Genomic DNA, 144,179 nt, shown 5'->3' with positions numbered 1-144,179 from the left:
GAGCAGAAAATCTCCATCTGTACTAAAATTAAATAGTGTCAGGGTCCATTCCCTGGTGCAGAAGTCAACTGGCACAATCTGGACAGATCTACAGTATTAAAGTATTAACATATAAAATCATAGGATTGTAGACTGATTTAGCTTGGAAGAGGAAGATGACCTCTGGAGGTTAGGTAATCCAAACCCCTTCTCAAAAAGGGCTGTCTTCAAGATCACTTGGGTTTCAGAGGCAGTTCAATGCCCAACTGAGTTTGAGTATCTCCAAGGATGGCAATTTCATGACGTCTCTGAGCAACGTCTTTTAATATTTGACTACCGTTACTGTGAAACTTCTTTTCCTTGTATCTCATAAAAATTTCCCTTGTAGGATTTTGTGCCTGTTGTCATTTGTCCTTTCATTGTGCACCTCTGAGAAAACTCTAGCTTCATCTTTATTCCTTAACCCCAGTTAGACTGCAGAAGTCTGCTACGAGATCTCCCCTGCAGCTTTATTTTCAGTAGTCTGAACAAAGCCCACTCCCACAGCCTATCTATGTATGTGATATACATCTCCAGCCTGCTGCCCATCTTAGTGACCCTCAGCCGGAATCTCCCCAGTTTGACTATGTACTTATTGTACTGCGGGGGGAGGGATATAACTGGACACTACACTGCAAAATTTGGGCCAAAACCATGCCAAAGACTGCTCTAACTGGTGATTAGTATAGGCAACCAAGTTCTGGTGGCTAGCCTGGCCCTGGCATTTGTATGATGATATGGGACAGATGAAAACAAAAAGGCAATGAGTGTAGCAGGACTGTTATTAGAATAGAGACTCTGCCAATGAGAAGTGTTTTGTATTGGACAGAGTGGCCATTTGTCAGAGAGCTAGTACAGCACAGCTTTTTTATTATATTATTTACAGCTTTATCCACAGTTTTTCAGATTGTGTTCACTACAGAAAGGAAAGGAGCTCAGAGCCAGAACAGATCAAGCATCCACACCTCTGCTCCATGAAAAGTACTTTGTATGTAAATGTAAACTTTTTAAATGAAGTATCAAGGTTTTGAGCTATTTTAAGAATGGACAGTTGAGAGAAGAACATATTTTGAAAATTTTGTCCTGAAATGGTAGTTGAGATGCACTATGGTTTTGTCCTTCATTGTGGCGAGAAGCCTGAGCCCGTCTTATATATCCCAGAGTGCACAGCCATGTAACTCTCATGATGCAAATGGTTCAGGCAATAGGCTCTGCTACTAGAGAGAGAAAAAATGAAAATAATTTTCAGTCACAGTTTAGATCACCACAGAATGTCCGCAATTTTGATCCGAGGTTATAAAAGGTATGTGTAGATTTGTCAGGTGAACAGAAAACTTGTGAGAATTAACTTGGGGATGGTTTATATGAAAAACAGTAGGTAAATAATAACCATTGCTCTGGTTTATCATCTGTGCAGCTCTGCATATTGGGTCACAAGGAAAACATTGTGTTAGCAAATAAAAAACCCAGCAATCTAGAAACAAGGTTTGTCTGCAGAGGAAAAAATAGATGGAATAAAAAGAAAATTTGGCACAAAATTAAACAATAGAAACAAAGAAATAAAGGTGCTAAGTTAGATTTGTTTTTCTTCTTCTTGTTGTGGAGCCATTTTCAAGGTGGAATCATGGGTAAGCATATTCCCAGGGGACAAGTGGTATTTTCTGTCCTAAATACTTCTTTTTGTAAACACTTAACATAAAATATTGTTTGCTGATTTATTGGTCACCTTCACACTTCACTACAGAGGGTGCTTTGTTTGTGCTTAACAAATGCAAAGAGCTTTCTGCTCTTTGGGCTGCCTGTTTTAAATGTAAATATGAAGACATATGTTTGGTTTTGTTTTTGACCTTTCTTGGTAGCTTCTGCAGCTGATGAATCTAAAATGACAAGAGGCTTTCTTCCAAGCTGATATTTCTGCTAAAACTTTGGCTAATTGTAAAACATGAAGGAAAACAGAGGAGCTTGCTGTAAAATTGCTGCACTCAGTAACCTCAGTATTGGCCATTGATGTCAAAACAGGATGAACAGTTCCCGGAACAAAGATTTAAAAACTCACTAGAGAAGAATCTGAGTTTTCAGGAGAGTAGAAAGCTATTTCTTACTAACTCAGGACTCTGTTATGACATATACCAGGAGGAGAGTGCATATCATGATTAGAAATTCATATTTATACATAACATATGGAAGGAAAACATGGATTTTAGGATCATTTGGAGATCCCAGATAGTTTAGTCATCCCAAGAAAGCTGTGCTGAGCAATCTCATTGAAGCACTTTTTCATTTGCAACCCTTATTACCGAAGACAGTGTGATCTGGTATAACAACAACAAATGCTTTGTGTCAGTTTTTCTCTGCATTTACCAATACTGACAGTAATAAATGCAGGATGCAGAACACCGTATGAAGAGACTATCCCATTTTTGAAGAACGTGGATATCAATAAATGTCTCAGATAGCAGGGGAGTCTCAGCAGCACCTGAGTTTCTCTAGCTAGCACCTTGGTCTTATCTCCATCCCAGGTAACTAAGGACAAAGCAGGATTGTAACCACTGCAAAATCCTTCCTCACTTACCATGATGCAAAGTGACTGACTTAAAAAACTGAAATGATTAAAATCTGACCCTATTTGGATACTTTTCCCCCCAGTTAAATAGACAAGATGGGAACCAGTTCACTTGACTTCGGGACCAACTTAGGGGATTCATCGCACCTAACTTTGCAGGGCGGATTCATCTCCATATTCAGACTCTTACCTGTGTGTCTACATGTATGGAGCTACATCAGAGATTGATCTCACCCTAGAATAGACACATCAGTCATGGCAAAGCTGCCTAAGAAGAGAACTCATCCCACCCTTTGAGAAATTCTCTTGTTCCCCACAGACAAAAGTCTTCTGGTTACAGTCACTACAGAGATCCCAGTAAAAATTTTCACCTTTACTCCCAATCTCCAGAGAAAAAAGAATGAAAGAAAATTATGGACATTTTGCAAAATATGGTTCTGTTTGAGGTGAAAGCAAAGGCAGGAACATGAAACAGGCAAAATAGGAAGTACTGAAGCTTGAATAATATAAAAGTGGTTTAAATAATGCTGATTTTCTAACGTTATCTCATATTTTAGGACTGCTGTAATTATCTTGTAGGTATCAATTTGGAGAGGATGTCAGAAAACTGATTTTCATCATTGCAGCTGTTATGAACTGTGGCTCAGAAAATATGTTATGACTACTGTTTAGTTACGCTTTTACGGAGATGAGAGACAGTAGGCTTTCCAAAGTGGGGTTAATGGACTATCTGTGTCTACAAAGAGCTACCTTTTACATGAGGGTGATCCTGAATGTTTCAAAGATGAAGCAAACAGAACATAGAGGAAGGGAAAGTGAAACAAAAAATAGACAATGTGATTAACCTTTCTCTGAAAGGACAAAAATGCAAGTGTATCAAAGACATTTAGAACATATAGGTGCTTTCTGAAAATTGCATTTCAATGTCAGGAGTCACAGGAGAGGCATGACAGTTTTCTATACCTGTAAAAGGGAAGAAAGCAATAGGATTTTTTTTTTTTTTTTTTAAATTAACATTGTCTCACCAAAAGAAGGTGAATTTCTGGTATGGGTTGTTAATGCCAGAGCATTAGATCTGCTTATAAGAGGAGATATGATAAGAGCATGCATAGTAATGAATGATTTAAGGGTAGCAAAAGAGAAATCTACAGCACAAGGCTAAAGAGATCATCAATGAAATCAGGTAGTGGCAAATTTTGCACTCTAGAATAGGATTTTTTTTTTAGATGATTTATGGTCAGTGGAATTCATGCTCTCAGCAGTACTATGTGGACCATAGTGACCTTAGTGACTTTCAAAGAGGGACTGAGTGATTGCAAGGATAACAAGAATAGCAAGAGAAATCCTAATAAATAAGAACAAAAAAGGCCTTTGTTAGAGGTTTTGAATCCAGTCTTCCAGACATTTAATTTCTCTTTAAATAATAAGACATAAGAAGATATTTTATCATGGAGATAGTTTACCGCACTTCTGTCTACTCTGATTTTGGTGGTGTTTATTTTTGGTGGGTTTTTTATTGCCACCTGCTTCTCAACAGGACACACTAACCCAGAGTGAGCAGTCTCACGCCATGGATGGACAGCTCTGGAGCCTGCCTTAACACATTTAGTCCCAGTCTGGTGCTAAAGTGCTCCAAAGTGTTCCTTTGCCTGTGGGTGAATTGCAGAGGGTGTTCAGACCCTCAGTGGGAATCAGATGTATTTTATCATCCTTTTTGTCCCCTCCATACAGTTCCCAAATTTCTAAAAGACTTTCTAAAAGAATAATTGCCCTTGACATCTAATCTTAAGTTGTATATCCAGGAGTAATGATCAGCCTATGGCACTTGTTATAACCTAATAGCAGAATCATAGAATCATAGAATCATTTAGGTTGGAAAAGACCTTTAAGATCATCCAGTCCAACCAATAACCTACACTACTAAGTCCACTCTAAACCAGTCAAGGGTAGACTAGACTAAACCATGTCCCAAAGTGCCACGTCTACCCGTTTTTTGAACACTTCCAGGGATGGGGACTCCACCACCTCTCTGGGCAGCCTGTTCCAATGCTTGACCACCCTTTCCGTAAAGAAATGTTTCCTAATTTCCAGTCTAAACCTCCCCTGGCGCAGCTTGAGCCCATTTCCTCTCGTCCTATTGCTAACTACTTGGGAGAAGAGACCAACACCCACCTCACTACAACCTCCTTTCAGGTAGTTGTAGAGAGCAATAAGGTCTCCCCTCAGCCTCCTCTTCTCCAGGCTAAACAAGCCCAGTTCCCTCAGCCGCTCCTCATAAGGCCTGTGCTCCAGACCCTTCACCAGCTTCGTTACCCTTCTCTGAACACGCTCCAGCACCTCAATGTCTTTCTTGTATTGAGGGGCCCAAAACTGGACACAGTATTCTAGGTGTGGCCTCACCAGCGCCGAGTACAGGGGGACAATCACCTCCCTGCTCCTGCTGGCCACACTATTCCTGATACAGGCCAGGGTGCTCTTGGCCTTCTTGGCCACCTGGGAACACTGCTGTCTCATGTTCAGCTGGCTGTCGACCAACACCCCCAGGTCCTTTTCGGCCAGGCAGCTTTCCAGCCACTCTTCCCCAAGCCTGTAGCGTTGCATGGGGTTGTTGTGCCCGAAGTGCACCCGACACTTGGCCTTGTTAAACCTCATACAGTTGGCCTGGGCCCATCGGTCCAGCCTGTCCAGGTCCCTCTGCAGGGCCATCCTACCCTCCAGCAGATCAACACTCCCACCCAGTTTGGTGTCATCTGCAAACTTATTGAGGGTGCACTCAATCCTCTCATCCAGATCATTGATAAAGATATTAAACAAGGCTGCAATATTATGTTATAGATTATTGACATCATAAAATGCAGTAGTGAATTCAAAACTATTATTGTCCATTGTATGAAACATAACTAAGGCAGTGAGTATGTTCTTGCTTAGTGGGGCTTCACATTTTAAAATGGATATAATATTGGGTAAGCGTATTAGTGATCCAATGATAATGCAGAAATTGAAGACGTTACTGTTGATAAAGAAATCCTGGGGACAGACTTTTCTCAGACTTAAAAAGATATCAGATGGATTTACAATGTTGTACTTTGGCCTGTGTAGTCAAAGGGTCGACTTGTGATTGGTACTGCAGCATTTATGAAATGGCGTTAATCCATAGACCCATTGTGTTAAATGCTGTACTCATCCAGAACAAAGCCTGCTCAAAGTGCTTATGATCTCAACATGAGGACAAGGGACAAGGGATGAATACAGGCAAGCTGGGAGTAGATGGATGAGGACAAATAGACACTAGAAAGTGGTACATAGTTGTTCAGCGAGAGACGTGTTTCCACACAGCAGCACTCCAGCTAACGCTAAATCTTTTTCATGGGCATCACGCCAGGAATGGTTTCCAAAGTAGAGACAATGTGGTTGCTTTTCAGATTTCTGGGGTGTTCTGCAGAGTTATTCCAAAGGATGTCAAGAGCCCAGAAGAAAACTGCTGATGGACAGCAGCAGGTCAAGACTGCCTCAGCCAAAGAGAAGGATGTTGCAACTAGGAAGAGCCTGGGTCTGATTTTGATTGAGTGGACATGGAAATAGTATTGCATCATGGAGATGGATGCAAACAAGACAAGTTTGGAGCCTAAAGAAGTATCTATCAGATACCATGTAAAAGTGACAGCTGAATTTGCGTTGATAAGTAAGGGGATCAGGAGAGCGGAGACGATCTTCTCTGTAGAAACCTTATGCTTGTAGAACCTGTGAGGGTGTGCAAAGGAAAAATTTACCATATATGGATTCACTTTTTTATATTCTTTCCATAAGTATCTCCCCTGGCCACTTTTTTAGATGGGGTATGTGATCAGATGCAACCTTGTTGTAGGCCAGTGCAGCAATGTTCTTCAGGTGCTGGCAAGGACATACAGATGCAGCTTTTGCCTTAGACAAGGTGTTTTTTGTATTGTAGGCTGAACTTTTTTTGTTTCCATGGCATTTGAGAGAATATGTCACTAAGGATGAGGAAAAGGCTGAGGTACTTAATGCCTTCTTTGCTTTTGTCTTTAATAGCCAGACCAGTCATCCCCAGGGTACTCAGCCCCCTGAGCTGGAACACAGGGATGGGGAGCAGAATGAAATCCTCATAGTCCAGAAGGAAGCAGTTAATGACCTACTACACCACCTGGACGCTCACAAGTCTATGGGGCCAGATGGGATCCACCCGAGAGTACTGAGGGAGCTGGCAGAGGAGCTTGCCAAGCCACTGTCCATCATCTATCAGCAGTCCTGGTTAACAGGGGAGGTCCCTGATGACTGGAGGCTTGCCAGTGTGACGCCCATCTACAAGAAGGGCCGGAAAGAGGACTGGGGGAACTACAGGCCTGTCAGCCTGACCTCAGTGCCGGGGAAGATTATGGAGCGGTTCATATTGAGTGAACTCAACAGCCAAGTGCAGATCAACCAGGGGATCAGGCCCAGCCAGCATGGGTTCATGAAAGGCAGGTCCTGCTTGACCAACCTGATCTCCTTTTATGACCTGGTGACCCGCCTGGTAGATGAAGGAAAGGCTGTGGATGTCATTTACATGGACTTCGGCAAAGCTTTTGACACAGTCTCCCATAGCATTCTCCTTGGGAAGCTGGCAGCTCATGGTTTGGATGGGCATAATCTTCACTGGGTAAAAAACTGGTTGGGTAGCTGAGCCCAGAGAGTAGTGGAGAATGGAGTTAAGTCCAGTTGGTGGCTGGTCACGAGCGGTGTTCCCCAGGGCTCCGTTTTGGGGCCAGCCTTGTTTAATATCTTTATCAATGATCTGGATGAGGGGATTGAGTGCACCCTCAATAAGTTTGCAGATGACACCAAACTGGGTGGGAGTGTTGATCTGCTGGAGGGTAGGATGGCCCTGCAGAGGGACCTGGACAGGCTGGACCGATGGGCCCAGGCCAACTGTATGAGGTTTAACAAGGCCAAGTGCCGGGTCCTGCACTTCGGTCACAACAACCCCATGCAACGCTACAGGCTTGGGGAAGAGTGGCTGGAAAGCTGCCTGGCCGAAAAGGACCTGGGGGTGTTGGTCGACAGCCAGCTGAACATGAGACAGCAGTGTTCCCAGGTGGCCAAGAAGGCCAAGAGCACCCTGGCCTGTATCAGGAATAGTGTGGCCAGCAGGAGCAGGGAGGTGATTGTCCCCCTGTACTTGGCGCTGGTGAGGCCACACCTAGAATACTGTGTCCAGTTTTGGGCCCCTCAATACAAGAAAGACTTTGAGGTGCTGGAGCGTGTTCAGAGAAGGGTAACGAAGCTGGTGAAGGGTCTGGAGCACAGGCCTTATGAGGAGCGGCTGAGGGAACTGGGCTTGTTTAGCCTGGAGAAGAGGAGGCTGAGGGGAGACCTTATTGCTCTCTACAACTACCTGAAAGGAGGTTGTAGTGAGGTGGGTGTTGGTCTCTTCTCCCAAGTAGTTAGCAATAGGATGAGAGGAAATGGGCTCAAGCTGCTCCAGGGGAGGTTTAGGTTGGAAATTAGGAGAAATTCCTTCACAGAAAGGGTAGTCAAGCATTGGAACAGGCTGCCCAGAGAGGTGGTGGAGTCCCCATCCCTGGAAGTGTTCAAAAAACGGGTAGACGTGGCACTTTGGGACATGGTTTAGCAGGCATGGTGGTGTTGGGTTGATGATTGGAATGATGATCTTAGAGGTCCTTTCCAATCTTAATGATTCCTAGTTTTTACTTTCATTAAAAAATAATCCAGCCACCAAACCGGGAAACATGAAATTGCTACTATACCCTTAATTGGTTTAGTGTGGACTTGGTAATGTTAGGTTAATGGTTGGACTGGATGATCTTAAAGGTCTTTTCCAACCTAAACGATTCTATGATTCTATGATTCTAAGATAGTGTGTAGATTTAGGCCTGGTTTAATATAATTCACAGTAAAGAGTTGTCTGCATTTAGTAAATGGACACACAGATATTATCTCATTCATAGGTGAAGAAGGAGTCCCTGGAGGGGAGCCAGGAACACAACTCTTTAGGGGTTTTTTGGTTGATCATTTACACCTTAGCAAGGTACTGCACAGTGAATTACATTACTTCCATTCAGTGAAGGCAGATGATATTTTCTTACAGGTTTTGATCAATGTGATGGAAAAAGTTTAATGTTTCTTACCTTATAGGTGCAATGTCTTTGAGGAGGAATGGCAGGACAATTAAAAAAAGATTTTTCATGTTCAAATGGATGGAAAATCTGAGCCCAGAGTTTTTGAGAGTTGGGGGAAAAAGTAGAGATTGAGAGTTAAATATTTCATTATCATTATATGATAATAGGCACCTCTGTGTATGTTTCTTGTCTCAGCAAGTTCAAAATCTGTTAGTTAATTCCATTTAACTTATCACATGCAGCTAATATTCCTCTCTGAAGTGGCCAAGAAGATGTGGAAAGAGAACCACCAGATGCTAATTCTGTATTTCTAACTGACTATGTCTGTTGAAATCAGGGTCCAGAGAAGCTTTTACTTTGGATATTAACAGAAGAGCAAAATTAGTATTCATATTTCCTTTCTTCATTTTGTTGAGATCCACCCTTGCACTATATCTTTTCCATTTTCCTGCAGGTCTGACAAAGAACTTCTGCTCACTAGTACTGACAGCCTCAAGACTCCAAAGTCCTAAGGCTACAATTTATTCAGCAAATCCCTTCACCACAATGTCTAAGAGGATCTTGGATTCTTAAATCCAAGAGGATCTGATTATACCAGGCACCTTATTCCCATCTAGTAATTGGTGGGCATTTACTCTATCTTGCTGGAGCTAACTCCCATATGACTTAAGCTTATGTGGCATGTATGTGTTTTGGGTAGGACTTGATAAGCAATTTCCCCTCACGCATGTAAGTCCAGAACTTGGATTCATCTCACCTCACAGAGAGCAAAAAATTCAAGTACTTATGCTAGAAACCTTGTCTCTCTAGTCTCTCTGGATAGTCAGTGGAGAGAGATAAGCACAGGATAATCTGTCATACATCAACGTAAGAATGATATAACCCCCCTGGTGCAGCTTTGCTGTTTTCAGAACCTTGGACACATGCATCTAAAAATGGGTAGACTAAATCTGAAATTGATACCAGGTTAGGCATTCAGAGAGATGACTCTGTTCTCTGTTTTATACACATGCATCAACAACTATTTTCAGTCCCCAGATGTTTCAATGGGTCTACACAGATCAATGAAATGCACTGACACGGGACTTTGCAAATGCAGCTTGACCATTTTATTTCACACTACTGTCCCCCAAAGACAGAAAATACATGCACACTTATTTTCTTTATTTGACAAATCTTTAATTAGAAAATCAGTCTTTTCTTTCTTATAAAATTTCACAGGCTGATAAATCTTGGTAGGTTATAGAGAGAATATTTTTTCTATGAACCTAATATAAAAGTTAAAATAAATAACAGCATTCACCAGATTATCTCTCCACCCCTACTATGTTACCTATTACAAAAAAGCCTATAGTCATCAACTTTTATTTAAAAATCAGGATGTACATTGCAGCCTTTTATGACTTGAAGGGATGATATTAATATTTGATGACTTATTAATCATTTTCTGTGACTGTGACTGGAAATGCAGCAGGCTTGGATCTAAACCCATACATGGAATTTTAATGTTCTGAACTCAGCAAAACAACTATCTGCAGGGGAGCACATAGGCAAATTTAGTGATTATAACACTGTCTTTTTAAAAAAGAAAAATCAAAGTATTAATTAGCATTAAAACATTAAAATTGATTACACAGTAAAGCTTGCAATTTTACATACATTTTTGCACGAGAGTGCTGCTAACATTGTGCTGGTGTGTTGTGCTGTCTATGAGGTGTGGGCATGCCTGTGAACCAGGACTCTCCAGCTGAACACCGTAGGGCTTCCATTCACATGAGACCGGAATGAAGAGACTTTGACTAAAGGTGCAAGACTGTCACCTGGATATTTTTATAGAACTGCATTAAATGACATGATCATATTTAACTCAACCATGCACTGACATGTGAGGGTACTTGAAAAAAGCCCGAAGTTTGTTTACTGTATGTTTACAACAGAGCTGCTTCCCTGGATATTTCAAGTTGTCCAAGCAATGAAATGAAATCTCATGTGAAAAATGAATATACAGTATCTACATTAACTTATGCTCCTCATTAAAATTATGAACAGGTTATCATTCACACCTAATTAATAGAACAGAGTCTAAAGTCTGGGATTTTGTATCTATTTTGCATAGTCCATTTAATACCCAGTATTTTCTTGCTTCCATGATTAGTCTCTAAAAGAAACAGTTAAATAAATACACAGCCATTTACATAATGTCACAGTTTACTTAAAGCATTTTGAAGCTGAAATGATAAAGAAAGGACTGGGTAAATTACTTGGCAAACTGCACATAATTTATTACTACACTGAGTAAGTATATTGCACTGTCTAAAATTGTCACTGTTAAATTATCAGCTTTTAGACACTGTCTAGATAATTTTTTGTGATTTTGCACCTGCCCCCCCCAGCTACGAAGAAATATACAGTTTTAAGTCTGGATATTAATGGAAGCCCCAATGAATATAATTAATTGTTGTCACCCCCAAGGTGAGGATCAGTAATGAATATAGCAATAATGCAGCTTTTCTTGTTAGATACTTCATTGCTGATTCCTCTGTACTCATCCATACCTCTTCTGAGGTACATTTGTCAACACATTCTCAGATTTCTCTCTCAGCAGGCTTGTCCCAAAGCCCACTGATGATAATAAAAATATTCCTCTTGTTGCTAAGCTTCAGGCAGGTCTCATGTGCCTCATCCTGATCTTTGTAGTTTTCCTGCTACTCCCTGGGAATAAGTTTTGCTAGATATTTGGCTGTACCCCTTGATCTGTCTGTTGGCTGCCATCTTCAGAGGAGATGTACTCCAAAGAAATCCCTTCAGAATCACAGAGGACTTATTCACCTCACCTCACCTCACCTCTGCAATGCCATCCTCTGTGTCTGAACAAGACCTCCCAAGCTTCCTTCTTCATCAACAGAAAGCAGTAGGTACTTTTAGGGCATACTTCATTTGTCCTGGCTTTTTTTTCCACCTTCGTTATGATACAACGGATTGTGTCCAGGAAATGCCTACTTCTGTCTCCTGGCCAAATGTGGAATCTACAAATGTCCTTATTTTGGTCAAAAGAATCCCAGGCTCTCATGCTGGAGTCTCGGTTCATAATTGTATTCTTGGGTTGGAAACTTTTAAAAGCAGTCATCATTTACTTGTCAACTCTGATCAAGGACAGACAAAGTTTAACTGCAGAAACCAGTGAGGTTGTTTAGCTTAAACATACTGAAAAGTCTGATTTTAACACTTTTCAGGAAACTACCACCTTGAAATTGGATATAGGTTCCTAACCACATGATTTGCTGGAGGATGAATTTGTCTTAGCTAAGAAAATACAGCTGGATAGGAGATTCCATCAAGAAAATAGAATTAAACTAGGATCTCTTTTTTTGCTAACAAATCGTCATCAAAAGAATCAACATTATGGTTTGGTTTAGCGGTTTGGCTAAACATATGGATGCATTTCAAGCTCTTCCGCATGTTTCAAAATGCTGAATGTTTCATAACTCTAAGTAGTGTATACTTAAAAAAATGTAAGACAAAACTTACATTTTGGAACTTTTGATGTTAATGAGACTGAAGTTTGGGCTTCATTGTGCTGGTGTTCAATTTCAAACATGCAATTGAAGAGTTCTGAGTTCAGAAGGTAACCATGTAATAAATGCAACACAGTCTCCCTTCCTAATTTATGTCCTGAAATTCAAAAAGTACAAGGAAAATAGATCAGAAATAAAATAGATCAGAAAGCATGGCATTATCTCCTCTTTGTCCTGAAAATATCATTAGTAACTGAATGGATATTGGGAAAGATTAGACTCAAAAAGTAAGGTTGATGGAGCTGTTATTACCCTGGGAATTATGCTAGCAATTGCCCTTGTATTGCTATTCAATCTACCTACCTCTGTATACCAGGCTATGGTAACTTATATTTCAGCCAAGTAATATCAGTAATTTTGGAAATAGCCCACTCTTGCCCTCCCTGTAGCTGATGCAAAAACCTGCTGAAGTCAAAGGGAGTATTTCCAACAGTTTCAGGAGGCTGTGGAGCAGTCCTCAGTGCAAGTAAGTGAAATCCAAATCCCAGCAAAACTGGGAGCCTGCATCCAAAAGGACTCATCTTAAAAGCTATAAAGTAACTCATCCTCTCATAAGCTTTTACAGGAGTCAAACAGTTTGATGTTCATATATTCTAGTGATGGTCATGTCATGAAAGCATGCATAAATAAAGCCTCACAAATGGCTGTTCAGCAGCTGCCCTTATGAGAGTATAATCTAAATGACTTTACTAAAACACCATATATTTTAATGCTCAGTGGTAACTGACATTGGGAAATGCTGGAGCACCAAAACAGAAAACTAGGAATTCCTCCTTTACGGCGCACATTGCATTCTGTCTGAAAGATGCATGAGACGCCACACTTTGTAATGCATGTGCTGAGAAAGCAGAACTGTTTGCTGATACATACTGTAAATTTTCATCCTCATGGAGCATGAACTAAACCCTGGGTCATGAGCTAGTAGAATCTATCATTTGATTACAAACAGCTGTTTATAAATATACACATATAAAAGAAATGAATCATTTATTTACACTTGGCAATAAAACATGAGGTTGCTCATCCATTATTTATCCCTGCAGTGGAACACAAGAATAGGGATGCAAAATTTCACTGAAACTTTTCTTGCTTGTGCTGTACAACACTATGCTCTGAAATAAAATCCCTGGTGTCTCTCCTCCCTTAAAATTTGACCCAGAGCAATCAGCAAAACTGCTGCATAGATGGGAAAACACATGGTGCTCCTTGCCCAGGCTTTAAGGCACAGAAGAAATGGTATCTTGCTCCTTTATTTTTGCTATTATCTTTTTTTCAGTTTTTCTGTTGAGCACTGTCTAATTCCACTTGTCACAAGAGAGAACCTAAGACAATTATGAAAGTAAGAGGGAGAAGTGAGGGCTGAATTTCTGCTCATTTTTTTTTTTCCACAAAAAATCCATTGTAAATCTGTTAACATATTTTAACAATACTGGAGAGATGTTACATAAGTAGCACAGTGTGGGAGGTTTCATGGGCAATTATTGCCAGCAATGTCTCATTATTTCTTCTGCCTGACACACTCTGTGTGTCTTTACCCATCTGCCCTCCCCAGGGTTGTAGCTGTCTTCAGGTTTTTTGTTTCAAGGCAGCCTAGGCAGTGGAGCCATTCGAGCTCTGCTGTGCAACTACAGTTCAGCAGAAACCAGATTCTAGTATTTGGAAATTGTTGGTTTATGAACACTTGCTTTTCTTGCAAATTGGTATTAAAAATTGGATTCTACTGTTACTATTGTATTTTAATATATAGTAATTACTATTAATTTTATTCTTAAATGCTGGAAGGGATTGTATTTAGAAGTATTTCATTTTGGTGTGTTTGAAATAGGATGGAGCATTTTAATATTTCAGCCTCACAATATTTTGTTTCAGTTTGTTGAACTTACTCAGATTCTTTCAGTCCTTGTCCTTGGGATATTAAACTATAATTCCCTGCCATGGCACACTGCCTCCTCTTAGGTGTTATAGTTTCAGCATCCTGACTTGGAGCTGGGCTCCCTCTCCCACAATGCCAGCACAAGTTCCCTGGGATTCAATGCTCCCACGATGCCTTTCTTAAGGGGGACTTACAGATACACCACTTTGGCACTGCATGAGATGTGCCATTTGGCTGTAGAGCCTGACCAATGCATGGTGAAGAAATAGACCTTTGTACAATAGCTCTTACAAGGCTCTGAATATCACCATCAAAGGGGGTTTAGCGCCAAGCTGATGTTGAGGAGGCAGGTACTGCATGTGATTTGGGAAATCTTACCAGCTCTGCTCATGGTTAACAGCCTCGATGGGAGCAGAAACTCCACTCCTGCCTTGAGAACTTGACAACAGCTCAACCAAGGAGTCTTCCCACCTGTGGCCACTGTGTTTAGTATTTGATCTTTGTTCAAACTTTACACAGAGAAAACTTCATAGGTTATGAAACCCCGTTTCAGATTTAGGCAGAGTATTTACACTTACAGCCATGCAAAAGCGTTCACACAAGTATAACACTATGGGCAATGTGCAAAAGCAGAGAGATGTGCACATTGAGGAGCACGTCAATATCTTTCAGAGGCATAATCTCTCACAGGACAAAATAATTCGGAGTACTCACTCAACACAACTTCTTATAACTTCAAGAAGCTGTTCGTGCAGATTAAGTCTAACAATGTCCTCTTTTACTGTTGCTATCTACTCTCCTACTCTGTTGCTATCTACTGTATCTTCCTTCACCTCCTCAATACACTCTTCACTGTGTTATCTGGCACTTCATGTTTTATCTCTGTTCTGGCTACATGAAGGCATTATGTTTCTAGGACTGTCAGTCCATCAGTTTTCACAGCTACTAAGATTGCATAAAAAGAAATTTCTGATATGTTGTTATCCAAAGCCTCAGATATGTCTCTTCACACGCTCTAGATATTTTGAATTACTTTGTTCCTATTGATCTTAGAGAAATTAATGGTATCTGGACATAATAACCCAAAAGCAATACATCATGTCGTAAATTTTCTCTCTGACATTCCTGATGACCCTGTGGATGTATTTATTGTGTTGTTGTTTCTCAGATCCCTGTGGTCTGCACAGTCCCCTCATTTTTCAAAGGTTTTAGTTTTTGATGCTGATTATGACAGAGATGCCTGTAAAAATATATTCTTGATAGTAGCTGTTGGTGTAGAACACATTTTTCTCTTCTGTCTGCTTTATCTAATTAAAAAGTAGGCTCCTGTTTTGCTTTGCTCTGCTTAAACTTTATTGAGTTTCAGGACACAGTGAAAAATTTACTCTGTTTCTTGGCTTATTCAGCTAAAACATGTTCAGTGACTTGACATTCTTTGTTCTGCTCTTATTTATGTGGTTTTCAGCTTCTGATATCAAGCATTCAGATTCAGTTGTTCCCAAACTACAAAACAGAAACCAGAAGCACAAATCATATGAGGGCACAGTTTTGCACCTAATCTCAAACTCTGAAGTGAGTGAAACCAAATCCAGGGTTCCGATTGCCTCCAATTGGGAATGACCTAAATGACAGTGTGGATGTGGTTTATTTCTCAGATAAGCAAGTCCATAATTTTAAGGTGTAGTCCAAAGATCATGGCTGCATGCTGAGTGCTCTTAAGGCATCAGTGAGATCTCCGAAACAATTCCTGATGACCTGAGACATGTCAGGACATTGTGGGACACCTGCAGAACACAGGGGAGGAGGGCAGTCTGCTATGTGAATATTAAAAAGCCCTCATTTGTACAGGTTCTCTGCTTTAGCTCACACAGGAGGGGCTTTTGTAAAGAGAATTTAATTCCTTCTCAACTATGTATGCTCCTTGCCTCCACTCCACTTATATGCAATTTCCACAAATGTTTTCTGTCCATTTGCCAAAGCATTTTCATTTTGAGCACTTAAACTGTGATGTAATCAGGATTAAACTTTTGTTTGGACTAATCTTCCAGAGTACAGACTTACTGTTTTTGAGCAGCTGATCATGCAAGTGGGTCAGCTTGGGTAGAGCTCTATATAATGTGACTGATTTCAGTGAGTCTCTGCCTGGATCTAAGATTGAGCCTTTCTTTCCTGTTAAGTGAAGGTAAAGGGTTGAGACATCAAAGGAATTCTGGCAAGATTTTAAGAAAAAACCCTCTTTAAGTTGACTTTACCTGCATCAGTAGTGGAAACTATACCTTACATTATTAATAATGAATTAATTCTTAAAAGATTAATGCATTTGTAACTGGCCTTGCTTCCCATTTCCTTCTGCAACACACTCTTCAAAAGCAGCGAAACTTATTTGGTCTATTTCAGTTTTATTTCTAGGCAATTTCACATTTTTTGGGTTCTCCCATTAACACCAGCATGGGCAGGATATTCAAGTATATCTGAGGATTTTCAAGTCCTTGATTAGATATCCCTTACGGGGTACAAAAGTGGTGAAAGTACAAGCTGTGAAAAATTGGCCTCTTGAAGTTCTCAGTCCACTAATAAGGCAATCTCAAAGGTGCTGTACATTCAGGCTTTTCAAAGACTTTAGAAAGATAAAAGTACATTTCTGGCAGTGAGCCTCAATGGGAGCTAAACACCATCTTTAGGTATCTCTTAAAAAATCTGCCTCATTTCCTGACTTTTGTAGACATCGGCCACCTAGGGTTATTAGTGCTTTATGGAGGTTGCTTATACTTCTGTCAGTGTTTCAAGGGGGTTTCTGTTACAGTGGATCTTCTATTTTGGTTCAGCCACATCTATTTTTAGCCAGTCAACACATTTCCATGAACCAGCTGTCAAGGGACTGCTTGTTAGACTTTATGAGCCGGAGATCCCTTACACTTCTGCTGTCTTAAGAGAGCTATTCCTCTGGGAATTCCTCAGAAGAATTAAAAATAGAAACTTGGCTAATTGAGTATGTAAGTGCAAAGTTATGCTAAGAAGAAGAGGTATTTATAACAGGATGGCCAAGATGACATGGAAAAACTGTGCTGTTCAGAGACCATTGCTGCAAAATATCCCAATGAAGTCTTAAAGAAAGAAGGGCCACCTATGTTTGAATGCCAAGGGGGTGAATTAAATGCTTGAAAAATGAGAGAATAATAACATACAGAATTACACAAAAATCATATGCTGCCAAGGTGTCAGTTGTTACCAATTATATTCTCTTTAAACTGAGACTTTTCCATTATAGGGATGTCAGAAAAAATTATGATGAAATCACCCTTATTTGTATTCCCTCCATGTACAAATTGATTTGGGGAAAAGTTTTAATGTTACAGTGCATTATACACAGAAATGGATACCTTTTCATTTAGAAAGTTGTCTGTCATCTCTGTGGCTGAATATGGATGGGAAATATGTGCAACTGCGTTTTTATGATCACAGTTATAATCCTAATTTACAACAATAACCAAATCATTGCTGATAGCAGGAAAAAGGATTTCAATGAAAGACTAATTATTTTGCCTGGTGGATATAGCACAATACCTCCCAGATGGAACTCTGATCTGAACTGTCTGTAAATATCGAACCTTGAATTTAGCTTCATGCAGGGCTCTCAGAGGTCAAGTCCTGCTCTCTGTTGACCTAAAAGCCAAGGACAATGTTGTGGCTGAGCCTAACTCATCATGTCACATACCATCAGAGATGCTGTTGGTGTTGCCTTTCTCACCCCCAGCCGTATTTCATAACTGATCACATATGATATGCCCTGGGGGAAAGGGAAAAAGAAGGCTGAGACAGTAAAATGAAGTATGCAGCTCACCTACTGAGCCAGGGAGTTGAAACAACCTATACATCTCCATCCATCGTAAGCCTGTGACATTATCCAGAGGGCACGGGGTCTATGTGGGAAGGGGGACCTGATTGGTTTGGGGTGTTTGAACCTCTGTGTAGGAGGGAAAGACAGATAGGAAGACTGAAGAAGACACCAGGAAAGCAGAGCTATAAAAATAACCAAGACTACAGCCAGACTGGGAGCAAGGTTCTGAAAAATGCCTATGGGAAACTACTTGGTTTGAACTGGGGAAAAACAGGGGACATTCTGTGAGCCAGAGAAGCTGCTTCCTCCTGCTTGGAGGCAGCATCTTTCACATGCCTCTTGGGCCAAAGAGGAGGACACTGAAGAAATAGCTGAATTCTTTATTGATTTCTCCTGCCAACAGGAATGACGGCAACCTCAAAAATTTGGATAATTGCCAGGAAGGGAAAGAAAGAAAGAAAAAATTAAAGCTCTAAAAATAGATCTACTCCTCTCAATTTCTATTAATCCTTTTGTTGGCTGGTGTTAGACATTATATATGTAGGAAGGGAGTGAGTTTTCCCCTGCCTTCTGCAACTGTAGATTTACTAATATTCTGAGGGCTGCGGACTCCTTTGGAAACACTGTCTTTTAAGATGTACTCTGAGAAAATTATTAGGACTGTGAACTTCCAGCCATTTGCTGAGAGACATTTGCAAACATGTTTGAAAAAAAATGCTGTATAACTCTGAAACTCTATTCTGAAAATGCTAGAGCCTGAAGATGTTTTCTAGAATAGCAGTTCTGTATTGCCACAGGTGCACATTTTATTGAGTAGTCCTAAGAAAGCAGATGCTTAGCAGTATTTTTCAGGGATTTGTTCAAATTTGTTTCATGCAGACCTCTGCTGACACCATTACCTTCAAACATAAATATTTACTCCTTAAGTATCATAACTTTGAGCTGACACAAGAAAACATTGGCTTCCCTAAATCTCATGGCCCTTTGGCACAGAAGGAACTAAACAAGTCAGGTAAAATTTGAGCTGGTCCACACACACACTCAATATTGTGTCACCTACTTAGAACAGACTGTCATCTGTACAGTAGTGCAGAATAGAGGCAGAGAGATATGAGCCATATTTACCTTATCTGTGGATAGAAGAAATACAAGCCTGATGTATATGATCAGTCATAAGACGTAAGCTTCAAATTTACAGTTGCAGTTATTCGATCATTATCTTTGACATTTTTTCTTTGGCAAGAAAACCCCTTAGATACAAATTTTCAAGTCTATCTGAAAATCTGTTAAAACAGGCTCCACCATCACATGAATTGAAAAGAAGGCACTTCAACAAATTCTGTTTTGCTCTGAGTTATATCCTTCACATTATCATCTGTACCCAGAAACATTTAGTCTTCTAATGAGAAGCCAAGAAGGAATGGCAGCATGGTTATGACATGACTGCTTCTTTGCATTGCTAAATTTCATTTTTAGCTTTATAGTTTTTTTTTCCTCAACGAAGAACAAAGCAAATCCCATTTGCAAGTGGTCTTTATTGCTGCCTTAGAAGGAATTAAATATCCAGCTACTCACAGTTCAGTAAACTCCTCAAATCCTGCGTGAACAAAAATGAAAAAAGCTCATAAGCACATGCTTCTCTCCCACAGATGCCAGTGCAATATGAGCCTGTGCTTGAAAGATATGGGCAAAAGTGAGAATATTTATGCTTGTAAAGCTATGCCACGTTAGAGATACCAGTGTTAGTTGTAGAGGATCTGTGTAAAGGCACTAGATCAGTTCTGAAAATGGCATGGTTGTGTTGGTGTGATGTTACTCACATTCACATGGTAGGCTTATTTCTGAGCAAGAGTAACTAGCTCCAGCACAGTGCCATGCTGACACAGCTTTGCATCTATGCTTGCAAAGCTGCCTTGTCTTCTCACCATTGCAGCACTGCTCAGTGTAGAAATTCTCTTTGTGAGGCTATGGGTTTGTACAGACTTCTAATTCAGTAAATGTATTCCCTTGCACACTGTAAGATGAGTTTAAGTAAACTATGCTTATAATAGTCAGTGATGTTTTTTCTACTTTATGGCCTGATTTGGCTATTTTCAGCTTTGCCAAACTTGGATCAAAGGCCAAGTGGTTGCAGCTAAAGTGATAAGCAGAAAAGCTATTGGCCACACAGCAAATAGGAAGTTTCAGGACCTTGGTGTCAAGTTTTGAGAACCATTAAGCGTTACTCCAGGGAAGCGTCAGTGCTGGGAAGCCCCTGAGAGCAACTGCAGGAGCTGTCACAGAACATGGGGGAAAGATGCTGTATGCTGTGATACAGTGCTGATTGCAAGAAGGAACAACCACACTGTGAGACTGAGCTCCTCTACTTGCTCCTTCAGCTCAAGGGGACTGAAGACTTTCCACACTGCATCAGTGATTAAACTCTTAAAATGTGATGGATTTGGAAATGGAGGAGCAATGCTCTGAAGAATATGTTGCTTTGGCTCATTCCTTCCAGCCCCTCAGTACTCTAGTATCCAGTTCTACACAAATCACACAAAACAAGAGCATCTATAGGACGAAAGTAAAGGGCTTGTGCCCTGGATCTTGAAGTCAGTATTTTTGTGTTCCTCTGTCAGGAATCAGCTGGGTTTCCAATCCTTTCAGCTGAAGAGTAGAAGGGATTGCAATGGTTCCGAATGAAAATGTAGTAAATGCCCAATATTAGCACAAACTTACACAGTGGATAACATCCAGTGTAGAGATGACCTCCTTGTCTATTGTAGCTCAAGAAGCATTATGGGATTCCAACTTAATATGATAAAATGTCATCGCAAACATGAAATTCCAAAGCTGTCACTCAATGATTATAATTAGCCCATGGCAAACTGCTCTGAATACTAAAGCAACTATAAAAGGCAAAAATTCTCTTAATTAGCAAAGACCCAGAAAATGTGTGAGACTGACTCACGGCTGGGAAGGCTCCAATTAACCTGGCCCAGATTGAGATGATTGGGAGGGCAGCTCCAATTGTGCAAAGGATGTAAAAACTGCTAGTGTGCCATTAGGTCTTGTATTTTTCCATCCCTGGGCCTGTTCTTCAGTGCTACCTTCAGACACATCATCTGTTAACATAAAATCATTTTCTGAACTGGCTGCAGAAAACCAGACCTAAATCCAGCAAGCCCTGACAATACTCTGCAAACCTTTTCAGATATTAACTCTTTCAGTGAGTATGATCTCTACAGCAAATTTTCTGCCTGGCTGTCACACAGTCCTGTTCAAGCTCTTGTTGAATATTATTGCAGGAAAGTCTAGACCAAAAGGATTGGTAAAATTACCACCCCCAACTAATAAAAAGCAAGAAACCATTTCCTTCTATATAGTAGCATCTTGTGGACGCAACACCTCACGCTGGGTCTCTGATCATTGCATTGCTGCAGTTGAAAAGCTGCTTAACCTGGACTGATCTTACATCTAACAAATTCAGTGGCTTCTTCTCATTGACTTCAGCAAGGGAAGATCATGCCACCTCCTTCGGATTCAGACTACAGGAGTACTGACCTGTCCTGTCCTGCCAATCACTGTACAACGCCGGAGTGCTGCAATGTGTGTGGGAGCCACAGTTTAACTTAGTTTTAACAGCAATAGCATAGTTACTACTGATAATTGGGGCAACAGGGATTTCTGCACAAACTAATCACTCAGGCATTTACTCAGCTTCTCAGAAATATTTTGTTTGCATCCCATACTCTAAAACTCAGATATGTCTGTATAAGCTGCAGTCATATCTCTGTGATGCATCTGAGGAAAGAGTGCTAAATAGGTGCATTCCTTTAAAGGAGAGAGGGAGAAGTACCCATTAGCACAACTGCGGCATTCCCAAGCAAAATATAAATTACAGTTGGAAACCCAAAAGTTGTAGTGAATCAGATGGGCAGAGTAAAATATGCTAAAATTTTTTCCAATCTCTAATGCTTCTACATGCACCCACAATCAGCCAGGATATAGGTCAGTTCATTGCAGGTGATGGGTTCTTATAACAGCACCTCCAATAATGTTTCTGAAACATTTCATTTGCTGTAAGAAACTGTGCCAAACCTTTGAGTTGCAGGACCATATACATGTTTTTGTTGCATGGCGGCACGAGCTCATAGAAACTTCAGATGCTAACAACCACTGCATCATTTCTCCATATGCTGCCATGAAGATACCACCTGTCTTTCACACTATGCACTGATTTCTGAGGTGTGTGGGAGAGAACCAACAACTCAGAACAAACCTAAGGTACATCAATCAACACGCCACCAAAATCCATATGGATCCAATGTTGAGAGTACAAGGGAGTTATTTTCAGGAATAACAATAATGAAAATGGACATTTTTTTTGGCATAACTATAACTAAAAAGTCAATCTGCATTATAAAAAGGAATTAATTGAAAATCTCATTAATTGGTGTCAGTTTAACTTTAGTAGGTCCAAAATTATGTATTTATAGGTTTTTTCATATTCAAATCCATGTTACCTTTTATTTCTCACAATAAATTGATCTGCACTTACTTTTAGTTTTTCAAAAATTACAAAATAAAAATAACTAGAACTATATTATTTTGTATTGGTTTTAGACAAGAACTGTCTAAAATTCTGGAATGACAACTGCAGTTTTCAGTAAGAATTGAGCAAAGACTCAAAGAGTAGAAATAAGCTGCTACAAAAGACTAGACTACAGATTGGAACAACCGTCTTTATCACTGGAGGGCAGTATAAGTACCAATATAGGCTAAAATAGCAAAACCCCAGTATCCTCAACTAAGTGACTTCATCTGCCAGGACAGTAATTGCTGCTTCTTTACAGTGGCCAACTACAAAAAAGAGATCCTGCAGACAGCAGGTCAGACCTGCCACTGAAAGACAGAAGCAGTTTTCTTGGCATCACTTTTTCTTTATCAGTAAAATTTCCCAGACCAGACCTGGGTTGGGCGAGAGAAAAATTTTCCAAGGCCAGAGAGCTTCTGGAAGTGAAATTTGTTTGCAGAATTCATATTGAGTTTTTCTCTGATTTTAATAGCAAATATAGTTGCAGAAGCCCTCATCATGTTGTGGTTAGTACCAAACTTGTATGCAGTCCCAAACCAGGCAAACACTACTCTTGTTTCTTGGAGCTCAGCAGAGTTTAAGGGCTTGGTGGATGAAATGAAACTCTAATTGTTTCATTGCAACACACACATAAATCTTTGACAAACTTTTTTATGTCCTTGGCAATGAAAAGAGAAGAAGAATTTCATGCCACAGTTCTGGGCTACCTTTTCTTAATCATCGCAATATATGAAGTTTCTGGACGAGACATACCTTAGAAAACAATGAAAAAAAGAACATTAATTCTGTGGGGTACCTCTGTTACTTTGGGTCCAGTCTGCATCCTCCAACATGAATCTGAAACTGCAGGAATGGCAGCATCTGTTTCAGGCCAAGAGGAATAGTGTTGACTTCTAGTTTCATGCAAAGCCAGAGCCTCTGAGGCAACAGTAGCTCTCTGCTTCATTCATTTTGGTGGTTGCGAACATCTAGTCCCAAGTAAGACTGTATAAATAGCTATGATAAAATCAAGGGAAATTCTTTTATGTTTACCCCTCAAATAAGTCTGACAGAAGAAGAATGGAGATAATTATGTATTTTACACCACATCAGTTAGATCAAATAAAAACAGGAAATGGAAGAAAAAGAAAGAAACTCTTATGGCAATGTTTGTAAATTGGTTGGTTAAACATTTCTGATATGACAGCTTTAAGTCTGAGACAGAAACTTGAGGACAAAGTCTTCAGTAGGTAAGGATGTGTGCTTCATTTGCAGCTATATGATTCAGGCTGATTTGTATCAGCTGAGATTCTTGGCTGTATGTGCAGGAATCATTCTGATAAGCTAATTAGCTTGTTTTTCAGAAGAGCCTGTGCAATGGATTGACAAAAGAACATTTTGCACGGGACCAGCACAGATATGTTGCTACAGCTGACTGTCTATTGTGTAGGTTGCAATATTTGGTAGTCCTGAATTTCTAGGCAGAAACTTGGTAAATTGTTCTAGTATGACTAGTGATTTGCAACATGAGCTATACTATTTTGATGACAAATAATATTTCAACCGAAGTAATTTCATGACTTCTTGCAATTCAGCTGAACAGCCTCAGTATTATTCTACTAGCATGTGTTTTTTGTACTCGATATTACCCGATACTAACTCGATATTATTTGGCAGTGGAGACTTTTTGCAGCTCAAAGATGCAGTAGAGTTACCACTTCACGATGTCAGATGACAACTTTCACCAAGAAGAGTTTCCTCAGCAACAACTAGCAGAGGCAGTTTTCTAGCAGTGTCCTTTTTTCAGTGGCTTTTGGGGCCACAAGCTGGAAAACTCACCTAGGGAAATGGTGATTGATTCAGAAATGGAAAATAAGTGTATCTGTGGAAAATAGCCTGACAAAGATGGACAGGCCTACATCCTGGGTCAGGTGCCCTCTCCAATATGACTGACAAGGTCATGTCCCCTAATCCTGCACGACCCCCGCCTTTTCATTTGAAAGGAAACCAGGTCCATGGATAAAGAGAGTCTTAGTCCAGTAGATTCCCTCCAGACAGGGTACCGAGGGCGAGGACTTCAGGATACAGCCAGAGACTTCAAGGCAAAACCCAAAGGTTACCATTTGCACTTGATGGAGAAAATGCGAATGAATGAGAAATACATGATTTAATGTGTCCTTCTAAGCTCACTATTTACCCAGGGGCTTGAGAGATGCTTATGCTGGTACCTCCATTATCAAGAGCAAGAAAGTGATAGCACAAAGGTAGGGGCAGATCTCACAGCCATGGGGCAGCACAGAGCACAATGTGGGCAGGTTCCCTCGGGCTCCCCAGAGGTGGTCAGAGAAAACCTGAGAAAACCATGCCCCATGTCTTTGCACTGGAAGGGCTTGAACTCCCAACTCTACCACTATGGGAAGAGGAGCTGAGAGCTACCAGGGCTGAGGAGGAGAGGGGAGAAGCCTGAGTGTGAAAGCAAGAGAGAACTTGGTGAGAAAGGAGATGTTGGCATGAGCAGTTGGTGAAAAAAGGAATTGGGTTATGTCCTATGGAGGCCATTAACTAGTCATCTCTGCCTGGGAAATTTAAACATTTGGTTGCATTTAGCATAGCTTCAGGGCAGCCGTAAATTGTCTATCTGCCGATAGCCCATGAGGGTCCATATGCCAGCTCAGGGTTGCCAATTCCCTGACTCTGACCCACTCTTACCAAGCCCTGAAGTGCCCTGCACTTGTGACGAAGGAGATGCCAGTTTCTGGTGCTGCCTAAAGTCTTAGCTCCACATTTACCCTTAAAAAAAAAACCTGTTCATTTCCTCTAAAACTAGATGTAAGGGAACAGGCACCTGACAAAATGGTCCTGTAATATGCATTAATACCTAATATCTTTCTATTAAAGAAAGGGAAGATTCTAATAATTAAGAGTAATATATTTTATTGAAGATTTCAGTCTTTCAAAGACATAAGTATTTGGTATAGAATTTCAAGCTCAGTAAAAGGCTGTTATACAAATATGGTCATGGTATAATCTTGAAAAATATTAACAGTTTTCAGCAACAAGGGAGCTTTACAAGGGAGGAGAACCAATATTGACTTATGGTGTTTGTTCATAGCATAGTAAAATTGCCTACACCTGAGAAATTCCAGTAATTAAACATCTAATGCTAAATTCATACAAAAAAAGTTAAGCAAATTCTGCAACTTAAAGGGAGATAGAAAAGCTGATTATTAAAAAAAAAAAAAACAAAGAAAAAGCATTACATTAAATTAGGGTGCAAATGGACATAAATAACAGTTGGAAAAAATGACCTTCATCTTCCCTACAGTGCTTGCTTAATTCAGTCCTTTTTGTAGGACTCCCTGTAGTGACTCTTGGCTGCTCACAGCTGTGTTGTTCGTAATACGCCAGTCACCCAGCTGCCATCCTGCATCCATCGCCCATCACCTGAAAATTGTTTATCAACATTTTCATTGCAGTTACAAAGAACAGAGATGCCTCAGAGGGATTAGTCTGACCCCACTTTAGACGTGCTCTCAGGTATATGAACTAGTTATCCTAGGCTATTCACCAGCTCTGGTAGCTGCTGTCAAATGCATGCAAGGGCCTCATCCTAAAGTAGTGGTCTGAGCTACGTGAATTGCAGTACCTATTTCTCTCCTTTGACTATAGCCTAGGAGGTGAGGTCTTTAACATCCAATTTTTACACGTCCCTTTCCATCTGGTCATGTGCTTCCATAAAGTATGGGCTACAGACATCACATTGGAAGACTTATTTCATGTAAAGACACTGTTTGCCATAGACTCTTAAATTCTTATATTGCCTGTGTTTCTATCGAGCTCGTATTTTAGGGCAAAGTTATTTACAAAGCATTCTTCTTGTAAGAAACAGAGATCAGTTACACTGAACCTGTTTAACGATGTTGAGGAAATGTCTGATTTACGACTCTCTGTCTCCTTTTCAGATTAGAATATCTGCTTATCCCAGTCCTCAAACTGGCAAAGACTTATGGGCATACCTTTATATACACCCTGATGGCTCCACTGAAGTCAATGGGATTATTCACAATGCTTATGGTGTGGCAGCTGCATAATTTTTTGCAGGAGTGAGGACTTAATTTCTTTTCCTGGTGTACATAAGTGTTCCTCACCAGATGCAGCCCAAGGATATGTACAGCGTGATTCTCCACTTCTGCCCCATTCATGTCACCATTCACATTTAATTTAATTAAAAAGCAACAGATGATGCCATAGCAAGTTTTACACTAGGCACAAAGCCAGCTTTTGGGGTTTTTTTATTGGCAAAGCTGAATTTAACTTCATCAAGCAATTCCTCTCATCCATAATAGAGGCATATCCAGCACTTCTCCAGGGTATCACTTGAAAGAAATAATGAATTACATTAAATGAAAAGTTTCATTTTTTTTTTTTTAAAAATGAGCTTTAACATCATAAAATACTGTATTCTCATTCTGAGTCAAATATCTTCTTGTTATTTTTCCAGAAAAGGTGCTTAGCAAGGCTTTGTTCTTGCCTGAGCGCTGTACAACTGTAACAAATCACTAAAATGTCCCTGAGATGTCTCACATCAGGGAAATTGAAACCCTGAAGAATATATGTGCTTGGCACGGTCTTTCTACATATTGTGAAATTGCTACTATAACTGTAGGATTTAATATGTTATGGGAAAAAGGCCTTTCCTTTTAAGGTCTCTTTTTCTGCAAACCTCATATTTAACTTGAAGCAGAGATAAGTGCATCTTTATTTAGCTCAGTACTTAAACACATGCTTAAATTTAAAGATGTCCCAGTCCATGAGACCTCAGAGTTTGATTAAACTAAATCATTTACTTGAGTGTTTTGCCAGATTAAGATCTTCAGAAGTAAAATGAAAGTATGAATATAGGCTGCGTTGGTGACTAAGGTTAGAACTTTTCTAGTGAACCAAGCAATGTCAGGGGTGGCTCTGCAGCGCTGAAGGAGGCTGGCATGGTCTGTCAATGTCCATACTATTAAACTCTCCTGTAGTCTAAAAAATGGGTAACTGTAAACAAGCTGTCTGGTGGGAATGGTCCTTGGGCCATGCCAGCACCCAGACTGCACCTAGGAATTGCTGGGGAGAGAGCTGGTTTTCTGGACCAAAGCTGTGCCAGGGACTTCCCTTGATATTTAATAGTTTTGAAGATTAATTCCAGCACCTGTGTCATGCCATAACCTGGAGTCTCCTCTGAAGGTAACTGCCTCAGTCTTAAGAGGCTGCACCGTAAGTTCTGTGCTTCAACTGGCTTTATCATGCCCAGGACTTACAGCAGGTTTCATGGTGCTGTTCAGTAGCAGTTTGGTTTTTATACACATGGCACTCTGAGGTAGTGAGAAGAGAACAAGATCTTGTTCAGGGCTAAATACTGTCACTATTTAGGCTTTCACAGCTAGACAATCCCTCTCTGAAGTTCTCACACAGGTACAATAATTGCAGATAGGCTGGCAGCTTGGTCACTCTTTGCTTTTCCACTTCATGGTGGAAAGTTGATCTGGCCACAGAACTGAATTTTGCAACTACCTCTTCTTTTGCTGTAGAGGCAAAAATCACACATCCCACAAATCCTACATATTTAGTATTTGGGTGTACACGTTGGGAATGAGGGCCTATGTCTGAATAGGCATGTACTTACACTTCTGCTATGTCAAATGCTGCAAAATCTCCCTTGACATGGAGTTGAAACCAATGGGGTTTCCTCCAAGAGAAAGTCTGCTTCTGGCAGACAGGATGTTTTTGTAGGTCAGGAATTATCTTTGGTGTGATAAGGTGAAAAAAGTTCAGTCCTTATTGATGAAAGGAAATAAGATCAAAGAAGTATCATGTCAGAATTGCAAAAGAAATAGAAAAAAAATGTTTTGGACCAAGATTTCTCTATTTGTGGATACTTTTACTCTCTATTCAATTGACGTACCTATTCAAATTCCCATGTAATAAATCTATATCTCTGACTGAATCTAAAATAATTCATGTCCTATTCTCAAGTACCTTATTGAAACAAAAGCGATGCTCTTTGTCCTTTACAGAGGAACTCAGTACAACATCCAACATAAAGCTGGGAAACTGAGAGGCAGTCTTACAGTAGAGGGCTGTCATACTGTCTTATCCTGGGATAAATCCCTTCTCCAGCAGCAGCTCTGCTAATCTCTTCATGATTTTAGTACATAGGCAGGGTAGACTCTGATGTGTGCTCAGGAGACCTGTACAGCTGATACTGGTGAAATATTGTTGCAACTAATGGGGAGCCCATTATCAATCTGTGTTAGAAATACTGCCTGGAGTACGCAGCAGGCTGATGCAGAGGGGTTGAAGTTAAGTAGGACACTGTTGAGGTACCATTAATTTTTCTCTAGTTAAGGCTGTATCAGCATTTCCAGTAGAATATTTGTTTCCAGAGGCTTGTATAATTCACCCTGGAAAATGTGCTCTGAACAGAAACTTGGCACAAAATCTTCCAAGCAGGGGCAGTATCATCTTTTTGAGGACATGAAGAAATACCCTTTTATTGTTGTTTCTGAGACAGAAAAGCAGTGAAAAACTAGGCATTTCTATGATAAAAATGTGCTGAAAAAAAGAAATGCCTACAGTAAAAATAATAAGAAAGACTAGAAGTTTATGAGATAAAAAGTGAAGAAAAATGGAAATTTAGGCTTAATTATTTTCTGAGTTTTCTTACAGACACTTTTCTCTCTGAAGAAGGTTTTTAGCTATTTGGATGCTGTTATAAATTAGCTAGTTCTATACCAGAGTCTACACTTCGATGCATCCAAGCATCTTCCATTTATTTCAACAGGGTTATACTCTCAGAATTCTCAAAAATAAATAGGAAAATTTTGAAGAGGCTGAGAGCACACAAGAAGATTAAAGTACAAAATAAGTTGAGCTGCAAAGGAAAGATAGCCTCAGGGAGTGGGAAAGAGAAACTTTATTTTCTTTAATGAGGAAGCAGGAAGAAAATGAGAACAGTGTTGTGGGCACACCAGTATGTCAGAGAGGAAACAAAGAAAGCAAGGAAAGATAAAGTTCAGAACTGCTTCACATTTATGTGTTTTCAGCAGGATTTTGATTGCCTGTCTGGGCAAGAAGGCCAGATCCCACAACCCACCTCAACCTTGTGGTTAAGCAATGACATTTTGCACCACTATGGATAGGATGAACATCCAAGTTTCACATTGGTTCCTTTGCTTTTAAGCCATGAAGGAGGTAGAAACAGTTGGGAAAAAGAAAGCCTTGAGGATTAAAAGGAAAAGCTTCCAGAAAACTTTCTTCTACCTGACTGATGTGTTGGAAGAAGCAGTTGCACCTCTCTAGTGTTGGGCAGGTGAGGTGATGTGGGGGTCTCTGCAGTGAGAAATTGAGATCTCTCAAAGAATATCTCTAAAAAAGCCACTAAAATCTTCTTGGTCAGAGCTGTATGCCTGTGAGCTGCTGTGATCACAAATTCCAGGTTACTCCTGGTGAAGTTATAAATGCCAGCGCTCAGCACCAGGCAGGCACCTCTGCATATCTCCAGGAGATTGTGGTGTTGCTCCTCATAAGAAGGCAGAGAGCAAACAATGGGGGCATGCAACACCTGTGCTTGCACCGTGATATGCACCTTTCAGCTCTCATTCACAGCTTCATCAGGTAAGGAAGCAGCTCTGAATCTCCTCCCCAGGGCTCTGTGGAACCCAAGATGGGATCCCTTCCTTGCTGTACACAGAAAACAACTCATGGAGATGCCCATGCTGGGGTGGGAGAATCTGCACTCACTTGGTCTGTGACATTGCTTTATGCAAGACTACGGTGAAAAGAAGCATTTTAGGTGATGGATGAGCTTCTTTGCATATTGTTTCCTTCCCTGTTCAGATGCCTTCTTGCTTGTGTAAGATGGTATGGAAGAAGAATCAAAGTTTTGACTGTCTATAATTTGATTACGCTACCCTCCAAACAACATGTTTCACCTGGCTTCCACTTCACCTTAATCTTCTGAGATAGCCTTAACATTTTTTTTTTTAATTTAAAACCTTGCGGAGGATATGCTATGTCTTTGTGAAGTGTCCTTTTTCCCCAACACTACAACATGTCTCTTGCTCACTAACTGCCTAACTTTGCTTCCTTTCAGTGTTTCCTAGGACATCAAATGGGAGCTTGAGGTGCTCAAAAGCCTAGTGTTGCAATGAAAAAGAACTTATTAAAGTTTATAATTACAGAAAAATTAATCAAAGAGACTTAGCATGGTACTTGCATAAAGACAATAAGCCAAGCTCTTGTCTTAGTGAAATATGGAATAACTCAATTGAAATAAATCTTAATTATGCTAGAGTCACTACTCAGTGTGACTTAATTAAGAGTAGAGCAGTGAGAGCCTTTTGGGAAAAAAGAACACTGATTATACAATCACTTTACTTCATATTTCTTCCTTCCCCCCTGGTTCTTTTCCTTCCCACTGGAGAAAATTTAAAAATTAGAGTTGTTCAAGTGAACTCAAATAGATATTAGTGTGTGGCAGGTTACATCCTAAATAGGAATTGTTTGAAGTAAAATGTTGAGAATGATAACCCTGAAGATAATCTCTTTAAATTATACATGCAAGGTGCCATGCATGCATACCTATTTGGCCATAAAAAGTATGTTGCTTTGTTAGGCAATAAATTTGTGAAACATCGAGTACTGGACTACAGTGGTGAAGACTTAACTCTAATAGGAATAGATTAATTAAGGTTAAAATAGCTCACATGGGGAAGTGTAAAGAAAAAATTACAGAAAGAAAATATATCTTCACTGCAGCCTCCTGAATGCAGCATGCAACAATGGCTATAGAGTATAGACAGATATATTGTTCAACAAGCATATCAACAATGCAAGAGGTTCATTTGTCATGATTTCACTTACCAGATAGAAAGCATGCAAAGCCAGATATATCATGGCAATAAATCCATTGACTTCAACAGAGTTATCTCAACACTGAATTCAAACCAATATACTTTGAGGGAATGAAACCAAACCAAGTAGGAAATGCATACAGGGTTCTTGGCAGCTTATGTAGACCATATATGAAACCAGACATTAAAGGAATATGCACAATATCCCAGGGGACTTATGGTAACTGGGAAAAAAGTGTATAATAAAGATCCAATATGCAGCATGTATCAGAGTGTCAAATTGCTTTGCATGGGCTATGTCCTTTCTTCACAGGTACTTATGTAGCTCCAGCTGAGCTGAACAGGTGCTGCAGAAAAGGGTAGAATTTATTGAAAAGAACTGAAAGCAAAACAAGCAAAAAAGGGAGAAGGAATTAAAAAATAGGGACTCCCCATCCCCAAATGATTCCCTTGTGAATTGAATTATAGAAGAAAATAATCTTTTTTTTAGCTTGAAATGAAAGTTTTCCTTGTTCCACAGAGACTGGTGTATCTGCAAGAGTAGCAGCTGCGATGGCTTATCTTGGTGGATCTGGAAAATGTTTGATAAATAAAGTAATAAAATGACATTCATGGAAGATCTGGTTTGTTTTCTGCTCCACTCCCGCATTGACAGAGAAATAAAAAACTTCCAGTCCCAGAGTATAATCTATATATCTTGTGCCTGGTATATACAAGTGCTACTGCGCATGCATGATATTGAAACTGGTTTGACATCTCATCAAACTCTAGCTCATTTGTGTGAGCCCACCTTCAATATTGACATCTTCTGATTTCTTAGCTCACCATTCTCTGCCTGTGGCAATTTTTAAATGATCTGTTCTGCATAAAAGCCTCATAAGTCAAACATAAAACTTGAGCTGAGATACTCCTGGGATTTATCCCTAAAATAGATGCTTGAGAAGCAAGTTTTTAAGGTTTTCTTCTTTTCTCTTTTATTTGGTATTTAGTCATTTTAACTGGGGGTAATCTCACCAAATCTGGATGAGTCTGCATTGCCAGTGTCTGTGTCTCAACTAATCATGCAGAACTTCCTTTATCACTTATGGAGAGAAATATGCATTTTTAAAGGTTTTATTCATTTACTGCTAATGCACAGCTGTAAAATGGGTCAGAAATGTCTGTCCCTCTCCTATGGCCATAAAGGGAGCTCAGATATAGATATCCACATTGTCAATGTCCAAAGTTAGATGAGATGAATCCTGACTTTGATGGCTTTGGAAAACACTACTTTCTTCAATACAATGCATGACAGAGATCCCTGGGATACATCTGGGCAGAACAAAAGAAGACCAGCAACTTCCCCTGTGACACTTCCAGAGGTGATACCCAAGGGTCACAGTTGTGTTGCAACAGTCCAGGTTTTGTATGGACAGGGGAGGAAATGTAAGAAGGTATGGAAAGCTTGACATTTATAACCGACTGTTCTAAAAAGGATGGATATTGCACAATGTCTTCAAGATGCAACTCAAGGTCAGTAAATACTTCCCAACTAGAGATGCATCTAAGCCATAACCCAAGATTAAAACATCTCCTTTGCCTAAATCTTAGTAAACTATTTTATATTTTATAGTTTTGCAGCTGGCCCTTGAATATCTTGAATCAAACCAGTAACCCTGATCTAGCTACACCTGAAGTTTAGATCTGGATTCAAACTTTGGAAGCTTTACCTATCTATAAAGTTTATCTTTCTCTAAAACCTGTTGCATGCAACATGTCCCTTGAACAATCAAGAGCTTTGACCACTCCTAAAACACAGAGGTCATTTTTGGCAAATGGTAATGGCAAAGTACAGGAAGTATAGAGAAGAGGCGAAACTGCATTCCTTGGAAACAGAAGCAGATAATGAACATTAGAATGGGGTCCAAATGGCTTTTTGTGCTGCAGGTGAATTTTCTCTGGCTCTCCCTAACCATGAAACAGAAGGAAGAGATGAGAGATGTCACAGAACAAAGAAGAAACTTCTTACAGAGAGCTTTTTAGTGAAATGTGTACACACTTTCATCAGCAAACTCTTGCAGGTTTGAGACCAGATTAACCAGCCACAAATAGACATGTATACACATTTTGGAAGGCAAACAGCTTCCAGAAATCTTTTAAAGGTACCCACAAGTAATACTAGAGTAGACATTAACACTCCATATAGTGATATCTTTACATAGTGTCCTCATGGATACTATTATATTCAGGAAGACATTGCTCATGTAGGTGATTCTATACCGTACTCCAGAGAATAGAAAGCAAGCCCTTTTAAAATACTGAAAGGGGAGATGGGCATGGCAAGCTCCAGCACAGAACTGGGCCAAAAGCAAACTGAAATGGTTAGATCTGTTTTCATCCCTTTTCTTGGACTACTAAGCTGTATAGCTTACAAAGCGGAGAAAGTCATTCATAGTTCTTTACAGTACAATTTCTAGTGTCACATAGTAACTGCAGATTTACTGCACTCTCCTGTGAAATTTCAACTGCCGTAACAAAGCTTTATGTTGCAGACGATCAACACTCAAATGTTTAAGAGTAGTAATAATAATAAAGACATTTTGCCCTCCCCTCCCCTTCCCACAGGGGACCGCTCTGTCTTTTTACAACTAGGGGTTGATTCAACCCCATGCAAACCTTAACAAGGTCTTTTTGTGTGTGTGTGTGGCAAGTATTTGACTGACATTTTGCTTAAAGAAGGGGAAAATCCCACTTCCTGCAGCATATTGCAGGGACCAGCAAACATATCCCTTCGTCCATTGGACCAAATATATAATGATAATTCTGTGCGGGTGCTCCAGAGCTGACTCAGCTGTTATATGATCACATTATGCCTGTAATATGCAATCTATCATTACGTTTAAAGTGCCTGCTTGATTAATATTCAGTATTTAATGTCAACACTGAGAAATTAAAATTCAAAAGTGTTACACTGCAGGAACTGCAAATACTGCTGCAGTGGTAATGGCCTGTGTTAGTTTCATGAGATCTGTTAGTTCAAGGGGAATTTCACAATTCAGAAATACCAAAATGTGTGCATGGTATTAATTACCAGCTGTGACAACTTGGGATAAAGGTCATGTGTCACATTTAAAGAAACTAAATGTTCAATTTTCAAAAGGCTACGATTATTTCTTATCCTATATGAACAGTACCTCTATCCCTTAGCAGTATAGCTTTGCCATCCATAGTCACAATAACACTCTAATTGTGGTGTTACAGATATACATGGTATACTAGAATTGGGAAGTACTTTGGCTTAGATTGTTTTGAACATCTACTTCCCAAGTGCATAGGTTTCATCTTAACCAAGTTACTCAAGAAAATAAGAAAAAAATACCATGGCATCTTTTTAATCTCTCTTGGTCTTCTTCCCTTTTCTCATTTCAAATGTTATTGTTTCTTTCTTTTCCATGGACATTTTCATCAACAAATCTGCCTTTTTCCCTGCTGTTTACTTAATGGTAACTCTTTTTTTCACCTTTGCTTCAGTCCTACATATGACAGATCAAGCAATTCCCATTAGAGCTACAGTTTGAGATTCAGGAACACTTAATGGCCAACAGACTCTTCCCTGGTGGAGAATGAGGATTCAAAGGAAACATTTGAGATTATTTTTACTTTCATTATTTTTGTTAAAAAAAGTTTGCACCTTGATGTGTCATGAATACCCCTTCTTGATCTTCCTTTGCTTTGTCAGACCTGGCCAGCACAAGCAGCTGAGATCTTTGCTCTATTTTCCCTGCATCTCTGTGCAACGCTTTTTTAAAAAGAGAATATACTATTATGTTTTCTAAGCCTTTCAGACTGCTGTAACATGATCAGGATTCTCCTGAATCTCTATGCATTCGATCTCTTCTCGTTCCTTCCTTTTGGCCCGTTTCTTTTTCTTGTGGTGCTTTTTGGAAGGTGGGAAAAAGGTTAGAAAGACGGGCAAAATAACAAAACAGTGCAGAAGTGTGCAACTGCCAGCAAGCAGCAAGCATTTGAACAGTGTGAAGGTCAAGTTTGAAGGCACAAAGAGAAGGGGAACCAACCCAATAAGAAAAGAAGAAACGTTCTGCAAAATGGCTGTCCCATGCTCTTGGAGGGAGTTCTTTATACACTGAGTTCGGGTGTGCTCAGTAGCTAGTACAAATGTATAAAGCAGGGGTGCACAGTGATCTATGGCAAAATTCAAAGTGTAGATAAGGCACAGTATAGAAATGCAATCCATGTCTACATTCCATAAGGTCATCAAGCCAAGGACACCCAGCTCTATCGAGGTGACACTGAGAATTAACCAGAAATTTCCCAGAGGATGGATAACCAGGAAAAAGGTCAGTATTAACACCAACAGGATGCCAAAACCAGAAATCAGGACAGGCATAGTTACTGATAAACCATAGTGGTCCATGAAAACAAAGGTAGGATTGAACACAATGAACTTGATGCTCTGTATAAGAGAGAGTGGCCTTAGCTTCTCCAACAATTCTACCACCTCCCTCTGTGTGTTTTCACTAGTCCTGGCCACCAGGTACAAACGAGAAGCAATTATATTGTTCTCATCTCCAGCTTTGGAGAAAATTATGTCATTTTTGAAGTGCTGAAATTCTGGCTTTTTTAAAAATGAGCTCTGGAGGATGCTGATAAAGTCACTTTTGTTAGTTGCACTGATGTTACCCACTCGAAGGTACTGGTAATACTGTTCAATCCAGGACACTGTATTGAACCCCTGGCTTAGTGTTTTTAGGTCTTCTTGCACAGTGCCATTCCAGTACTCCAGAGGTTCGTAAATGTAGAAACCTATCACTGGGCTGTAGTTGCTGAAATACTTTTGCTGTATGAGGGCATAGGAGACGCTTGGAGACTCACTGGCAAGAAGGTTGATAATGTTGGCTCCATCATTAATCTGTAAGCACCCCATAAAGGAGAAAGAGGCATAGATGAGATACAGTATCACCACAAATGGCTTGACATAGATATTGGTAATCCACTCATTGTAATGCTCTCGGAGGAAATGCTGGATAAAGTGATGCTGGTATGGGTTGGTCTCATGATGAGAAGTGTGCTGATGGCCATCGTTCATCACGGTCTGGAACCACACAGGTTTCCGGTCCAGGTATTCTGCTGAAGGAATTTTACAGCAGAAGATGCTGTGATAACGGTTCTGCTCCAACTGGCCAGCAAAGACCAGGCAGGAACCAAAGAAGGAGAAGATATAGAAGTAGTTCAACAAGATGGACACACACATGTTCTGGCAAAAGACTTTTACAGCTTCAATGTTAGTGAAAGGGCTTGCACCCATGCCGAAGGCTATGAAATACAAGGAGCTTGTCATTGTATAGGAGACCATGACATCTGAGTAGGCATCTGCTACTCTGTCCTTGAATGGCAGATTCTCTCTTGTTCGACGCCATCCTGAAAGAAGTTCAAACACTCCTTTGGTTCCATGACCTGAAATGAGAAAAAAAAAGTATATACATGTCCATATATAAAGGGGATCCCATCATCCTCCAGGTTTTTCATCCTCCAGAAGGCAAAAAATTTTGTCAGCTAAGCTTTGTTATGATTTTGTCACTAGTTAAACAAATGGAAAATTGTGAAGTGTCTGCCTAAAGCTAGATACCAGAATTCATATGCAGGTGCTTAAATTAACAGCCTGATATTCTGAGACTCCCCATGCTCAGAAACAAAAATGATGAAATACCCTTTGTAAGACACTCATTGATTTTAATGAACATTGAATTTGTTCCCAAATGGGCTGCCTATACAGGACAAAGAGGAACATTAAGTTTAGTTCAGGTCTGGGGTTCATTCCTGAAATTCCTTGTGGCATCCTACTACATCTTTCAATGCTTAAGGGATTCAGTTGGAAACACTTACAAATGCAAGTAACATTTTCCCAGAGAGTATACATTAAAGGCATAATCTGAGAAATGAGGAGGTGTGGCCAAGAAAGGGACACCTTGGTTCTTCGTGCTGGACAAAAGAAAAAAATACACTGCCATTAAGTACAAATAACCAGAATAATTTGGATGATGGTTCTCTACCTACTGAGTGAAATTGGAACTTCTCAGTGATAGTACACAAGTTTCCACACTCTACAAATGTTGACTGCTGGTAATGATGAAGAGTACAGTACTGGCTAAATCGCTGGTCCACATCAATTTTCTAGAAAAGTTACAAGTGTTTTTCATTATTATGTCTCCCTCTGTCTCTCTTTTTCTCTCTTGGCTATCCAGAGATCCTCCTGGGGAGAAGGAATTCCCTTAGCTCACACAAGAGGACACTCAGAAAAGAGCCAGATGTGATCAGTGCTCCATGACAGGTTCTTACTTTGTAATCCACCCTGAGAAGTATTTTAGGGGTATGATTTTTTAATAAATTAAAGCTCAATAGAGACTTACTTTCATTTTACTCATCAGAGTCACAGTCCAGGAAGTCTACAGCTATTAAACCTTGGGACAGAATGGTAAAGTTAAAGCTAATCTTACTGGAAAGGGTTTAACTAGTAAAGGTTATTCATTATGTATATATATATTCATATAATTTATATGTTACACACACACACATTCTTTTATTTCCCATTAGAGAATTTCAATTTGGGGGAAAATATAAAAAATAACATTAAAAAACACCCCCAAAAGGGTTTGTCTTTCAAATAAATTTTTTTTGGTCAAAAATTAAAAACACATATTTGGGTTTGGATGAGAAAGTGGAAAGTTCTTTGCACTTTGGCTCAAACCCTGACAAAATGCTGGACAATGTAAGGAAACACACTACTGAGCAGAGAAAGAAGTAGAAGCAGACCGCAGATGCTCCTGCCTCTGTTGGTGTGCCTTCGCTCTCTGCAGTAGAAGAATTGCACGCAACAAAGCATGCACAAAGGTAATTTTCTTGTAACAAAACCAGAAATATGACAACAGGAGATTTGCAAATAATGAAGTGTGTAATAGTGAACAAAAAGTCTGTCGAGTTTGTCTTTTGATTTAAATTGTTTGGATTCATACAGCTGCTTATATTGCTCAAAGCAGACTCCTGGCAGCCATTCTAGACAGGGAAAATTACAGCATAAACTGTCAAGTCTGTGAATGTTACCTGTTTTACTGTAAATCAGTGTCCCCAGTGAAAGATAAACATACAGTATTATAGAATTCTTGCAGTTAGCAAAAAGCCTGTGTGGAAAAGCTGTTCTTTTATGAATCAGCATCTTGGTTCAGGAGGGACCTTGAATTCCCTGGTAAGTTTAGAGTAAGTCTGTTCAAATTCTCAAGGCATGGCTGTCTTGCACGCTGTCACTTTTGGACCATCAAGCAGAAAGGATTGGTTCCTAGGGCTGAGTAAAGCTGCAGAATCCAGTGACTTGGATGCAATTTTATATTATGCTTAAAGTAACCATGTAAGTACCCTGCAGGGTGTGGACCAGACTGGCTGGTTGCCACTTCCAGTGCCCATGACCTGGCATAGCTTAATTTAATGGTATAGGTGCTGTGTTTCATTCTCTTTTGGAGACAGCAGAGCACAATGATCTCCCTCAGATGTCTGTCCTCACCCTCTCTCCATCTACCAGTTGATTTTGGATGGTTCTTTTCCAGACATTTCTGACAAAGGTCCCTTTAACGTATGACTTTACCACTTAAAACTTATTCATATCAATATGCCCATAACACCTGTCTTTCCAAGCCAGCTCCTGACCTCATTCTTGCCCCTTCTCTTCCAGCTTTAGGCACCCCTCTTCTTTCTTTCTCTCTCTTTTTGTTTTCTTCTCTTATAAGGAAGGCTGAGGGGATGACTAGTAGCACAGGATTTCTGCTCCTGCTGCTGGTGTCATTCCTCCCATCTCCCCATCCCATCAAGACTCTTCTACTGAGGGCAGAGTGATCTTACTGAGCAGAGGTGCTGTTTTCCACCTCAGTTTTGTCTCTTCCCCCCACTCTCCCAGGTACCCTGCTCTGATCTAAGACTAAGGGAATCCTTGGTCTACAGACCTCACATTGAAACACTAATTTAGGGTTTAGCTGAGACTTTGAGAACATCTTTCGTCTCTAACTTCTCTCTTCTCCCTTTAACATGACAGTAGCCACATCGGGTTGAACCAAGGATTGCTCACCTCTGTCTAGTTGACCTGACAAAGTGCAGGGACAGATTTTCAAGAAAAGGATGTTGGAAACGTATAGAGTAATTCTTTTCCATTTCAGCCTCTGAGATTTTTGCATTCAGCCAAAAGGCGTGCCAAAACAAGAGGCTGTATTTGCAGCATCATGTTTGGAGGCATTAAGGGACCTTTACTCATCTGCCTAATCCATTTCTACTCATACTCATACTTTTGGCCACCACAGCCTCCTGCTACCAGGAGCTTTATAACTTCATTACTTGCTGAATGAAGGAAGGACTGGCTTTTGTTTGTTTCAGACTCTCAGCCAGTACAATTTTATGGCTGAAGTAAGCAAAATGTAAACCTGTTGGTCTACGAGCAGCATCTTTAATAAAACCTGTTCTATGCATGTGTCATTTGTTCCTGAGATCTCCCATCTGAATAGTCCCAGCATCCCTCACCCTTCTGACACCTGTCCTTGACCACATGTCCAGAGCAAGGCATGTGTTCCCTAGCTGGCTGTCCAAGACACGTATGGTAATTTGCCATCTGGAGGTTACCAATAAAATATAAAATAGCTGAGTTCTGTCTCCTACCTCCTCTAGGAGGTACTAATCTGGGATTTTTCCTCTTTCTAGACATCAATTTTCACAAAGCTTCTAGGACTGCAGTAGTCTGACATCTCTGTCTCTCTTCCAGATGTGACTGAAATGGGCTCATTGTTTGCAGGCTGTTATATGTGCAAATGTATGGAGAGAATAACTGTGGGAGGCTCTTGTTAGGAATCACAGCTAAAAGTGATTGGCAAAATCAAATAAAAAAAAAAAGAAAATGTTAAAACAGATAGTGTGGATCATTGTAATGTTTTTATATAGGAAATTTAGCAAAAGCAGTCCTTTTGCAGAAATGGTTCAATTTATGATCCTAGAATCATAGAATGCTTTGGGTTGGAAGGCACCTTTAGAGGTCATCTAGTCCACCCCCACTGCAGTGAGCAGGGACAGCTTTAACCAGATCAGGTTGCTCGGAGCCCCATCGAACCTGGCCTTGAATGTTTCTAGGGATGGGGCCTCCACTGCCTCTCTGGGCAACCTGTTCCAGTGCCTCACCACCCTCATTGTAAAAAATTTCTTCCTTATATCTAGTCTAAATCTATTCTTCTTTAGTTTAAATCCATCACTCCTTGTCCTGATGGATTGGCACTTTCCAAAGAAACCTTAGGTGAAGTAATGCTCTACCAGCTCTATCAACAATGTACAGTAATATTGACTTTTCTCTGCTTATTTTAAATTCTGACTTATCTGCCCACCTGAAAAGCTGCATTTTTATCATGTTTCTATTGTTATTAATTTATAAATTTTAGTGTATCGCATTCACAGTGATGGAGTACATGAGTGCATTTAATCTTAGAGTAGGTACATAATGACTGATAGAAAGGGGTTTTATTGTGAAAAATATATCTATGCAAAGACTACCCAAGAGTATACACTAATGTGTATGTACTAACTTGTGTAAATACTGAAAATTAAAATACTGTAATTAAACTCCAGACTTTTTTTCCTAATAGAGTAAGTAGTATCTTAAGGAAATAAAATATTGATTTTTATAACATCTTTGAGGATGAAAACAGGCACTAATTTTCTTATGATTATTATTACACAAATGTAAAATTTCCACTTATCCCCCTTTTACAGATAACTTCAGCTCTATCACACAAATACAGGAAATGGGGAATACAGTGCGGTAATTCCCTTGCTGCCACAAGAAGAAATATTTCCTTGACTGGTTTTCCTACATCATTACTCTTATACCAAGTTTTCCAGTCAGTCTGTTTTTCCCCCCAGATATGCAGGTCTATTCCCCTTTCCTGCCAAGGATAAAAATCCATTTTTTTTCTGAATTGGACAGAAACCAATATTTTCCTGACATTTCTGATGATTCAGACACCACAGTCACTCTGTAAAATTCTGTTCCTTCAGCTTCATTGCTAATGTCACTGACAACTTTGACAGTGGAGTTAAGTTCACTGAGCAGTTCTAGGAAGGTTCACAGGGTCTTTGGCTCCAGGTCAAAACTGCCAAGTTTCTCTAGTACTAACATGACATGAACGAAGTACAGCAATTTTTTATTTGCCAGACAAGCAATGGCCTACGACTATTTAAGAAGAAAGGAGACAAGAGATGTTTTTATTCCATTACTTATGATGTTAGGCGAGCAAATAAGGGTGGCTGCAGAGTTGGAAATATATGATGTTTTTTCTGCCTCAATTTTCAAAACAAAAGGTTAATTATGAGCAGATATTTAAAGTAAGTTTGAAGAGGATAGGGATAAAAACATGAAGAGTTAAATAACAAGTTAAAGACCACTTGATTCAGTTAAATTTATTGAAGCTGGAAGAACCTGGAGAAATGAATCAATTAAAAGCTGAGTCAAAGCAATCTCTGAACTATTAGCAGCCACCTTAGAGAATGAATGTAGATGGGATGGTCCAAGAAGAACAGAGAAAACAAACACAGTGTTATGTTCAAAAAGGAAAAAAAAGAAGACCTGCAGAACTTAATGTCCGTCAGCTTAGTTCCTATCTCAAAAGATAATAGAATAAGCAATTGCAAACCATCACCGAGAGGATAGGAAAGTGATCAGAAAAAAATTATATAAATTTATCAAAACCAAATAATCTCAAGTCAACCTAATTTCTTTCTTTGAAAAGTAACTAGCCTAATAAAATGATAAAACCAGGCTCACTAGAGAGAAGCCTGGGGGCAGCAGGCCAGTGTTTGAGGGATGGTGTGCTAGTGAGGTCTTTCAGTCTGCCATCTCAGTGGAGGTAGGGGATGGAGATTCATGCATCAGCAAAGACACAAGGGTTATTGATGTGTTAGCAACCACAGAAGTGCCTGAGAATGGTCACGTAGGAATTAAGGCTTCTTCTCCCAAAAACGTGGCAGGATCAATAGCCCAACTGAAGTGCATCTACACCGATGCACACAGCATTTTCTCCTGGAAACAGGAGAGCTGGAAGCCATTGTGCAGCAGGAAAGTTATGTCATAGTTGCCATCACGGAAACATGGTGGGATGACTCGCACAACTGGAGTGTTGCAATGGATGACTATAACCTCTGCAGAAGGGACAGGCAAGGAAGGAGAGGTGGTGGGGTAACCCTGTATGTTAGGGAGCATTTTGATTGTCTAGAGCTTAATGATGGTGATGATAGGGTTGAGTGTTTATGGGTAAGAATCAGGGGGAAGGCCAACAAGGGCAGATATCATGGTGGGAGTCTGGTATAGAACACCCAACCAGGATGAAGAGGCAGATGAAATATTCTATAAGCAGCTGGGAGAAGTCTCACAATCGCTAGCCTTTGTTCTTTTGGGGCACCTCAACTTATTAGATGTCTGCTGGAAATACAGTACAGTGGAGACGAAATAGTCTAGGAGGTTCCTGGGGTGTGTGGAAGATAATTTCCTGACACAGCTGGTGAGTGAGCCAACTAGGGAAGGCGCCCTGCTGGACCTGTTGTTTGCAAACAGAGAAGGACTTGTGGGTGATGTGATGGTTGGAGGCCATCTTGGTCATAGTGATCATGAAATGGTAGACTTTTCAATTCTTGGAGAAGTAAGGAGGGGGGGTCAGCAGAACTGCCACCTTGGACTTCCAGAGTGCAGACTTTGGCCTGTTTAGGAGACTAGTTGACAGGGTCCCTTGGGAGGCAGGCCTGAAGGGCAAAGGAGTCCAGGAAGGCTGGACATTCTTCAAGAAGGAAACCTTAAAGACACAGGAGCAGGCCATCCCTGTGTGCTGAAAGACAAGCTGGCAGGAAAGATGACCAGACTAGCTGAACAGAGAGCTTTGGCTGGAACTCAGGAAAAAAAGGAGAGTTTATGACCTTTAGAGGAAGGGGCAAGCAACTCAGAAAGACTACAAGGATGTTGTGAGGTTATGCAGGGTGAAAATTAGAAGGGACAAAGCCCAACTAGAACTTAATCTGGCTACTGCCGTAAAAGACTATAAAAAATTTTTCTATAAATGCATTAACAACAAAAACAGAGCTAAAGAGGATCTCCACCCTTTGTTGGATGCAGGGGGGAATCATAGTGACAAAGGATGAGGAAAAGGCTGAGGAACTTAATGCCACCTTTGCCTCAGTCTTTAACAGTAAGACCAGTTGTTCTCAGGGTAGCCAGCCCACCTGTCACAAGTGACGTTCCCCAGGGCTCAGTATTGGGTCCAGTTCTGTTTATTGTCTTTATAAATGATCTAGACAAGGGGATTGAGTGCACCCTCAATAAGTTTGCAGATGACACCAAACTGGGTGGGAGTGTCGATCTGCTGGAGGGTAGGAAGGCCCTGCAGAGGGACCTGGACAGGCTGGATTGGTGGGCCAAGGACAATTGTATGAGGTTCAAAAAGGCCAAGTGCCGGGTCCTGTACTTGGGTCACAACAACCCCATGCAACGCTACAGGCTTGGGGAGGAGTGGCTGGAAAGCTGCCTGGCTGAAAAGGACCTGGGGGTGTTGGTAGACAGCCAGCTGAACATGAGCCAGCAGTGTGCCCAGGTGGCCAAGAAGGCCAACAGCATCCTGGCTTGTATCAGGAATGCTGTGGCCAGCAGGAGCAGGGAAGTAATCTTCCCCCAGTACTTGACACTGGTGAGGCCGTACCTCAAATACTGTGTCCAGTTTTGGGCCCCTCACTAGAAGAAAGACATTGAGGTGCTGGAGTGTGTCCAGAGAAGGGCAATGAAGCTGGTGAAGGGTCTGGAGCACAAATCTTATGAGGAGCGGCTGAGGGAACTGGGATTGTTCAGCCTGGACCAAAGGAGGCTGAGGGGAGACCTTATCGCTCTCTACAGCTACCTGAAAGGAGGTTGTAGTGAGGTGGGTGTTGGTCTCTTCTCCCAAGTAACAAGCAATAAGACAAGAGGAAATGGGCTCAAGCTGCGCCAGGGGAGGTTTAGATTGGATATTAGGAAATATTTCTTCACAAAAAGGATTGTCAAGCACTGGAACAGGCTGTCCAGGGAAGTGGTTGAGTCTCGATCCCTGGAGGTATTTAAAAGACCTGTAGATGTGGCGCTTAGAGACATGGTTTAGTGGTGGAGTTGGTAATGTTAAGGTTAATAGTTGGACTTGATGATCTTAAAGGTCTTTTCCAATGTAAACAATTCTATGATTCTAATGGAAAGAAGAAGAGGGAGACAGACTGTCTACCTCAGTAAAGCTTTTAATATCTTTCTACTGGGCTTAGCAAGTTTTTTTAATGCTATTGTAAGTTAGTATTCTGACAAGCAAATTAAGGTAATACTGTCTAGAGGAAAACATTGGGAATATGTATTCAACTGATTGACAGTGAGAACATACAGAGTTGTTTCCAATGATCTATCAATTTTTACATGGACATTATAAGCAAGATCAAAGGTCCATCTTGGACACCTGGTTCTTTGTGATATTTTCTGTTAATGAACTGGACACTTACGGAATTTGTGTGTGAAGCTAAACTGGGGAGGAGTTTAAACCCTCTGTAGAACAAGACTTTAAACTTGGAGAAGTGGTCAGAAATCAATAAGATGTAATTTAATGACTATACATGCAAGGAATTTTGAGGAAATGGAAGAAATGCATAGTAAGGAATAACAGGTGAAGGAGAAGTGAGAGACAAGGTTCTTTAGAGGATATTGGGAACTTGAAATATTCTGTTACAACATGTAAAAAGCTGAATTAACAGTAATAACATAAACATTTGGAGGCACTAATTTTGCTTACTCTAATATGATGGAGGCATAAACTGGAGCACTGTTTTGAAATGAGGAATGATATTTTCATAGAATCATGGCTTGGGTTGGAAGGGACCTTTGAAGATCATCTAGTTCCAGTCCCCCTGCTGTGGGCAGGGACATTAAAAAAAAAGAAAAAAAGAAAAAAAGAAAAAATTGTTCTGAATGCCTTGAGTAATGAAACCAGCAAACAGTAGCCTGTTTGTAAAATATGAAAAGCACAAAGAAAAGCTAAATGAGTTGGCCTTTTTTCCCCTATACACCACAATGCCAATGAGGATTCAATAATATTCAGCATGAAAAAGGTTATTATGAAGAGGACAGCAATCAATTCTTTTTCATTTCTACTGGGAAGAGGACAAGGAATCATTGGCTTCATTTGCAGAAAAACATTTAGGTTAGATGTCAGAAAAAGCAAAGCTTTCTTCCTCCAAGGTTTATTAAACACTGGAACACACTGTCTAAGGAGGCCATAAAGTCTTCTTCATTGCAAGTTTTTTAAAAAAGGTTAGATGAGTAAATGTTAATGGAGGTGCTAGGCACGTCCTGTCTTAGTGCTGTGAGGTGGATTCTATGAAGATTCCCGAGATCTCTTACATCTCTACTTTTGTACCATCATACCTAACTTTGACTTAAGATGCTTAGGATTACTTAAGCATGAAAACCAATCTACCTCCTGTGTTGTCTTAACCAAAGCAAGTCTGTTCAACATTTACCTGTTCCTTCTGTGAAAACCAATCAACTTCTTGGGATAGGCATTTGATCTGCATTTATCACTCATCCACTGAGACCTGAGTCTGAAGTTACTAGGCATTGCTGGAAGGAGGGGCCGGGTACTGCCAGCTTTTGTAAACTTTCTAGGAAGTCCAGCATGACTCTATACTTTTTTGGGTCAAGACACAAAGAGAGTTTGTTGCTGTAGGTGATAGCAGTCAATGTGGTGATACCTTTGTTGTCTATGTTATATTTCAGATCAAAACTCCAATGGATACCATAACGGGCTTTTTAATCACAGGGAAAAAAATCACAGGGCTTTTAATCATAGGAAAAAAAAAAAAAGCCTGAGAAGTAAGTGCCATAGCACAGTTTTACTCAACATTTCTGGACTAAGAAACCCAAGTATTATATTCAGTTTTCATTAACAGCCACACCTGTAATCTTGCCATGTATATACAGTATGCAAGGCAACTTTCTTTGAAATCATAGTGGGGGGCAGTAAGTATATTTTTATGATAAAATTCGTTCCTGTGAGTCTACAGGAAATGACCTTTCCATTATTTTATCTAGAAAAACAACCTATAACTCCTTGGCGGGGGAATCACATCTTTTTTCCCCTAGGAACAGACAAACAGGGCACATGGAGATTTTTTTTTTTTCTTCTTCCTTAGCACTAAAGAGGCCGATCCATCTCCTGGAAAAACTGTTTAGTTTTTTTTTACCTAATCAATGCCCCATGATAGCAGGGGACATGGCCATTAGTAGTATATTGACATGACCTGTTCTCTGTCTAGTTAAATATTTTAAGACAATATAGTTTATTTGGGTGCAACTTAACAGCCTGTGGTATTCAGAAGGTGAGGCTGTGATCTAATAGTCTGTTCTGGCCTTAAAATTTATGAAACTATGAACTTATCCAGGCCTATTGATTTCAAAATACACCATATTTTAGAAAATTTAGGCTCAGACAATCACTTTTTTACAGAGGAGGAACTCTCCATATCAACACAGTGCAAAGTAGAATGCATTTGTTCTTCTACTTAATCACTAAAATCAGAATCTCCACTTACATTTAGAAAACAGAAGTACAGCGATTAAGCAAATTGATCATGGTCGCTAAGGACTGTCTACATTTCAGAAGGGAAGAAGCAATAGAAAGAATGATTAAACTACTTCTTTATGAAGAGTCAGTAAATCCTTGTGGTCACTGGTGCAGAAGGCAAAGAGGATTTGAAGCTTGGTGATACCCCAGGCAGCATTAGGATATATGAGGAAAACTTAATCTAGATCCTCTTCCATAAAGGTAAATCTCAGGACAACAAATCCAGGCAAGAAGTGGACCTTGACCACAAGGCTGAGTAAACAACTTCCTAGCTTGGTTAAGGATAAGAGGAAGACAAAGTATATTTTTTTCAACTAATCTAAAATATAGGTGGGAAAAGAATGGCTTTGATTTTATATCTCTGTCTGTAGCTCTAAAATGATTGTAACCGAATTGTTCACACAGTTGGATTGCTGAACGTATCTTCTTTGTTTAGTTTTCCCTTAGCTATTATGCTGTTTTAGTGGTAAAGCTATTATGTTGTTTTAGTAGCAACCAGGGTAACTAAGGGTGTCTGCTGAGGCAGATGAGGGTCTAAATCAGTCTCACAGTCATTAGTGGTTCACTCTTTCTCCAGAACCTCAGTACAGGAAGTGAAGTAGGATCTCATCCTACCAAGAAGATGTTTGGGATGGTTCAGACTTTGGGGACAGAGGGCCTAACTGTGGAAGCAGTGCACCACTGACTAGCATTGTCCAAAGGAAGGAGTTTCCTTGAGTCATAGGGATTATCAGCGATGTTACAGCATTTACACCTTCTGAATGTCACTGAGCTTATAGCAACAAGTATATAAAATCCCGCTGAGATATGCTGATGAATCTTCTGCAGAAATTTTGTTTTCTCTAAATATATGATTCTTTATCTCATTTGAGACATTGCATTTTGTGATATTAAAAAGCATCTAAATGGAGAAATTAAGTAATTTCTAGGTACATTCCCCTTGTGATGCCATGACATACACATTTTTTTCTCTAACCAGATTTATGCAGACATGCTGACAGAGGGGTTTATACCCTGCTGTGCCTTTCCACTACTCAAAAAGTATGCAGGGTAGAATTGTTCTTTTAAGCAACAGATCCCTATCATAATCAATTGGATAATTTACAGAGCTGGGTTCTATAGTAGTAGTGTTTAACCAAGTGCAATGAAACCTCAGCCATCTGAACCATGTGTCTTTAGTGACAAGAACTTCAGGGAAATCTCCAGTGCTGTAGAATGGATTTTGGTATTGCAAGATTTCAGTACTTTCAACAAACACAGCAAATGCACTTAAAGCTATCACAAATATCATAAATGAAGTCAGTTATGCCTAACAGATGTTTCAATTTCTGTAAAAATATTTCTGCCAGCCTATGGCCACCTTGCGGGCCTGGACACATTAGTGGCTTCCAGCTCCCAAGTTTTGGTGTATCCCCATTACAGTGTGAACCCAATTAAAAAAATAACAGTGCATCATGGGGTATGTCTAATAAACATACAGAGTATGACTGATGCCTTCATGTGTGCTCCAAGTAATTTCATTTATTTGTGCTTGCATAAGCATTTCTAAAAGCCTTTTTAATAATTCTGGGAATTGCCAATGAGACCAAAACATAAAAAAGTCTTCTCATGGGCATTTCAATGGAGCCTGGCAGACAGCAACCCTGTGAGTATTTGAGGCTGAAAAGCAATGAGGAGAGAGAGGCAAACATTTTATTCTGTCTGGTGTTTGCTGTATAACGGCATTTCAGAGGAGCTCAGTATCAGCCTAACACTGCTACCATAAAATATTGTGAACTTCTCAATCACAGTCATAACTGTGGTAGGTGATCTCCCTGCAGTGACTACAGCAGGAGATACTGGCTGCTTGAGCCTAAGGTTACCTGTTTGCATGATTCTCCCAATGAAAATGCTGCTCTCTTTTCACCTGTTAAAAAGGGAGCTGAGAGAGCTAGTTTAGCCTAGGAGCCTGGCTTTTTGACTGCTACAGTTCTGTGAGATTAATCATATCTTCTGTCTCCAGCCTGTTTTTCTTAAATCCTTCTATTGCAGAAGGATATCTATACAGAAACGTATGTTTGTAGAAGAAAACAAGGTAATGATGTATCAGGCACAGTGGAGTCTCTCTGTTAATTTCCATGATCCTAAGGATCCAAGATCCTAAGAAACACCAATCTGTAAATTACATTAATGCCAATCTCTTGGAAACACAGCTGAAAAACAACGGTTCACTCGCTCTTTTGGCCACCTTTCTTTTATGTGCTCCCTTCAGGTAATCAGCTCCACAGTCCTTGACAGCACCCTCACTCTACCCTTTCCCATCCACCTCAAAATAAATGTTGTTCCAGACAACATAAAGAGGCCCAGACATGAGCAAGCAACTATGGGAACTGGCCTAAATTGCATGGTGATCATTTACTTACATGTCACATCCCTTTGGCACATCCTCAATCTTTCATCAGTTTCTGTTTCTTGTTTTGCAGACTCTCTAAGGCAAACACTGCTATCCTTGTTTGCACAGAGACCAGTGTAACGGGACCTTGATCTTGATTTAAATTAACAATAATTAATGCTAACATGAATTTGGCATCTCTGATTTTGAATCTTATCCAGTTGTGGATTTTTCATATTGAAAAGGCCTTTCCAGAGCTTCACCATAATCATCCCTGGGTAGAAGCCCAAGGTTGAGCAGTGGAGATGAGCCACAGACCTGCTAGTCCAGACGCAAACATGTTTCTAACTGAACCATAGTGACACCACTTTGTATTCAAAGTTTGTTTGCTACAGTTCATTTTAAGGTCAAATCTTACAATTTTTCATGCGTAGAAGCTCCTCTTCTTCTTGGTAGAAGGAACGGAAATATTAAATAGCAACCCTTCCCACCCTATGCATTGAAACAGAGCTGAACATGGAGAACATTTCAATGGATGTGATTAGTCATCACGCTGCACACCTCATTATGTGAGATTTACGTTTGAGCTAACGTATACTGCTTGCAAATTGTGTATAAAGTTGGAATCCTGCTTAGTTTTCTGCTGTGCTTAGCAATGAATTAAAACGCTTTTCGCTGTTTCTCATCTAAGCCTTTTAATGAACATTATAAACAAGGACTGCATATATGGAAATTGCTATTCATTGATAAGAGTTTAAGTGACATATAGAAGACAAGGGAATGAATTTAGATCAAGCTATTAATGAATTTATTATATGCTGAAAACACAGGATGGATTTGTGACACTGATCAGACCGTGCTTTGTTTATCACCTGGATTTGATAATCCAGCAACATCTGAAAGAAAATCAGATGAATAAAGTACTAGTGAGTCTCAAGAAAGGAAAATGTTTTGATCAGGTGTGGATTCTGGCATCCAGAAGAAAAAATCTGTACTTGAATCATTGTAGAAACAATGAGTTTGGTAATTTGCTACTTTCTGGCATAGAGAGAGCAATTGTGGATTCTTCAAAGAAAAGCAACAAAAAGGTTAAATAATTGGAGAAGCAAATAAAAGGTGTGAAAGAATACATGTCTGAAAAATGACCATTGCATTTGTAAGTCTGAGCAAATGAAGAGAGCACATGAGTGTTTGAAGAGAGTGAGACAAGTTTCTGGAGTTATCTATGAGGAAGTGTACAACATTTTCAGTGGTGGGACCCAGTTATGAAAGGGGAAAACTTTTACCTTTCAGTGACAAGATGCATTTGTCTGCACACTCTGCATTTTCTGAAGCGCAGGATGCCAGAGAGTAACAGGCAATAAGCAGGAAAAAGTTCACCCTTCACTTTCTCCAGTGAAACTGGTTGTCCATCCAACCAATGCCCCCCTGCTTGAACAGCTGGAAGCTCTCCTGGACAGAGCTTGTGGGGTTTTATTGCCCTTTGAAAGGGATATAGGCTGTCTGATCATGGATATTTGTCATACATCCCCAAGGCCTAATGGGGCACCATCTTTTTGGACTGGCAGAAGGTCTAGTCCTGTGGTCAACATGGTTTGTGGGGTTTGTAATATGCTAAAGAGCGCACATACTGCATCTCAGCTGAAGTAGCTCATTTTCAATTGCTACCCCAGCATCAGGTTCTAGCTGAGAAAGGCAGGGCTAACTTTTATCTCAATAGCTAATGCAGGTCAAATCCATTCCTTCTCTAATAATTTCTATCTGGAAATTACTCCAGCCGGTGACACTATGGTGCAGAGCATAAATGCCTGCTCTTCACCCAGCCACTGAGGTTTCCATCTAAACTACTTATCTTGATGTAAACCCACACCTTTTCTGCAATTAAGAGAGAGCTCCATACAGAAGGGAATAAACCCATCTGCTGACAGGGTGATATTTTTAACAGCACTGTTAACACAGGATTTGCTGACATTTGTTTACTTCAGAAAAGGGATGGGAAGGCAGAGGGGGAGGCAACATTAGCCTTTCATTTCTGTTTGCTGGGAGTGAAGGAAATATGGAGGACTGACTCAGCAATTTGAAAAGAGGAATTAAATCTCCCTTTCTTTTGCCCCAAAGCCCAGGTTCTGCATTGCACAAGAATGTGGAGGGAGGCTGCTCTGCTGCCCTTGCTAAGCCCAAGACAGCGCTCGGGAAGGAGACATTCGGTGCACTGCAGTGTTGGGCTGCCCGTGCCCTGCCGCAGCACCGCAGCTCTGGCTCGGGTCATACCGCTGGTGGGACTGCTCAGGCGGGGAAGCATCCTCCCTCTCGGCTGCGAGACACAGGCAGCTGCCAAGCGGCTGGTGCAGTGATGTGGCTGATGCCCTACATTGCGATACACAAACTGTGCTGCTCACACAGTAATACTGTGGGGGAGCAACAGCCCTCTCCCATATTCCCATCTTGTCCCTACAAATTTACCCTGGGGATTGCAGTTTGCAGATCCAGGATGTGTAGGCTACATATATACCATTTATCAAACAGCAGTGCCAGGGAATGCTATAGATGCAGGAATTCATTCAGCTGAGCTGCCAAATGGTTATAATGGTCCTCAGCATGCCTCTGCATGGGCAAAAGCCTATCCTTGGGCCTAAGATTTTCCTCTCATTAGACAAAGAGCAAAAAGCAAAATGAACTAAAGAGAGAAGAAATGACTTATCCAAATGGCTGGAATAAAACCCTACTCCTTATGTCTTGTTATGCAGCACTATTGAAAAATTACAACTGCGACATATTGATGTTATGCCTGCTGCTCCATGACTCTCAGCTAGACTCTTATCAAAATTGTTCAAAAACCTGTAACACTAATATGGACCATTCAGGAGGTTAAGAGGACTTGCATACATTCATGGAGGAAAACCGCATGGAAAGGGTCATTAAAGCCACAGACAACACATTTGGACGTGGAAGCCAGTGAGCCAAGAAGCAGCTGGAGCCTGGGGGAGTGTTTTGGGAAAGTGTAACTTTACACTTGACCTGTTGAAATGCTTATTTTTAAAGTACTTGCCACTGGCTACTATCAGAGAGAGGATGCTGAGCTAGATAAACCCTTTGACTGAATCAGTCTGAATGTTTTTACATCCCTATGTATTCATGGGCCTGACTGCATTAAAATCCATACGCACGTGAAGAATGAAATTAAAGCTGTGCAACTCTTCCGGCCATTAATTCTGGCATTCAAATTTGACTTTACTAATTTTAGTCTTATAGTAATGTCATTTAGAAACCTGTCTTTGAATTGATACAAACACTTGCCTCATTCACTGCATGGTCTCAGGTCCTGTTTATCCTCAGCATTTATGTACAGCACTGATTACAAATTGATTATTTTGCCATGGGCTGATAATGGCAGTGCATGCATCAATTCCCACATGCACTACATACATTAATGAATATCATGACCTCTGTGAGATTGTTATGGGTATTACACCATTTTTATGGCAGGGAAATAGAGGCAAAAAAAAAAAAATCTAGTTTTAAAACATCACAGGGATACATCAGGGAGCACTTGGTATTGAGCAGGCCTTGCTGTTTTCTTGTAACACAGGACTTTTATTGCAATTTATATGCTTAAAGCCTGGGATCAATCAATATATTCATATGTCATACTTTGAGGATTCATATGTCGGGTGTTAGACCAAGACACAGAAGAAGTAAACCATGCAAACTAATAGGCATCTGTTAAAATATGTTGTTTTCCCAATTTTGAAGATAGCATATGACTCTTGCTTCTTCTGCAAGCCCTAGGCTCCTTCCCTTGTTGCCTTTCAGCCTTTTCAAGAGCCAGTGCTGCCACTAACAAAAGCCTCCTTCCTTGCATGGCTCTGATTACCCCCAATCACTGGCCAGAGGACTCTGTGAAGAGCTGGAGTTAGACCAACAAGCTCCTTCCCAGTTTCGTGGTGCATGGCCTCATCGTCAAAGTGCTTCTCATAAAACCTGGTGAAATGGTTGTAAATAAAGCACAAGATGAGCTTTCTTTTCATGGCAAAACTCCCACAGACATCTGATATGCCCAGTGTTGGCATGAAAAATATGAGTGGGCTGGCTTGTGCCTGACTTAAAAAAAGCCTTTCCCAGTTAGCAGCACTTAGCAGCTCATTAATGTATCTGAAACCTGACCTTTAGCAGTCTGTCCCAGGAGAGTATAATTAAGCTTTTCACTTAATTATTGTTCTGGCTAAACTCACTGTGGCCTTAAAGCAATATAAGAGAAACATTTCTATTTTGGGGGGGGGGGGGGCTTTCTGCTAGGAATAGCAGGAGCAGTGAGCCAGCTGGCTGCCCACCTTTTTCCCATTATTATTTTGCATATTCATAATTTCAGATGTGAATAATTTTGAACATGAAATTAGTTTGAATGTGTACTTTCCTAATATCTCAAGGAGGAAGAGAGTGGGACAAGGACTGGGGAGGGAATACTTTCTCTGAGGAATCTTTTGTTGTGCGTAGGTCCCTACAGAGGTCATTGGAGATTCTAATCTGCATCCATTCCAATGAATTTAATATTTCTAGGGTTAATTTTCTGTCACGGAGGCCAGCTGGTGCAATCTAAACATCGCTATGGTATTTTACTTCTTGAGCCTCCAAAATAGAATGGCCACGTCCAAACCCTAATTTGCACCTGGGAATTATTTGGGAAAGTGCCACGAACAGGGCAAAATCATGCCAGAGAGCATGCAAAGGATTTAATATCATAAAGACAGTCAAAGCCCTGGCCTTGTTCTCTTTTCTAGTAAAGGCTTTAGCCAAAGGGTGATGTTGTTCTGCCACTGTGAATGGACAAGGACCACACAGATGCTTACTTTCCTGGTTCTGGTGAGGTACCTAACTTTCATGTTTATATCTATAAACATGGGTGGGGGGTCTTAATCCCTTTGTCAACATGGGAGAAAACACAATACGGTAATTCGCTTTATCATTCTTTCATAGAGATGGCTATACTGGTTGAAAGTACTTACAGTTGTATTGGTGGGAGGGAGAGGGGCTGCCTTACTTTATAGGATAACTGACACAATAGTACATCACTAGTGTCAGCTTTAGGACCAAACCCTTGGCTGTTCTGAGCCTGTCACTCCCACCCGACTTTACTGTGTGCATTCATTAATTTATCTGACCATTGAGAAACGGCGGAGTTTTTCATAGTAATAGGATTTGGGAGATGGTCTCTGCCTCTCTTTTCATCTGACATGCTGATTCAGCTATCCTTCTTCTCTAAAAAGTCTGACAAACAGGAGATTACCCCTTATAAGAAGCCCAGTGCTGTGAAAGAAAAAGGAGGAATGATGAAACTACTAGATCAAACTCCTTCAAACTCTCTGGTTTTAGTGCTTGTGATACACTTTAAAAAGTTGCATTGTCAGTCATTGCAACTGGTGACAGGCAGAGATAACCTGAGCCCAGACTACAGACCACATTTAATTACTTGGTAGCTGTACCTGAGAGATGAAATCTGGAGAGAAGCAGTCTGTTATTCTGTTACCAAAAGAGGGTTTTGCTTGCTAAACTCAGAAGAAAGAAAATTATAATCTGCACCAGAAGCAAGGTGCTGGCTGTTCTCAATGAATCACTGATCTCACGGCAAGCTTCTTTTTATTACTTTTATGTCAGCAAAGCTTTGTGAGTAGCACTTCGCAATGTCCTCTCAGTACGTTGAATTTACTCAGAAAGGCGAATAACAATAAATATAAAATGAACAAACTATATATATATAAATCACTGCAATTTAAATATGGGACAGAATCCAAAGTTATGTTTTGTTTTAAAAAGACATTTTAAGATTGATTGCCTCCTACAGGCACCTATATATCAGTTTATTTTAGATGATTGTTTCTGAGAATGTTGCCCATTCATCCAAAGTATGACATTGCAAATTGCTGTTTCCCTTCAGTTTTAAAAAACTAAGTGATTTCAGATATTGTCATGAGTTATCATTATAAGACTGAGCCAGAAATTTGTACCGTTTCAGTCTATATCTCTCAAGCTGATAAATGATTGTTACAATGGTGTTTTCATTCATAAGGCTCCCACTGCACTGTACAAACTTAAAAGATTGCTAAATACAAACCAGAGCACTGGGGCAAAAGTTAAAATTGTAAGAGCGAGGAATATTAAAATTAATTTTCTTGTATTATCTGGGGTCTGTACGATGTACCCTGTGTCTTCCAAAATGTATTTTTCAAGAGATGCAGTAAGTTACTGAAACAAATGTTTACCTACAAAAAATTACTACATAATCTGCTTTTGGAACCTCTTTTTAGATACAATCTTATTCTTACTTATGTAAATTTAGGATTAAATATCTTTTTTTTTTTTAAATGGGAAAGTGAAATCTTCACATAGCCACCCTCACTATATGCAGAGTTCTACTGCTCTAGCACCAGATTACTGCAACCCTGTGCTGTTTTCTCATGATTTGCAGTGGCACTTGGGATTCCTCTAACAGCTCCAGTTATTGGTGTCTTGGGACTATGCAAGAATCCTGACCCTCAGCTGATCAAAAAGAAGCTTTCTACACTCTTAGTTTGCAAAGAAAGTGCCCAAATTCTGATACCAAACTACCAGAAGAGCAGAAAAGAGTCACAAATATTACTTTCTTTTTCCTTTTTCTCTTCCCCTTTGCCAGTCACAGAAATTTAAAGTCAATTTCATGGTGAATTCTGCTACAAAACTTTCACCTTACTGAACGTTTTTCTGGGCAGTTCAACTGATTTGTAAGCAATTCTCATGCTTATGGATAAATTCCAGTAAACCAGAATTATCTCTTTGCCCACCACAACTCCCCAGGTGCCTCTGCACAATAGGTTTGAGGCTCTAGATGTGGAGGATCAGTCACCAAGACCAGAAAGACCCCATATTACTGCCACTTCCACAAGGAAGAAGATGGGTCATAGTTGTAGGAGACTCCCTTCTGAGGGGAGCAGAGGGTCCAATATGCCAGGCAGACCCTCCTCACAGGGAATTTTTCTGCCTCCCAGGAGCCTGGGTCAGAGATATCACCAGGAGACTTCCCAGCCTGGTACAGCCGTCAGACTACTACCCATTACTGCTCTTCCACGTGGGTGGTGATGAAGTTGCAGTACATAGCCCAGGGGTCATTAAAAGAGACTTCGGGGCCTTGGGACAGTTAGTGAGGGAATCTGGGGCACAGCTTATTTTTTCCTCCCTCCTTCCAGTTGTGGGCAGTGACTTTGGAAGGAACAGGCAGACCCAATCTATTAATACATGGCTCCATGGCTGGTGCCACCACCACGATGTTGGGTTTTTTGACAATGGGACAGCCTACATGGCACCAGGCTTGCTGGCATCAAATGGGAGCCACCTTTCTCAAAGGGGAAAGAAGGTATTTGCTCAGGAGCTTGTGGGGCTCATTGACAGGGCTTTAAAGCAGATGTGAAGGGGGAGGGGGAACGTATCAGGCTTGCCTGTGACAAGCTGTGGGATGGTACACAATGGTTAGAGGGATGGGGTGCTACTAAGAGCCCTCAACCTGTTGTCAAGAGGGGTGCTGGAGGCACTGCAGCACAGTCAAAGTCTTGTGGAGATGAGCTGGGGGCTCCTGAGGTAGTAGGAGCCAACAAGGAAACCTCTGTGAAACAAGGGGTGTTTCACTAAGAAGGTGACACAGCCAACAACCCAGATGAAATGCCTCTACATGAATGCACACAGCATGGGGAACAAACAGGACAAGTTGGAAAGCGATGACCTGATTGCCATTACTGAAACTTGATGGGATGAATCTCATCACTGGAATGTGGCTATCAATGGCTACAGGCAGTTCAGAAGGGACAGGCGAGCAAGGAAGGGTGGAGGCATTGCCCTCTACATAAAGAAATAGATACAGTGTGAAGAGCTGTCCTTGAAGAACAGCCACGAGCAGGTCGAAAGCTTATGGGTAAGAATCAGAGACAGAGGAAACAAGGGGAACCTTGTGGTTGGTGTCTACTACAGGCTGCCTGATCAAGGGGAGCTTACTGACGAAGCCTTCTTCCTCGAGCTCTGGGAGGCTTTGTGTTTGCAGACTCTCATCCTGCTGAGGGACTTCAACCACCCTGACATTTGCTGGAAAAGCAACACGGTGAGCTGTAGGTAGTCCAGGAGATTCCTAGAATGCATTGAGGGTAACTTCCTAAGCCAGGTAATAGACAACCCTACCCGAGGAGATGCAATACTGGACCTGATGGTCACCAGTGCTAGTGAGTTCATCAGTGACGTCAAGATTGGAGGCAGCCTGGGCTGCAGTGATCATACATTGGTGGAGTTCACACTCCTGAGGGATATGGGAAAAGTGAGGAGTATAGATTTTAGAAGAGCAAACTTCCAGCTCTTCAAGGAGTTAGTCAGAAGGACCCCCTGGGATACGGTCCTCAGGGACAGGGGAACGGAACAGAGCTGGCAGATCTTTAAGGACACCTTCCACAGACCGCAAGAGCTCTCAGTCCCCAAGTTTAAGAAAGCAGGCAAGGAAGGGAAGAGACCAGCATGGCTGAGTCAGGACATGCTGGTCAAACTAAAGAGTAAGAGGGAACTGCACAGGCAGTGGAAGCAGGGACAGGTGTCCTGGGAGAAATACAGGGAAACTGCCCGGTTGTGTAGGAAGGGGGTCAGGAAGGCCAAGGCGAGGATGGAGCTGAATTTGGCAAGGGATGTAAAGAATAACAAGAGGGGCTTCTACAGGTATGTCAACCAGAAAAGGAAGGTTAAAGAAAGCGTACTACCCTTGATGAACAAGAATGGCGACCTTGTATCAACAGACGAGGAGAAGGCAGAGGTACTCAACAACTTCTTTGCCTCAGTCTTCACCAGCAACCTCTCTCCTCACCCCTCCCAAGTCGATGGACTGCAAGATGGGGAGCAGGGGAGTAAAGCTCCTCCCACTGTAAGGGAAGATCAGGTTTGAGACCACCTGAGGAACCTGAATGTACACAAGTCTATGGGACCTGATGAGATGCATCCCAGAGTCCTGAGGGAAATGGCTGATGTAGTTGCCAAGCCACTCTCCATAATATTTGAAAAGTCACAGCAGTCAGGTGAAGTCCCTGGTGACTGGAAGAAGTGAAATGTTGTGCCCATTTTTAAAAAGGGAAGAAAGGAGGACCCTGGGAACTATTGCCCTGTCAGCCTTACCTCTGTGCCTGGGAAGATCATGGAACAGACGCTCCTAGAAGCTGTGCTAAAGCACATGGAAGACAGGGAGGTGATTTGAGACAGCCAGCATGGCTTCACCAAGGGCAAGTCCTGCCTGACCAACCTAGTGGCTTTCTATGAAGGAGTGACTGCATCAGTGGACAAGGGACAAGCCACAGATGTCATCTATATGGACTTCTGTAAAGCCTTCGACACAGTCCCTCACAACATCCTTCTCTCTAAATTGGGGAGATATGGATTTGATGAGTGGACTATTCAGTGGGTAAGGAATTTGTTGGATGGTCGCATCCAGAGGGTCGTGGTCAACAGCTCAATGTCCAAATGGAGACTTGTGACAAGTGGATCCAACCCCTCAGGGGTCCGTACTGGGACCAGTGCTGTTTAACATCTTCATCAATGACATAGACAGTGGGATTGAGTGCACCCTCTGCAAGTTTGCAGACAACACCAAACTGAGTGGTGCAGTTGACATGCCAGAAGGACGAGATGTCATCCAGAGGGACCTGGACAAGCTGGAGAGGTGGGCCTCTGTGAACCTCATGAGGTTCAACAAGGCCAAGTGCAAGGTCCTGCACCTGGGACGGGGCAACCCCCAATATCAGTACAGGTTGGGGGATGAAGGGATTGAGAGCAGCCCTGCAGAGAAGGACTTGGGGGTACTGGTAGATGAAAAGCTGGACATGAGCCGACAATGTGCGCTTGCACCCAAGAAAGCCAACCGTATCCTGGGCTGCATCAAAAGAAGCGTGGCCAGCAGGTCAAGGGAGGTGATTCTGCCCCTCTGCTCTGCTCTGGTGAGACCTCACCTGGAGCCCTGCGTCCAGCTCTGGGGCCCTCAGCACAAGAAGGACATGGACCTGTTGGAGTGCATTCAGAGGAGGGCCACAAAAATGATCCGAAGGCCGGAGCACCTCTGCTCTGAGGCCAGGCTGAGAGAGTTGGGGTTGTTCAGCCTGGAGAAGAGAAAGCTGCGAGGAGACCTTATTGCGGCCTTTCAGTATTTAAAGGGGGCCTATAGAAAGGATGGGGGCAATCTTTTTAGCAAGGCCTGTTGTGACAGGACAAGGAAGAAGAATAGATTTAGACAGGATATAAGGAAGAAATTTTTTACAATGAGGGTGGTGAAGCACTGGCACAGGTTGCCCAGAGAGGTGGTGGAGGCCCCATCCCTGGCAACATTCAAGGTCAGGTTGGATGGGGCTCTGAGCACCCTGATCTGGTTAAAGCTGTCCCTGCTCACTGCACCGGGGTTGGGCTAGGTGACCTCTAAAGGTCCCTTGCAACCCAAAGCATTCTATGATTCTATGATTCTATGAGATGACCCTGCCCTGGAAGAGCTGTGATCAGCTCCAGCCTGCGTCACTATCACAGGCTGCAGTGGTGTAGGTCATCCCCATGACCGTGGGCTGTCAGGGCTGGCTTGCTCTCCTCTCCCAGGCTCCTCATTTCTGCTTCCATCTTTTCTCTAGGGGTGAGAGAAGACTCACCTGCCCTTGCAGGAGACATGGAGAGTGAATTATGGAAAAATGTATTTATGAGAAACATGAATGTGGCTGAAGCTGATGGTACAGGGACAAATGTAAGGGATAAGGGAAAGAGCTGGAGGTGTTCTAGTATCAGGGCTTAATGGACCTGGGAAGACTTTGGAGCACTGTGGGAAAAGGTAGAGAAGAGAACGAACTTGGGGAAGGTGGGACACAAGGAGGGTTAGGAGTATTGTGAGAAGGTGTGGAGCTGATGCAGCAATGCAGGGGGCCACAGTCACAGCTATCTCTGTATGTAGTAATGTGAAGTTGTTCTGCTGTGCTTCATGCTGGGATGCCCCAGTGCAGTAGTCATCAACCCTTCCTTACTGCAAACTGCTCCATAGCACAGCACATCTTTCCAAACTAGAGTGTATCTGACTTAGCTTTACTCTCTTTAGACTTCTGATTATTTGCAGTCCAGCTCGCTTCAGTCCTCCAAGCTGTCTCCATAGATAGTGCAATCCACAGTGAACAGAGAATTCAATATGATTAGATCTATGCTGTTAAAGAAGCGAAATCATGGAACATTTCCTGGTCTAGAGGCCAGCTGCAGGATCTGGTCATAGCATTAACACTAAATCTCTCCTTTCAGACTGAATGGCTATCTCTAAATAGTTCTTGACTCGCAAACTGTGTCTAATAGTTGGTTAGGAAAAAGTGAGTTGCCCCTGACCAAAAGCATGCCAGGGACTCTGTAACTGTACAGAGAACTGGGATCCACTGTCCTGCCCTGCCTGCCTTCCGGCACTGTGATTTTACTAGTATAGACACAGCCGGAAGGTCATCCCAAGGATATTCTTTCCATGTAGACACCCTGAGAAGATTTCTCTCTCTCAGTTGGTCTCTCTCTTTCCTGTGTAACTTTAAGTATTTATCTGATGTGTCTAATCATCCTAAGCTCCCTCTGTAACCAGAGAGACAGACAGAGGACAGCCTAGCTCATCTACCTGGAGATCTACAGGTGTCTGCCTCCTTCCATTGACTTAGAGGGAGCTCTAGAAGACAGCTTCAGATGTAGACAACTCGGTTGTGTCAGGTGGGATGAGTCCACGTGTGTGTAAGTAAAGACCAAGATTATCTCTTAGGAACTGGCTCATTTGTTGAGGTAGGGAATTGTACTGAAGCCAAGGAGGTGGCTGGCAAAGCTGGATTTCCACACCATGAAGTGGTCAGGCAGATTGTCACATTTTGGCTCTTATGTGTTGGGGTTGTTTCTGGGGATTATTCTGAGACCTTATAAAAATATGTGCTGATACAAACAGAAAGTTGCTGTGGACTTGAGTCATTACTGTTGGGAGGTCTGCCTTCTCCGTGCCAACAATATCTAGAAGACATGCCCTTGCATAGTAAAGTGAGCAATATCTGATTAGCAGGGAATAAAACCATGGTGTCAGCAGATCATACAAATGTTATGGTTGCAAACTGCCAAGAAGCCTGTCATCAATTAATTTTCTTGCAAACCATTCTGCAGAAAACTCTTCTTTGCCTTTGGCACTATCAGAACAATGATGACAGATTTTATTACTTCTGAAACGGGAGAATGGGAAATGGTGTGTCCAAGCAGGCTTGCCAGCAGCCCAGATGAAGGCAGGGTGTGCTCATGTATCTCCTCTCTGTCTGCTTCCCGGGCTTTCACGTATGAACTAGGTAGAACAGAAAACAAAATGCTTGTTCTCACTATTGGTCCTTTTATCTCTTTTTCTCTTTCTTTTGGCATAGGTGACTGAGAGACCTTTCTCAATTGCTTTTCACAGATTTGCTTGCTCAGGTGTAACTTTCTTCTCCGGTGTCTAGTCACTGGTAGCAGGGTGCTCAGTGACGCACACCGTGTCCCCTGGCACTTGGTAACTCCCGCTGCAGTGATTCTTGTAGTGTGGTAGGAAACTCACTCCCAGCCTTGCTGTGAATGATTGCATTTTTTTCTGTGACCCCCATTTTTCTCTGCAAATGCAAAAAGCTTAATGCTGGTCAGTTAGCCCTAAGCTTGCCTTAAACAGAAGACAAACTTCTGATGGAAATCACAAATTGTTCTTCAAAGGAAGTAACAATTTTAAGTTCTTGGGCTACAAAACTGTAAAATATGGGTATGGAATTTACTGAAGGCAAGGGTACTGTTTTGGCTATTGTTTCTCATTTGTTAGGTGGGGAACTTGTTCACATAGTAATTTACCCCATAAATACTATCCCTTGAAGAAGGACCTTGGAGACATGTTCTAACCTGCGCAGGCACAGTTTGACTTGAGTATCTACTCAAAGATGTACCTAATCAAAATGAGCTAGCTGCAAAATTTTTGATTGTGGTTATACCTAGCAATTTTTATCACCGCTCTTTAAGTATCCTATCATGTCTCAATAATCCTTCTCATCCACCTCCTATTTTCTACTAATGAAGATGAATTACTTTAGCCTTGTTGGTAAATATTCAGCATACACAAGATTGTTTTAGGCTTATTTGAGAGTAGATTTGGAACAATGAGGAATCTTGGTGGGAAAATTTTTCTATCCTTATTCTTTCAGGTAATTGACTGAATTTTTGCCATTATATTTCACTCTGCTTGCTGTCTTGTACCACAAAAGCTGTTTTTTGTTTGCTATAAATTTATAGAGTACAAATGTAACCAACTAATGTTTTTTGTAGAAACACATAGTTCTTTCCTCCCCTGCTCTTAGGACTTGGCTTTAAAAGTGCCTTTTTAAATGAATAAACGAAGCGAGATGAGACAAAGTGAGAGAACAGAGAATGATTGTCTTGTTTGGGGACTATGTAACCCATCTGGGACTGAATCCAGTGACATCTCAGTTCAATCTTTGATTCAACAAATATTGTCAGGGTAGACCAATGGTGCCTAGATAGGCATTGTCTTACCCCCAGTGGTCCTATTGCATGGTGATGCAGAGACTGTGCTGGACTGTGAACCAAGTGGGCACTGATGCTCTCAGGCAGACACGGGAATTAACCCTGGATCTGGATCTAAGCAAGTGTAGGCACTCTTTCCATTGATCTACTGACAGGAAGGGGATACTTTTCATCATTTATTAATACAGGTTTTTTTTTCCTTTGGTGTTCCCCCCCCCCCCCCCAAGGGTCTAAAAAGTGCTTTGATTCAGGCTGAGGGGAACATTTTATGTCAAAGTAATATTTTCCAGCTTCTTGGCAAGAAAAGGATGGAGAGTTGGATGCAAATTTCTCCAGCTGAGACTCCCCACCTTTAACCTGAATTTTACAAATCCAGGAAGAAGTTGTCCTATGGAAAATCCTTAGGTGTTTAAATGTAAGTTGATAGACTCCAAAGAAACTTTGTAAAGAACTTCAAAGAATTATTTAGAGGACTGTAAGAAGAACCTAGATGTTTCTCTGTCAGAGAACAGCCTCAGTAAACACTTTTACATGAATTTTAGGTGCTTTAATACATGCAGTCCTACCCTAACATCTTACCTACTCAGCTTATACATGTTCATTTTGCAGTCCATAATTAAGTAAAAGGGGAAACAACCAGCCTGATGCTCCCTCAGTTCCCACCCCAAGCTGTTTTCTCTGCAAGATTGTACATGGTATGCCCTGATATTTCTTGTTTACTCTTCAAAGACATCAAGCCAAAGATAGGCACCTGAGCTTCCTCTTTAGAGGGGGGAAAAAAAAAAAAAAAACAAACCCCAAAACAACTGATTAATTGGATCTTAAAATAGGTGGGATGGATTGTCATCTGGGGACACCTGCCTCACATCACTGACTATTGAGGGAGTCTAGAAACCTAATATTCAAACTGCTAACTGTAAGTAAGATAACATAGAGATTTTAGGCACTCTTAACATTAAAAAGGCAATTAAAAAGGTATGTAGACATCTAAACTGACTGGTAGACATCTAAGTAATTTTTCCATCTACCTCAAAAGCATTTTTAAAAATCCTGCTATATATGCATGTGTAGACATCTTAACATTTGTCATTTTTCCCTTAGACACTTTTGAAATTTGATTTATGCTCAACTTCACAAATGTCACCCTACCAATTTTCCTGAGAACTATTTTAAACCAAAAAAGCTGAGAAAGTACTGACAGTCTATATACCAAGAAAGATGAGTGCACCAAGCTTATCTAGTATTTATACAACTTTCTAGCGGCTGAAATCTTTACTGGAAGCCAACTTATAATTCAGTGCAGGTTTCATGTAATGAAATACTATGATTAGGATTCCATACTAAAAAGTCCACCATGATAGTACTAGCGGGGGGGGGGGCGGAAAGAAAGAAAGAGTTGAACACTGCAGACATTTAACTTACAGCATCTTTAGCAGACAAGCATTAAAAGTGAAGCTTTAGGCTTTCAAAAATACTAGTCAATAATTTTCATATTAAATCCTAAGGACTTTAGACCTTCACAAATCATTTTACTGAAGGCTGCTTTTTGCTTTAAAAGAGCTTTTGCATTTAGTGTTGTTTCTGTAACTCAAGAACCTGATTCATATCTCTTTTACATCAGTGTAGTTTAATGTCACTGTATTCTGAGTACCAGTGTAAGTGTTGGGGAAATCAGGCTCATTGCATCGATGCAGAATGTGAGTGAGAAATATTGACCATGATAAACACAGATGTAGAACTGTGATTCAAGAAGGGGCAATCCCTCAAGGATGTGAATAATTTCTCATGGTGGCAATACTTCCATCACAAATTCTGGCACATATGCCTCATATCATTCTTGCCAAGGTATGGCAATTACTGCAGAGTGTCAATTAACAATATGATGTTTTCCTAGGAAATGTACCACACATTAAACAGAGGCATTTGCCACATGCAAGACATAAAAAGCACATGAAGAGAGACTAATTATCTGGCACCCATTATTTATGGGGAAATGAAAATAAATACAAGAATCACTAAAACAAATGGATTTATATTTCTTTACATTAAACTTTATGCTTCTACTCCATAAGGGAAGGATATTAGATTGGTTGGATGTGACCTGTTCTTGACACCCGCTAGCTGTTTCTTATCACCTTATTATCCTGCTAGTGTTTGCAAAGTTATTGTTCAACAATCTTCTTCTCTATCTTTGTGACTTTCCAAGTTAAGTTGCCTGGTCTGTAAGTTTCTGGATCCTTGGGTTTTTGCTGCTATTTAAAGATAAGAACTATGTTTCCCCCAGTCCCATCCTCTGGGGCCTGCCCTGGCCCCCGTAAGCTCTAAGGGAATAATTGCTAAAGTTTACAAGATTATTTAAGATAGCTTCTTGAACCTTTGGAAAAGAAATTTCATGATGCTTTGCTGGCTTGGAGACATTTATCTTACCTCACAATATACTGTTACCCATAATTACTAGGGAATTGATTCAGGTGCCCAGACATAGGTGTCCAGGACTTGAGCATTCAAGATATCCAAACATGACTGACAGGATACATACTCTTAGGAAGTTGAACTGAGTCCTGAAAGTGGAATTTATTTGTTGATTTAGACACCCACTGAAAGGGGAAAGATTCAGATCCAGATGCAGGTATGTGAATTTCAGTATCTGCAGTGTAGGTATGCACCTGGGAGGTAAGTATTAATGGTCTCCTCATAGTCAGTGGAAGCCCTTTCCATAGTCAGTGAGATCTATAAAAATATTCACCAACGGCCTGAAATGGACAAATACATTTGATCAACTGAAAAGCTCTCTTGACTATGTTTGCTTACTAGTGATGAAATCCAGTTGTGCAAACATAGACATCCACCGACTTTTCAGATACCTGTGAGCATCTGACACACAGACAAAGGTAGGGCAGAATGACACAGGGCCTTTTCATGTCCTTTTGATTTGGCAGCTGGAGACCAGACAGAATATGTCCTAGGGCTTCTTAAATAGCACAAGATACATGAATTGAAGCAGCTGAATCCCACCTTTGACATCTGTTGATACAACTGGAACCAAGAAAGCCTTATCTTGATTCAGGTGCCCCTGGAGAGGCATCTCATGCCATTAAAGATGTCCTAGGGTGGGTTTCTACCTATGATTCAAGAAAAGCATGAGTTTCCCATCGGTCTCTAAAGTAATGTCCATTGGAGGGATTCAAGCAACAGTAGACATCGTTGTTTAAGTAACTGAATCAACTTCTGTTGCACAAGATATGTAAACACCTACTATTCCTAAGTAAAATTAGTTTCTTTTTTTTTCATTTTCAAATATTGTTTTTAATGTAATACTATTCTTCCATAGAGAAAGCTTATCTTTTGCAATAATCCTACAGCACCACTTACTTAAAATTATGGTGATGCTAGGGAAAGCCTGGTGTTAACCATCCAGGTCTTGTCTTTTGTTCCCCAAGAGCCCAAGCTGGCTTTTAATTACCTTGGCACTCTCTTTGAAAGTCTATATTTTCAGATTGAGCTCGACATTTTGTTAGTGTTGTGGTTGGTGACATTCTTATTCCACCTATTCCCACCGAGAGCAAGTGTGAGTTGTCAAGGCATATCCATGTTAGACTGAACCACTCACTACTAATCTACCAATGTGTAATATTATGGAACTCTAGATTTATCCTTTTCTTGACTAAAAAGATAAGCTGTAAGCTTAGCTCTATGTTGTTGTGATTACTTCATGTTGTTTTATAAAGTCATCAGAAATAAACCATGTAGTCATTTTCTGTTCTTTTGGTCTGCTTTGACTTAAGTTATTTGCCAGTGATCACTTTAATGCCTGTTTCCCATTGATTGTATCTCCTATATTCATATATACTTAGGTTCCCCAGCAAATATTCCCCTTTATCAGCACCAGCTGTCATTCATTCTCACTATATTATGACCTTCTTTCACAGCTTCCAAATGTCTTTTTATATTTTATTGAAAACGGAGACAAGATAACTAGGAGCTGGATCCAACATGCACTGACGTATTTTTTTGCCATTGTCTCTACTGAAGTGTGCTATATGGGTTATTGAAACCCAAATTCTTAAAGCTGTGCTATAAAGTAATTTTCCATGGTTATGTCTATATCAGTACATTAAGCAATGCCTTGGAAAGGGCAATGCAAATCTATTTGCCTATTTCTGATTGCCAGAGAGGTCCCTGGCATGGGTTTGGTCTGGACCAAGTAGCATTCTTACAAATAGTTCCCAGGCACAGTTTAGGATGTATTATAGGTCAGGAACCATTCCCAATAGGAAATTTGGATACAACTGCTCTCTTCTGAAGGCTAGGAGAATTGAAAGATATGGATGTCTGATAATGTCAGCTGGCCTTCAGGATAAAAAATAAACAGTGGCACAGTCTTGGTAAATGGTATGGATACAGCCATTGCTTCCAGTGGTTATTAGATGCATAAATACTTAAGAGAATGAGAATCCAAGCTACAAATTATTATAATATTTTTTCTTCCTTGCTACATATAGATTCTACTTATAAAGTCTATTTGATTATTTTCGTCCTTGGAATTTCATGCATTTACAAAACATCTGGAGTGGGGTTCATCTGAACACATGTAACTGAGCTAGCTGTTTAGAGACTCTTCTTACTCCATGAAAGAGGAATGTTTTTAGGGAACAATTCATTTCAGTCTACAGGGCTTCTAAACCAGGACAGATGAATTATGATCCAACAGTGCATATTTCATCCCATTGGTTACAAAGGGAACCTACAATGACTTGCTCAGGGAACGAACTCAGACAGCTATACTGAACATGGCTAAAGTTATGACAGATGAAGCTTCTGTGAGTTTCAGGAGTTCAATTTTGTCTTCTAATTTAGTTTTTACAAAGCTTTTACAGCTCAGCAAGAGTTAGTTGGCATCATAATACCAAAACCAAGAGACTTAAACCAAATAAAACAAGTTCAAGATCAATCTGTTGTCTTTCTGGTTTTCTGTGATAAGAAATGTTTTATTCTGTGTAATTCCTTACTAGTCTTCATTACAAAAAAAAAAAAAAAAAAAAAAAAAAAAAAGTCCTCCATCTAGTTACCTTTTTTCTTTCCTGTTTGTCTAGATTACACTTTGCATAGGAATGATGACCAATGTACATCTTAACTGTCTCCTTCAGGATTTTCCCTCTAACTTTTTACTGTCTTAATGATTTTATGTTTCAGCATCTGCCTAACAATTCTAAAGCCTCTCCAAATTTCTTTTCTGTAGATGAAGAGCAAAGAGCTATAACATACTAATAAACTTCTCCTTGGAGTAGTAAATTCAATCACATATTAATAAACACTCACTCTCAATTCACTCCTTGCCTTTAAGCTCTGGAATATTTCTCTCCTATTAGTCAACAGAAACTCCCAAACTGTCTCAATTCAATTGCTTGTTCAGACTGTCGGAATAAATAATTAACATAGTTCAGTAATTCTGTTCTAAATTTTTCTTCCTGTAACTGGTTGGTAGAGGTGTCTTATGAATAAAAAAGCCTCTGATCCTTCCCAAACCTTCTTAAGGGCACAGGAACTTAACCCTTACCTTATTCATGCATTAAGATATCCAAACACTTTTGAGCTTCTGGGTTTTTGCCGTATGAAATTATCTTTCCTGGACTGAGTGACATTTTCTCTCTGACTTAAAGGGCTAGAGAAGATGTTTCTTTATTCATGTGTTTTGCTTGCATGTTGCTGGATGGGCCAACAGTAAAGAGTTTTGCAAGCTTAGACACGCCCCTTGGCAGAATTTAAGAAACAAGCAAACTCTTCTGCAAGGAGGCTGCAGCGTTCTGCAATGGATAAAGTTGTCAGTTATCCTTTAAAATAGAGGGGGGAGATGCAAATCTCATCTAATACCTGACTTTGTTTCCTCTGCTTCATTTTCCCATTTTCTCACCTTCTTCTCCTCACTGATTCTCCTCCAATGATTCTTGATTCTCCTCCAATGTCAAGAAATTGTCTTTGTGATTGCTCCCATACAGATACCATGGTCTGGCAATGAAATTCTATGTAACTCCTGCATGGGGTGCCAGACAACCCCACAGCCCCTCTCCAGTTCTCCAGCATCAGGTAGTCCTCTTTAGCAGAAGTCCCATATAAAGTTCTCTCTCTGTCAGGTGAAACTTTCCAACTTACACATCGTGTATTTCAACATTTATCAGATTGGCATTAAGAGTCCTGGAATGTTTTCAGTCCCAGACCTGGAACCAGACTGAATTGCTTCAACAACTGTTGAATTGTCGGGATTGTTTAGCCATCAGGAAGCATTCACAGAAACAAAAGCTGCCTTCCTGGAAGATCCCATTTGGAGTATTAGCTTCCTTATCAGGGCTACCATGACAGACTTGACATTGGAGAGGGACTTATGTAATCTCCGTGTGTAAATTTAATACTTAGGAAGGAGAAAATATGTAAGATGAATATATGACAATAACTACAGAAAGCGCCAAGAGCAGAAATAGATAAAGTAGATAACAATTTAATATTGACAGCAGTAGTTTTTAAGTAGGAAATAGAGGTAAGTGTGGTTGGTTCTTTTATCTTGTCATGCTTTGTTTTATGCCATATTAAACAACTGTGGATCTCTTGTTTCTAGAAGACTGGAATAATCCAAAGGTGCCCTGGTTTATGGAGACTATCTGAACATGTTTGGAAGTCACTCTCAACAGCACTGGCAGGTACCAAGTTTCATAAGTGATGTTTCTTTAGCCAATCCACTCATAGGTAATCTTCCCCACTGCTACCTGCTTTTCTCTACCATTGCAGCTCAGGGAAAATTAATACATTAGGCCTATCTTTTTCCTCATAAGCTAAGAAAAAATTTGTTCCTCCACTTTCTTCCCCCATTGGATCTTGCCCTTCAGCTTGCATAATTAATTTTCTTACTGTAATACATTCCTAGAAAAAATAGAATAAGGATAAGCTGTCAGTGCAAGAATAAGTTCTTAGTGCAATATGACAATATCCCAAGGTGACATTTTTAAGAAAATTATTGTATACCTTATAATAAATACAGCATCCATCTTAACTAAGATGCCTGGGAGACAAGTTTTTCAATCAATGTTCAGCAGCCATTTTCTGTGAGGTCAGCAAACATTGGCAGAGTCTTGCACACATCAAGAAGAACAAAAAGAGTAATATAAATGGAAAAGTTTAGTTCAGAAAACTCAGGCTTTGCTTGATTTGTAACTGTGGAAAAGAAGAGATCAATTAATGTAATTTTTCTCCATCCTATCTTTCCAAAGAGATACAAAGGAACATAATTTTTCACATCTTCTGGAAGCATTTACTTTGATCTAAACCTGTAGTTCAGCTTGGAGACAAATTTACAGCATCTTATAGAGGTTGTGCCTTAGCATGAGTTCAAATTACAAAAGGTCACAAATTTACTAGAGGGGTTGGAGTTTGAGAAGAAGACAGGTGACAAAGCATGTCCTACCAATACCATGGTACAATCCACTGTATGCATTGTGTCACATAAGGCAGGCAAAGCTTTGCAGCCTCTCTTGTGCTTTTCCCTTTTCCCATTCCAGTAGATCAGATTGCCAACATTTTTTTAAAAGAGGGGATAGGGAAGCCCCAAGGCATTTCTCTTTCAGATATAATGCCAGCAAAATATATTGCAAACTTTAATAAAAATGGGTTTGGAAAACACACTTTTAGGATTTAAAAAACATTTTATTTCACTGTGTGTTTCTCCAGGAAAACAGATCTAGTTGTACCAGGCAAGAAGGTATAAACTGGAAACTAAAGCAGGATACTACTCATATAAATTCATTTTTCTTTCTGATGAAGTTACATTCTTGCACAGTGAAGTGTCCTAAATTCAGAAAGAACTCAAATTACCATGAGATACCATTTTTAACAATGGACCATTAACTTTGAAAAGCCATTTGGCAGTAAATGTATTTTACTAAAATATTGTCCAGAGACATCTGTCAGAATTAGAAATGCATTAGCATAGGTCCTTTATAGCTCAAAGACTATAATACATTATTTGAAGAGATTCAAATGCAGGGGAAGGAAGAAGCTATCGTCTATGACATTAATCTAAACAAAAATCTAAATGCAAAAATAGCCAAGAGTATTCAGCTGCAGTGCTGTGGTAGTGGCAGCAGTAATGCTATCAGTTTCAGAAATATGAGGGCATAGAGAACACCAAAAGCCTGAAGCGTGAAGAAATATCAGCACGTTTTCTTTTCTTACACAAGATATCTAAACAGATGTAGGTGAACACAGTAGATATGTTTCCACAAAAGTAGTTACACGCTCACAGGAAATCTCATTCAGAATAAGACTGCACAGTATTTCAAGAGGCAGTGCTTATAAAGAACAGTTCAGAATATCAGAGCCAGTGAGAAAAAACGAGTTATTTTCTATCAGAAAGGTCATCTTTTGGTTAAGTTTTTAAAGGGATGTCTTAATTTTTTTACTGTTTCCAGTTTCAGGTAGCTGGAACTTTTAACCTATTCCAGATAACTAGAAACCACCAGATGTGTAGCAGTCAAAATGTGCTGCTTTTTGCCTAAAAATAAGTGTTTGCTGAAAAGCAGTCTCAATGGTTTTCTTTTGGTTTTGTCAAACAACCATTACCCCGGGGGGAAAGCGTGTGCCTTCATGTAGAAATTCTTTGGCTGGGAATGCTTTTAACGAGTTGTTTTCTGATCAGCTATGCTTTAGAAAGAAAAAGTGAGGAAACATAAACGCAAATCCCCCAAACTGGCTTGCATAAATACCATAATGCAGCATGACTGTCACACTTCCTTGGCTACTGTCTTGCGGTATCAGAGAATCTAGAAGTGTCTGGAAATGGAGATGTCTCTACTTGCAGTAATGAATCAGTCCATAGCAAAGATAATGTTATGGACACCAAGGGTGGTTGGGAGTCATCTTTGCTATCTTCAGTCAAAGGGAAAGGAATCTAGTCCAAAGTGATCACATCTACTCCCTCTTTGGTCACTGCAGAGAGAAAGGAGACCCTCCAGGTACCTAAGATAGGTACCTCTTTCTACTAAGAAATATAAAGAAGTGGCTTGATTATAATAATTGTGGCTTATTTATTTTAAAATAAAATCCAAAGACTTAATCATGCTAGCAAATACACAGGATATAAAAAGATTTGTTCTCTCAAGTTCCCCATCCTCTTCCCTGTAATGACTGATCTTCTTAAAGAGATTAATCACTCAAAAGAGTCTTTATGAAGACTGCTGTGTGGGTGAGATCTGAAATTTTTAAATATCACAAATCTTGCAGTTCAGAGTCTGAGAAAAAATAAATAGGCATAGTGTGTGTTTCAAGAGAGAGCTTTGTAAATGCTTGGATGTGAAACAAAAATGTCTATCTCTATAGTTAACATTTTTGACTTGTTAAGGTATTCCAACAGAGCTTTGAATTTCCACGTACATTGTTCGCCATATAGCATATATCGCCGCATTTTCCTCACCATCTTTCATGGGGCTGTCCAGACCTACCAACTAAGAGTTCAAAACATAATGGTGAAGTAACTGAAGCTCTCTGGAAAAAAATAAGGATTTTTTTTTTTTTTTTTTTTAATAAAAAAGGAAGTCAAAACAGCCTTAAACACAGAGCCACAAACCAAGTCTGCATAATGAACAGTAAGGTTATTCTAAAACATCACTACCACTTTAAGTTTCCCATTCTGAGGGTCTGTGAAGTGTGATATTACCTAAATACACTGCATATCATAAAATGTGAACGTCACTCTAGACTTTAGGCTGTGATTCAGGAAAGCATCCCATTCAGGAAAATACTTAAGTATGTACTTAAATGATTGGATTTAAATGCATGTTTCAAGCTAAGCATGAACAGAGATGGAGTTATGTCTGTGCTTAAATACTTTTCTGAATTACCATCTCAATTATACTGTCTTAAACCCAAGCACATCTGCTAAAATTTCTTAAATTACTTTGGATTTACTCCTGTATAAATGAGCTCCATTGGTTCAGCTTCATTTTATTCAAAGTGGATCTCTAGCCATCTAAGAAGTTACACCAAGGATGAGGCTGTCCTGATGGAAATTAAGGAAGGGGTGGGTTTTTTTATCACAGTCCTTAGGAAATATAAATACACTGTCGCTTTTAGTAATTCTCTACAGAATTCAAGCATGCCTAGGGTGGAAACTGGAGGTAAAGCATTCATAAAAAACATCCTAGAGGAGACCAAAATGATTTTCAAGCACATTTAAAATGGTTGGGGTTTGTTTTGTTTCAAAGATCCCTGAGAATAAAAACGTTCAGTATATAGGTTGGCTACTGGAAAAAAGTCTTCTTTTGTTTTTTAAATATGTTGGATTTAGCTTGCTTATGAAATGTTTGTTATGTTCCCTGTTTTTCTTTTGAGCCCATAGGGATTTTTCAAGCTCATTTAAATGTGCCATCTGCTAGAGACACCCATTAGAAAGTCAAAACAACATAAATTTATGTGCCTGCTTTATTCTTAGGAGAAACACCAACACCTTGAAGTTTAAAGAAAGTAGCATGCTTTTACAGAGCAACATTCTTAAATTTTCTTTCTTTGTGCCCTGGTTTTGGCTAGGATAGAGTTAATTTTCTTCCTAGTAGCTGGCATAGTGCTGTGTTTTGGATTTAGGATGAGAATAATGCTGATAACACACTGATGTTTTAGTTGGTGCTGAGTAGTGCTGACACCAGTCAAGGACTTTTCAGCTTCCCATGCTCTGCCAGGCGCACAAGAAACTGGGAGGGGGCACAGCCAGGACAGCTGACCCAAACTGCCCAAAGGGCTATTCCATACCATATGACGTCATGGGCAGTATAGAAACTGGGGGGGGGTTGGCCGGGGGGCAGCAATCACTGCTCAGGGACTGGCTGGGTGTCAGTCAGTGGGTAGTGAGCAGTTCCATCACTTTTTTTTTTCTTGGGTTTTGTTACTCTCTCTCCTTGTTCTCCTTTTCATTACATCATTATTATTATTATTATTATTATTATTATTATTATTATTATTATTATTATTATAATATTTCAATTATTAATCTGTTCTTATCTCAACCCACGAGTTTTCTTACTTTTGCCCTTCCAATTCTCTCCCTCATCCCACCGGGGCGAGGAGGGTGAGTGAGTGGCTGTGTGGTGCTTGGGTGCCAACAGGGGCTCAAACACACCACCTCAATTGTCAAAATATACAAATAAGACAAGTTCTCACTAGTACTAAATAGAGAGAAAATAATTTCCCTTGTGATCCAGCTAAATTTTTATGATTACTCCCATCCCACTTTCCAGTCCAGAAAAAGTAAACTTTTTGCTTGACACCTCAAAGTATCCAGTAAAACATAAATGTAAAAAAAAAAAGCAAAATAATTAAAAAAAGCAGATATAGATATTCTCAACTGCATAAAAGATTGTACCTTTACTAATATTGTTATTTGATTATAAGATAGTCAAAGGTTTGTGCTATTTTGCACTAAGACATTTTGCAGAAGCATGGCTCTTGCAGGACCACAGATGTGTCAAGGTGTATTTTATTCCATTGCATTTATACATTCTTCCATGAGAGATAAATAACACCAGATCCACCACAGGGCGATAAAGAACTTAATCCTACAGAGTTAACTGGAAGCATTCCTATTCATGTCAGTCAAATAGCTAATCCATAGATTCTTTTTTTCCTTTTGGCAAAAACTGGCAACAAAGAAATAGATTAAAGTGATAAATCATGGAATATTCCCTGGTGGTTGTGAATGATGCTGGATGCAATTATCACAGAAGTCTACTGCAAAGATTAGATGAGATTTTGCTCTCATATTTTAGCCTCCCAGGCTCCAGCTTCATTGCACACAGTTGTACATATGATTCAGGAATTCATAATAGAGCAAATAAAATTTCGGAGAGACTGAAGAATAAGAGATTGTGTTCAGTTTACCAGGAGTGGTGGGGTCTCTGTCTCTTTATAAAGGAGGTCATCTCTTTTCAACCTGTTTTCTTTTAGCCTGACCTGGCTGTCTGTCAAAAATACCATCAGCGAAACTCCCCAGAATTTTTTTCATGGACAGAATGGACACAATGAAAATTGTTGTGAAAATAACAATCTAATAACAAAAAGGAAGACAAGATCCAGATACTTGTAAGTAGTGATGGAGTAACTAGTGATGGTTACTGCTGAAAAAGACCAGATCAAGCAGGTATTTTTTTGTATTGCATGGTTTCAAAGAAAGGCTCATCCAGTTTAGCTAAGCAATAGCCTAAGGGATGGGGAGGGTACAATGTCTGTATAGCTCCTACATGGAATATGACATTCAGTTTTAGATACTGCTGCCTGGCTTCCTCCCACCTAATTTTAGGCAATTGAGAGATACCTACATTAGCAGTTAGTTACACCAGGCTTCCTTATAATCGCTGGGAAGAGACAGGTTACTGAGATCAAAAACACCTGCTGGACATCCCTCTTTCCCTTTGGCTACAGAGGGTGCCTTGGGCAAGCCAGCACCTCAGCTGAGTGCCTCAGGTTAGGAGAGAGTGGGGGAACCCTCAGGGTGCATCAGAGGAAAGTGTCAAATAGGTGATACAATGCATTTCTGGGAAATGAACCATGAGCTGAAGAAAGGGGTCTAATTCCGAGGCAGCTACTGGCCACTTTCTGTCTTCAGAACCCAGTCAAGGACAAAGTTTCTGTTCTGTATCATGCTCTGAGGAAAATAAAAAATAAGGCAAAAGGAATACAATAATAAATATCACAAGAGTATGTACACCAGGGAAAGAACAATACCTGGTCATACTAACTTTACCCTGGTGAATTAACTTCCCATTTTTTTCCCCTGTGCTGTGATGGAGTATTTGTTTTAACAGGTGTTTTCTGTTTGACTAAGGACCGTGTAATCATTAGAGGAGCAAGATGTAATGCTGTGCAAGTAGGAATGAATGAGAAATGAACTTACAACAGAAAGACAAAATGCACTTCCCAGCACTGACTACGATGTCATGATAGTGTTACCCCTGCCCAAAGCTGTTGTCAAGCTCCCCTTTGAAGTGCTCTCCATCCTCCTCCATGCTGTCTACAGCCCAAGGATTGCAGGGGAGATGCTTGTAGCAACAGGTGCTGGAAGTGGTGAAACATCCCAACAGTGATGACAATGGTGGTTTTTTTCAACACATGGGTGTTGGCTCTCTGTTACAGGCTATGCGGTGGTTGAGGATCTTGGAATGCGTCCTCCCAGTTGTCTTCACCTCCACCTTGCTAGAAATTTTTTCCATCTCTATCTGTTGGGGCATCATGGCTTGTCATTAAACAATCTCCCTTTTCCTTTTCCTTTGGCCTAGTCCTTTTCCTCTTTATGCAAGTTCCTTCTGTATTTTGTTTTGGGTTTTTGTTTGTTTCCTCTTCACAAGAGCCAGATTTCCTCTGGGATGTCATTACTGACAAATTCTTAGGAACTGTACCAGCTGCCAAGGCATTCTCTCTGCTCCTACACCCTCCTCATGAGTGTTTTTATTCCCCATGGTCATGTTCCTTCCCAGCTACTCTCTGCCTCTTGCCTGTTTTCCTGCTGTCTGACCCAATGCAGTGTACTTGGGGAATAACAAGATTGCAGCCTACATTTTCAGAAGTTTTTACTCACTTTGGAGTACCATCTTGAAAAACCTCCATCTGTGCTTTTTGCTAGGGCCATGAATCTAGGGCTCATGACACATTTGGTCAAGTTAAGGTAAGTAACAAAGCAAGTAGGATGAGAGTGTCTTGTCTTTCATTCTTTTCTTGCTTTATGCAGTTAGGGCCAGAAATGCAGTAATTTCTATTGTCAGTCCTGGAAGGGAGGTCATGTCAGAAAATCACAATGGTCTCTTGTTATTCTGTCCTACAAAGAATTTTACTTGAAAACTGCCAGCGTCAGCTGCTTTTCCCCATGGAGGAAGGATCTCTTAGCACAGACCAATGCAATGTGGCAATAAACCCTTCATAAAAAAACCCAACCTTCAGCAAAGCTGAAATAATCCTCTCTCACCTCTTGGGAGTGGAGCGTGCACCATTACTGTGTCAGGAGACCTTCAACCCTTATCTGCCGAGGCTGTGAAATTCACTTGGTTTATTCAGCCCAGAGACCATGTTCCTACTTTGTCAGACCTCAGATTCAGCTGCAGAAAAAATTGCAAGACTCTCACAAATGAAGCAAGACACTTTAATTCTATCCTCAGAAATACAAACATATATTTATATACTTACTTCTATTTTAAGATCATTTTGCCATCTCATTGGACAGAGTAACTAAATGCCAGCCTGATTAGGGAATTTAAAATTTGACATGTAGTTGCACTAAGTGCACTAAGTTTATGGCAATTAGAGAGGAATTGCATTATTTTGCTTTCAAGCAGGGCTTAAGCTTGGGGATGCCTGGACTGTTGTTCCCAGGGGTGACATTTACAGTGATTTTAAGATGGTAGAGGCAGTTGTTCTGAAAAAAAAGGGAGAGGGGAGGAGGAGAGGGAAGGAGAAGATTTAAGGGATGAACTTACGTTCTTTTTTTTCTCACATATCTGTGTCGTGAAAGTCAGTTCCTTAAGTCACCTGCTGATTCCTTATTAAATTCTGGAACCGACAGTTTTTCTACTACCTGTTTTTTTCTGTGTAATTTTTCAGCATTTTAGTTAGAGAATGAAACCCACCAATACTTGGTAGTGATGCCACCCTGATTCAAATAGCGACACAGTGCTGATGATATATGTGCTTGTTGTGTCTGTGAGCCTGTGCTGTGTGAAGCAATGGGCTCCATCGGTGCATCACCCAGAGCTGAAAATGATGCTCAGGGCAAAATGGTTGTGTAAAACAGCAGAGCTCAGTTCATTGTGAGCTTCATTGAACTGAGACTGATTTATGCTAGCTCTACCGCACATTTATGTGCTACCTTGAGCTGGGAATTTTAGCCTAATCAAACTGGAAATTTTTGTATCATTGCTCAAGAGCATCAGAATTTAAAATAGGAAGGAGAGTATGGAAACATTCCTGCAGAATTTTGGGTCCCAATGTTGTATTATGTTTTCTATGTTATTATAGTAGTAGTGAGGTTGATACTGATATCTGTTGAGTTACATTTTTTGTTTTGTCATGATCTAGCCCTACTTCACTATCTTTCTGGCAACCAAGCAACTCAGATCAAAATCTCAAAAGTGCCCACAAACAATTATTGGACTAAGCTCAGGGAGACATTTAGGAAACAGGGAAAGTTGGTGATTACCCTTAAAACTGAGTTGAGATGTTTATCATCTTGTTTTCTTTTTATGTTATCAGATGGCTCTTGTCCTTCCTTGCACAATGCTGGGGAAATGAAGGCTGCTGGCACATTTTTCAATGAAGCCAAGTACTTTTTAAAGCCTATATTTGGATGTCTCTTTATCTCTTATGAATCACGTGCCATCAGGTTTATGTGGCATGCCATGAGAGGATCATGTCATGAGCATGAGAGCTACACAGATCTCGCATTATTCTCAGAGAAGTCACAGATGAACAATGGCTTAGTTATTTAGCCAGGTTATTTATCCAGGTTATTTAGCCCATGCTGCCAGAGTTAAAAGTCAGAAAAGAAGCCTAGGTAAAAATATTGAGGGAGGATCTCTCCATCCAAACAGATCCATGCATGATCAGATGTTTATGATATAGATGTTATCACAAGCACTTGGTGCTGGAGGTGACACTTCTCTGCCCTAATTTAGGCTATAAACCTAACTTTTGAATCGTTAAAATACACAGGTTGAAGGCACCTCTCCACTGGGTCCAGACACAGCTAACGTCTTTCTCCCCTGGATAATAAGGAGCTCAAATTGCTCTTTGAGCTTCAATGTCATGTTAGTTGTTAAAATTCACCTTAGACACAAAGGTAAATCATGTGAATAAAACTCCAAATGTATTTAAAAAATGGTGAATTAAAATCAAGCACAATTGCATTGATTAGATCAAAAGCCCATCTGATTTTGTTTATCATATTCCCAACGATGGCCTTAAAAAGAGAAAACACAGACTTCACCAATTTTGTTTTATAGCAGAAACTTTTTCGTCAGCGCTCTTGGTGACTCAGCACTGAAATTACCATATTTCAATATATGACCCAGTGTAATTAGGACAATAATTTTTTTTAGCTGGTTGTTACTTTTATGCTGTAGCTGAGTCTCCAGAACTAGGAATTTATCTCCAGTGATGAGAGTCTGCCCTCTTTTCAGTATTAAATGGCTCAGACATTGTAACTCTTACTTGAAGCAGCAGACATTGGAAGACTACAGACTGTTCTTTGGAGAGTTTTTTCCTGCCAAATCTCCGCATTTCTGCAATGGCAGATGTTTGCATTTTAAGACCCAGTTTGTTTCTTATTTAATGACACTTTTTCTGTGCTTGCATAGAGCATGCGGGAGTTTTTCAGAAGACCCTAAGGATGAAATTAATCTCTCCTAACTTTAGCCATGTACAGTTTTGTATATAATCTAAATTTGTTGTCCTTGGCTCCCTCTCTTGTCAACACAGAGAGAGGAGAACATCAAAGAGGGGATTCAAACCTGTTTCCAACTCCCACCCTGGGATGGGAAGAGCACTCCTTGGAGGTACTGCTCTGTCTGGTCACTGCAGGCTCAGCCTGGACAACTAATTGGCTTAGACTGGGTGCCTTGGTTTTACATAGTTACTCTTAGGGAAGATGCATTCTTGCACAATATCTCTGCAAGGCAAATCAGACCCTCTGTTGCACAGGGCTTGGGAAGGCATCACCAAAAATTATGTAAGTCTTTTTATTCCTTGACGCAATTATGTCTTGGCGCTCTCCTGACAGATACATGGGGTGCAGAAATGTCAAGCACACACTGATGGGAGGATAGATGGATTGAGAAAAGGCACCCCAACACGAGGGGGCAGAGGAGTGACAGACGAAGACTGGGAAGAAACACCATGGAACAGAGAAGGTGTGGTATAAAAAGGAGACAAAAAGCAGCAGTAGACCTACCACGCTCTGCCTTGATATTACTGACCCAGCTCTGGCTGACAGTTTTCAAGCTTATGGCCTGCCTCAGGGCAATGATACAGTGGAGCAGGAAGGGAAGAAGGTGAGAAGCTACAATATCCTCCTTACTTCTTCCACTCAAGACTATGGGACAATAATCTGGGACTTCAAGCAGGTTACTGATCTGCAGCTCCAGTACAGTAGCTGGACCCTGACAGTGGAGAAGGAAAGGTCTTACCTTCCCCAGATCACCAGTTTGTTTGATCCATACATTAATTTACAAGTTCTCAGTCCAACAGGAGAAAAACATCCAGTGGTTTGATCTGCAGAGCAATCCCAGCCAAATTCATTACCTTATTAAAAATGGATTGATGCAAAACCTCTCCCCAGTGATCATCCCAGCATCTATGTGGATGCAAAATATCATGAAAATTAGGTAATTAAGTAGGTTTTGCTTCATTAATAGATAAATCAGAGCAATAAGAGTCTTCCTAAATACTAGCTATGCATTTCTCCAAAAATAGGACATCTAATGCAATTATTATTAGATCTTTTGTATGAGATCACAGAGCATAAAAAGGAATTAGAGTACCATGTTTATTATTATTAAAGAATCCCCCTAGCCTCTTTATTTCATTTGGCTCAAAATAGAGAGCAATGCTGCTATTGTAATTCATTAATGATCAGACTCACATTTTAATTCATAAGTCAAAAATTCCTACTTTCAGCTCGTTCCTAGTTATACTGGAGTTAAGGGTATGTTGGAAGGACAGAAAGATAGATGAAATGATACTAAAATGTGCAGATGAGCAAAGAGGCCATATACTGTATAGTAATCTGTATTTTTGAATATTCTGTTTAAAACAAATAAGGATGAGTGAACCACAGCTTTTGAGCGTAGACCCTTCCATGGAACTGATAGGCCAGCTGAAGGATATTTTTTAAACACATCTGTCTTTGGTTTCCTACCAGATCTGCCACTATAGTATCTGATCACTTTAAAAGTCACCAGTCATACATTGATGGTTGTACATTTCATTATATAAAACTGTTTGTAGAGGCTAATACATTTTAACTATGCTGTAATTTTGAAGTTGTTTCTGTATAATTATATTCTAGGCTAAAACGCTTTTGTTACTACTTCTATGCCACAAACTGTGCTTATTAAGCATGAAAGAAATAGAGAAAAAAATCAATAACTCCATCATGTAGATGAACTGTCAGTTTTGTGAAAAATGGGCATGAAAAGTATCTCAAAGTTAACTGCAATGTAGCTATGTTATCGTCTCATTATAACTACAGTGTAATTATAGTAGCCGTTCTTGAGAATATATCACTTATACCTTTTCTTCTGTGAGAGTAGAAATTTATTTTTATAGAAAGATATTAAAAATATTTTAACTAACACAAAGAAGAAACTTAAGCCATTAAAACTGCATCAGAATTGATAAAAGATTAAAGATGTGTGGTTGGTTTTTTGGGGTGGTGTTTTTTTTTCTTTTCCTTTTTTTTTTTTTCTCTCCTGAGCTGCCTCTTGAATCTCTTCACCCATCCAAAGACACCCTTTCACCCTTTTGCTTGTTGTGTTCTAGGCTTGGTTCTTAGACCAAAGACCTGGTCAGTAATTTTCCAAGTTTTAACCTTCTTACCTACTCAAAAAGACATGTTTAGAAGAGAAAATCTGGCTTTACTTAATCCATATTTAAGTGGTAAGTTTGAGGCTTTTGCTTACCTCAATGCTTACCAGCATTGCAATGCTGGAGGATGAAGCAGGATAAATCCTTATCAGCAGTCTTGCAATGATGGCTGCTGCTTGCCCATCCCAGTTAAGGTGGCAGTCACTAAGACAAAAAATGTGGGTGTCTTCATAATATAACTACACAATGTGGGAACAGCTGTGTAAAACTACCTGCTGGTGTTTTCTGGGGAAGTAGTGTCTTCTCTGGTGTGAAAGCACATGACAGCTGAACTGTGTGTTAAGGAAGAATACACCAAATCAATAGTACTTTCATAACCATAGTTAGTTACATAGTACAATAGTACTTGGGTAACCATGAAAGTATGTTCCTGAGCCTCATCCTGCTTGTGACGCTTACTTCTGAGATGTAAAAATGTTCTCTTACAAACTGATACTCAGGCCTTATACCTCACTTTTAACATATTTCATTCCTACAAATGCTCATATTTTGTTGTGAAATGCCATATGCAAAATTTCTGGTAAGATTTTTATATGATTTTCCTACTCACATGTATGACTGTATATTCTTTCCATGCAAGTCTCTTCAGGACATTGCTGATCTTATAACCCAGCCAAGGTTAATTATGTTGTGACTTCAGCTAGATACTCAAGCAGAAGGATGCTCATGTCAGCTAGGGATTATTAAAATTATTTTCCATTGCTGTTGCTACTTCTCCGGTGAAGCTGGCGTCTGTAGCAATTCTGCTGGCACCGTGGCTGATACTCTTGTTCATTTATCTTTTCATTGAGCAAAAGAGTTTTGCTCTTTTCTCCTTTATCAGCTAATACCTAGTATGTCTGAGGTATTTCCAGCAAGATCCCGACCTTCCTGATATCATTATGGCTCTCCTAAGAGGAAATGGTTATTCTTGCTTGTAGATCTTTGGATGGGCATGTCTGGGTGCAGACCGCAGATGAGCAAGCTGCTTCCCTTCTTTATCCTCTTTCACCTTAAGTGCTAATCTGCACTTGAATGGAGGTCCCAGAGTGCATAGCATAGACATATATAGCATTAGAGCAGCTGTCTCAGTCCTTTTGACAGAGTTTTGGTGGTGGCATATGGCCAAACATGAAACAAACAGCTATACATCAGTGGTGCAATGCACCTCCACCTCTGCAGCAATACCTTCCTTAGCCAAGTAACTCATGGTCTGATTCCAAACAACTTCAGTTGCATCTATCACAAATAAAAGTTTTGTAGTGAAATAAAATATTTCTATCACAAGTATCAAATTAGAAATAGTTTGAGTGACTTGTTCTTCCCTCTTTTCACGTGGTGATGGCAAGTCCTGGATACCATCCCAAGCAGACATCTGGCCTCCTCCATGGTTGCTCCCAGCCGTGTTTTATAGCAGTTAGGTGGCATGGTCCAAAATCAGACCATATAAGGAAGACACAAGGGCCACGCTAAATTTCTAATGCTGGTGTCCTCTGTGGCATTGGTCAAATCTTTCTTTTTTTCCCTTCTCTCACTCTCTGGAGTGAGTTTGTGTTGCAGGGTCCTTAGGGCCTGGAATGGACATCACACAACAGGACCATGCTACAGGCACAGAAATAATAAAAGCAGAAGCCAACAGCACATCTGTTGCAATCTATCCCAGACAAATTAATTTCTGAGGCAATTCCATTGACTTTGATGGACTCATCCTGTGAATTCAGCCATGACAATGAGAAGCCAGGGAGAAAAGGGCATGATTTCTGCCATTTCCACACTGATTTATTGAGAAGAGTTTTGGGAAGTTTTGGGAAGGGGAAAGATTGATGGAGGGACACATGACACATGACATACATATTTTGTCTCACTACAAAGCCAACCTCTTTTTTTTTCCTAACGGAAAAATACAAACACATCTTAGTCAAACATTTGGAAGTATTTGGTACAAGGAGCTCTCCTGTTTCACAATGCTCCTGTTTCCCTGCTCATACCAGGACCAAAACAGCAAGTCCTTCCCAACACGGTCATCGCGGAGCTCTTCAGAGCTCCATCCAGTCAGTGGAGGTCCTTACTGTAGGCACTTGTCTGCCTGTAATCGGATAAGATGGGGGTCTGAGAAACAAGTAAAACCTAACAGCTGGGCTTTCCCTGAAGAAGCATGAACAGACCCCACTTAGGCAATAAGCAACACAGCTACTGCAGCCCATGGCAGATTTTCACCCATCAAAATCCAAAAAGTAAAGTGCAGATGAACAGTGTAGCCTAGCTCATTTTACCAATGCATTTTCTGAAGAGCAACAAGATAATTTCAAAAGGTGTAGGAAAAGGTGCCAGGATGCTGAGAGCCAAGTACCTTCTAGTTAGTCAGGTCCCTCAGTGCTCCTCAATATGGTCCTACTCCCAGCCCCCACAAGAAGTTGTGTTTTTCCAGATCCAAGGACCTGGTGTAGGGAACCACTGCAAACCAGCACCTGGGCGAGCAGGCAGCACATATCGCAGGGATGCTGGGATGGGGCTGGAAGCAAATTCCCCTCCTAGCTTTACTTGCTGCTTGGATCCTCTGCCACTCCATGCAGATTAACTGAGACCTTAGTTGTCACTTGGAAGATTATTGTGTTTGAACAGAGTTAGCAAATATGAAGAGGCATCAAGGGGACTATGGATTATGGTTCGACAATGTCACCTCGTCTGGGGATTATCAGCGCATGCAGCATGCAGCTGGCACAGAGGGATTTATGAGGATGCTGCCTCTAAGAAGAAGATGTAGTGGGGAAACATTGTTATCCTGAATTCTGTAGGAACCAAAGAACAGATTTGCAAAGCAGTTAGAGAAGGCTTAAGGTCACATGTGATATGCTTGATGCAAATATGAATCAAATGCTATAACTGGAAACAGAAACAAGAAGGACCACAGTTTGATACTGAAGAGCCAAGGGCATATAAGGTTGTGGGAAGAAAGGATAAAGGAAGAACATTTGATGAACTACATGGACCACAGGAAGCCTGGAGTATAGGAGGCAAAAATAAAGTGGAAGAAAAATGTATGATTAGATGAATCTGTAGAAGCAGGGAAATGATATGGCAATATCTTTAGGAGATGGTCAGCAGCAAGTAGAACTGCCATAATAGGGATAAAAAGGAAAAAGCAATATAACGGCTTTATTTCCATTTCCCTTAAAAATTGCTCCCTTCTGCTAGTAATTCTAAACATAGATTGTATAAAGCAGCAGTTTCTGATTTCCAGAAAGTGCTGGGTTCCCAAATGGTTTGGATATTGCCTTAATGTGTTATACTGGAAATTCAGTATCCAGCAGTGATCTGAGGAATGCAAGCCACCAAAAGAAAGCCATAAAGGGATAGCTCTGATGAGAGAAAACTTTAAGTATTCTATTTCTGCCCTGTGATACAATCTGAGACACTGTGTATGGGCTTTACATGGCTGCAAAATCCAGTTGGGATTACCACAGAACCAGTGAGTGCATTAAGAAGCAAGTGCTACAACTTGGATCAAGAAGAGCTTGAATTTCAGCTTTTACTGACATTTCATAAAGCCAAAATACTTAGCCTTCTCACCTACCGTACCAGTGTGAAGGGAATGATGGCTGCAACCAGCTTCAACGAATTGCTGCCAGTTTGTATTGGAAAGACATAAAAAGGGATGCCAAAGGACTGGAGACATGAAGAGCTAATCATGATACTGATCTTAAGAGATAGAGTACAGCAATTGCTAACCACTGAAACTAACTTTCATGTCTAGGCAAGAGGAAAGATAAGTATTAAAGACGAATACCATTAACAAGGTACTAGGTAAGGGAACTAGGTGAAATTAGTCTCTGTGCTGAGAGGCAACACATGGTTTAATAGATATATGAGTATTTCACTGGCTCTCTTTTGGGACTCCACACTAACCACAAGGTAGAAACACTGAATCAGTTTATGGAAGAGTGCTGTTGTTAAGACTAATATGTAGCTGGAAGTAATATGAAAATGGAAACTCACAGAAGAGATGCAGTATGTCTTGGTTAGAGAAAATCCTTGTGATGCAACATCTCACACAGTCCTACTGTTATTTGAGTTCAAGCAAAATGTGATGAAAAGCCAGAAAACCATACGAACAGTAATGGCTTTCCAGTGTTTTTCACATGCATTGCATTTATATGAGTAAAAAGACGTGTAGGCCTGGAAGAGTTTGCCAGGTGAGTCACAGCTGCTCTGAAGAGCCTAAAAACTTGAAATGTTCTAGAATAAATGAAGCAAAACAATTTAGAAAACTGTGCATATTAGATGGGTCAGTGGAGCTTGGGCACTTATAAAAATGTACTAAAAAGGAAGTTTTTGGAAGTGATTTTGTGGTTTTGGTATGTTGGTTGCAACGTGGTAGTCTTACAAAATACCATTAAATAACAGAGTGGTTTTTATTATTGAAGTCTTGCAAAATAAAAGGTATGTAACAGAAATATGAACATAAGATTATTCTGTAGGAATATTTGTAGGAGTCTGCTGAGTGAAGACAATTATTTGAAGTTCTCTAAAGATGGCCATAAAATAGGAATAGTGGGATAAAGCTGAGAAGACAAAAATTTAGGATAAGCAAAGGCAAAGATGATTTGTCACATAGATGGAAGACAAAATTTCTATTCTTCCGTAACAGAAAATTCATAGGTTTTAAGACTAGGGAAAACTATTATGATCACATGCCAAAACATTGTAGCCTATCATTTCTGCAACAAAATCACAGTTTTTGAGGTATAGCCTGTACACTAAAAATGCAGTCTTGGTCTGAAAGTTTCTAGTCATACAGAGTCCATCTAGCCCTGAAAAATTGTCCCAGTGGTTAATTGCTTTCAGTGTAAAAGAATTGCACTTTATTCTGGTATGAAGTGGTTTAACTGCAGCTTCCAGACACTGGATCTTGTTATGTCATCTCCACCCACCCTATACTGCCTGCTGTTGAAAATAACACAAACACCGTATTCTTCCCAGTGAAGGACTCCAGTTTTGCAGTTTGCTTTTGAAACATACTCTAGGAAAGGCCCAACAGTGCCATAGAGATACTGCATACATGATACACATCTGCATTCTATCAGGTGAATCCTACTCAAAATGCCAACTAGCATCTTCCTAAAGCCATTCATCAAACTGGTATCACCTTCCTATTCTTTCTCTAACACACATTTGTGATTTCATCTTCCCATGTTAACAACAGCAGCACACTAGGAATTCATATTCGATGCATTATCTACCATGATCTCATTGTTTTTGCTTTCGGGGATGCAATTCTTCATCTTGCAAATGTGAATACTTTCTTTGTTTCTAGACGCATAATCTAGCACTTAACAGTGACGAAGCACATGTTGACAAAACGAGCCTGCCTGATGATGTGCTTGGGCTGCATTTTCATTATTTTTATCTACCAAACCTTGCACTATCTGAGAATTTTACTACTATTGATTTCTTTTTCACTCCAGAACATGGGGAAAGGTGTTAAATAGCATAGAAGAAATTCTTTTTGGCCTGATTATTTATGTCTTTCCAAAGGAAAAGTCTGCATGTACAATGTAAAATTTCATTATTAGTTTTAATATAATCTACAGTGATTTAATGTAGTACAAATACATGCATGTATAAAAATGTTGTGCAGGAGTAAATCAAACTACCATTATCTGAATACACTACACCACCATGGCTTCTTTTCTTGTGTACACTTGGAGATTAATTTTTAAAACATCAGTTTTATCTAATAAGACCTATTTTCCATAATATCATGGAAATGATTATTGCACCATTTAAAAAGCCATTTTATGGGACAATACTTACTGATTTTTTTCCAGATAAATATTTGATCTAGGGTGTTAAAAGACCTGTTGTCATCACATTTAACATTAAGATTTTAGAAGATAAAGTTGTTGAAACTTTTTTCCTTAAATATTTTATTTAGTAAAATGTGTTCTTTTCTTTCCAGCATGTTTACAATTTAAAAAGCAAAAGGAACCCCTGGATGTCTTCCTTTCTTCATTTTCTCACACCCTGATTTTTTTTCTTTCCCTTTTTCTTTATTTCCCTTTTTCCAGAGGAAAAATAAAGGAGAAATGAGATTTTAGAGTGGAAAGTAAAGAATTTGAAAATTATGAAAAGTAGAAACCATTATCATTTCTTTTTCCCAGGAAATAAAAATTGGACCAATGAAAGAATTTTCAACAATTTCTTTTCAAAGGACTTTATGAAAAATAACTGTCTAACTTTGCTAACTTTTGGTGAAACTTGAATTGAAAACTTGAAGGTACTTGGATGCATCCAGAGGAAGGCAACAAAGCCAGTGAAAGGGCTGGAAGGCATGTCCTGAGGAGCAGCTAAGGACACAGGATTTGTCTTGTTTGGAGAACAGGAGGCTGAGGGGCGACCTCATCGCTCTCTACAGCCCCCTGAGCAGGGGAAGTGGAGAGGGAGGTGCTGATCTCTTCTCCCTGGGATCCAGTGACAGAACGCATGGGAATGGCTCAAAGCTGCGTCAGGGGAGGATTACACTGGGCTTTAGGAAGCATTTCTTTACCAAGTGGGTGGTCAAGCACTGGACCAGGCTTCCCAGAGAGGCGGTCGATGCCCCATGCCTGACAGTGTTGAAGAGGCATTTGGACAATGTCCTTAATAACATGCTTTAACTTTTGGTCAGCCCTGAAGCGGTCAGGCAGTTGGACTAGATGATCAGTAGACCAGTGACCCAGATAAACACACTTTTAAGGGAAAAGTCATGGAAGAACCTGATCTGCAGGTAAAAAACAAAATTCTCTGTTTTTCAACAATTTTGTGATGCTTTCACTTTTCCTTACTAATGGCAGGTCAAACAATCCCCTCTGAGTTAAAAACCTTGCAACGTGTTCCAGTAAAAGACGTTAAACAGGACGTTTGTGTCACTGACTAATGAAACTAAAGATATTTCCATCTTTTAAAATAAACATTGAATAAAACCCAAGGAATATTTATCAGTAGCTAAACCAAGAAGTTCCACAAGGAATGCATTGTTTGATGTGTGTTTTGCAATACAGTGTCAGGTCCTAGGGAAGTGGTATGCAAACGTGACAGGGTCAGGTACAAGAGGTCACAAAAGACAAGCAAAGGTCTCATGGAGCACCGACAATATTCCTGCAATTTAAAAGCTGACAAAATATCTCTTCCAGCTTGTGAACAAAACTTCCAAGTGGATGAGGTTTAATGATTTTATTGCTGTGAAAGCTAAATCATTACTGTTTACTACATATACAGTTTTTACTTTTTCTTTTATACTATATGTAAGTAAAACAGATTAACATTTGTTTTGCCCAATGTTCTATGTTTGTGTATGCATTTGTTTGTCTGTCCTTGACCGCCAATTACTTTCATACCTTCTGACCAATTTCAGAAATTGTGGCAGAGCAGAAGAGATTTCAATCAAAATAGATTTCTACATTTATTTTTTGGAAGTAGTCCGTAAAGAGATTCTACAACTTTCCCCTCAAGGAAAGAATAACTATATTAGAGATCAAAATCCACGTAAGAGAGATCTTTTGAGACTTGCTTCATTAGCTGCATTGTTCAGAGTTTGACTTCAAATAACCTAACAAAGAGGTAGAACATCTCTATCTATGATTAGTAAAGCCTTCTTTCTCTCAATATCCTCCCAACGTTTCTCATTTAAAAGCAGGCTAACTGCATGATAAAGTTCTTACTGTTTCTTGGCTCTGATGGGAGAGATGTTGAAAGCCCACATATGGGATTACGAAAGGCCCTGAGCCGTACTTTTGCAGGGAACCAAGGACTAGGTTAGTCTAGCAGCTCTCACTCCTAAAAGTGGTGCCTTGAAGGCGACTGGCAGTGTGACAGAAGGGTTATTTGTACTCGTTTTTTGCCTAATAGATTCAGCTCTTGTATAGCCCCAAAATCACGCTTTCTGGTAATGCTTTCAGTAGTGTGGTTAGCATCTCACCTGTGGGGTTGTCTTCTCTTTCAGCTGCTGCTATGAGAAGATTGTGCATTAGAAAAGTTTTGGTTTTGCTCTTTGCACAGTTTCTTTTTGCTGTAGTATCTACTCTAAGCACAAACAGTTTCCACACTCCCCACCCCCCGCTCCAGGGGTCTCAGTCTAATTTCAGAAGGTTTAAATTGCCTTCACCAAAAACTTTGTTCTAAACTGTTTGAATTTACTGTAGAAGGACAAAACGTTTCACTGCTCTGCGCTCAGTATGCAGAACACCTCTCTGCCTTCAGCTTCTGCAACTGTATTCTCCCTGGAGGGTAATAATTTCTCAACAGTAATAGTAAAAATATCAACTAGAAACTTAAAGAAACACAGAAAATTTCACCTTCTAGGGTCTCACCAGGTGTGTGGTAATCTGCGGATTGGTCCTCTTTATAAAGCAATGCAAGTGCTCCCTCTAGTAGATTATACCTGTGGTTTCTGAATTTATCTAAAGTTTGCAAAATGAGACAGCACTAATTGGTTTCGTGGCTGTGCTAGCAAAATAGTTTTCTTCATATGCAGGATATCAGCAGCAATGGAGTTCATAACACCAGGAAAAGCTACAGCGTCTAAAATTTCTGTGGCAGCTTTGCATTTGAGTATGGGTTGGGATGTATAGGTTGGGCATGTCTGTGTCGTATCAGGCTGTAAAGAAATCCTTTTTTTCCTTGGACTTTAAGAGTAGAATATGAGCAAAAAATTCCCTACTAATGAAATACTACAGATTATTGCAGGAAAATGCAGCGACAACGTGCCAAGGCACAGTTAAATATTCTCAGGGAACACAGAACGATTTTAGAGACTGCTGAGCCACATAATGCGACCATTGCATTCACCAGTGAAATACAGTCACATCTGGGTAAAAACCAGCAGCTGCTTAACAGAGCACCACCTGCACGGTGCTTTGAGCAGGGTGGTGCTCACCAATACTGTATCTAACCTGCACGGCAGGGGGCATTTGAAGAAGATAGAGATTCAATTATCCATGCTGAAATTCAGCCAAGGCACTGAGGACAGTATATCCACTCTTGCAGAATAAAAATTAAAGAGCATCTTTAGTGACCCAAAGCTGCAAAGGCCTGAGGTTTTCAACAACCCCATGCAACGCTACAGGCTTGGGGAGGAGTGGCTGGAAAGCTGCCTGGCCGAAAAGGACCTGGGGGTGTTAGTAGATAGCCGGCTGAACATGAGCCAGCAGTGTGCCCAGGTGGCCAAGAAGGCCAACAGCATCCTGGCTTGTATCAGGAATGCTGTGGCCAGCAGGAGCAGGGAGGTGATTGTCCCCCTGTACTCGGCGCTGGTGAGGCCGCACCTGGAATACTGTGTCCAGTTTTGGGCCCCTCACTACAAGAAAGACATTGAGGTGCTGGAGCGTGTTCAGAGAAGGGCAACGAAGCTGGTGAAGGGTCTGGAGAACAAGTCTTATGAGGAGCGGCTGAGGGAACTGGGGTTGTTTAGCCTGGAAAAGAGGAGGCTGAGGGGAGACCTTATCGCTCTCTACAACTACCTGAAAGGAGGTTGTAGTGAGGTGGGTGTTGGTCTCTTCTCCCAAGTAGCTAGCGATAGGACAAGAGGAAATGGGCTTAAGCTGCGCCAGGGGAGGTTTAGACTGGAAATTAGGAAAAATTTCTTTACGGAAAGGGTGGTCAGGCATTGGAACAGGCTGCCCAGAGAGGTGGTGGAGTCACCATCCCTGGAGGCGTTTAAAAAATGGGTAGATGTGGCACTTCGGGATATGGTTTAGTCTGGTCTACCCTTGATTAGTCTAGAGTGGACTTGGTAGTGTAGGTTAATGGTTGGACTGGATGATCTTAAAGGTCTTTTCCAACCTAGATGATTCTATGATTCTATGATTCTATGATCTCATTCAGTTGGTGGGACCACCTGCAGCCCTGTGCCTACATCTATTGCTGGTGCAGCTCTCACTACCACTTTCAGCATCCAAAAGAGCATCCTCGTCTTGCAGTCAGACAAGTGTGGATGAAACATGACCTGTTTCACCACATGCAGCAGGACTAACACGTGGAAAATCACAGCGGTAATACCTGAGGATACCTTTGTCTGAAGGCCAGTAACACAGGCGTGTGCCAATGACATGGAAGATACTTGTTGAATAACGTAGCCCACTGCTATCATTTGTTACCAATCAATGAGCAATGAGCCTGGAGCCAGCGAGGCTTCAGCATGCTGTATGTTACTGCAGGCAGTTATCCCACCAGAGAGGAGAAGTCGCTTCATGGGAAAGAAATGGAGTGAAAAAAAGGATCAGAAATGGAAGGATAAAACTAAATTATTAAAACATCAACTGGCTAGTGGTTGCACAAAGGAGGACATATAAATGATACAATATCAAGTAAGGTCTTTTTAGTAGGTTTTGTATCTGCAACAGACTTTTGATTCTTTTAATTCTATGCAATTAATTAATTAAAGCTTAATTAAGCTTTTAATTCTATGCAAAGTTTTTGACATTGTGGGTGAATATAGCAGATAAATATTGATTTAGAACATTTGACAAATGGTCTGTTGAGTTTTGTACCCTGTTCCTAATGCTTCAGGGGAAAATTATCAGACTGAAAGAGGGCAGCTATGGGAAAATTTCTTCACAAGTGAAATTTCCTTGTGCCCATTTTTGAACCGGGCTTTTGAACATGGTCATCAATTTTTATATTTCTTCCTTACTATTATGCTTTACTGTTGCAATAATATTCAAAATAATGAACATGTTTTAGCTAGCACTGTAAAAATCCAACTCCTTCTCAATCAGGCTGAAGTTCAAGCCACAACCATATCTCACAACAGTGAGTTCCAGGGGCCATTTGCACATAAAATGTATTCCAGGAGAAAGAAAACATATTTGCTGCCTTTCATTTTTGCTTAAACACAGAGGCACAACTTTGGATTTCCCTACAGAGGAACAAGGTACCTAAGGCGAGCAGACAGTATGCTTGCCAGAGCATAGGACTGCTCACTTTATGCTTCTATGCAGAAAAGAAAGGACAATGCAAGGTTGCATTTCCCTCCACACAACAAAGAGCACACCTATCCCACATCTGCTTTTTCCTGCAGATCCACAGTGCTCCAGCAAAGACCACCATCAATCTTCCCGTATGAATGTATTTCAGAGGAAACTATGAACTACCGTAAAATATCTGGGGAAAAAAGATCTGGTAGGAAATTATATCCAGCTAAAGCATGCACAACCATACATGCAAAATAGCCTAAAAGTATTTGCAAATACATAGATACTGTGAAAAATTAAACTCCACAGTCAGGCCAGACAGACTCTGAAGTTATAGGCATAAACTGCAGCAGTGAAAATATTAAGAAATACCTTTATAAATGTATGGCTGTTTAAGCACTGGAACAAGCTGTCGAAGCAGGTTATGAAATTGCTAGAAATGGTGCTCTTCAAGGCTGGATTTGACATTGCCCTATTAGGGATGATATACGTGGAGCTAAATCATTTCTGCCATGATGCAGCTCCTTTCCAGCCCAAATGAGCCAAATGTAAATGTGATGTGCACCGATACATACTAAGTACAACAAACGAAACTCCTGCTAAATGAGATCAACACGCAGAAAAGGTGCATCCAATAAAGAACATTAAATTACCCAGTCATAGGAATGAGTATTGCCACAAAAGGGTAGAAAAATGAAAGCAGGAGGTGTTCAGATATATGTGTGAGGCATCTGAAAAGGAAGCATCTTTTACTATCTGAACAGAATTTGTGTATTGATTAAAAGTACTAAACATATATTTATAAGTGTAAAAGAAAACCATTCCTTTGAGCCTTTGACTTTTTAGCTCAAGACATACTCTCTTCTCTTATGAAACCACTTTTTTCAAAGGATTGTAGAAATGCTTGTGGCAAATTAAAAGCAGCTGAAATGACAGCTATCAGTCTGTTAGCTGCAGGTGGAGAGCTGAGGAAGCTATTTTAATAATAATAATAATAATAATAATAATAATAATAATAATAATACAACTGTATTTGGAGACTTCACTTTGGACAAATGGATTAATTGAGTTCCCACTGGAGTCAGAAAGAGGAAGAATTTAGCTGGCTGTTTTCAAGCAACAAACCCAGCCAATGTCTTTTGTATTTGCTGTCATGGAGGATCTGGTAGTGATGGTCTGTGCTCGGGCAATGGTCCAAGGATGAATGCTTCAACCTGAGCCTCCGCCTCAGAATCATAGAATCATAGAATTGTTTAGGTTGGAAAAGACCTTTAAGATCATCCAGTCCAACCATTAACCTACACTACCAAGTCCACTCTAAACCAATCAAGGGTAGACTAGACTAAACCATGTCCCGAAGTGCCACATCTACCCATTTTTTGAACACTTCCAGGGATGGTGACTCCACCACCTCTCTGGGCAGCCTCTTCCAATTCTTGACCACCCTTTCCATAAAGAAATTTTTCCCAATTTCCAACCTAAACCTCCCCTGGTGCAGCCTAAGCCCATTTCCTCTCATCCTATGGCTAACTACATGGGAGAAGAGACCAACAGCCACCTCACTACACCCTCCTTTCAGGTAGTTGTAGAGAGCGATAAGGTCTCCCCTCAGCCTCCTCTTCTCCAGGCTAAACAACCCCAGTTCCCTCAGCCGCTCCTCATAAGGCCTGTGCTCCAGACCCTTCACCAGCCTTGTTGCCCTTCTCTGTTGAACTTCTCTGAATCACTGGCCACAGACCTTCAGACCCACCCCCTGGGGTGGAGCAACTGCCCTAAGGGATGATGACATTTGAATTGATAAAAGACCTTCTGGTAAGTCTCTACAGGAAAAACAGAGCTAGAATTCAATCTGTAGGGGATTCAAATCAGTTTATGTATATATGCTGTATATATATATGTGTGTATATATATTAGTGCTTAAGTATATAACCTTAGGTGTTAAAGTCTAAGCAGTCACCCTAGCTTTTTCAGATATGGATAGGCCTTCCAGAGGTTAACGTGCCTTATCCCAAATATGTACTAAATGATGGTCCAAATAACTTTGGTGTTGCCTATTTCTCCCTATTGACTGCAAAGGAAATTGACATTGTGTCACTTCGGTGAAGGGAGAAACATTTGGGACACCTGAAGTTAGGTGCTACAAACCCTGTTGTCAGGTCTGAGGTTGGCTGTGTTTCTTCTTGCATCCCTTTCTGCTGGGTGTGAGAAGGCTCAAAGGAGATATCCTCATCTCGCCTGTGTTTGAGGAGAGAAGGACGGCCCCAGTCCTGTTGCCTCTCCCTAACCATGACAGCTCCAGGACATAGCTGCATGGCCAGACTGCATGGTGCAAGTATAACAGACTGTCCCAGACAGGCTTTCATCTTCTAGTCAAAATCCAGGGAAGAGTGTTCTGGGGAGGTTATCCTTTCCCATAAAAATAATTTAAAAAAAACCCCAACAAACCAAAACCAAAAAAACCAACCTGCAACTGGGAATAGACTTGTTAGGGAGCATACCAGGTTATGGGGAAATCAACGTTTTAAATAAGGAGAATGTCTAAACCCATTCATACAAATTATCTATGTTATCTGCCCATCCAAATAGGTAATTTTAAGCCTTTTTTTATCTTTCTTTTTTTTTCTCCTGCTGCCCCATTTTTTCTTATTTTTTTGTTATTCCCATTTTCCGCTGTAAAAGTCAAGAACGGACATTTTCTAATTAAGGACACAGTATTTCCAAGTCCTTAATGATCTGCTGAGTGGGTGGGGACACGAAATGCCATAACATCTAAAATGACAGATTCAGTGTATTCCTAAGGCATGGAGTGGTGGGGGTTTACGTCAGTAGGTCTTTTTGCTCTACGGAGTCATTCTCTTGCTCCTCATACAGATATGAGATGATCATATAACATGAGATTCATATGGGATTTGCTTTAGTGCTGCACCAAAAGGACAAAACTAAAGTCAGAGTCACTCTTGAAATATTTCTAAGTTGCAGTTGTAATCAGAAAGTCCATTACTTGAAGCAAAGGTTAGAAATACTGTGATAATTCTTATACGGGTAAACTAGAGATAGCATGCACTTTAGCACTCACTTTTGTCTTCTGAGATTTAAAAAAATAGTTTCCTCATCTGCACTAGGACTTTTTTCTGTGATTTCTGACAACTCTACCGCTAATGGTAATACTGTGACACCTCAAATTTACTTAAAGGTGATCACCAGCCATTATTTTAACAACTGCCATCCAAAAGAGGTTAAATGGTTTCTGTCTGAAATGCTAATAACCACCTGGAAACTTGTCTGCTTTTGCCTTGCTTCCTTCTTCCATTTGAATAATTCAGGGGAAGGAATAACTGGGAATTTTACCAGAAAAGTCTGCACTGTAAGTACAATCTCTGCCATCCATCTTGCGCTCGTACATCAGGCATGGGGTTACTGCTGGAAACAGGTAGCCTATTGCTTCCTAAAGTTTTTGCATCTCTTTACTACATTGCTACCAAAAGTATTGTTATTGGCAGTAGTAGTAATAGTATCGCAATATGTTGTAGGGCATGCGCTGAGCTTAGTGGTGTCTAAAGACTCAATGAGAAATAGCCATTCCCATGAAGATCTTATGGTCTTCATGGTCTGGACTTACAAATAGCAGGAAATATTTCTTACACCCATTGTGAATCCAGCCTTCTAAGAAACACACACACTTTATAATACAAAAAAGCATAATTACACTCTATTACACTGTAGTTACATTTTTAACCTAAGATTTCCACTAATCTATATAACAAGGTACATCATGGATGGGCCAAAAATAATTACAGTGTAAAATGACATAATTAATATATCTGCATTTAAAAATATACAGTCAGATCCTCAGCTGAGTTAAATCATTATCTCTCTGATGATATCAGTCTGGTTCCTGTGCATTAAAAAGCAAATCATGGGAGCAATAATATCTCAATTATGTAGTTAACCTTCTGGTTATATTAATTAGTGATGATTAGGCATGGGAAACCATAATTATGTCATGTACATAACATCCCTTTGAAATTGCGTTGTGAATCCAAATACAAAAGGCAGATGTGAACATCGAACCAGGTTAATTTTTGATGTCTAGAACAAATTTGAAACTCAATTATTTGACCCTCTATCTCCTATCTGAAACACGTCAATGGTGATAACTCTGCTGATTTCAAATTTGCAGAAGAAACTGCAGTTTGTATTTGTCCCAGAAGAGAAATGCAAGGTAGAACTGTCCCATATTCTGATTGCACATGGTGGTTACTAAAACCAGACTTAAAAAAAAAAAAAAAAAGAGACAAACAAAACATTTATGTCCAGTTCAGTTCCTAAAGGAGGAAGCCCTGAAACTAAAGAAGCACTTTTTCTCTAACTCACCACATTTAGCCATTTGTCTGGGGTATGAAGAGCTAAACATCAATGCCTCTTGCTCCTGTTTGCAGGAGATCCTGGCAGGCAGAGTGTTATTTGCACAGGACCTTTCTGAAGAGTTGCTCCTCACTGGCTCCAAAAACACAGTGGTAGACACTGTACTGGGGAAACTGATTTTCCTGAGGCAGCTGTCTGACAAGACCAGGGTATTGGGAAGGAGTCAGCACAAGCAGGATTTTCCGCCACTGTCCTCATGCCTAACTTAAGACTGAAGTTTCTCACCTTCAGGGATAAAGAGAAAAGCCAATCTGAGCTAACGCTCTTCCCCCAGTATATCAGAGATATGTTTTATCCCAGCAGACCGTTCCCTCACAGCAGGACTACAGTAAATAATTAATGTGTAGGTCATTCAGTCCAAATTTAGAAAAATATTAAACATTTCACTTGTATATAGGCTTCTATCACCTACTGAAAGCGACAGAAGCTCTGCATTGGAATAGGAATTATGGACCTAAACATTTGTACAAGTCCAGGGTTATTCTTGTCATTCAGATGGCAGCATCCTGTCATCTCCACAAGAAAAAAAGACAAATGCAGAAGAACATCACAGAATTTCCATTAGAATTAATCCTTTGAAAAGTGAATGTTAGAAGCAACTGCATATTTTTGACCAAACAAATATACTTTAAATGGACATTTTGCAAATGTCAGGTTGAAACATGCCAAAGTTAAGAGCTGCCGGAATTAAGGTTGCCTGTGTTTTCTGCATAGCATCACACTTGCAGGCACTTTGTGGCTATTATTGCCTGGTTTTTGCTTTTACGTTTTTAATCTAACTAACTTGACTTTGAAAGGCTGATGTGCAAATCTGGCATTTGTAATTCTGGGAAACCCCACTTTGCACACTTTTTCATCTATATTCATTCAATTACTTTTTAATGTACTGTTTGCTTTCTGCTGTGCTAGCAGCAAGGGACATAGGTACAACATGGGCCACAGTTACATATTGCTCCACAGAATTAACAGCATTGGGGTCTTCAGTGGATCTACTCTAAGGTGTCAGGACACTTCATGGTAAACCAGGTTCAATAGAAAACCCTGCCCTGTGAGCAGCCCAGGTCTGTGAGGCCCTGGGCACATCATGGACAGGGCAAGGTGTCATTAGCTGGCACTGTCATTTAAGGGACTAAAGGCACATGGCACTTTGCAGCATGTAACCCAGTAGGACCTTGGTAAGATATTCCTCCTGTCTTTTAGTTCACCGAATTGTAAACCTGTCGCCTAATATTTACTAACAGCAGTTCCCAGACATTGCAAGCTGTTGTCTAACAATATTTCCCATACAGTCTGAGATTCTTGAATGAAATTTCTGTAGAAGGATTACTTAAATGTTTTCTTTTTCACCCTGAAGTTCATTCAATATAATGTTATAGAAGCAATCCTTGCAAATATCTCACTTGAACAGAGGGGGTTTTTTTCTTTTCTTTTGCTCTTGGCCATGGCTGTGACAAGAATGACAGCGCAAAACACAACAGAAAGTTATAAACATTACTTTTCCTCAGACAGCAAACAAACTCCTGGATTACCACCATCCTAGATGGGAAACTGAGCCACTCTGCTTTCAGAAACTCCCACCCTTGCCTCATCCTTGGGCTGCAGGGTGTGTACAAATTGACTGCAAAGCTGCTGCCATTTCAGTTGATGCTCCTGGCCTGCATGGATGCTGATGTTTTTGAGGTCAGCCCGAAGATGAGCCTCACCTACAAGCATTATTTGGGGCTCCTTGGGAGTGACAAATTTGGGACCTGTCAAGCAAAGATGGGTCACCCTTCTCTACAGCGGTCTAAAAAGAGAAACCATCAGATGAATAAACAATTGAGGGAAGGTGGTTTTCATCACTTCAATGTTTCCTTGCCTTTACTTCAACTTGCTGCACAAGCAAGGCAGTGCCATTTGGCCGCAGTCTTTGATACGCACCTCCTGACACGCACCAAAAAGGTTGCCATAATCTGACAACAAGCATGAGCCCCCCTTCCCCACTGTCACCCTTTTCTGCCACACAGATCTCTTTTTCCTAAGCCCACACCCCTTGCTCAGGTCTGGATCCATCCCCGTCACAACCTGGCACATTCTCTGCACCTCCTGCTGGCCTCTTCCCCCTCTCAGCACTTTCTTTCCATCAAACCCACTTACGCTGCAGAGCTGTGTGCAGCATCTGAAGAGCTGGCACAGGTCAGACCATGCCAGGGACAACTGTCACAATTTAACTGTGCAGACGATTGAATTAGATGTTTTGGCATGGCTTAGTTTATCAGTATTAATGAGGCTGAAAGAATCATGCAATTCTTTGGGGAACTTTGCCTCACTCTTCCCTTTCCCTTCTGGAATCTTGACCATCCACTCTATCCCACTCCTTCCCACCTCTGCCAGCTGCTCCAGAGATGCTGGGTGCAGGACTGGTGAGGCCATGGCTTGGCCCCCTTGGTTAGGAACATGGATGCACAGGCAGGAGACAGCAGAATAAGAGGCAGAGAGTTGGGGGATGCATACATCGACAGGACTTTTCTTGAGTGGAAGAGCAAGAAAATGTAGTTTGGAGGGGGTTGAGTTTTTCTAAGAAAAATATACGACCTTTCTCCAAACCTTAATTCTATCTTGTGGCTTTGCATATTTAGTTATCTCTCACCATAGCAGATGACTCGGCTTGAGTACTACAAGCATGAATGGAATTTAAGAAATTAACTGTAAAGATGCAGAGTTCTGTCCACAGGTAAAATTTCCTGCCATCAAAAAGCCTGCATGAAGGTTTTTGGATCTGGGCTGCCACTGCTGAGATTTTGCATAGAGAGTCATCGCTGCGATTCAGACTCATGATACAGTGAAACTCTGACAAACTTGGATGTCGTTGCACTGAACAATGCTGCCTCAGCAAGCTGTTTGGGCATGTTTCCCTCTCACTTTCCAACGTACCTTCCCAGCAAATTCATTAACCACACATGCACTAAAAATGCTTGGAGCGGAAATGAGAACAGAAGGAGTAACAATTCTTCTGCTAAAAGAGCTGGGGTTTACGTTTGTTCTTCGTCTGCACCTTCCCCTGCCCGGGTGTGACACAAAGGAAATCTCTGCAGCTGATCCAGAACTTCACAAACTGACGGATTATGCACCACAGATACTGACAGGCCCCTTTGCTTACAAGCTGGCAAACACCACAACAGTAATCTCCTCTCTGAGATAAAGTCCATCAATCTTATTCTTACACCAACCTGTTCCCCTCTGCCCCTCAGACAGAGCTGGAAGAGCAGCCCTCCTCTGGAAGGATACTAAAATCTTTCCTTGCTCGGCGCCCTCCTATTTTAACTTACTTTTTCAGCTGGCCTCCCATCAGAGTCAGGTCAACACATATCCATTTTCTGTGCTGAGCTGACTAGTTTTCAATAACAATTGCTCCTCTGTTTTGTAACAGAGATCAATAAAACTGCCCCTCTCTCATATTGGCTGAGATTCCAGCAACGTCATTTGCTCTTTATTGTTGCTACTGCTTTGTTTTGCTTCCCTTTTTCTTTTTTCTTTTTTTTTTTTCTTTTTTTGGCAAGGCACAGATCAATTTAACAAGATGAAAACGACTTAGACTTTCACTCAAGGTAAAATCTGCACTTTATAACCCAGGATGTAATTTACAATCCTGTCATTAAGCTCCGTTAATCCTATTATTATGAAGATAAATAATTACCCATAGCGAAGAAAGGGATTCCCAACAGAGTAGAATTATATTTTCCATCAGTAATGAAAAATATCCCTGCCGCAGTGACACTGGAAATACAGATAGTGAGTACTCCCAAGAGTCCCAGGAAAGGTTTGCTACGCAGGCAGTCCTTCATGGAGCTCGAGAGGGTAGCAGTCAGGAGAATCAGCATCAGGCTCACCAAAATCTTGCCCCTGGCCAAGAGACTGGTCTGGTGGAAGTCCTTCCAGAGGCTAAAGGACGCTAGTGAGTAGAGCTGCAGATCTTGGTGATCCAGCTGCATCTTGTGCATCAGTTTACAGAATTCACTCTCCCACTTCTCCCCAATGAGGTCCTGGGTGACAGAGCCATACGTTTGGAGGTAGTAAGTGATTTGGATGGCTCTGGCTGATTTGACTCTCTGGTCCTTGCTGTTTGGTACTTCCATGACCCCTCCAAGCTGGTGGCCAATAAAACTGCTCCTTCCATCCTGGGAGGGAAAGTAAAAAAGATGAGCATGTGGTTATCCTGTGTAAGATGTGATACAGTGATAGTGTTTGACTCTACCTTCCTTTCACAGACATGCCAAGATCTCAACTCAATGGCCACTGCAGTCAACAGCAGTTGTGTCATTCACTTCAGTGGGCTTTGGGACGCATCCCTATTCCCTGCCACAACTCTGTTCCTTACTCATTATAGACTCATTTGCAATTCTGTGCTGCAGTTCAGGGACTGCCCAGACACTCATTGTGGTCCCAGATGTTCGGGGACTGAAATGTAGCATGCAAGCTCCTTACCCCGCGAGAGATAATCACTTTCCCACATTTTAACTGTGATAGACAACAACAAACCTCCAATTACTGAAGTATGAAATGTTTGAGATGAAGATTAATTTCTGGAAGATTTGTGATTTCCTGACACTTTGGAAATGCTTTTAAAAAGTTGGAATCTACAGAAAATGAGGCCTGGTTCCTCAGTACAAAGATGTAAATATAGATAGATCCAGTTTAGTAGCTTCTCTGGCTCTAGAACAATATAATTAAAATCAGACTTTTTGAATTGTTTGTTTGAAGTTTCATGGATTTCTATCAGTGGCACAGGGATAAGAATCTACCTTACATCTCGATTTAGCCAGGATTTCAAAAATATAAACCTTACTTTGGTCTCACTTATTTCAGTTTATGCTAGGACATAAAATCTCCATGACAATCAGTAAAGGACACATCAGGTGCACTCAGGATCAGCCTCCATCTATTTACAAGATCAGACTACATTTTTGTAGAGTTATCTGGTCCCATTTAGATATTTTTTTTCTTTTTTATAAGAAAGGTTTTGTAAGAAAGGTCCTTGCTTCTTAGCCACTGGTTATTCTAGTTCTCTAGAATAACTGTGATGTGCCCCTTTCAAGACAGGAGAAACTTCCATGGAATAGATCAAACCCAGTTGCAAACTGAGGAAGAAGACTCAGTAGACTGGATAAAAATGTCCTAGCACAAGTAATCTCTTTGATCAAAAAATCTAAACCCAGGGATTACATGCCTGTTGCACATTAAAAACCAATATTTTGCATTTTTGTGTAAAGGGGATTAAAAGTTTTCAGATTTCTTTCCTCTTGTATTTAATAGAAACATAAAATTATCACGCATGTTAATATATTAAAACATCTTGCAGGAGCGAGTTCACACGAGATAATAGTCTTTGCCTAGATGTGCTATGGGAATGAGCTGACTGACAGCCTGAATTTGGGAGATGCTCTGCCCTACACACACACATGGAAGCAGTCATCTGCAAAAGGCCAGAAGCATTTGGGGGAGATGCTTTTAACATCTGTTACATCCAACATTAACCATTTCTAGAAACACCTGTGCTGCACACAGGTCATTATCTGAAATTGCCAGACCTGCTCGCCATAATGATGCCCATCCTAAGGAAAAATCAATGAAGCAAGGTACCGGGCTTTATGAAACATAGATGTCTTCTGGGATGTCTGCTCAAAGAGCAAATAAATATCAGAAATTGAGAGACAGCGCTGAAAATGCTTTATATACTCACCTTGCCTTGTATCTGGTATGTAAAGGAGGCAATCGTCCCAGAGAAATTTCTGCCTATGCCTGCTTTCATGGCAGGAGCTCACACTGTTTTCAGCATTTGCCTGCCACAGCCCAGGGAACGTGACAAAGTGCTTTTCAGAAGTTCATTTTTTCCCTATTCCCAGTTGTTATTTCCCATTGAAATAATGGCTTCTGGCAAGGTATCCTGGCACAAGCTGACATGAAAGGTGATTTGCAGTCTAATGCCAGCTTCTCAAATCACCTGAAGCCTCATTGCAAATGTCATATAAGCAGAGACAGCTAGCACAGAGGGGCAGCTGGTGCTGTTTGGACTCCAAAAAATCCTCGTCTCTGGCATTTCATGTTAGAATCCTGTTTTGATTCATTATTTCTATTTTTTTCTAAGGAGGGGTCACACCTGACACTCACAAAAGGTACATTTCCAAGCTGGTAATTAAGGTTTGAGCAATGCAGTCCCTGCTCACATCAGATGCAACTTTGCAGTTAAAAATCCCCTTTGGCACTGCTTTGAAATTTTAGGGAGAAATGTCGTATTTCCTCAGTATATATGCAGTGTTGACATTCAAACGTTTTCAGCCACTGCAGGATGCTTTAGCAGCACAGCTCCAAACTCAGACAATGGACTGTAATTCAGATTTCATTGATTCACTATGCAGCATGCATGGCAAGGTTATGGGAAACTTTGTGATGACCATCTGCCTTCCTCTGCGAAAGGTGCACCGAATGACGGCAACATTTCAAAAGAGGCAACAGAGCAGGCACAAATAAATCATGTTCTGCTGTATCTCCCATGAAACAGAAGATAACAGCTATTTGTTACACTGATGTACAATAGGGCACCCAGCTCATATGTCAGCAAAATAGAGAGCAAGCTTTCAGATGGAATCGGGGAAATCACAGTTGTTGAATTGCTTTGAGGTCATTTTGTCCGTCCCCTTCCTTCCAAAGGCAGTTTGCTTCCTATCTATGCAAGGGTTTTGCCTTTTCTGCTTTTATAGCATGCAAATATGAACCTGCCACCACGGCATTTGGGAAAATGGGGCTGTTTTCTAATACAGCTCACATGCTGGCATTTCCAAATGTTGCAAGTGAGATAAAGGTCCTGTTGCGCTAGGCAGGGCTGTCACATCAATGGTTACAATTCCTCAGCAAGGAAGACAGAATAAAGATGGGAAAAAATATTGCTTTTCATCACATTTTACAGATGGAGACTGAAGTGTGGGAAAATGAAGACAGAGCTGCCAACACAACTTTTTCTAGAGGCCGTCAAGCCAGGGATCTAACTACCTCTTGGTGTCTCATGGGCACTTCAGGGGAGTTATTCACCATCCCCAGTTCTCTGTTGTCCTCCAGGACCACACTGGTGGAAGAAGGAGACATCAACGGCTAAGCTCCTGGGCTAAGCTCTAAGGTTTGGGAGACAAAATGAGGCCACAGTGACTAGTATAAATGAGGCCTGAAGACCGGGCAGGTTTTGAACAAGATCCCTCATTCTACCTAGTTCCTCAATGAAAAAAAGCACTTCCTGCTGTTTAATTCACAGCACATCCTTCCTGGAATACGCCTACATGATGCTATTTTTAATTTCATAAAAATAGTTTCATGTTTCAGACTACAGATCCCTTACACATTTTACCTCCATATATGTTGCTACTCTCTGATCTCATACACAGAAAAGCAAACTCAAAAAATAAAGTAATAACAATACTTGTTGGTTGTAGACCATTTTATACCCATGTATCTCCAGAGGATCTACAACACAAGATGATAACTGTCTTTAGCAAGGTCACTAGCATGGCTGGAGCCTGAATTTCAGATTCCCAGGTTATGTCTATGTGATTTTTTCTTTCCTTTTTTTTTAATGCCTAGTGAAAACTTCACAGTGTCTGTTCTCCCAGAGGACAAAAAGGGCCATCATCTGTTCTGATGGCAGCTAATTCTCTCCAGATCTGAGTATCTTCAAAAAAGTGATGAAATATAGATCACTTGATAGGGCATGTGATATTTGATCTTAAACAGGGGCCAAACAAAAATCTTTGCTTTCCTGGATACTATTAAATTGTTTTTTGTGTACTCCCTTCTCTTTTTCTAGATGCCCCAAAGCCATCTGGTAGATTTAGACTCTGAAAGAGAGGAGGACGAGAACTAAGGACTCTCAGCGGAGTGAGAGATGACAGCCATCAACAGCATCATCCACCTTTTCCCCCAGGATGATGGATTTTGCCACCAGCATTAATGCAGACCTGGCCTTGCACGTGGTTGAAAATCCAAACTCCTTGTCAGTTCAGTAGTAAAAATCACTAATGGCGAATGGGTGGATGCAGAATAAACCCCTACCATAATTCAGGTTAGAAACTTGTCTGTAAAGGATGCTCGGACCTTTAATGTCCAAAAAAGATGTGTAAATGGCAAGGGAATGTTTGGGTTGCTCCAGAGCTGAGTGCAGGACCTCTCAGGTTAAACAAAACCAGCTGCTCCTACTGAGCTAGATATATTTTGCTGGGGCTAATGTAGACACAGATCCTCTCTGCATGCAGCCCAGAGGGATACCAGCAATACGCCCTTACTACTAAATTACCTGGGACCATTTTTTTTTCTTAATAGTTCCAGTGTGGCTGCTGCCACCCTGACTCCCATCCCTGGGGTTCCGTGTGGTCACTGCCCTCTGCCACACCAGCCCTGGGCAGATCCCCTTCTCCTCCCTGCTTTCAATGGCACCAGCCGCCACTGACTTCCTTCTCATGGGAAAAAGAGAGGGTTTAACATATTTTTGAGATGGCGTGGCTCCTGCCTTCCCAGTGCCCTGTTCAGTGGAGGCTAGGGCTGTTGAGAGGTTTAAAAGTAATTTCAGATCCCTGGCAAGGAAGACAGGAGCCTTTGTGCCCTATTGCCAGACAAGTCTCATTCAAGTACTTTCACAGAACCTTTGCCAGCAAATTTATCTCTATTTTTATTTTTCTTTAACTGCTACCTCTTATCAACTGGAGTGATGGATAATTATCAAGCTACATTCTAGAAATATTAGGATAAAGCATGCAATCCTGGTTAAACTCTGTTTTGTCTTAAAAGCTTAAAAATGTTCAACAGAGGGCAATCACGAATGTCTGTCGAAATATATTGTGTGATAAACATCCTAATGAGATCAATGCAGTTTTTTCTCACTGTGATAAGGACATTCCTACTCTACCAAACATAGGTCATAGAAAGTATTACACTCAAATCCACAGAGGTTAGGATGAAGTCAGTTGCTTTAGTTCACCTAAAGTTTTCAAAGTAAAATAGAATAAAAATCCCCTTTCTTTGAGACATTATTTAAGATTTAACATATTTGGTTGCTCCTACCTCCCTCTGGCTCACTGTAAAACTTTGGAGGAAGTTTTTTTCTCCCCATCCAAACTGATTTCTCTCTCCCTGTCCGTGGTATATTTATCCAGGGAGACCTTATACCAGTCAATCCCTATTACACAGCCACCAATTACCAACAATTCCTGAAGCACCCCTTTCACACAGTTGCATGTAACACTGATTTATGCCAGCACAGCAGTTTTCCTGCCGTCAGAGCTGTGTAGGTGCTCTTGCACACCCACCAGACTGCTTGCTGTGCTTGTCCCTGTGCAGCTATTCTGTATGGCTCAGCGATGGAGAGTCCAGGGCAAGTGAGCCCTGAGGGCAATGCATTCGAGGTAAAACTGCACTGTGGCTGAATGGGAACAGGGACTGCGTGGTCTGTTCACTCAGCAAAAATAAAATGTATGAAAGTGGCCATAAGAAGCTATCCAGGAAATAATCCTCTAGGTCTCTGCTGCAATAAAGAGCAATTAATTTATTTCCAGCTATCCAGCAAAGATGAGGTTCAGCTCACCAGCTAGTCAAGCAAATTTGTTTTACAGTCACTGGGAAGAGGCAGGCGCATCCAAAGGATGATCCACCCCATCCTAAGGTACAGGTAAAAACCAACTTGCCCTTTGCAGTTGCCTGTATCTTTCCATTTACAGCAGAGGCATGAGATTACTTAAGGCTTGATCCTAGCTTTTATCAGGCGAAAAGGTTAGGAGAGATTAACTCACCCTCAGTGGCAGATGCAAACACAAAACTAGCTGACCTGTCTTGACATCCTTGGCTCATATTGGCCTCTCCACAGGCAAGTCCTGCATGTTAACAAACATACGGAACTTGAATCCCCTCCCAGGGAAATCAAGGATCACAAGAGTGATTTTTAAGCGAAGGAGATGAGTACACAGAACATCCAAAAGGCAACTAGAACCATCTGGTTCCTCTTTCTGATGAGTGTGGACTTGTGCTCCTTTTCTTTACTGCTTTGGGTTTCTAGTTTTTGATCAGGTAATTTGAAAGAGACAAGGTCAGGAGAAAAGTATTTCAAGAGACTTATATACTCTAGGCTAAATAACAGAGAATAAGAGAAGTGTTCCTAACTATTCCTTCCAAGTAAATCAAATTATGGGGGAATTCATAAGGGTGCAGTAGCAGAGTGTGATTGCTAGTGGAGACCTCTTCTGTGTGGAGGGGCTTCTGGTGCTGGACACACTGTATTTCTGAGTGGTCCTCTCCACTTTGCTTCTTCAGTATCACCCCATCAGGTTTTCAGCTGTCAAGAGAGGGGAAGGCCAGAGGGAACGCAGAAAAGGCTGTCCCTCTGCCTTTGTTTCCCCTGCACATCCCCAAGGAATGAAAATACAGGATAAGCTCTGTCCCTTCCAGATCAGCTCACTCCACACCAAACCTTCCCTCCTAGACTGTATTTCATGTTTACATCCATTTCAAACCTCCTGTATTCTTTGTCCTACCTTCAAGCCCTTCATCACTCAACTAACTCCTTCACTCTCAAGGTCAGATTCCCATTCGGTCCACCCACCTCAAATCCCATCCCAGTTCTTCTGGGAAAAGAGGGGTGGATTTACTGCCCAGTTCTCTCCCAGCACAGATTTGTCCCCGGTTGTCCTAAACTGCACCTGTGCTCCCAAGGACACAGTGGTGTCTTTGAAGCTGATGAGTAATAACCATGTTGGCTGTAATTACACACCTCCCCTGTGTGGGGAAGTGTGTTGCTGGAAGATGGAGGGTTACAGACAGCACAAAGAGGACCGCAAGCACTGGGAGGTAATTTCAGGGCACAGCTGGCCTATCTCCCTTTTTCTTCTTCTCCCCTCCACCAGGAGCAGGATGACAGGCACAGCAGTGGAATAGCTTTGGCACTGACAGTTCAGGCAGTGACAGGTGAGTTGGTGGCTGCACCCCAGCCCTGCAAGAAGGATCCAAGGGTGAAGGGCACAGACGGCTTTGGGTGTCCAGTGGCCTGGGGACTGGTGAGATGGCAGGAGAGGAAGCCCTGCAGTGGGTGGCTCAGCAGAACTTGCGGTCGGTGACATCAGTTCACCTTCCACAGGAGATTCGTGTCAACAGGATCTCTCAAGTAGTAGGTAAGCTTGGATATGTAAATCTACCAGGTCAGGTCTTAAAATACCACTGTCCTATTGTTTTCAGCAGGCACAGAGCCACAGCTCCCTCCCTAATTTATATCGTCCTTTGAGTTTGTGCTCTGCCCTGTCCAGGACCAAAAACCCTCAAGGCAGTCACCTTGGGCTTAGCCCTCTGCTTTTCACTGCCTGTCACTGCCAGTGGAGCTTCCCTAGTATCACAGAGCAAAAAAGTCAGACTGCATCTAGCCCCTAAATCCCCCAGGATGAAGGATGATGGTAAAAATAATCACCTCAGACCAACATAGTGTCCCCCGCCCGGGTTCCTGTCTGAGCGATGGCTGTGGACAAACTAAGTGAGAAGCTTGCTTTGTGGGGGGATTTATGTAGCAAGAAAGTGGTCAATGATGCAAAAGAAGTGGAGTTTGTTGTGACTGTAAAATAAAAGTGGGGCTATGGAGTGGGGTGCCCTAAAGAGACTGGAGGTGTGAAAAAGAGGGAGACAGGAAGGAGAGAACGCGGGGTGAGGTGTAATGAAGCAGCAGTTCTCGTTGCACTTTGACCACCCAGAAAGAGGGCAGGAGAAGGCAGGTGGGAGCAAAGCTGCTTTCACATCCTCCTGCAAACAGCAGAGCTGTGCTTCCCGTGCCCCGTGCCAGTGGCAGCAGATGAGCGCAGCCTTGCACTGCAGTCCCTGCTTCAGCTCTCGCTGCCTTCCCACCCCCCTCCAGCCTCCCTCCTTCCCACCTCCCCACAAGGACCCAAACCACACGGTAGCATCAAGCAGAGAAGCAATAACTCATGGCTGGGTTTAGCTACCCTAAACTGATCCCCCACCCCAACAGAAGAATAGGAAATTTCAAGCATTTCTACCCCAAAAGTCACATTTCTGGCTGGGTAGCACATGTGTTATTCCTTCTTGCTGGCATCTATCTGCTCTGAGGCATCTGGTTTGCAAGCTCTGCACAGCCATACTGTGCTGCCCTAGACCTGTGTGTAGGGACCTGTACAGCGCAGGAGGGTTTGGACCCCATCCCCAGCTGTGGTCTCCCCAGTGGCCTGTAACAGGTCAACATGCAAAGGGTGAGCAGTCAGGGAGGAGGGAGAGGGTGGCATGAATAACTCCAGCTCTGTCTCTGGTCTCTAAAGAAACAGGGACTTGGTTTATGGGTCAGTGGCTTCCTCTCACCATGCACAGGGCCATGCCCTGATTACTGGAGACTTTTACCTGCATTCCTCCACCTCCACTGTTTGCAGAGCAGTTCCAGAGCATGGCAGATTGATTCAGCTAACCAGGAGCTTGGCACTGAGGTATGGGAATTTCCTCAAAAACTGTTTTTCTATCCCAGGACCTCCACACTTCTTCACATCACCAAGCAGGACAGTGTTCATATTTTTCACATATTCAAACCCTGCTTTATGACAGACTTTTGCAAGGAGGTGCCACATGGCTTTAGGAGGGGAAATCCAAGCTCCTGCATTGCATGATACGGTTGTGGTCCTCCATCTATGCAAACCAGGACAACATCTGGGCCTCTGCCAGGTGCGAAGCCATGAAGAATACCCAGGCCCAATTAAAAAGATGTCTCCCTAGCACAGTTAGTATTCATCCCAAAGGATTTTGTTTGTGCCAAGGAGAAATGTAGGAATGAATCACTAAAGAGACAATAGTACCTCAAGGGAGATGCACAAAACACCAATATTTGGATATATACAGTTAAACGCTCACACTCATGTATGCAGGCATATGTGTGAAGAACATTTTTACCAACATTCATATTTGGCAAACTGTAGGGATCTATACCATGAATACTTTATATTAAAGAATACTCTATGATTTCATCCACAGCTCAAACTCAATGTTAAAAATGTTTAAAGGAAAGGAAAGAAAATTACAAAGAGACTAAGAAGACAAGAAATGCTTTTTCAGTGCAGGCCAGCAGTCCATCTAGCCCAATTTTCAGTCTCTGTGCATTTCTAAAGCATGACACACCAAGGCAGTGTCCTCCATAACATGGCTGGAAGATGCCTTTGGGAGTCTTATAGTTATCATGGGTTTTCTAGCTGTTTAACAAACAAAAAAGTGAAATGAGCTGCTGGGAAGAGGGAAGAAAGAATGCAACTGTTCATTTTTTAACAAAGAAATCATTCTCCCAAATCCAGGGATTTGAATGGAATTGGCAATAAAAAGTAACCAAGACTAATGAATTAAATCTATCTTGTGCCCCAGAGAAATCCAAGAGAGTTTTGTTATCTGAAGAGGGTCATTGCTTTCTCCAAATGGGAGTAAACAGGACAATATTCTACCAGAATGCTTTCTGTCTCTTGTGAAGGTCTAATCTTAAAGCTTTCTTGAAGTCCATGGAGTTATAGGCTAAATAAGAACCTAATTCCTAAAGAAAAAAAAAAAAAAAAAAAAAGGAAAACCTCCTTTCTTGTCATCTTTCCATATCAACAAAAGCAAAAAGGCACAAAACTGCAGAGCTTCACCACACACTACATATGCCCAAGCTGGAGGGTTTGTGGGGGATGAGAATGGGATCCAATAATTGTCCCTAAAAGGAGCTCCTAAAAAGGGGTCACACGTTTTCACTGACAGGTTTGTAGGCCTTCTTGCTTTGTGTGCATCCCACTGTGTACCTCTTCTAATTGTTTTCCCTACACTGCTTGAAGTCCAATTGTCCTGGTTTCGGCTGGGATAGTGTTAATTTTCTTCCTAGTAGCAGGTATAGTGCTGTGTTTTGGATTTAGTAGAAGAATGTTGATATCACACTGATATTTTTAGTTGTTGCTGAGTACTGCTTATGCTAGTCAAGGACTTCTCAGCTTCCCATGCTCTGCCAGGGGCACAAGAAACTGGGAGGGGGCACAGCCAGAATAGTTGATCCAAACTGCCCAAAGGGCTATTCCATACCATGTGACATCATGCTCAGTATAGAAACTGGGGGGGGTTGGCCAGGGAGCAGCAATCGCTGCTCGGGGAAGGGCTGGGTATCGGTCGGCGGGTGGTGAGCAATTGCATTGTGCATCACTTGCTTTATGTATTATTATTGATATTATCATTATTATATTGTTATTATTATTATTTTACTTTATTTCAATTATTAAACTGTTCTTATCTCAGCCCAGGAGTGTTTCTCACTCTTACTCCTCCGATTCTCTCCCCCATCCCATCAGGGTAGGGGGAGTGAGCGAGCGGCTGCGTGGTGCTGAGTTGCTGGCTGGGGCTAAACCACGACACCAATACATACAAGAAATAGGAAGAAAACCTGCCAGGAAGCAAAAGGAATTGGATTTGCCTGGTTTTATTACTCCATCTAAAGGAAATGTTAAAAAATAAACAGCAGAGCATAGAAAGTGAGGAGTAAAGCAGATCCACAGGAGTCATTTAAGCTCTTTCAATCTGAAGTTTCAATAATGACACAGAAAAGCGTGCTTTTTTCTTTTTAAATTATGTTTTATGTTGGCAAACATCTCTAATTTTCTCTTGTCTCTGCTCTTCCTGGTTTCTCTGGGGACCAGCAGCCAAAGTACTGAAACATTGTGGTAATGTTTTATCAAAGGCAAGAAGAAAAGAAAAAACTGAGAATCACAGATGTGGCAAGATTTTGGGGCTAGTGTGGTTTTGAGGTTAACTTCCAGCTAAGCAGTTTGCAGGCTTAACTAAGCCCAGCGTTCAAATGCAAGGCACTGCTGTGCTCTTACCCAAGTCCTATCAGGAGCTTCCATTCTCAATGGTGCTCAACATGATATAACAAGGCACTGCATAAAGCAGATACAGTTAAGGACACTTAACACTTCCAGCTGAAAATTCCTCCTTCTAAAGAGAAAATTAATCAGTTTTCCTTCTTTTTTTTTTCAAATCTCAAATTTGGCATTGTGAAGCAATTTCTCTACCCTGAAGCATCCCCCCCTTCCCTCCAGCACACACTGGTTTTTAATGAGTTTGGCCATTTGTCAGCTGGAGAGAGCCAAAAAAATATCTAGTTTCAGATGTTATTCCTTTTGTTTTTCTTCATAACGTTGGACCAGAATCTGGAAGGGGGAGTGGGAATGAGGCATTTAAGTAGGCCGGTATTTATGCATTAAAATATAACTGAAGCTGGGGTTCTGGATAAGCATATGAGATAGATGAGTCCTACCCAAGGTATTTTTGAATTCAGTATGTTCAAAGAGATTTTTCACACGTATGAACATCAGCAGATAGTTTTTATATTTGTAAAATCTGTCTCGTAAAACCTTGTAACGCATGCCCTTCATGATGAAATCTTATATTCTTAGTAGCCCATAGAGATGAAGGTGCTGTCATGTGATTCTCTAACATGTTTTCTTTAATTCTTATTCCAGTCAAAAAAAGTAAAGCTCCTAGCATCATCTCCACTTTGGGCTTCTCATTGCCTCCCGTTACTGGAGAGCCCTCCCACTGGAAGTTTGCTGACATTATGAGGGCCAGCTTTTCTTTACTTTTTCCAGCCATACTCCACGGTAGAGGGTGTCTCATGCTGTCTTAGACAGCACAGAGCACATTTGCAATGATAAACAAATGTAAAACAACAGCGTGCGACAACCTGGAAATTTTACATCAGCCCAAAACCTTCATCTAGAGATTGCAGGAGTTGCTAATAACTGCTGTTGATCAAGCTCCACATGCTGGGAGCAATTCATCTTGATGCTGCCTTTGTGCTGCTGAGGCCTGGTAGGACCCACACGAGGTACAGCAGATGCTGAGGTCTCCGTTCAGACCATAATCACTGGTCACCAGTGAGGTTCTGGCGTGACCCAGGACCTCGCTGTGCAAGGTGCTGTGCAAACGCACAGCTGGAGATGCTGCCCAGGCTCCAAAGATCTTCCCACCTGATGCTGGAGTTTCCTTGTTCGCTGTATTTCACAGTATGAACTGGTGATGCTGCCAAAGGAGGGGACCCTTCCCTCTCCTTCCTGAGCCTGCACCTCTTCCCTGCCAAGCTTGGGAGCAGCAGTTCATGTGGCATGTGGTGAAGCAGACTGGAGAACTAATCCAGGTTTATGCAAACTCAATGGGAAGGAAAAAAGAAAAAGAAAAAAATATTTAATTCCCTCCTTGCTGCCAGCAGGCTCAGGGTTTCTTTAATTCCTGTGCTCAAACCCCATAGTCCGGTGGTGGTGTCAGCTATGCAACACCTGAATAGCTTCATCCTCAAGGTGGCTGTATGTCATAGCTGAGTATTTGTCCTTTCGTGAGAGTATGCAGTAGCTATTAACTTCAAGCAGAGTTTCTGATTTGGATGCGCCTCTTCAGCCAGAACAAGACTCAAAACATGAAAAGTCAGAATTTAGACCTGAGGCCCGGAGTCAGGCTGCCTAACCAAACCTGCCAATTTAGAAAGGCCAGGACTACCAAGCTGCCTGCTCAAGTAGAAGAGAAAAACGGGGGACCTCCGGAGGGCAGTTTTGATCTTAAATGAACTGAATCTCATTCTTAGGGTTTTTAGTCCTCCTAAAGCCTACAATGTCCCAAACCCTAATTTAAGTACCTTCATTAAATGCTTGAAGTTAGGTTATATGTGTTCCTAGATTTACACGTTAACGTAGAGCTATTTTTAAGAATGAGTTCAAGATACCAAGTAGGATGAATATTTAGTTACTGTGTATAAGCGCTCCTGAAGTAATGTAGTATATTCATTGTAAATAATAATAATAATAATATCAACAACAATCACTTTTTCAACTTATCTGAGATGTTTTCCTGCAAGACATCAAACTTTTTTCCCCAAATAGATATATTACAGTTACTCTAATGTAATACTTATTTTTAAAAAGGATTTTCAAAGTCCCCTGGAGTGCAAAGAGATTTTTCAATTTATATTATTATAACCTATTTGGAAATGTTTTGGTTCTGACAGAATAGGAAGGATTGGACTTTTAATTTTTAAAAAAAAGTGCTGCAGGTGTTGGAACCTTGTGATATCTAGCCACCTTTGGATTTCAAACAAGTAAATATTTACGGAAAAATTCTGATAAAGTAAGTCAAAGAGTAATCAGAGGGTAAAGTACTTCCAGATGATAGAACCTCAGCATATGTATTCTGAGTACTCTGCAAAATCTCCGTCTCCCTGCTGCAATAAACTTCCAATATCTGGCAATCTATTTTGCAGGACGATGGCATTTAATTCAGGTTCCTTCAGAGGAAGCTGATTCCTTATTCAGATTAATGTATTTTAGTTCTTTTGCAACTGTCTAATAATAATTTCCAAAAAGATTTTTTCAAAACCCTGACAGGGGTTTGGTGTGAGACAAAGCTGCAATGGGCTTGAGAACAAGCCCTGCTTTTCCTCATGAAATTATTCTGGGAAGTTTTTTCTTATGTCAGTGCAAATGCAGATTATGCCCTAGGTCATTCAGAAACACTTCACCAGACATAAGTCTTTGCTATAACGATCTGAAAATTTAGCATATTCCCATGTTTATGAAATTTTCATGGATTTTTTTTTTCTTTTTGGTTATCTGAAATGAAAGTATGTTGGGATTCAGCTCAGCTAATTTTAACCAGCTGAAAGGTAAATGCATAATCTGAACATTCTTTTTCTGGTCTATGATGTCTCTGAAGGGTGAATTCATCCCCACTTAATGTTTAGAAAAAGTGAAATGCATTACTTCTGGAGGTTCACCCTTCTCTTCTCTGATTGCACACTGGACCCAGTTTAGATTAGATGCCAAACATAAAAGGGCTAAATTAGAAGAAATTTATCCCATCTTTGGGATGGGTTTTCCCATTGTGACTCTCTGTATGAGCATCCACAAATTACTACATCATGGACCCGCAGTGGCAGGGCAGGGTCACAGCTTGACTCTGCAGACCAGATGGGTTACCATCCACTGCAGCAAACGGCTTGATGTTGTGGACATTTGCCAAGAAGAGGAGAAGAAATAGTCTGACTCCACAACACATTTCACAAACATTACCACCCTGTTCCTAGAGACTTGGTTTGCAATCACACTCAAGTTGGACAAAAAACAGTAGAAATGATCCAGCTGAATATTTTTTAACTGTCCTGCTCAACAGAGTTTTAAGACTGTCTTCCGTGAGAACTTTTCCCTGGCACAACCAGAATATAATTAATGAATGACAAAATTCAACAGGAACAAAATGGAGCCAATTTGTGATATTAGGGGTATGAGGCCATTGAAATTTGAAGTGCTGGGGAACAATCAGATGATGCACAACATGGCAAAACAACTTCAAGGTTGGTCCATCCAAAATCCACAGAGTCAGTACAAAACTCCAGAAGAAGATGGATTTCATTCTGGAAAGATAACAAAAGTTCTAATGCAAAGCCACAATCTATCAAGGCTTCACTGATTATTTAACACATCATCTACACCCTCCAAAGCACTGTTCAAACTCAACATACAAAGCTGTCTTTATCCTGCAGAACTGGATCTGCAAGAAGGTGAAGGGTGAAGGGCAACACCGAGTAGTGAAATGTCCATACTTGCAAAGCAGTGTCAGAGTCAGAAGTAAAACTAAGTGCCCTTTCCGTGGGGGCTGCAAAATCCCAACTTTAACAGCAATTTTGCCTTTGACATAGGTCCTATCATTTAAGCACTGCATCTTCAATTTGACATTTGCAAAACTCAGCTCACAGGAATCTGTTTCAGGGGAGGACCCTAGATTGCCCTTTGGGGACCAGAATGCAACCAAAACTCTTCAGAAAATTGTTTTATTTTCTGTCCAGGTTTCTAACTGCTCCGGTTCTGTCTGTGTAAATCCTCTGACTCAGCTGCTGCTGACATCTCCTCCTTGTTTAATATTATCTGTGAATTTCATTCCTGTGCAATTCAATTCCACTTCCTGATAATTAATAGAGATGTTAGATGAGACCAAGCCTAACACAAATTCTCCAGATACCCTGCAAGATAACTTCCATAAACTTGCTACATTATCATTTATCATGATTCTTTGTTTACAATCTCTCAGCCAGTTTCCAACTCACACTCCCATGCAAGCCAATCTGCATTAATTTTTCTGTCAGGATTTCCTCATAATCCTGCACAGGCCAGGGAATGGGCTAGACTGATCTTGTAAACCTTTTACATCTTTGACCTCTTGATGTTACATGGAAGAGGCATGAGATTGTTCATAAAACTCCAACAGTTCTTTGACTGAATTTCTCCAGTTGCACCACTGCACTCCTTTATGACAGGAAAATCAATGTAAGGGAGCGGCAGATCTGAGTTGCAGCAGAATATGAATTCTTGAATAGGTGGTTCTGCACTAAAATCAACATCTGACACCCCAAACTGCTCCTTCACAAAGCAGCATCTGAAATGTTGTCCTTTCCATCCACTGTACACTCATTGAAGAGGTGCTACCATTTCAGGATGCACTTGAGTTTCTTTGAGTTTCTTTCTGGGCTATTCTCTATCCTGGTTACCTTTTATGTAGCTACTCTAAAGGAAGTGAAAAAATGTCCTATTCTGCCTTTATTTTTCCTTGTCATTTTTGCTACTTCAAAGAATAATTGGGTTTTCCACAAAAAAAGTATCAGAATCATTCTTAAAGGAGAGTTGTTCAGATCTGTTAAGTAGCGACAAATGACCTGCTTTAACTTTCCTTTTGAGGTGAATATTCTGATGAAAAGACCACTGAACATAAACAGTTACAGTATTTGGCATTTATATAACACATTTTTTCCCTTCAAGGATGTCCTCCTCTTTCTCACACCTCCAAAATCTTATACTAGAGGCAAGAAGATGGTAAAAGCTGTAAGGATACAAGCTTTATTCTTTTAGGAGAAAAAAAACCCTTTTCTTTAAAATTAAATTCTTCTCAAAAATGAAACATCGTTAAATACTTTATGAGAGCAGAGGAGCTTTTAAGCTTGTCAAGCTTGTGAAATTTATTTTTGGGTATATACCTAAAGCCTAATACTTGTGCTAGTCTTGAAGCCTGGGGAAAGAAAGAATTGGAGACATTTGTAAATACTGAGAAATATTCATGTTTCTTTGCTGGTCTCCCAACTTTCTATGCAATTTACAATGATAAATCTGTTGTGCATCAACTGGGTAACAAGTGGTTTTTTACGTGCAGATAGAAAATCAGATATGGACAGAAAAATTAATGTTAGTTAACAGAGAAACACCACTGGTAGAGCATTTATTACCACACCTTCCAGCCACTCCTGAAGAGAAGTGGGTTTGTCATGTGTATCCAAAAGTCTATGTGCTGCAATCTCTATTGGAGGATGTTTTATACTTATCTGTGAATAAAACCTCACCCAGTAGGACAGGGGTCAAGAACACAAGCAAACTAAAGTATAGATTTTAAGGAGAAAAATGCACATGAATATTTCCATGAAGTGTCTGTTCAGCACTGAATATGTTAATGCATTTAGTTAATGAATCAAAATCTACTCTAAGAAACCATCCTGGAAAATGGTTAGGAAAAGGGTGATTTATATTTAAGTCACAGGCCCCGTCATACAAGAGATTGTGTTGCATAATGAAGTTTCGCCAACAGCATCTTTCTTCTTAACAAACTGCAAATTCTTTTACAAACTAAACCTGCTCTGGAAACTGGAAGCAAGGATCACTTGGCCCATCAATACAGTGCCTTGGTCTCCAGTGAAAAATGGCATTAAAAGAGCCAAAGCACCTTGTTGGGGGATACATTCATGTCCACGGGGACTGGGCTGTGTCCTCAGCCACGCGGGGATCCTGCCAGGCAGAGCTGGTGGGGGGACTTTGTTTCTCTGCGATTTTCAAACCAGAGTGACCAGTTTGAACATGGGAAAACATTTCCTTTTAAAGTAACTTTTTTTTCCTACAGTATAATGTGAGAGCGAAATATTTTGGAAAGAATTTTGAAAGAATACTTTGAAGGAATCTTTTCAGCATAAAAAAATAGAAGCATTTTGTTGGGGACACATCAAAATGAAACTATGAGAACCTGCCCTTCTCTTTTCTTCCTCCACGACAAAATTAAGGACCAAGTAGACACTGTTTCACAATGATGCTTTTAATTTCATGAGTACTGTAACTGCTCATAGAAAAAGATTCGGCTGAAATTTTATGGGCCTGCCTTACATGCAGCAGAGGTAATGCTGTGCACAGAAGCAGCAAAACACTCTATGGCTACTTCTGAATCGTAGCACCCTTTGCGAAGCTGTTGACACGCATGCAAAAATACACCATGTATGTGGTAAGAATAACACCTCCCCATCAGACTGACAACACTTGTGTAACACTGGTGGAAGCAATTATGCAAGGTGTAAGAAAAGCGAGGCCCTGTCTTACACAAGGGCAACTTTTTTGTCTTGCTTAGGTACCCAACTTGGGCACAAGATTTAGTGCCCACTGAACCGGTCCTACAGGTGATGTTTATGTTCCCTATATATTGGAGAAGATACACGTTAGGTGTTTGGGCTTCTCTGTGGAGGTATGCGATGGCACCTCCTAGGTCTCCCACCAACTGCACAAGGAAACTAGTTGTGGCAGACTGGCCCATTAGGAGCTTGATCTTTAATCCCAAATTGCGTACCCTGGGTAGGTGGGCTGCATTACACTTAAAGCCCCTGCAATGTGGCATTGCCTTCAAAGGCATGGGACAGGTAGGCAAGACAGCCTTTGCCTTCTCATATGCCCTCAGAGCAGATAAGCAGGCTTTAGGGCCTGTGCAATTGGTATTTTTAAAGAAGAATTATTCTGGGAGATGCCAAAACATTTGCCATCGTATATTGAGGAAACATTATACACCTGTGGTGCCGACTGACTTTTTCCATCTTAGTTATATATCATTATCAGACCAAAACCTTTCTGCAATATTAGCCAGGTAGTGATATGCCGGTCTCACAACCTGCAATCCCCCGAGAAGCTCCCTGGCTGCGGTACCAGTTTGCTAGCAAGAGTTGACTCAGGGAGGGCACGTTTGCTGCCAGAATGCAGAACCAGGGAGAAAAGCTGATCTGGCCGACTCAGGGCTGTGGGAGGGCTCTCCGACGTCTCACAGAGCTGCTGCTGGGCATGCAGAACTAGCATCGTGCAGGAATTACCCACCAACATGTGAACAGGGTTAAGAACAAAAAAAAGCTGCAGAAAAGTCTCTTGGCCACACCAGAGCTGCCCACCAAAAAATTATGCCCAGTTTGCCCTTGAGTCGGTTCCACAGTAATTCTTTTTAGCTGGAAGTCCTCCCGCTGCCACCAGATCACACTTCCTAGTGTCATCAAAGATCTCCAAGCACTTCACCCAAAGCTCCTGCTCCCAAATGGCCTAACCAGTGCAAAAGTGAAGCTAATTCACACCCAGTGAATCCAGGGCTAGGGCAATGACATGTGCCACTGCATGTGATCATCTCTGCAATGCTCAGGAGCTCGGTCACCGCTCTCTCCCTTTGTAGGATCCTTCACAGCCCCGCTACCAAGAACTTCCTTTACTGTCTATTCTCCACATGAGCATTTTGTGCCTTGGTAGGTAGGAAAACAGAGAACAGGACTAATATAGTGAGCAACAGAGGTATAAAAGACTTCATAGCTTGCCCTTTCTGCCTCCCGTTGTCTTCCCCTCTCTTTTCCAACACATGCAGCATCTGCTTTCCTATGTTGTTGAAAACTTTGTTTCATCTGTATTCAAAGCTGCTTTTCAGCTCAAGTCCTAGCCATGCACAGTATGTCTCATTGTTTACACTAGGAGTGTGCAACGGTTGTGGGGTCTGTGTAAATTAAAGGCTATCTGTAGAAATGCAGGATCATTATTTTAATAACTCAATTCACTCCTCTCGGAAAAAGAGTCAGCAGGTTTTTTTCACCCTGACTTCTGTAATAATAACTGTGCTGAGCTCTGCACAGGGCTTTCATCTCTTAATGGCTGAAATGGTTTAATACAGGTTTTGTTCTTAGGTTACTATTTTCAAAATGTCTAGCACCCCCTTACCTACCTCATTGTTTACTAACTAAGAAAGATATGTAAGCAATATACAAACCCACATATACATAAGGGACATTAAATAATTTAAGAACTTTTTCTGACACATTTATTAATCTAATTTTCTCCTTACGAAGTTCCTCCCACTTCTACCACAGAACATATATTTAATCAGTTAATGTTGTTTTAAGGTTCTCCTCTCCTTTCTGTTAAAGCATCTTTCTCTGGCTGGAAAGATGACACATCTTCTTCACTAATTGTATTCTCTTGCCTTGCTAGCATGGAGGTACCTGAATTCATTTTAATTCTTGTTACAGATAGCAAGAATACCCATCCATTGTAAATTCAGAGGGAGAAGTTCAAAGCCCTCCAACAACTCACACAGCCAGGACAGTATGGGGCTCGAAAGACATTTTGGAAAGGCATAGGGATGGCTGAGATTAGAAGACGTTTTGTCAGTGTAGAAACACTGCCAAGAGTTAACTGAATATTTAGTAAAGGCAATTTTTTTTTTCTGTCCACAGAGGAGTAGCTATTGTAGGAAGGTGGCAAAGCGCTACTGGACTTTCTACCTTAGGCAAGTGGTTGACATCCGTCCCAGATCTAGAGTGATGAGCAGTCGTTACTAACTGAAGGGGCTTCTAACTGCATCTTCCTTTTCTCTCTACCCAAAGAATCTTCCAATTGCTTCTTTGTTATTATTCACATCACGGCAAGGTCTCCAGAAGGCCTGGCACTGCATAAAAGGCCATGTCTCCTGGCAAGTGCTGACAAAACTGAAGGGCGGAATAGCTGGGAGGGAAAGGCATGAAGCAGCTGATCCAGGTCATCTGAGAGGTCAATGAAGAATATTTTCTTTGCAGTCTTTGACATGACCACTGCTTTCAGCTGTTTGATGGGAAGGAATGAACCCCACACCCAACAAACCTGCTGTCTACAGCCTTGGAGGGGTGAAGGTGGAATTACCCCAGAGACTGATAAAGAAAGTGAAGTTCAAAACTGCAGAATGGCAATGTAAAAAGAGCACCCTAAACCCCATCCTTGCTTTGATAGGTTTCTGCTGTCTTTCTGCTGTTTGGTTTTTTTTTTATTTTGGGACAGCTTGTCCTGGTACAGGTTAACCTGGTTTCATGTCCCTGGTGCAGGAGTGCAGAATTTTCCTAAAAATGCAAGGAAATGTTTCATTTCTTGCCCACACAAATCAGGCTGGCTGTCTGATTATGTCCTCAAGACCTGATAGCTGCGGGGACATTTCCCAATACAGGCACAGCTAACCTGCTGCAGACACCAGCTCCGCCAGACCCTCCAGGCAAGGTGGGTGAGGACCCCTTCCTAGCCCTGCTGGACAGTACAGAAACATGGTTGGAAGAACACGATAGTCTTTTTTCCTCCCCCTCCCCAATAAGCTTTCCCAACCTGTGAGCCAGAAAAGGCTACTTGCCTTCAAACATTACCAGCTTGCTTTCATGCTACTGAGCAGCTACTCCAAGCTCAGGCTGCCCATCCTGTCTTCATCTGAGATGCTGAGATGAAAACTATCTGCAGCCTCCAGCCTTCCTCCTCTGATCCTCTCCCTGCTCATGTTTTATTATTTCCTCTGACTTAGCAACTTTTGCCAGCCACAGAGCACTTCACAAGATCCTGAGCCACAGGCTTGGACTGGGACAGGTGGTATCACAAATGGGTACAGAGCCACGTTGCCTCCAAGGAAGCATTTGGTCCTTGGAGTCGGAGTAATCTTATACTTGAACCAACTTTACTGAAGGAACAGTTTGTGGATGTTATTGATATACAGATGCCTACTCTGATGTAGGTGGGCTCTGGTTTTATATCCTCTCTGTCCCATGGAGGTGGTTGGTGCCTCAGGGTCATGTAAGGAGGAACTAATCTTAGAGCAGTGGGAAAGACTGCATGAATGCAAACAGAGCAAGGCTTATTTAAAAGTACGCTGTCAGCGTGAGAAAAATTGAGAATCTGGTCAGTAGGAAGTCTGCAATTACAGGTTTCAAGATGCTAAGTGAATGCAAGTAACTTTTCTACTTAAGCAATAAAGGATTCAATATCCAGCTGATGTGCTCATCACAAATGTGGTGGTAGAGATGTCTGTTGTATTTGCTGCTGTTTAGCCTGGTGTTCATAAATGACTGATACTTAATTAATTGAAGGCAGTATTACAAAAACCAATCTGCTTACAAATGCTCCTTCTAACCAGCAGTTGTCATATTTGTTCTGATCTCAGAGACATAAGTTGTAAGTTATTGTTTTCTCAGACAAACTAACAAATAAACATGAAAAGAAACAGTAAAGCTGAAATACCTGAAAAAAATGCTTTCATGCTTTTTTTTTTTTTCCCTCCAGGAAAATTTCTGTGTTCAGAAACCAGTCTCATTCTTTGTAGTGATTTTTTTTTCTTTTTTCCTGATAAGGACAGCAAATTTGCTGGGGTTATTGGCAAATCAGGGTCGTAAACCAATCTCCTTCCTCATATCTGATAGTGCACAAGAAGTAATCCCCATGTAATCAATAAATCTGTCCCTACCAATAAATAAAATATGCCTCAGACCATACTCTGGCCCTGGAGACAGGAGCACAACATATCCAAGCAGATACACGCTGCTATCCCCAGAATGGAGCAGATACACTAACCAGGAATGGAGCCTTTCCCATGTTAACTCCCAAGCCATGCCCAGGCAATGTTCTGGAAGTCTTAATTGAGAAAAATGATGCCCAGATTTGTTAAAACTTGTGATTTAACAGTTTGATGTCTGAGGGTCAGTGTTCAGTGTAGACTTGCCCAGTCTATGTGGCACAATCCAGACCCCAAGCACAGGAACATCATTTTTTTGTCCTGGGCCGGGGAAAGCATGAGCGATCTTGCTCCAGGACGTATCTCAAAGCCTTCATCAAGACTTCATACATCCAGCTTTGTTTTCTGTTCCGCCACAGTCTAGCTGCATGACCTTGGGCAAGTCACTCTTCTGGCTGGGCTGCAGACTGCAGCGTAGCATAGCAATAACTGGGAATGGCTAGAGAGTGTCCCTAAAGCAATAGGTGCAGGCATTTTTGTACAGCCTGGATCACCTGGCCTTTCAGAAGAATGAACTAGCCTACTGTGTTGCCAGAGTGGGTTTTAAACCCATCTCAGGCTTTTGAAACCACACTGCAGTCTGCACGCTGGATGTAAGTACCATCTCTCTGCTCCTCCTCTGGAGAGCGGAGAGACCAAGACTTCCCAACTTACAGAGGGGCAGTGAAGATGTATTCAAGGCTATAAGCTCTTCCAGCACTACAACAAGTAATGATTAAACAATCATTACCCCTCACAGCCAGATTTTCTTAGGAAAAGCCAAGCAGTTTCATTAGATTTTGCAGCCCACTAACGGCTGTTTCAAAGCCAGAGCAGTTTGCTGAAACCTGTTCGTATGGCTCCCACAAAGTTCCTGTGAAAGACCTGGCAAGAGCTCACCCACAGCCAGCCTTCAGCCAGCCTCACCTGAGAGAATTGAACCAATTTGGGGTCCAGCAGGAGACAAGAAGAGGAACAAAGTGAGAGCTGCTCACAAGACTTGAGGGAAAGAAAAACTGCGAGGTGTTTTTGCAGCTCCCAGGTGGAGCAGGAGAGCAGTTGGAATAACTCAATATTGTCATTGTGGTTCCCAAACCAGTACAGGTTGACACCTGACCCATGTCAGCTGCAGACTAAACACATCTGGGACACCTTCACAGTTTGTAAACCCACCGTATTGCTCTTGAAAGAACTTTATTCAATCTGAAGCCATTATTAAAAGAACAAGACAGAGAAAAATCTACCAGTATTAACCAAGCAATGTGCCCTTTGAGAAAGTGAGGCAACCTAAAAGATCCTGGTGGGTCCTTACAGTACAGGGAAGTTTAGCTGAGAAAGCTCCCAAGGACATGGACCAGTGAGAGTAATGAACACTGGTCCATACTGAATAAGGGCAGCCAGATACGACCCTCTTGTTTGCATTCCTGTGAGGTCTAGCCACAACCACTCCATGTCACGACTCAAGTAAAAAGAAATAAAAAACCTCATGGCTACAGACACAGGATTGCTCCCTTTGCTGAGCATCCAGAGACTGATCTACCCTAGTGGGTGCAGCATCTGAGGTATTTCTGGATAAACACATCTAGACACCCCAAAACAAGCAACACAGGCCTGGGTTTCTGCAGTCTTTATTCAGAGGTGCAGAGAGAGGGAGGTCAGTAAATAGCCTGGGAGACTAGATTAGATCAATATTTTGGCCATGGCTTGAAGGAGAGCAAGAGATGTTTGCCCACAGCTTCCTAACCCTGTAGCTTGATAGATGGGACAACAGAGATGACAGAGAGGGGGCTCACCTAGTGAACTAATCTAAACAAAGTAGTAATTTATTCCCAGCAGCTGGAACCAAAGAGACCAGAGGAGGTGAGTCTCTGAGGATACGCCACAGCTGAAGGCCAGTCCAGGTTCAGGGCTGACCGCAGTCCCAAAACATGGTCCTTACCATACCAGAAAAAGAAAAACTGTGGAAAAGTGTGTTTTTCTTTGTAACACCAGGGACTCTCCCTATCCACAGAAATGGGTTGGAATCGTTAGCTTTTCTCTAAAGTGCAGTCACAGATTTTGGCGGCTTTACCTCCCTTCACTGAGAAGTGGGTAGAAAGCTACCTGCTCTGTCCAACTTTAAACCTAGGTATTTAAGGGCATTTATTCCTTCATCCGGAAGATGATACACAACAACTACTTGGGGGATTGGAGGTGCTGGACTGGTATTTGGCAGTGCTCAGAGCCAGACATCTATGCTTTGGGAAAACCTTTCTCTGTGTGAATTATCTACTGACCACTTATTCCAATAAATCTCTAATCCAGACCAGGTTATTTTTTCCTTTGCTTTTATCTTTAAAAAAGGAGGAGCTGTAGGAACACTCCTTGTAAAAAAAAATACATTACAAGTGACCCCATCCTAGTTTTGCCAAGCTTGATTAAGGTTTCTCTACACAAGAAGATTAATCTGGATTGAGAGAGTAGAATGACTACTTCTGTATAAAGCTGGTTTATAATTATGTTGGTCCAGATTATCAGTGTTGTCCACTCAACTAGCTTAATCTTGGCTTTAAAAATAAGCAAAATGGAAAGAAAGCAGTTTAATTCTGCAATAGCAGGATTGTCTTCACAGCAAAGTAAAAGATAAAATTTGTTCAGGGATATTTAATCCAGAATAACTCGTGTTTCTGAACACCCCTTGCACTCAGGACTTTCCAGAAACACCAAGGACACCTTTTCATTTCCACGCGCTCAACTCAAACAGCCACAACTCTACACAAAGCAATTACTGTAACATCCAGACTAATTCCCAACTGTCCCACCTGGCCTTTTACTAAAGAAGACGACCAATAAAATCAACCTATGTCTCTGCTTCAGTTTTTGGGGCAGGGACTGGCTTTCCTTTTTTTTCCTGGTAAATGAACAGTAAGAAACAGATGATAACTTCAGCATCTGGCCAGTACTTGCAAGAGCACTACCTCCCTCATCCCTGATGATCACTTTGACAAAAAGCAGGACAGGTACCCCTAAAGAGCCTCTCTGGTTTAAAAGAAGGACCATATCCTCTTGCCTGTGACCTGAGCCATGAGTAACTAGTGTGCTAGGGAGTTTGTTACACTCCATTAAATAAAACCTGCCTCTGGTGCAATGCCTGGGGGAGCAGAAACTTCTTTCAGCAGACACCTGCAAACTTTGCACCTTATTTGCCCATAGCAGGTTAGTCCTGGTGAACTGGATTGCTCCAGATGAGAGGGAAAACAGATGGGTGCTTGTGTGCCAGGGAAATATTCCTGAGATCCTTTGTGGTGAATTGTTTGTTCTTTCAGTTGGAAGGACTGAAACTTCTTTCACCTTTTACCTTGTTTCGCCTTTGCTGGAAGCCTCTAGCTGATGGGATCCGTCCCAAAACTCCAGCCCATCCATCAGCAGCAGAGTTAATTTTTTTCACACCGAGAGAAAAAATTCCACCTCCTCCCTTCCCCTTCTTTGCGGGCAGGTAAAGAAAAAGAAGGCAGGACACTTGAATTTGCTTCTGGCCCAAACCTCCTGCTGCTCCTACAGCACTTGCAGAGGCAGGGAGATACGGGAGCTCACCGTGCATTTGAGGAAAGCCTTTTTTGGCCTTATTAAAGATAAATTATCCCACCACGGCAGTGGGGCTGGAAAAGGTGATAGTGAAACCCCAGCTCTCACACAGCCCCCCCCCGCCCGACCTCCTGTCCCTTTTCCCCGGTGTATGAACCCTTCAAGGCATTGCAAGGTCTCCCGGTCCCGAGGCTGTTCTCCACTCCCTGCTTCTCCTGGTGCGTTAGCGTACAGTCCCCCCACCCACCCTCCCTCCTCGTACCGAACAATAGCAAGGCACCGCTTTCAGCTGCTTCCCGAGGAAAGCCCAGATCACACACATTTAGATAGAGAGAGAGAGATATATTTCTCTTTGCTGTTTAGGACAAGAAATGAAGTGCTGCCTCTTTAATTGGCAAAAGCATGCAGTAAGAGCATACCTTTAATTTAGTGTTGGGATAGCTCACTTGCACCCTGGCTGTTGTCTTATTGGAGAGGGCAGCCTGCCTCAGATCCTCTAGCACTGAAATAATATCATCCAGCACGCATTTCTTATCCTGATTTCTCAACACACACAGATGGGAAAAAGTATAATTATAGCCTTTGTAGTTCACCTTCATTTCCAGCACGGCTCGGTGGATCTGCAGGATCACATCAGCCTGATGCAAAATATTGCCTCCGGGTTTGGAGAGGAGAATCACCCTGCCATACCTCCCCGGGGTGTGCAAGTCCGAATACAGCTGGCTTTTGGATTGATCGAGGGAGAAAAGGCTGCTGGCTAAGCTCCTCTCGATCTTGGCCAGGCTGTGGCTGGGGGCTACCAGGCTCTCCAGGTCAGTGTCAGGCTGGAAGCGGTTGAGCAGGCTGAAGCCGAAGATGATGGTCAGGACTGCGGGCACAGTGAGGAAAAACACCGGATGCCTGCTCACGAATAAGCCCAGCTTGTAGAAAAACGACTGGAGCCCTCTGTGTATCACCTGCCGCAGCATCCTCCACCAGATCCAGCCTGCAGATGCTCCTGGCCGTCTTAGAAAGCACATGTGACATGTGTAGCTCCTTACCCCTTCCTGTCAGTTTCCCTTTCTCTCTCCCTCTCTCTCTACTACTCCTTTAAAAGACTGCAGCAAGTTGCAGCAAGACAGCCAAATATTGATCAATGGGTTGTGTGTGTGCGCGCGTGTGTGTGTGTGTTGGGGGTGGAAGGGACCGGGCGGGGGGGGGGGGGGGGGGGTCCTTGCTTCTTTTTTCTCTTTTTCTCTCTCTCTTTTTTTTTAATCTTCCTCTCTCCTCCCTCCTCCCCAGCCAACTAGCATCGCCCCCCCGCAGGGGTGCCCCCCTCTCCCCGGCGAGGCTCAGGCGTTGCACCGGCAGCGCTGCCGGCTCTGCAGTGCCCGCTCCGCGCCCGCTCCGCGCCCGCTCCGCGCAGCCCCGCGCAGCCCCGCGGCGGGCACCGCTTCCCCGGGGCGGTGCAGCCAGCGCCGGCAGCGGCCCCCCCCGCTGCAAAGCACCGCTTTCCTCCCTCCACCCCCCCCCCCCACACACAGTTTGCCGGGGCAGGAGGATGATGCTGCATTTTAACGTCCCCCGACCCCACCGTGCCCCTCCCTCGCTGCCCCCCACCCCGGGCGGCCCCGCTCCCCGCCGGCTGCCGGAGGAGGGAGAGCTTTGCCCGGAGACTTTGCGAAGCGCTTTCCCACAGCAGCAGCCGCCGCGCTCCGCTCCCCGACCCCCGGTCCCACGGCTGCTGCATCCCTCCCCCCCGCCGCGCCCAGCCCTGCCCCAGCCGCGCTGTGGCCCTTGGGGAGGGGGCACACGCACCGCTCCGGGCAAAGCTCCCAGCCCAAATTGCCACCTCTCCCCTTTCCCCCATTTGCAGCCCGAGGTCGCCCAGGAGGAGCTGCCCCGTATTCCTCCGAGGGGGAGAGTGACTCCGGGCAGGGCTTGGGGCAGGGGGAGGAAGGGGGAGTGAGCTGCTCCCTTCTGCTGCCCCACAGCCTGGCAGCTCTCCCCCCCGCCCCCCCCCGACCCCTCTGGCCAGCAGCTCCCTGAGCAGTGACCCACGAGAGGTAGGACGGGGCTCCTGACACCCTCCCGCTGAAAAAGAGGTTTTCCAAGCAAAGACACCAGCAGACCATTACATAAGAGGCGAAAAATTCTGCAGCTCCCCGGACCAAAGGATAGCAGCAGAGAAATGCATGCATTTGCAGCAGGAGAGCTGCCCACCAACTCTCCAGGCAGCAAGCTCTGCTCCTTCAGGAGCTTCAGCCAGGACTGCTTGGGACAGCAGATCCAGCCCAAGCAGACCTGACAGCCCCTTGCAGGTAAGGCAGGAGAAAAGGCAGGCTTGCTTTGCAGGAGCTTTATACTTAACTCCTAAGTCTAAAGCACACAAATGTAATTAAAAACCAAAACCCGAAAAATGGTGATCTCTGCTCGATGTCTCCCCCTCCACCAAATTCCTGATGTATTTGAGCTAGTTTTGTCAAACAGAAATGGATTTGTTTTGGGACGGGACCAAGGACGTTGTGCAAACCCTGAGAAAGCCAGGTTCATCCATAATAAACCCTTACTGAAACAGAAGGAGGGTGAGTGGAAACTGGGGAGCTCAAAACTGTCAGTTAGCAGACTCTGCCCGACCCAGGACTAGACAAAGAGCGGGCTATGCTCAGCTTGAAGTAATTATCAGCATTGGAGAAAAACAGCATATTCAGCAATCCCTTTCATGCTGACACCCACACACACACTTCCATGTGGATGAACAGGACATTCAGAGAAGGAGCCCATCTTTGAGGGCTTTGGAGGGCTTGTGTTAGGTCGCAGAGACAGTAATTCTGACTGGGAGCCTGAGGTCCTGCACAAGTGCGGAAATGTGAAATTCTTCCAAGGGATGCAACAGAGACGCTGGAAGCATTGGCTTGGAAACCTACCTGACTGAAATCAGTGGCTAAGATTCACAGCTGCCTTGGTCAAACTGGCTTAATTTTTGGATATTTGAATGGGTGCTGCAAGCACATCACGCCCTTCAAATTCAGGCTGTTTTTATTTAGTGGCCTAGATACTGGTGATCTGGAGGTGCTGGCAAATGTGGGCTGGAGTTCTTACAGGCAACAAGAAGGAGAGGTCAACGGTGGGAAATTCTGTAGAAAAGAGCCTCCTATTTGCTCATCTTAAAGCATTGCCCATGATGGAAATCTGCCTCAACAACCCCAGGAAATGCTAAGCTCCATTGGCACAAATTACAGCGCTTTGTCTATTTTATGATGCACTTATGCCGATGGTTGAGTGCTCCCAGTGAATAAAGTCTAAATGCAAAGGCTTTATTGAGCCTTTGTACTTACACACATAAGTGAGACCTTGAGTGGGAAGTCAGAGCCTGATTCCTCATTTCTACACATGCAGGCTTATAATAGCCTTTGACAGAGTATTGCCACCATATCTAAGCTATGTGTGCTACTGGCAGAGATACCTTAGCACTGGGGGCTTCAGCCTAGGCTGCGGGAGCTCTGCCTTGGAGTCTTTGGGTCCTTGGTACTCATTGCTTCTGTGGCTTATATGGTGTTGATACCTGGTCTGACAGGGAGAAAGCTGCAATCACTTCCTTGGTTGCTGTGGCCTTGCCCAGTATGCCCTCCACAGAGCTGATCATTGCTCAGGAGGTTGACCTGTTGACCACAGGAAGAGGTCGGGAACAAAGTACAAGCAGGCCAGACCACCCTTGGAGAAGCAGGTCCCTCTAGTGCCTAAATAAGATATGGCAAAGGATGTTTTTTTCTGCAGCTTCTCCCAGTCTGGGACAACTTCTGTATGCCAGGATGCTGCAGTGGAGCGTTCAGACACGGCATTGCTGAAGCACGGGCAAAGAGAGGGCAAAGAAATATGTGCAATGAAAGATATGACCGAGCACATGTTGGTTCCTTCCTGAGCAGGAAAATAAAGCAATATCGCCAAAGGGCACTGGCAGTTGGTTTTGCCTGTCTAAGTGGAGTACACAATAACAAAGTGTGATCTGGCAGTAGTGCCCTCACAGGTACCATGGATGATAAAGTGACCAATGCATTACGTTGGTCATCTCAAATGGCAAAATCCATGGAGGATCTAAAAAGTCAGTTTGAAGTACATCTCAGAAACAAGCAGGTCATCACCACCTTTTCTGAGAACAGTGTTGGAATATGCTGATATTTATATCCTCCCTGGTATCATCCAATGAACCTCTTTAAAGGGGAATAACTGACATCTCGGGGATGTTAGCTGGAGAATTGAATGATGGTTCACAGATTCTGGAGCCCAGAGAAATAACAAACCACAGAGAGATTCGAAACACTCAGAAATATTTGAAACAAGATCCAGCTTGGAAAAAATGCAACTGTATCTGGGGTAAATAATTGGAGTTGCCTACTCCCAGAAAGGAGACAACTTTGAGAACAGATGATTTGGCTCAAAAAAAACATGAGATTACAGCGCAGGGCAAGGTAGACATGGTTTTGGAAAAAACATTACATAGCAAAAAGTCAAAGCAATACAAATGTACTTGCAGAGATATCCTGCAGCAGGGAGGGAACAGTCCCTCTGTGTTACTCTGATGTGGCTGCAGTGGGGGACTGTGTTCAGCTGGGAGGGTTACTGAAACACAGCAAACTTGTTGATAGTTTAAATAACAATTATCAATGGGCTTGAGGGGTTGGCATAGGTGCGCTGCTTAGGTACTGAAGAAGGTAGAGTTGCGTGCTCGAGAGCCAGATTGCCATACGTTGATTCACGAGCAAGTAAAGCTACAAACAGTTCTATTGACATAGTGACTTTAAGTTGCTATGGTTTAATAGCTGGGTGGATATAGTGAAAATTAATGGTACAAAAAGACATTAAATAGAGAAAAAACAGAGGAATAATTTAGAACAACCACAGAGGCTGTGTATATAAGAGTAAATAAAACGGACTTCAGACTGACTAGCAGTTCATGTTCTTACACTTACATGATTTTCTACCTCCAACTGAGAAAGAAAAACTCTAGTGTGATAGTGAATTTAGTTTTAGAATGTGGATTTTAAGAGAAAATCCCTTCTTAGCAATTCTCAGTTAAGTTCTGAACTTTCTGGAGCTGCAGGGCCAGCACTACCAGGAGCCAGGCAGGGAGGGCAGGGGTGGAAAGGGGGAGGCAGAGGGGGTCTGTGCATAGTGCTGGGGGATGAGGGCACTGGAGAAAGGGTGTAAGAGCTGGTGTGTCCCTTTGGGGGGAAAAAAAAACAAACTGTGGTTACTGTGGTTGAATTTGCTGTTTTGTTTTTGTGCTATGTGGTGGTTCTGAAAATAGTTGAGAAAACCTTGCCAGCTGCAAAAATGGAGGGTATGAAACACTGAGGTGCCTCGTGCCTTTTAGGGAGGGTGTCAGGCCCTGTAGGACCAGCAACCTGCACCCATTGACTGTGGAGATTTTAAACAGAAACACCTGAGACTGATGAAAAGCGTGAACAGTCAGTTAGTAAAGAGGCAGGAGGCTGTAGTGTTAATAACAAAAGGAGGAGATGCTAAAGAGCCTTCGGAACTCTTGTAGGGGAGGATGTAAATATCAGATCCTTTATGTATTGATGTATTTTCAAATGTTCAGCTTTATTATAAAAGTTTTATTCCCCCAGTTAGGTGTTACTTCCTTAAGTAGCTACAGGGCAGATGGTGAAGTTGCTAAAATACTACTCACATAAGTAAAGACTGCCAAGCCAGGGTTTTCAATGCGTTAATATTTGTTGAATAAAATTGGTCAACACTTTCACATATGAAAACCAGATTTTGAAAAATATTGGGCATAAACCCACTGTTTTATTCCACATTTAGTGGATTGTTTTGTCTCACAACAAACAAGTTCTGTTATTTTTGAAAAGCAAACACCGTCAATTCAAAAATCAAGCTTTTGGGAACAGATTTAAAATAAATTTTTTTTTTCTCATTAGTTCTGCAAATCTTTTTAAACTTCATTTTTTTTAGCAAACACCGGAAGCTTTCTTGGAAATTTATTAGAAAGAAAGAAACAGGTTTTGCTCCTGTTCAGGTTTGGTGGTTTTTTTGGTTGCAAAAATATACTTGCCATTTTCTAAGCAACTATAGCTAATTCACACTGTTACCTGATAAAAGCTTCCAGTGTTAGCAAGGAGCTGTGACATCTGTGACAAGTAAGAGAATTATAAAATACATAATGCTAATGTATTATATTTCTTGAGAGGACTGAAAAATTAAAATGCTGAAAGAAGACAGCCTGCAAGGATAGCTGGGAGCAGCAGGCAGTTAAGTAATATGTTTTGTGTGGGTGGGGAGGTTAAGTTGCGGTTTTGTTTTCTTTTGTGAGAGAGGAAATATTGATTCAGCTGGAGAAAATGGAACTGACTGAGGAAGCTACCTCAGATGAGTGAAAAAATCAAACAAATATGCTCCCACATGTTTCTCCTTATCACTTCTGCAAAAATTAAACCCTATCTTTTCAGCTCTTGTTGCTGTGCTTCCTACTGTCATAAAAGGCTGACAATGAATATTTATTTCTTCCATCACCATATGTCTTTATTTTCATGTCCTCGCCTATTTGGAAAAGTACTTTGAAAACAAAGGTGTCTCCTACAACCCATCTCTGGGTGGAGATCTGTGGAACTGCAAAGCATACCTGTCACCTGCGTCCTCCTTGAGGACTTTATACAGAGCCCATATCTATCCCGTGGGTTTTCAAGCTGACTGGGGAAGCTACTGCAAAGCATTTTTAATGCTACAGATCCAAAGGAAGCTGGACAAGACACTCCTAAACACAGGAATCCCAGTAAGAAAATAGATGGTATTAATCCTTGGTCTGACAACATCTTGAATACTTACTTGCCTTGCATTATTTCACCTCCTCGTTGAGCATGGAGGGTAGTGTTGTTACTTAGCCCAAATCAGAAGGTGGTGGCATAACAGCAGTGTTATTTTCTGTTTGCAAAGGTGGATTCAGAAGGGAAAGGCAATACTATAGGTCTTGTAGAAAAGACTACCTTCATAAAACATCCTCCTAAGAGGCTTCCCGCTTCTCCTTTATTGCAGATTAGCTCTGCTAATTTTGTCAGCCTTAGTCTGCCTTTTTGGAGATGGCCTTTGCTGTGAGTCCTGTGAGGACAGGGCTGAATGCAGTAAGAGAAGCTGCTGCAGAAACTGATGGGAAGGAGCAAAGTGCAGCCAACTTCAGAACTTTATTTCTGTAGACTGACATGAAATCAAGAGATATGAGACAAATCTCACCTAGTGATGGTGTTGGTTGTTTAATGACATGAAGGACATGGTGGTTTCAACAAGAGGGAAAAAGGAGCATGAAAACTAATTAATTTATTACTTAGGAGAAGAGTCTCAAGATAAAATACTTTATTATTCCTAAAAGCTGAATTGCCTTAAGTTATTTATAATAGGGAACCAGAGAACATGTTTCACAAAGAGCAAACGAGTCCATGCAAAATATCTCAGCCCAGCTTCTTTCTTTCTGTCTTTTAAAAAGTAATGCAGAATTTAAAAAAAAAAAAAACAACAAAAAACCAAAAATAAATCAAAACCAGTGAGACAGTGGCTGCAGGAGTGTGAAGCATTTGAATATTGCCTGGAGGGATCTGGTCCTGTTCCTGCCTCTGCCACAGAGTTCCTATGGGATGCTACTCAAATGGCTTAGATCCAGCAAGGCTGTAAGTCTCCTGTCAACTTGGGATCACTGGGTCTATTTTGGCAAACCACTGAACATTCACAGCCACATTTGTGATGGGTGTTGAGCTGTGGATAAGACTATCCTAGTAAACTAAGCAGTGCCAGGGCCCTTTTTCTAGCCCTGGGACCAGCTGGCGCAGCCTGGCTGTGCCTATAGCATTAAATTATCTCAGTTTCTGGAATGGGGTAGCTGCATCCAAGCTGACAGCTCAGAATGGTCCCTAGCTGGTGCTGGATCCTGACCCATACTCAGGAATGTGTTGGGAAAGTGCTGGTTGTTTTGGGCCAAAATCATTCCAGGCACCATTCTAAAAATTGAAGAATATAGATGATTGCATTCCAGTGCTTGGGAACATTCCCTGGCACTGTTCAATATACTGACAGAAGTAATTATAGGATGGGATTTGCCTAATCAAATATAGATGCCTACATCTGAGAGAGTTGTCTGGGTCTACCCCAGACAATGTATCATCAATAAAGAGAAACACTTGGGCATAATTTCTCTCATCATATGAGATCTACTTATCATTAAGTGGATGTCTAATAATGGTCACATGGATCGTACCATAAAAGCTGTATTAGATAACACTGACTGTAGGAGGAGCCCAGAAAGACTAGGTCACTCTATTATGAAAAATGTAGACCAATATAGACAGCACAGGGTAATTATACTCCAAATGTAGGTACTGTGGACAGTACTAGAAGCAGAACTGGGCAAAAATCTGTGGCAGAACAAAGATGCGGTCTTAAACTCGTAAACAGTCTCTGAACCATCTTTTCCTATATTTTATTAAACTTCTATCTTCCTATGCTTTCTCAGGTTTTATCTTCTGGCTGCTTTTGCAAGATGTGACTAAGTCGGTGTATATCTGAATATACGGGGGCCTGATTCTGTTTGCAGGTCCCTTGGCAGCAGTGTAAGAGCAATCGTAACAATTCGCATTTATACACTTCCTTCCACCTGATAGCCTCAGAGTGCTTTACAAAAACTGATTGATTATGTTTCACATTACTCCTGTGGGATGTCTATAAAATAGAAAAATAGATGAGTGGATTATGAATGACTGGAACTGAGAGATAGGCAAAGAGAAAAGAAAAGCATACCATTAGAAAAAGGAAGGGCCATTACTTCTCAAAAAAACCCAGGAACTCAGTGATTTTGTCCCCATTTACACCAGCTGGAAATTCAGTTTTCATGCCCCAAATTCCTGGCAAAGCGTGAGTTTAATTCAGGATATATCTTGGCCTTAATGAAAACTCTGGACGCAGTATATGCACTGTATAGAGTAAAGGTGATTCTTGTGTGATATCAGGTTTTTGTTGCACTAGACTAATTTAATGGACTTAACAGCAAGAAAGGTTGATTAGCCAATACCTGTGAGTGAACAACACAGATTCCCATATCAGTAGAGACTATAGATTTATATAGGCCAAGTGGTTTCACAGGGAATGTGATCCAGTTTATTTGACTCAGTGTCAAGTTCCTCCCAAAAGAAGAGTTGAAATTCCCAACATGGTCAGTGGAGATAGTCAGTGTGCTCTGGAGGCCTCCAAGGAGAGATCTTGCCTGCCTAAATTTAATGACCTAAATTAGATAAAGTGGATCTTCCTTTCAAGGCCTTCAGGGCATCTGTCATCACTACTTGCCTGGGAACTCAGGTGCTCACTGTAGGACTGCTCTGATAGGGGTTAAATATACAGGTGTTGCTTAGAGAGTCAACCCAGGCAAAATGGATCCCTCCTAAGGAAAAGATATATTAGAAAAACCACATGCAAGCGTTGGGGTGGCAGCGAAAGGAAAAAAAATGTGTCCTTCAACAAAGACTCACCTCCCTGCCCTATTTACTAGCTAGCTCTCTGCAGAGGTTGCAGTTGCTTTCCTGTGACTTTCGCTACTGCTCATGTTGAGTGATTCACATGCTAAGCCCTGAGAATCCTCCTCCCCACTCCTCCTCGTCGTTGGCTTCATAACCTTGTGTGGGATCAACTCGCTGAGTGATGTGTATTGCTGTGCACTGTTGCTCCATTCTCTGCATTATTTAGCATGCTGACAGCCTTTGTGTTATCTGCAAATATTACCAATGATGATTGCAAACTGCCTTCCAGAAATACGGGATAGCAACAGACCTAGCAACAGTTTATGCAGAACCCTACTAAAAGTGTCCTCTCTCCATCATGGTTTCCCATTGACAAACCCTTTTGCAGGTTTGTGAATTACCCTGTTCTTAATCTCCTTAACATGTGTCTTACTGATATTATGTGGAGCTAATTTTTTAATCAAAATGTTATGCAGCAAAAAGTCAAACACTGTACAGAAGTCTAAATAGATTGCATCTTTGTTGTTACCTTAATTAGCTAGGCTTGGAAAATCATCAAATATTTGAATTGCATTTGTTTTCTGTAAAATTTTGGTGACTAGTATTAATTAATTATATTCCTTATTATTTATTTATTCTTTATTAATTCTGTATTAATTTTGCCTTTTTTTCCTGTATTGGTTCTGTTATTGATGTTACATTGGCTTTCCTAGGAGATCTCATTCATAATTTGTTATTATTGGCACGAATCAGCAGGTTCTCCTTCTTCCCCTCCCTTCTGCATGTGCATTTAGTGGTTCTCTAAGATTGTCTACTTTAACCAGCTGCTTCTGCCTTTGATGGGTCCCAGCCCTCACCAAAGACCTCAAGTTTCTAAGAGCTGTTATATACAAGGACCTTCTTTCCTCTCCGCCCACAACCACTTTTGCAAAAATCTGGTACTATCCTTGGCCAGGAGAAAGGAAATCTCTGATGGTTTAGATCATCCCATGCGGGAATGGACACTTTTATAGATTGAACTCATTCACATTTTCTTAGACTTGATCTTCTTGATCCTTCAACAAGATAAGTATTTTAAGAAACTGCTTTTCTCCCTTACTCATTACAAGTCTTAAGAAAATTTAAATATTTGATGGCATTTTTGTTTTCATTTTCAGCAAGAGAGACAGGTGTAATCAAATCAGATGGCTAAAAAAGTGAATGCCAGAAACAAAGGAATAAAAATCAAAGTAGAACAAAAATAGAAGAGGTTGTAGAGAACACTTAGATGAATTTAAATTGGATTCTCAGATAATTCATGGAAAAATATCTTAGTGTTATTGTCAGGAGTCTGTGAACTCCTGGAAGTCAGATGAGGTCCCATAAGATAGGAAAAAGTAAATACAGCAGACTTTTTTAAAAAGGAAGAGGAGGAATAGAATGCCAAAGAATACTGACCAGCCAGCCAGCCAGGCATAACTGAACAATAACTATCTAAAAGCACATAGGGAGAAATGAGCAGTAATGTGGTTTTGTTAAGGGAAAAAAAAAATAAAGTGTCAAATTTAATTTCCTTCTATGGCAGCCTTCAGGATAGGTAAGAAGCAGTAGTTAAGTATTGGACTTTAGGATGTCTACTGACATTGTTTTGTATTATTTTCTCACAAACAAACTGGAGAAAGATAGTCCTGATAAAATCAATGTAAGGTGGGTGAAAAACTGGTTAGAAAATGACTGCCTGAAAATAATTATGACTGTTTCATTTTCCAAATGGTTGTACTGTGAAAAATCTCTTTCTTTGGTCAGGGATTATCAAATATTTTGAGTTATGCCTTGGATGATCAAACAGGGGGTATGAGTATTACATTTGCAAATGGGATCAAATGGGTTGAGGGCTGAAAGGAGTGGAGAATGGAATAGAAATCAAAACAGGGTGGAAGAAATGCAGGCAATTCAACTAAGTGCATGTTTGTCCACTCAGATAATAATCACCTTAAGACAGGATATGGAATGTCTGGATTCAAAGGTATTTTTCAGTAAAAGTGAGGTTTTACTGCATCACAACCTGGACATGTTTTAACAAAATCAGGCAGTTTACAAAATGGCCAAAAATCATATTAGATGTGTCTGTAAGACATGTCACATAATCCTTCTGCTTAGGCTTTAATGCCTGATATGGTTTAGCCCCAGTGCTGTTGCAGGTTATAAAGAGATGAACCAGTGCTGTGGTTTAACCCCAGCTGGCAACTAAGCCCCACACAGCCTCTCACTCCCTCCCCCTGCAGTGGGGTGGGGAAGAAAATCAGAAGAATAAAAGTGAGAAAACTCGTGGGTGGAGATAAAGACAGTTTAATAGGCAAAACAAAAGCCGCACACACCAGCAAAGCAAAACAAGGGATTCATTCACTGCTTCCCATGGGCAGGCAGGTGCTCAGCCAGCTCCAGGAAAGCAGGGCTCCATCACACGTAACGGTGACTTGGGAAGACAAACGCAATCACTCCAAACGTCCCCCCCTTCCTTCTTCTCCTCTCAGCTGAGCATGATGCCATATGGTATGGAATATCCCTTGGGTCAGTTGGGCTCAGCTGTCCCAGCTGTGTCCCCTCCCAGCTCCTTGTGCACCCCCAGCCTGCTCGCTGGTGGGGTGGGGGGAGAGGCAGAAAAGGCCTTGACTCTGTGCAAGCACTGCTCAGCAGTAGTGAAAACATCCCTGTGTGATCAACACTGTTTCCAGCACAAATCCAAAACATAGCCCCATACTAGCTACCATGAAGAAAATTAATTCTATCCCAGCCAAAGCCAGCACAACCAGAAGTGTACTTGATTTGGTCAGTGTCATGGGTGGTCCAGACTTGGAGTTTTAATTCTGTGGACACAACTCAAGGACCAAGATGCTGTTTGGAAGATTCTATCTCAGCGCTGTTTCATGATAGCCAGTCTACTCTGAGCTTTAGTTTCTACATATTGGCCAAAAAAAGACCACCTCTGTTTCATTTGTTGAAGGACTGTTGCTATCTCTTACACATTAGAAACCATAAGGAGACAAAGATAAGTTAGGTGTTTATCTGTAGGCAATGTGACTGTTACCCTTCTCCCACCCCAAAGGGGACATAAAGCATCACTGTCTCTGTACTTTCCTCATGTTGCAGAATCCTCTGTCATGGTGATAGAGCCCTTTTCTCCTCCCTTGCAAATTCACATCTGTATGATAGCAAGTTTCAGGAATTGATGTCCACTTCTGTCATACCATTTACCCAAGAAACAGGTGCAAAATGCATCAGACTGACTTCCTTACAAGAAGGTTCCACTGCAAAGCATGAGATATCATACCTCAACAAACCATAAATTGATGCTTCAGTCAATATTTTTCCTCTGATGTTCTTTGCTGAATTAATTATTGGGTTTGACTTCAAGATTCTGTCATCATCAACATGAAAATGATTGCCTGAGTAACTTACTGCAGCAGAAACCTCGTAATTTTATATAAATGGCTTTTAATTAAATCACAATAAAAATAAACAAAACATTTCAAAAGCAATTTTATCTCTGTTTATATAATTCTGGTTCTATCTTCTGTGAAGTCAAGTTGCCTGGCTGAAATGTCAGTGGCTATGAAACCCATTAGGTGCCTCTCACCTTTGCTGAGCTGATTCCAGTTATACACCGTCCCATGGTGAGGGACTATGAAGTAGAATTTCAGTAAACTAATTGCACAGGGTTCTGCTATAAGCTGACCTGATTCCCCTCTCTTTGCTGTGAATAGCTCCATCTTGCCAAAAGGAGAAAATCAGGTTGTCTTTTGGGAATGCCATGCCAAGATCATGACGTACTTTGCATATTAGGACCAATTTATCAAATATGATGCGATATTCTGAGAATATCACACTCCTTCCTCTTCCTAAGTATTTCTGAGATTTCTCCCTAATTCTAAACCCTCTTCCCTCTGCAAACTTCTCAGTTCTTCATGCTTTACCTATGTACTTTCCTCCTGAGACACTACTTTTCCCTTTAAGAAAAATTTTCCTTGCAGTATGCATATGCAAAGGCAAAGAACAAAGGGGATATGATGGTCTTTTTCAAATATATGTAAAGCATATACAAAAGAAGGAAGACTTAATGTGTTTCTCATGCCCTTGGTAACTAGGATGACATGTAATAAACTTCAGCAAGCAGACTGTTGGCTATTGCACCAAAACCTTCTAACACAGAGAACAGGTAAGTGGCACTGACTGCCAAAGGAAGTGGACCAATCTCCAACACTGGAAGGTTTTATGAGTCTGCTATGAGTTTCCTAGTAGGCCCTGTCTTGAAGTTCTTCCTAATGGAGGAGTATGGGTGTAAAGCTCATCAGCTGTGGAGCAGATCATATTTCTCCAATCTTGCACTCCTCAGGGATAAAAAAAATGAAAAGCTGGATGATACTTTTTTTCCTAAAACAACAAAAGAAAGACAAAAACATAATATATATGTTCTTATGTTCATCTGCAGTGGTCGGCAGACTCTGGGACACGCTTTTGCAAATATTGGATATTCTCTATCTATATGCATTTACATAAGAAAATACACAGAACAACCCAGAATAACCTCATTTATGTTTCTTATTTTTTCATTTCTATTTTGCTGAAAAAGTGTGAATGACAAATTTCTTATTTTCTACAGATGTAATTAACTTCCCCTCCCCCTGCATAGTAGATGCCAAATAGCTTTCACATGAATCCAGGAATTTAATTAAAGTACAGAAACCAAGATTTTTAAAAATCATTTTTATTAGTTAAATAAAATTCTCTTAAATGTCCTAGATGCATAAGCAGGGTTGGAGAGCTTTTAACAAAATGCTTTGCAACTAGAATAAAGTTAAACTGTAATCTGTACAAATAAATCGAACAGATTGCTTCAGAACTCCACAAGATTTTACCATAGCATTACAGTAGCAGATCTCATCCTTTTGAGATGGGAATAAAGAATTTTCCCACTTCTTTGCTTCCCAGTTGATTTCTTTACTTTGAACATGCTAGCACTTAAACAAGTTGACTATATTAGTGATATAAACAGAAAATACTCTGCACTGAGACAGAGCTTAGTGGCATCGGCATTAATTTAGCTCTTTAACAAATTCCATTTCCTGCTACTTGCTCAGTGCTTTTCATGGGTTAAATGGTTTCACATTTTTATAACTTTGGTAAAAACCCTGAACTTCTTGAAGTTTTTTTAATTTAGATGATTTATATAAATGGCAGTAACTATATCGCTCAGTTCTAGCTTTTTCTGAGTAGATTAACGGAGGTGTCAGAATTTAAAATTAAATATTAAGGACACATTATTGAAATAAAAACATAATTGAAAAGCCCATAATTTCATCTGATATAATTGATTTTTAACATTTTATTATCTATCCATTTTTCCTGTGATTTCAGCTTACACAGTGTATTTTGTATTGCAATATTGAAATAATATGCAATAAGAAGTCACGACATGCATTTATGGGATGGGTTACAACTCACCTAACATTAGCTGTTTAAAAATTATGCGCCTAGTCTCACCTAGTTAGGTAGGTCCCTTAATAATCATCAAAAAGACGTCTTCACCAGGAGATTCATCTTAGACTTAGAACTTTTTGTGAGATGGGGGTGAAATAGCCTTTACACATGACTGTCTCCAGGGACTGTTGATGGCTTCTTGGTGGTTAGTTCAGAGCAGATATCTAACCTTCAGATGGCTGAAGTCAGGTAAGAGGAATGCACTCTTCGAGACTATGAGGGTCACTTGTGTTGTCAGCTACCATCATTCATCCGGGTGGTTTACCAAAGACATCACTCCTTGCAACGGAGCTGAAAAACCCACTCAGGAAGGATATGGAAACTTCCCTCTGGGCAGAAATTGTGGAATGTTTCAGTAAGTCTGTCCCCCTTCTGTACTGATGCTAGTTAACATGGCTCTGTGGACAGATGCAATTACAATTCACAGCAAACACAAAGGACTGCATCTGTCTACCATGAGATAATCCTGAAACAGCCTCATCACAACAGGCTGGCACTTTCGCTTGGTGCCCAGATCAATCTTCCCCCCAGAAGTGCATTTTTCACATGCCGACCATTGGATAGGCAGTATATGAGTCAAAGTCCAGGCTGCTGTCCAGAGAATATTAGGGCTCATCTCCAGGTGAGCACTCCTCTGTGGAGGGTTTTTATCTTGGGTGTTTTTCTTTCAGTCATAAAGAAAGGAGGAGAGTAAAAAAATGTTAATGCAATGCCATTCCCCCAAGAGAAGGTGGAGCAGCCTCAAGAAAACGAGTGAGGGAGGAGGAAGGGACCAGCAGGAAGTCTGAAGGTTAATACTATGCCCTTGGCATTCTCTTCATAGGAAAGCTGCCAAGAATTTCCTTTATCACACTGCTTTTTCTGGAGGCCTTTTGACTCCACTTAGTTGGTGAATGGAAAGCTGCACACGAAATAAATAAAGTTTGTGAGACCAAATGTTGCCACAGCATTCTTCTTGCATGATGATCTTTACTTCTCAGTGTATTTTCCTTTGGAAACACCCTTTGCACCCCATTTCAGATACTTCTGCTTGTTTTCTTTTAGATCCATTCTCCAGACCCATGTCAGCATGGCCTGTTCATATCTTACCCACTACAGCAGCTCTGAATTTTATTTGTTATATGCAGCAGCAAATAAAAGCACAACCAGCTCCTTTTCCACTTCCTTTTTTTGTTCAACAACATACAAGATTTCTTTCACCTCCAGACTGTGCTGTCTTTTGGGACAGAGGTTAGTTTTACCAGTCCATTCCATAAAACACATACTTACTGTTAAATAATAATGATAACAACAACAATAATATAACAACAACAACAATAATAACAACAACAACAAAAGATGAGTGAATGATGCAAAATGCTCATCTGAGGAAGCATATATCAAGATGAGAGATGATGTTGGATTTACTCAGCCCACATCTATTAGCAATGTGGACATAAATGGATACCTGTTATCCCCTTCTAGAAAGTCGTGGCCATCCTACCTACACAAATACATACCTGTTTGACTCTGCCCACAACCCTCATCTACCCCCTCTAAAGACCCATTTGATGCTCATCTCTGCCAAGCTGATACAGATGCCAGCAGTGTAATGCAGGGACAAATGTTTTCTCCTTGTTTCCTCCAATTATGTCCCGCTTCACTGAAGTGAAGACAGTTTAACAGCAGCGAGAACTTTATGTTTGGCAAGTAAACACCTCCAGGAAGAGACGGAGGGATTTCTGTTCATCTGAAGCTCATGTGTCAGTGATCCAGAGCAATGCAGCTCCTCAATAAAGACATACGTTGACGTGAGCTAATGCCTTGCTGGAGCCGTCAGGCTGAACGGGCTTGTGATTGGTCTGCAGGATATCTCACTCCTTACTGTTCTTTATTCATTTAGTATAATGGAAATAAAGAAATCGAAACAGAAGGGTTTGACAGGATAATAGGCTTGTGATGCTCTGAAAATAAACACCTACCTCCGTCTTGACATTTATTATCTATAAACTGCTTGGCTTCTTTTTGGCAGTTTTATTGTGTCAGGAGACCATTATCCTGTCACAGCACTGTATTGCACTGACATTATCTCTTAAGCAAATTTTGGTATTGAATTTACAGTTCTGTTGGTATTTCCAGCCTTACACTGCTGAAGGCTCAAAGCAAGGTAGGGCAGGTCTTTGAACACACAGGTGATGGGACTGCACCAAGGTTCATGGGATGGACCTGCTCAGGTACCTGGTAAAGAACAATGGATGCTGATGGGAAAAGTCCTGGCAATTGGATAGACAGGAGGCACTTCTTTCCTTCCTTCCTTGCACTGGAGCAGGGCTTGCTACATGCACAAAGAGCATGGGACAACCTGTCACCGCAGAATCATAGCCTCTCAGTGGATGCTAATAATTCTTTTACTGTGCCTGGAAAAAAAGTAAGAGAATAACCTGGTACTACCATGCATCTTATGGGGCATTATCATCCTAAGCATGTGCCCAGTAATGAAATTTTAAAATAGAATGTAAATGAAACCCAGCATCAATTTGCATCAATTTAATTTTGCATGAAGATAAAAGATTCTAAGACAGGCCAGATATGGTTACTGACAAAACCAACCCAATGCAACATGAAAATGATGTTCATTCTGCCATAGTGTTTTGTAGTGTTTCCAATGCCAAACAAAAAACAAAAATCTTTTGAATGTACTTATCAAATTGTGGATCCAGTGAAAACCCACTGCTTATAGTCTGCTAACACCTCAAGAAATATGTGCTTCCTGGAAGAAACTGCAGAGACAGTTTCTCAATATCTGAAAGATGTATTGTTTTAGGGGAACTGATAACTCCTCTATCCAGAGAACCGTAAGAACCATGCCTCTTGTTAGCCTAA

The 144,179-nt window shown here is 41.2% G+C and overlaps 1 protein-coding gene across 2 annotated transcripts; it reads right to left on the bottom strand.

Moving 5' to 3' along the window:
• Positions 1–35,276: 35,276 nt before the first annotated feature.
• Positions 35,277–127,325, bottom strand: PTCHD4 (patched domain containing 4). Of its 2 annotated transcripts, none has more exons than XM_075708156.1 (3): positions 126,726–127,325; positions 100,778–101,258; positions 35,277–36,910 (listed from the first exon to the last, which is right to left on the bottom strand). In XM_075708156.1, exons 1-3 carry the CDS (start codon positions 127,323–127,325, stop codon positions 35,277–35,279), a joined length of 2,715 nt encoding a protein of 904 aa, XP_075564271.1. The 2 variants fall into 2 exon arrangements, with proteins under 2 accessions (XP_075564271.1, XP_075564272.1); XM_075708157.1 differs by having other exon boundaries at positions 126,900–127,325.
• Positions 127,326–144,179: the final 16,854 nt, after the last annotated feature.

Source organism: Pelecanus crispus, chromosome 3 (assembly GCF_030463565.1).
Source record: "Pelecanus crispus isolate bPelCri1 chromosome 3, bPelCri1.pri, whole genome shotgun sequence".
In the NCBI taxonomy this organism is placed as follows: domain Eukaryota; kingdom Metazoa; phylum Chordata; class Aves; order Pelecaniformes; family Pelecanidae; genus Pelecanus; species Pelecanus crispus.
Note: the sequence above shows the minus strand (reverse complement) of the source record. Positions and strands in the feature narration are given on the sequence as shown.

What these genes read in the sequence shown, in the direction of transcription:
- PTCHD4 (XM_075708156.1), bottom strand. Translation starts at nt 127,325, where the DNA reads ATGTGCTTTCTAAGACGGCCAGGAGCATCTGCAGGCTGGATCTGGTGG. An exon ending in ATCCCAACACTAAATTAAAG is followed by an intron (nt 101,259 to 126,725) that starts GTATGCTCTTAC and finishes TTTCCCTCCCAG; the next exon opens with GATGGAAGGAGCAGTTTTAT. An exon ending in AATCCCTTTCTTCGCTATGG is followed by an intron (nt 36,911 to 100,777) that starts GTAATTATTTAT and finishes TTCTCATTTCAG; the next exon opens with GTCATGGAACCAAAGGAGTG.